The 144,179-nt window shown below is 43.6% G+C and overlaps 1 protein-coding gene across 2 annotated transcripts; it reads right to left on the reverse strand.

Moving 5' to 3' along the window:
- Positions 1–51,614: 51,614 nt before the first annotated feature.
- On the reverse strand, positions 51,615–116,522 carry SV2B (synaptic vesicle glycoprotein 2B). Of its 2 annotated transcripts, none has more exons than XM_018069668.1 (13): positions 116,244–116,522; positions 81,900–82,747; positions 71,617–71,797; positions 70,835–70,986; positions 68,851–68,984; positions 67,994–68,083; positions 65,786–65,896; positions 64,579–64,667; positions 63,705–63,869; positions 61,121–61,254; positions 60,208–60,408; positions 57,791–57,950; positions 51,615–56,770 (listed from the first exon to the last, which is right to left on the reverse strand). In XM_018069668.1, exons 2-13 carry the CDS (start codon positions 82,378–82,380, stop codon positions 56,587–56,589), a joined length of 2,082 nt encoding a protein of 693 aa, XP_017925157.1. In that variant the 5' UTR covers positions 82,381–82,747; positions 116,244–116,522; the 3' UTR covers positions 51,615–56,586. The 2 variants fall into 2 exon arrangements, with proteins under 2 accessions (XP_017925157.1, XP_017925158.1); XM_018069669.1 differs by lacking the exon at positions 116,244–116,522 and adding an exon at positions 110,660–110,806.
- Between the last annotated feature and the right edge of the window lie 27,657 nt (positions 116,523–144,179).

Here is a 144,179-nt window from a genome sequence, read left to right on the forward strand (position 1 = left end):
GTTGTGTGTAATGACTTTGGTAGTTGCTCTGCACTTATTAGACAGGCGACCAAAAGAAAACAAAAAGCTGTCTTTGAAAATGAAGCAGACATTGCTAACAGCAGCTATCCATCTTAGTTTCCATTTCCCCCTGGAAACAGATCCCGGCAATTAGCAGGACACCCACATCTTTCAGGGAAATAAAAAAAATGCTTAAACTCTAAACCTGCTCTGTCTCTCTGTGAACATCAACAGGGGGAGGGAAGGGACCCTTAAAGCCCATCTAATCCCCTGCAGTGAGCAGGAACATCTTCAGCTCTATCAAGTTGCTCAGAGCCCTGTCCGACCTGACCTTGAATGTTTCCAGGAATGGGGCATCCATCACATCTCTGGGCAGCCTGTACCAGTGTTTCAAAAAGCTTCTTCCATATATCTAATCTAAATCACCCCCCTGTTCAGTGTAAAACCATTACCTCTTGTCCTCTCTCAACAGGTCCCGTAAAAAGTTTGTTCTCATAAATAAAAGTTTGTCTCAAGATGCTACATTCGCAGTAAAGCCACTGGAACCCCAAAGAGACAATTTCCTCCTCAACAAAAGCATCATGACCATCCTGGTGTGGAGCCCTGACCTGGGGCAGCACAGCAGCATGAGCCAACCTGCTGCAGCTGTCGGGAGAATTACAGTCCCACAGTCACCCCTTCCTGCGTGAGATTGGATCAGGGCAGTGAAGCAAAACACCCTTAATCCTGACCTGGCAGTGTTTGAGGGAGTCACTCTGCATCTGCTGTTTTGCACACAATGCCTTTACTTTTGTCTCCACCTGATGAACTCCAAACTGGCAGCCAAGAGCGACAGCGATGGCCCCCCGGATTCCTTCCTAGTCAAACAGTTGTGCTGGCAGTGCTGATGAATGTTTCAGGATAACTAACATCCTCTTCATCTCAGATTCCTCTGTACCGCTTAGCCTGTTCATGTGGAAATGGCTTAGCCCTGGATTTAAACAGCACTTCTTCCTCAGACTAACTTTCCCTGGTATTTGTCCATGTTATGGCACACATCCATGTGAAAGAAAAAGTATGTTGAGGGTAATGGAGCAGAAGGACAGAGGGTCATCATTATTTTTTAAGCTGCTTCGAGGATTCCAAAGAAACCATTTCCAAATGTCAATTATGTAGAGATTTTGATGTGCCTGCCCTGTGGAAGGAAGTTTGGCTTCATCACACCTTCCCCTCGCTCAGATCGCGTTCACCAGAAATTTTAATCATCTAAAAGACCCTTCAAGCTTGGGAAAGATTAAACCAATAAAATGTTTAATGTGGAGAGATGGCACAGGGTGACCCTGAGTGCTCTCCTTTGTGGATGAAAAATGTCTCATTTAAAGTTTTTCAGTTTATGGATCTCTCCCAGGAATTAATTTGATTTCCTAGCTTTTGCATTCGCTTTTGATTTCAGTGGAATTGGCTCGTGCAATCAGGGCAGGGCAGGGAGATGAACCCAGAGTGACCTTGCTCACACACAGTTCACCATCACCTGACAGAGGTAGAGCTGGTAGAGTTTTCCAGCAGCATGGATTGGCTGCTCCGTGAATACGAGAGCTGGCATGGTGAATCCTGAAGCTTTCATCACTGCCAAAACATCCACATTAGTCATTAATTCCTTCCTAGGTAAAGAGGTGGTGTGCAAAGGGCTGGAGCTCTTTAAGAGATGAAGAAACATTTTGTCTCCACCAGAAAGCAGCTGATAATGATACAGGAAAGCACAGCCCACACCATGCAGAACATCTGCCTTTTGGTTTTAATTCTCCAAAAACCCCTTGGAGTCCTGTTTTAGTTAATTGTCTAAATGGAAATAAAAAAATATGTCTGTGAGCTGCTGGTACCAAGCAGAGCCTGTATCTTACAAACTTTGATGTTTTCTCTGATGTGAGGAGTTTGGCTACTTGGGGTTCTTGTAAATGTGTTTGCTTTTGGTCCAAAAGAGAAAAGAACTCACCTTATTGTTTCAGGTAATTGGGAACCAAGCAAACAGGTTGGGACCTTGCACAGAGCTTTTCATGTGGACCCTGCCCACATAAGGCTTGATGCTGTCCTGCTCAGTCAGGGGGATGATTTCTATTGCATCATTTCAAACCACTTGGAATAACCTGTGTGAATCCCTTTCAGTAAAGGTCTTTCCCATTTTTTTATGCTTTGAAACACCCTGGAATAGTAATGCAAAACCCGCATCCTGAAGGAAACTGATGGAAATACATTTTTTCTTCACTGCCAAACAGAGTGAAACTCACTGACTGTCATAATATGTCGTGTTTTTCTCAACACTGAAACTCCTGCAGATGCATGATTAGATAGAAATCTCAGCTACAGGATTGCAGAGAAAAGCCTGAATTCAATGCTAGGGTTTAGGAAGCAGAAGGTGCATTAAAAAAAAAGTTAAAATATCACACTTTCTTGGAATCTGACTCATGCTTTAGGGATGGTAAATTCTGGAAATGGTTAATTAGTAAAAACACTTGGGATATTCTCAGCTAGAACATCTTCTCTGCCAGGATCACAAAAGGCTAGGGTTTAATCTAATACACAGCAGCAGTGGGAATTATGCTCCCTGCTGTATTTCAATATCCAGCAAGGCATTGCTTTGGCATGTTTGGATACCTCCACAGCCCTGCACATACACAGCACAATGGGATTTACTTTCCTTTAAACCCGATTAATCAGTTCCTGTAGAATGCACAACAGATTTAAATACATTTTGTTAATATATTATAGGTCATTATTTTTTTTAAATTTCTTTTTGAGCAAATGAGTTCTCTCAGTGCTCAGTGCTATTGTATTTATTTAGCTTTGGTTCCTGCTTACAGAGGAATCACACAGAGGTGCTGAGCACTGGACCATTAGATCTTGGGTCTCCTGCACCAGAAGGTACCTCTTCACCGAGTGATTGTCCATCTGTTATTGAAAGTGGTGGTTAAAGATCCCAAGATATACCCTAAATCTGATTTCTGTTTCCTTATGCAAGGTCACACATTATTCTGTGTGAATAGTTAAGAATCTGCAAATGGGAAAGAGTCATATAAGAGGCTGAGTACCTATCAGAGCTTTGTATCAGTCCCAAATTTAACCAAAGCAATAAAGAATGGATAAAAGAATTCTACTCATTGCTATATAGTATCAGTTTAAGACTTAACTGGAGCAAGGAAAATAGGAAACTAAATCTTTGACAGTTCATTCCATAGATACCCTTATGAAACACAAGTCCTGTCATTTATTTGCTTTGTCCTTGATAAATACATACAAAAGAAGGGAAGATTTTATAGCAGGAAATATCAATAATGTCTTAAGGGAGTCAGGCAAAATTGGTTTGTCTATTTACAAATCAATACATGAAATCCTCCGCAAAGCTGTTACTTATCTGACTTTGATTCCTGAGCATTATTGTGGGCGTAAAGAGTTGTCTCTGTGCTCTGTAATGGAGCAGTGAAGCTGGTGTGCTGCCTTGGATTTATGGTTTTCTACATGTATCCTTGTGTTAGCACAAGCCATGCAGCTTCATCGGGGTCATGGGTTGTGGAGGTGTGCTGAGCAGCATTTGTGATGGGAATCCCGCATGGATATTCTTCATCTGCCCTTCCTGCTCCTCTATACTGCTCTGATTACTGCAATGAATAAAACAGAACTGATCCTGGAATCAGCATTCCCCAGAATATTATCAGGGCTTTGTACCATATTGTTTGAGCAGATCCAGCATGTATTCCCTAGAGGCTGGAAATAAGTGGAAAAGGCTGCGCAGGCTCAACTGGGACAAGTGAGGTGGGTCAAGACATTTACACCAAAACACAGGGAAGATATTAGCTGTAAACACCACTCCCACTTCCTTCAGAGAAGGCCAAGGTCTGTCCCTGGGCAAACGGATCCTTTTATATCCAGGTAAGGCTTTAACTGAGAAAAGATACCCAGAAAGCCCAAGGCATCCCTCCTGTAATTATCAGGAATTGGAAATGTTTCCCAGAACAGGAGTAAGGGAAGATGCAGAGGGAGAAACGATACCTTTCATTAAATCAGCCGAGCAGAGCAGTTGAGGTGCAGCAGGGGAACAGACGAAAGACAGCCGGCCCTTCTGCAGGGCTGAGATAGAGATGGCAAAACAGATAAACACAGTCACTAAACACAGCCAGGACCCCAAGCATCAATCTAAATGCTACAATTACGAAAATATTGCCCTTAACAATTTGAAAACGTCACTTGCAGGATGTACAATTAACCCTAGGAAATCAGCGAGAGAAAAACTGATTGGGTAGAAATTCCATAAAATGGGGGTCAACACCTTTTCTATTTTCTCCATCAGGATTTAAAAAGACATAAAATCTGGGATATAAAGGCCAACAGAGAGAAATAAGATTTTTTTTTTCCCCTCAGCCAGCAGTAAACACCACACATCTTTCAGAAAATGAGACATGTCCCAAAGAATTTGAGATGGATCATTGCCTTTTATGAAACATTAGATGTGTCTGGAAGTTAACGCTGAAAATTAGAATGCAGAGAATAGGCAGACCACAGAAAAACATCATTAAGTGCAATGTATTGACTTTCCTTTCACAGTGGGGATAAGAGCATTATTGTTTAGGTAAGCGAATGGGAATTCAAATGGGAGACCAAATCTACCTTGGATTTTTTTTTTCAACAAGAAGAAATTTGCTGCAATGTCCTGTATTACTATATTATGCAGTACTATATTATGCATTACTGCCTGGAGGAAAGTTTCTCCCTAAACAAGCAGATGAAAATATTTTGAGAGAGATCACAAAGGAGCTTAGAGCAATGAGCAAAAACCAAATAGGCAGTGTAAGCATGATTAATTTGTTTCTGCCCGCTCCCCCATTCAGAGAGGGATGAACTGGGGAAAACACGGTTTATTTGCAAAAGGAGCAGATTTCTATCATAGAGAGAATGGGGGCAAAACTGCTTTGAATTCTTTTTGTTGTGTTTTGTGCAACAAATTGTCCAACACAAAGATGCAAAACTTCAAAATCCTGCATACTGGAGTGCTATCACATGGCTATTTCCAGCAGCAGCAGCTGTGCCTTTGTTCTCCACATCTCCCTTCCCCTCTTTGTGTGCTCTTTATTGATGGTCTTCTACCTGTTAGTTAACAAATTACTGTGTTACATGAATGGGGAAGACTGGATCTCTGATAAAGGACTTTGATGAGCACAGATAATGCTGGTGGCTTGTTCTACAAGGTGCTTCCTAGAAGATTTGTGCCACAACAGGTATAGCTCCAGGAGGACAGCCTTTTTTGTCTTGGATATTGCTGTGCACGGTGCCCAGGGTAGTGAGTGGCTGTGTGAGATGAGGTTTGCAGGTGAAGGCAGTTTAAGAGGATGTCACCACCCTGCCCTGCTGGCACAGTGGAGTGGGTGGTGGATGGTGGGGTGAGACCAGGAACAGGCAGCTGTGGTACAGCTTCTCACCTTGGTTTAGCTGCTGAATTGGAGGTGTGAAGAACTATGCCCCGAATGCAGGAGTGGGAGCTCAGTGGTTTCAGGTCACCTACTTTCCAAGGCCGCCCACCCCTGTTCGGGTGACGAAGAAGCTGTGGAGTCTGAGTTGGACACATTTTGTGTGCAGTGTGACTGTTGGCCTGAATCTGGCCCTTGGTTTTGCTCTGCTGCTGTTCCTTGGCAAGCAGTGTCGATGCTGCTGCTCTTTCTGGCAGCCCTCGTTGCCCAGTAGGGCCGTGGGCTTCTAGGGTAGCAGCAACCCCATCTCTCTGCCCCTCGGGGGGCACCTGACCTCAGCTGGCTCCCAGGACAAGTCCTCCCCGCTGCCACCTCCCAGGCTGTCACCATCTCCTGTGTGCTAAATTATCCAGATTTGTAGTAACCTGGCATTTGTACTGAGAGTGAGGCCTGAAAATATATGTGTGCTTTGAATTTCATAGGGATTCAGTGTCATTTTGTTCTCTTTTAGAACTTTGTTACTCTTTTTCATCCCTGATTGTTCTGGTGATAAGTCCAGCAAGGGCAGCTCCCAGATGAGTGGGAAAACATGCAAACAAACAAGGTTTGGAGGAATGCAAGAGATTTTTCTCAAGGTTTGTGTGCTTTTATGAAGTGCTGAAGAGCAGTAAAAACTTTTTTTTAAACTAGTGTTAGCCTGTAGTAGGTGAGATGAAAAGAGATAAAGGCACCAGACACAGGACTCTAGGTTATGGCATTTTTATTCTTCAAATCATAATATAACCAGCTCTAAAGAAAACAGAAACACTGAAAACAGCTTTCTGGGGACAAAGTACATTGCCTGTTGCTCAGCTGTGGTTTAGAGGTTTGCTCCCTTTTTCTTCCCCCATTCATTACTAAGTTATGTCTTCTCTCCTGGTAGTCAACAATAAACATCTCATGATTGGAGGGAATGACTGAAAAAACATGAAAACCTTTGAAAGCCTTGACTCAATGCCAGCAAACCACCTTCCACTGCAGCTGAATATCTTTTTGCATTTGAATATTTGATGGAATCTGGTTAAACTCAAATGAAACTGTTGCTGGGAGAGAAATAATGCTACAGCAATCTATAGTAATGATCTGAAGTAGTGCCATTTGCAGCAATGGCCCTGTTGATACTGTGTATGGCTGCTGCATTGATAATGAGACCACAGAAACACACAGAGCCCATTAATGACAGGGAAGAGCCTGCAGGGAGCTGAGCACCCGCGGCTTTCAGAGACCCTTGGCTCACATCCTCTGTGCCAGCTGTAGAAGTTTCCACTCAGCCCCTGACACGCAGGGATTGCCACCCCCTCACACCTCCCAGCTGAAGAGCTCATGGGAGCCCTCCCTAACCCATTCCAGTGTGCAAAGACTGGGATTACTGAAAGCCTGGTCCTTCTGCAAAGGGCACACTGAGGGAGAGGTGGAAAGGCAGGATTTCCTCTCTCCTGTGATGGCTTCTGAAATGACTTTGCCTGCAAACCACTAATCCCTCTGTTACTAAACAGTTTCATTCTCCCATACTGAGACAGTTTTTCCTCTTGCTTTCTCACTGTCCTACAGCTACCACAGTCAAGAATGGATGAGTTATAGGCTGCCTTGCAAAAAAAAAAAAAAAAACAAACCACCCTAAACAAAATTAAAAACTCACCTGGCTTAGTGAAAGATCCTAAGAGTAAACCTGCAGCTAAAGCTGACCCAAAGGTCAGCTGAACTCTACAATGGCTGAATATGTGCGTCATTCACTTCTGAGCTGGGTGAGATGTTACAGAGGACACTGAACCAGGGGAAAGCACAACTGGTAAGGTGACAAACGGTACCAAAATTCTTCCTCAGAGCAAAGAAGAGCCAAAGGAGAAGGGTAATCACATCTTTCGAGCAGTTGGCTTCATGCCCAGGGTAAAAGAGGTATTAGGCTGTCACCAGTTCCTCCAGCACTGCTGAGGGGGTATTGGCAGGGAGAAGAAAGCAGGCATCATCTCAGAAGCTCACCTTGATCTTCTGAGTAACTGCATTTCCATTAAGCATCACTTCCTGTCATCCTCCAGCTGTGTTTGCTACCTGAGCACTCAATGCCACCTCAAAGGGGGCAGTTGTGGAGGCCCTTTCATAGAACTCTTGCCAGGCTGAATGGAAAAATTCTTGTTTTTTCCACTTCTTCCCCCTGCTTCCATTCTACTTACGACACTGTTGTTTAAATTGCTGAGAAGAAGCTGGGATGGGGGACTCTTCCCATTTGGTTTTTGTTAATGGCACTGTAAACAGCTGTAGTGAGTTTTCCACTCCAGCTTTCCCTGGATGCAGGAGAGGATGTAACCACTGCAGCCACAGCTCAAAGGGAGATGCTCTCATCTCACGTGACAAAGAATTTATGCTGTACCTGGAGACCAAATCCATCGCTTATGGATCTGCTCCTTGCCAGGCTTCCCTGTGTCTTCTTCTGGATTATCAGAATTAACCCCTGCCTCTCACCTGGCAAAGGATCTGAGATGAGGCAGGTCCTGGTCTAAGGAGATCTGGCTATTTGGGCACTGGTTTGCAACAGCTGAGAGCTGCCATCAGAACTAAAGAATGACATTTCTCCCTGCAGTGACCATTTAAACCCAAATTATTTATTCAGGGGCTTTATTAATTTTAAAAAGAAATCGTTATTGGATCAGATTCTGAGAAATAGCATTCACTCAGGACTTCAAATACTGATCACAGCCTTGTGCTGGCATGTGGGGTGTTTATTCAAGCTTGGCCCTTGAAAAGGGTCACCAAGCCCCTGTCCCAGGGTATTTCTATTTCCTTTCAATTGCAAATGAACATTGTGTAAGGACTTAATCTTCAGTTTGCCTTGTAGAAATTGATTTATCACTTAATAACACCCTTGCTGTGATGGGGCGAGAGGAGACAGAGCCTGAGCAATAGCTCTATTGCGCTGTCAATATAAATTAGAGCTAAAGATGTTACTCTTTTAACTACAAGCTTTGGGGTTTCTGTGTTTTTTTTACAACTGCAATTTTCAGCTGACAAAAGGCTTTTTGCACAACAGATTCTTTCCTGTTTGGGGTTTCATCCCACGCAGTGTTCACAGCCTTGCAGCTCTCTGAATCTCCTGCAGGCAGCAGCGTGCAGGGGAGAGGGGATCAAACCACAGGAAAGACAGAGTCTGCTTTCTGCTCTGGAAATTGTAGTGTGCGGCTACTGATGATAATTATAGGGAAAGGGATCCTTGATTTACACTCCACTTTCTGAAAAACTGAGGTTTCAGTAGATCCAGGGAAAGGAAAAAATAATAAACTTAGACATCTGTTCTACATTATCTGTTATTAGAGGGGATAGACCTGACTTCAGGTGTCTCAGAGAGTCACATTAAGCTCCAAGACAGAGTTAAGTCTGAAGAAAGAGATTTACTTCTAAAGAACAGACTGGCTTATTTTTACTCTGATCAGCTGAGTAGCTGAAATCTGGAATAAGAGTGCATCAGCTGTGTAGAGATGGCCTTGTCCTAAAACAAATGTTCAGATGGAGCCAGGAGTAAGAGCAGGATGCAGGGACCACCTCTGGGTTTCACTATTTGGGCATAGCCTAAATGTGCTGTTGATTTCTTGCTGTGTAAGTAGACTAAAAAGATGATACAGTCACTAATACTCTGTCAGTAGTATTGAAATGCCAGATATAGATAGAAAGGGTGGTATCAGATCTATCTAAGGCTGAGAGCTCTTGATCTCCTGCCGGGCTGCAGATGGAAGAATCCTGCTGTAGCTGTTGGTACAGTTTGGACATCCAAGGGAACAGGGAGTGTCACATGGGCAGCCTGATGTTTTTATGCAGAGGAGCTGAATTAATATGAGTGACGGGCTGCAAATCAAAGTGGCCAAGGCTAGCTTGGGGATTTTCCATGGCTGGAGATTCCTGTCTCTTTTTATCCTGCAGCTTGTTGTTAACCTCAGTTTTGTCTTTTAAATTCAGCTTCTGAATTCTGAAGCTCCCATGAACAGCAGACTCAATACTCCCTGATTTCACCCAGTCCAGGTGGTGGCACAATTTGAGGGTTGTGTCAACCAGCCTGAAATTCCTTTGACATAAACAGAAAACCCCTCCATACTCTATAAAATATAAACCAGAGCTTATGGGGTTAACATACTATGCCATAAAGACTCATGGAAGGGAGAAAAATTAATTTATAACATTTTTATACACACACATGCATATATATATATGCATTAACTTGCTAGAATGTATACTGGGAGCATTTAATACATTCCTCAACAGCTGAGAAATTTCTGTTCAGCTCATGAATTCATCACCACAGTGAGTGATAATGAGCCTTTTGCTGTAGGATGCAGGTCCTGGTGAAGGAGAGTCTAGAAATCCAGACTCTTCCTGATATTAAGGTTAGACTGAGAATGGAAAAAATAAGGTAACCCTTGTCATTTTTACTAACTGTATCTATAATGAACCATATTAAATTTGAAAGGTAAAAGTGTTTCAAACAGAAACCAAAATGTGGACCTGATGTACTTTATTACTTTTAATCAAAGAAGAACTAGTACTAATCAAACCTTTTCCAAAATTTTGTTAAACCTTTCATACTCACAGTCTCTTTGGACTGGCAGAACAGAGCAACAAAATCTTGGGAATATATTCCAAATCTAATTCTTCTAGGAAAAGAATAATTGAATTTACATATTCATTTGCCATTATTTCACCATACTTTTGGATATCTTATTTTGCAACTTAGTTAATTCATTTGTAATAACATCTTTTCTTAATTCTTATAATGATTCATATCACAGTGATCTTAGAAATATTTTTCAAAATCATTTTGGTTGTCTCAGTTTCAGAAATGACTTACCAAAACTTTTGCACTCAGTGTACATTTTAATCTACAAATTAATATTTAACAAGCATTCAAGGTCTTTTATACAAATCACAAATAAAAATGGGGGGAGGGGGCTTATGTGTCAGAATTAACTTGCTTTTCATAGAGAAAGGAAGAAATAACATCCCCAGAGAAGCAGCCTCTCAGCAGCACCATTTCTGACTGTTATGACCACTAGTGACCAAAATCCTGCAAAATCACACCTCTCTGCCCTGTCTTATTTTTCAAAGAAAATGTAAATCTATTCTTTTACTGGTCTCTGTGATCTTATCCACCTCTTCCATTTATTTTGAAAGGGAAATGCTATTTCTTAATAAAAAATATTTTTTTATTATATCAGAGAGATACAGATTTTTGTGTCAACGAACAGTTTGGTATTCTGAACAAGAAAACACTGACCATATGCAATTTTTTTTGCCCTGGAGGTGGAAGAGATCTTTTCTTTTTTTGCAGTTCTCCGTTGCCTTAAGAACACTTTACAGAATAATCAGGTATTTCCCTCCTCGCACTAATAGGACATTCTAAACCTATGAAGCTGAAGGAGAAGCTGCAATCTTTTATGAGCTGCTGAAGAGTGCACCACGCCATCCAACTTCAAACATTCAGTCAAAAATATAATTAAGCCAACTTCTAAGTAATAGTAATGATCTCTTGTATTTTCGCCGCTGCTTTCATCCCTGTAAAGAATATATTTCAGAACTCGCAGACCTCTTCCTGCCTCCTTTTCTTAAAAGAAAATTTTTAAAAAGACATAGCTGCTTTGATGAGATATTTATTTATTTATTTATTTACTCGACTTACTGTTTATCAATGAGATAATTTTAGTAAAGAATACAGGGCTGGGTCACGTGTTTGTATATTCATGAACGTGTGTCAGGAGTGGAATTCCTTTTTCTAACTGTTGAAGTGTATCAGTCTCTTAATGCTACCCTACAACTCCACAGAACGATTTTAGCCCAGGAACTGGAGGCTCCTTTCTCCAGCTGAAATTCAAAACATGCTTCTAGCCCTTCACATGTTGCAAAAGTGTACAGAAAACCCTCCAAACTGGCCAAACCGGCAACAATATTTTTGGTTGTTTTTTTTTTTTCCTTATTTTAATACTGGAAGCCTCCCTTTTTACTCCCTTCTTTAAAAAATTAACACATCTTTAGGAATGGGGTTGTGAGTGCTCACTTGCCTGGACAGGACTTGCAGGCAGGAGCCCTGGGAGGTGTGGGTGGGCAGCACAGTGAACGTCACAGCGCCCACACTGGGTGTTGGTGTCCAGCCCATGCCCCAGTGGCATCTGCTCATCTCCTCATTTGAGCTTGTGTTTCCCTGCAGTCCCTGTGGGAACGATGCCTTAATGCAGGCAGATCAGGAAAATCAATACAAAGTATACCCCCTTCTATTTTATTTATTTCTTTGCTTTTATCTTTTTTAAGGGAAGGAAAAAAAAAACCTCTTACTTGTTTGTCTCTTATGGGGGATTTTAAGGTAATCTTTCATCAGCTTCCTTTACCACTGCGGGGAAAAAATCTCCCTCTCTTGTATTCTTACTTCAGGCAACTGAAGCATGAAATGGGAAATCTCATCTGCAGCGGAGAGCAAATGTGTCACCTTATTTATTAATTTAATGATCAGCTGAAGACTTTGATTTATTGGACAAACCCAGCCAGAGCATTTTTGAATAAAAGCAAGAATAAGGACTAGCCCTGGAGAAGGTTGATGAATATCTCCTCTTGGTTATTTACACAGAGATGCAATGACAAATGTAGTTTAAAACAAAACAAAACAAACAAAAACCCACAACAAAACACTACAGAACCAGAATCCCTTGTGTCCTTTTCCTGCCTGTGGGAAGTTTGAAGGGCTCTCATTTTCTCTGCTAAACCTCTCATTATGGCCTTGTTCACATCACATTCCAGCCTATGCCTTTACCTGCAGATTGTGGAGTGCTGTACCTCAGATTTGTTTGATTTAGCTAAGCTTGTCTGCCAGCTCGGTGGGTTGAGACCCTGGAGTTCTGGCTTCAAGGTGTCATTGGTAAAATGAGCAGAATTTAAAATATTTGCAAAGTGCTCACATGGTGCTGTGAGCTCTCAGACACAGTGGAAGTGCCTGGTATTTTCTTTGCAAATGGGATTTGCATGTATTTGAACATTTAAAATCTTTCAGGAAAAGGTGAAGTCACCACAGCCAGGCAGGAGACAGAGAACCTTACATTTGTTTCAATGTATTTGAGAAACAGAACACGTAAGCACTATCTTTCAAAAATCTACATTTTTCTCTTTTCTGGAACAAACACACTTCCACACTGAACCAGTTTCATATAAATTACTTTAAACTTGCAAAAACAGTCATATGTGCAGGAGCATAGCGAGGGAGTCCCCCATACAACACTGGAGCCTGAAGTCTCAGGTATGAAAGCAGGAGAATAGTAACAGTAGAGAGACAGTATCAGGCAAGGACGTTGGCTTGGGTGGGTGCATGTCCCAGAATGATGCTCCTGCTTCATTTTCCCAAGGTTGTTAGTGGATTATCCAGTGATGGATATATTTTAATTAAGACTGGACATGTTTTCCAGCCTCTGATCTTCATCCAGATGTTAATTCAGAGAAATTTGTTTGTCTGTTTTGTGCAGGGCAGTTGGTTAAGATCATCTTGACAGTCCCTTCTGGCACTGTAACCCATAAGCTTTGTCAATAAATCAGGCCGTTGCTCCAGTGTTCACCATGGATTCACGTATGCAAACGATGTGATGAAGAGGATCAAATCTAGCCATGACCTTTGTTCAAAGCTCCCCTTTTAAGAGGAAATGCATAGAATGAGTGATTCACCCAGCCCCCTTCTCCTTGACCCACCATTTAATCATTTAGGGGGGAAACACAGACTGTCCTTACAGATGTGCACATATGCAAACCATCCTGGTTTATGCCTCTAAGGCAATTAAGCTCATAGGTATGAACAATTATGCTTTAAAGTTTGCTTTATGCTTAAAGGAAAGCCTGTGGCATTTAAAAATGCAATTTAGAATTCGAAAGCTGTTGTTTTTGGTGATGTTTAAGGAATGTGGGGCCAGAGGGTTAACTGAGTTAGATGGCTTTTCAGTCGGCATCAAAAAGAGCAGGAATGAGTCCCCGTTTGACAGCTTGTAGATAAACTGTAGATGTGAGACATAATTTATATGTATTTTAAAAATTCAGCAACAACAGCAAATAATTCAAGGGACTCTAGCCAGCTGGTCTTCCTTCTAAAACTGGATACAGAAAGCAGGGAGTCTTTGCACAGCAGTGATGCCATGTAGAAGGCTTCTATATAAATTTACACATTTATCAAGCCTTTGTGGAATAATAAGCTACAATCTAGCCAGCCTGGGGCAGCCTGCTGTAATTGTTATGATTTGTTTTCCAGATACAGTACAAATTCCTTGGTAATCTTTCCTGAATTTTAATAAGGGGAAGGGAAGACTTAATTAAAGAATCCTTTGTGCTGTTCTATGGCGACTGCCATCTGCAAGTGCTTCATTCCGGGTCTTATCTCCATCATACAGCCCACAGCCTTTGTAGAGGGTGCTGGTAACTTAGACTCAAGGAGTAAAATAACTGAACAGTGTGGTTTTTGGGAAGCGTGAACCACTCTGGCATCTTGAGTGGCTGCTGTGGAGAGGCAAGGACGAGGGCCCTTTGATCTGCCCTGCTGCATTACAGGCTGCTTAATAGCATTTATTTCAAGACAAATCAGGGAATACCCAGTTTACATAAGAAAGAATCATGAAACTTTTTTTTTTTTAGAGGGTATGTACAACATAATTGACTTCCACCAAGAGTAGTCTCTGGTGTCAATGGGGCCTTTTCTATGTTAACATAAATGGGGTTTTACTTTTACAATAAAATAGGGAAGTGCATCTACCCAGGGACTCCTTGGGCTTATCCCAGAAGCTGGCAGTAAAGAGGTGAGCTCCTCAGCTACAGCTCTGTACAGGCAAAGTTGGTAATTTATTTGGAAATAAATCCTCCCCTCCCAAGGTTTTGGGAATAAGCAACTTTTATAGTAGGAGGTTGTAATTAAGGCTGGTTGCTCCAGCTTACAAGATCTTGAAAATCCAAATAATATGATGGATTTCTTCAAAAATATGACCCAGAAACTGGCTTGGGTTTTAGAGCTGGATGTGTCTGACAACTGGCAACAAGAATTCTAGTAACTAACTCTCCTTGACTTGATGCAGCAAGAGCAAACTCCAAAGGCATCTTATCCAGCCCTTGCTCCCTCCTTTTCCTCAATTAGAGTTGCTCTGAGTTCGTAACAGGTTTTTGGCCACCTCAGTGCACTGACTCCCATTAATTTGAGGTGTGCAGGTAGCAGGCAATGAGATATGAGGGTGGGATTTATTCCACTGTGTGTCCTACATCGCACACACTCCTGTTGCAGTAGGGAAATCAAGTGAGTAGCTCTGGCAATGCCATTGCTAATTTATAGACAACCCTATAGCCAGGTGTTTGGGATGGAACTCCATCTCAGAATAGAGATAGAGGCTGGGATCCAGTTCTGATTTACATCAGGAGTCCTCATCGGTGCAAGGCCTGCATGTCCACAACCACCCATGGAACAGATCTTTGGCCATGAGAATAACCTTTACCAAAGGGTGTCCTTCAGCTTCTGACATATTTTCCCTTGAGGGATAGAAGTTTTACAGGTCTGTCCCTCTCTGGCAGTTGAATTCACATTGTCATCTACTGGTTAAAGCCAAAATCTTCACTTTCTGCCTGTGCTTTCAGACAGAATACTTCAGATTAGTCTTCTGAAATACAGATGAAGTAGAGTCAATAGTTGCAAATAACTCCAGGGCAGGGCCAGTTGGTGCAGGTTGTTCCACCTTTCGAGTGAGATACAGGGTAGATTTTAAACTTTCTTCTCTAAGGAAGAAAGATAAACAAAGCTCAGCTAAGAGGGTTCTGCTGATTTCAGCATCTTGGTGAGAAAGGGCATCCAACAGTTGTGTGTCTAAATCACAAGGCAGGTGAGGTTTACAGATAAAAATAAATAGCTGAAACTCCATCTAGGTACACACAGAACAATGTGAAATGGTTTGCTTTGGTCATCAACCTTAATATTATGTTGCTAAGGGTATTACTGTTCTTCCTTGAAATAATTTTATTGGGGAAAATGCAAGTATATGTATTTTTATGTACCTTTTGCTCTAGGAAATTAAAAGTTTGGCCAACATGTCATTCTCTCTGTTCTGTTTAAGCATGCCTGGTACAATTTTCAAAGCTTTACTGTTCCTCTCTGTTTGTTATGTGTCCCATCCATCTACCCTACATGCCTGATGGGCTGAGAAGCTGATGTATATGGGAATCCTCAGCACTTCAGTTGCACTTGCACTGTGAGTTCTTTCCTTCCATGTTGATCCCCCTTAGGAGTAGGCAGGATGGTAATTATTAATCAGTTAACTTGGTCACTGGAGACTCAGAAATGTAATCTCTAGATAACATCCATCCAACTTAAATCTCTCCTTAACACAAGTGCTGGAGAAGTGTCTTGGGACTTCATGTCTTCTGTTACACCTTGATATCACAGGGTTCCCCAAAGGAGTGGAGAAAAACAGCGTCAGAGCTGATAACCAGGGTTTCATTTTCTCCTATCTGACTGCACACATGGTGTACTGCCATTGCTTTAGTTGACAGGTGGATAAAAACCTGAATTTTGGACAGAGGGGTTAATTTGTTAAAAGAAAAATGTGTGGCCTTTTCCTTTTTTTCTCTCCTCTTTTTATCCATTTGCATCAAAACTCAATCAAGCCAACAACTTTCTTTTACATGTAGAAAAATTTGTACTTTATTTCTATTGCATTTCGTGTCTTTCCAGCTCTGTTAGGGTAGATCAAAACAATCTAGGAGCATATGTTCCTATCAGATTCAATGTGTAGACCTTCTTAAATCTCCCAAAAGCCTTTTCAGATGTAAATCTACATTTAAGTAAGCAATTAATTGTGGCATAGCTCTTCTAACGAAAAGACAACTTCTTTGCAATTTAAACTGTAATTCCAGCTCTTTTGAAGTTTCCTGTCTGTTCATTCTGAGCTAGGGATTGTGCAAATTTGATCTCAGGCAGTACCTGTCAAATCATCAAAAGGCACTGGGGAGCTTCCACGTGTCAGGAAGAATCTCCAATTCTTCACTCACCCCTGTGGAGTTCAGGGACCAGCAAATTCAGTCACACATATCTGTGTACGCAAACCACTGAACTAAAACCTCTCTACAAAATTTAAAACACAGTATCTTGTCTGAAAGGACAAAGCCTTCCTACAAAAACAGGGGGAGAAGATTTAATTAATCCTATGACACTATGAAATGTCAGGTAAGAGGATGTCCTTGGAGAGGGAGAGGATTTGGGAGTGAAGTGTTGGCTGTCCTGGTTCACGAGTCAAGGGCAAAAGTCTGGAGTGATTTTCTGAAGAGAGGAGGTATCTGTGATTCAGCTGTCACATTGTCAACTGTTCCTGTAGACCCAGTGCCCTGACAGGGCAGGGAAATACTACCCACCAGAGCTGGGGGCGAAATATGCCTTTCTACTGGAAAACTACAGGCGGTACAAAAGCTTGTCATGCAGTAAATCGAATTCACTGTGCAATGCATCACCTGCTCCTAACCCAACAGAAAGCACTAGAGCCCAAGTACTGGAAGCCCCATAAATACACAGAGAAAGAGCAGAGGATTAACGTAGGGCTTGTTGTGTTGGTTTTTGAGGGACGGTATATAATTCATCACTTGGGGGCAATCACGAGAGGGATATTTAAATTACTCAGAGAGCACAGAACTTATAAATAATAATGAACAGAATAAAATGCAAATGGCCTGGAAGGAATCAATAGTCATGAATGAATTCAGCCCTCAGATCCTAATTGAAATGAAAATGAGATGCATATTCAATATGTGCTTAATAGAATATACATAATATGAGCATCCTGAGCTAATGAACAAGATCTTTCCATCATGCAGATAAATACAGGCAGGCCCCCCTCCTAGGAGGAGAATGCCAATAGAGGTACTCAGTCTCACCATACTTCCATGAATTGCTATGTATATATACATATAGATAGAGGATAATGGGAACAATGAACTTTTAACCTCTGCTAGGTCTCAACCACAAGCATCCATGAAAAGACCAGCTGTTGTTTCTGAATATCTGTGAAACTGTGATAGGTATTTTGCATACTGCTCTAATATTAATTGAATCTTTTGTTTGTGTCAGAAATATCATGTGCCAAGGCTTTATTCTCCTTTGTGTTTCAGGCCATTTTGCAGTAACTGATTAGGTGCTCGTGTGCTAATTGCTCTGGTTCCTTGGTAGCCCTTCAGAGAATCTCACTGGCCTATGCAGGGAAGTGGGAGCTGCTGGCCCTTGATTATAATTTCTTGAATTATTTCCTGACACAAGCCTGAATTGGTGATCTCAGTTTATTTCTAGAGAAAGGAGGTGTGCACTTTTGTGGGGATGACTCGCCCTGATATGCTAAACACCGGTACACTCCTTTGCGGTAAGAAAAGAGCTCCCCGTTTAAAGCAGATTTCTGGTGTTTCTGTCTTGGGAGAATGAGCAGAAGAGACAGGAACAGCAGTGTCACCTGCAGGAGTGTCTTTGTTGGGGCTGCAAACACTGGCAGCCATTAACACAGTAGTGCTGAGACAGGAGCATGAGATGCTCCATGGCCCTGGGACCCAAGGAATCCTGACAGCTGGGTAGGTGTGAGCCATCATGGCTCACGTAGGACCACCCCCCTCAGATCCCACTCCTCTTGTGTTGGAGAACACAAACTAAAAGATGCCCAACTCGCTGCTGAAATGCTGATTATTCTTTGCCATGCTGGTTACCTCACCCAGGAAAGCAGGATCAGATATATACTGCTCCTGGGACTCCCCAAAAGCCAAGAGTCCTAATTGCAATTCTGCAACAAATCATCTTCGAGGTGTCTCTTTCAACTTCTCTGCCTCTGATTCCTCATCTCCACCCCACATCTGTCCTAAGGCTGAGTGTTTAATGTTGCCATATTTTGAAAATGTTCTGTGCTAAATCCTACCTGAAAGTACCTAATGGTTAAACAGATTGAGCTTATTTTATTGCTTTGCAAAGCAAATGTCATCTCTATTGAATGTCTTGCCTTGTCTGTGAACAGAATTCTTCTCTCTGATTTTATTTTTTTCCATTCCTGGGGAGGCAGGGTTGTTGGGGAGGGAGCGAAACACAGTAATTTAAGGGCTAAAAATCACTTTCTTGCTTTATTATCCAACATTAATGTTACTACCTCATCACTACTAGTCCAGGATCCCAACTGGATATCAGACTGATGAGGTCTTTATCCCAGACCCAGTACTGGAAGGAGGCACATTCTTCTGAGTCTGCACTCACTTTATGACTGGACGGAGGCACTCACTGAAAGGGAAAAAAGTGTGTTGTAAGTGAAACAGAAAGCTGAAGTAAAGTCATCCCTCCCTCAACACAACAGCTCTTCTGACAAAGTGAAGGCTTTGCTAAGGGCCACTCAGACAAGGTAAGGGCCACTAAGCTGCCATAGAAATGTCAGTGGGTTGTCCTCATGGAATAAATGGGCAAAAATTATCACTGATGCAAACTACATTGGTTTTAGCTGTTACCTCAAGGATCAGTGTAACCAGAAATCTTCCTGAATCTGTTGACAAGTGAAGGTGCAGCTTGAGCTGTTGGCCCTTGCTGACAGTTTAGTACAGGAGAATAACTACAGGGAACAATGCAGTGGTCCTTGGCTGTGCCAGGACTGGGTGGGATCCAGGTGGGATTGCTCTTGCCTGTCTCACTCTGCCTGCTCTCAGCTGAGGCATCTCGATTCTCAGAAGTGAACATGACTGTTTGGGAGGACCTTTGGCCAAAAGTGATTCTTGGAGCCAGCTGAGTAATTCTTCCTGTTATATTCCCTTCTCTTCCAGCAGATGGTTGTCTGTAGATGTTCCTTTGTAATTTTTTTCCTTATTTCCATTGACTCCAGGCAATGGAAAGCCAAGAAAAGGGAAAACATTCACATGATGGATTTGTCTTCATCACCTGGCTGGCATCCTGTCACCCTGCTTCCCAGAACTGGTGCACTGGGTTCCAGTCCTTTCCTCCCCAAGACCCTACAGCCTCTGCACCTTCAGGAGTGTGGCTTTGAGTCATAGGCAATAAGCTTGCAAGAACTTGAATCTATTCTAGGCAACTGCTGCCAGGTACAGCAGATGCTGTCTATTAGATTTTACTTTCCCAGAAATTCTGATTCATAAATCATTCAGGAATGTAGACCCCTATTTGATCCACTCTTTCTTCCCTGCTGTGTAGCTTTTGGCAGTGGGAATGTGTATGAATGACTATGGAGCTGTTCTTTAATAAGTTGTTTGGCCAGAGCAGTGTTTGATAATCCGTGAACCTCCAGTCCTGTGGAGTCTTCAAGGCATCAGGAACTGATTTTCCAGATGAGAAGTAGGAAGAAATTAAGGGAAAAGCTATTTTGAGCTGCACGCACAAATTCCCATGGATACAAACAAACAAAATGGAGAAGGATGAATTCAACTAAAGAGCATTCAAAGTTAAACCTTGTTTTAGGCTTTTATAAGTGATAACTCGTAGCTACATTGCACTGGAGTGTCCTTGGAATTTTTTCTTCGCATTTGTTTTTCCAAAGTTAGACTATCCTTCAGTTAAGAAGGTCAGGACACTCTGGAATAAGAGGTGAGAAGAAATTCCTCTTGCTGTCCTCCCTGGGGAGCAGGACTCTAGCAGGGTGCCTGTTTCTCAGCAGCTGAAGACATCTCAGGTCTCAGGATGTGGCTCTCAGCACATCCCTCCGTGCTGGGATAAAGGAGAGGAGAATTACATGGGTTGGTCTGGAGTGTGTGTTATTGCTGCTGGCCCTGGAAGGGGCAAGGATGAGCACAGGCTGAGTACTGGCAGCTCATAGTGCCACAGCTTGCAAGGAAGCAACACTCCTGACTTCCCTGTCTGGAGGGGACACGTGGTGATGAGCTGAGCCGAGGTCTGAAAGCCTGAACCCACACCTCCCCTTCCAAATGGCCACTGTTGCCAGTGCTAGAGAGTACCAAGAGCAAACTGAGGGATGTGACAATGGCTTTGTGTGAAATAAATTGACTATTGAGCTGAACTGCCCCCCCTTTTTGGCATATCGGATATATGATATACATTAATGAGATGAATCTATTTCTACATATACTCATGTTATTTAGAATAGGGGCAGGAGTCATTCACGTGAGATGCAGAGTGTGATGGAAGGGGGATTCTGGGACTTTCAGGCAAAACTCATACAATAAAACCTAATCTGGAGTCAGTAAAACATTCAGGATCATTGTCACTCCCTTCCCCACCAAGAAGCCCTCACCTTCTATTATAGATTTTGTATGAGGATTATCAACTCTTCTATTCCCTCAATGTCACCCTCATCTTTTGAAGACTTTTGTTGCAGTGACAGTATCAAGATCAGTTTAGCACTTGTTATGTTGGTTTCAGATTTTTTTCTAAGCAGAAAAGATTTTATTTTAAACATTAAAATTGCCAGATGGGAAGCTAATTGAATAAGTTGATAATATCTTTTCATTTTAATTAGAAGACTGCACATAGAGCTGTCTACTTGAAATACAACCTGACACAACTGAAATATTCCAAAGTTGACAGATCTGATTTTTTTTTCTGAAGTATGAACTTAAGAGTACTTTAATTTCTTTAAAAGTATATTGGAGAGGATAATATTTCATTTACAAGGACATTCTTTGAGGAAGACTGACTCAAGCACTCCAAGACATAGAAAATGAAAAAGATAAAAAAATCTGAGTTGAAAAACAGAAATAAGCAAATAAAATCTGCAAAGGAACAGCCTAGTTTTGCCATCTAAACCTTTGTTACTTTTCTATAAACCATGGACAGAATGCTACTGCAATCCACAATACATTTATTTATTTATTTTAATTTTTTAATATTCTCATCTCTCTACACATATATTCCAAGTTTGGGAGAACTGGGCTTTATCTCAATATTGTCAAGGTGTTTCCTTCTTAAAAGACCAGGCTGACTGGAACTGAATACAGAATTGATATTAAAAAAAACCACAAAGATTCACCAATGTCTGGTGAAAATCAAGATGTACCTTCTGGAGACAAGATTATGTAGCCACCCTCCCCCAGTCATAAGAGGTTATTCTATTTTTACATATACCTACTTCCAAACTCTGTTTTCACTCAAGGAAATAATACATTATTTTTAAATTCCATCTTCATCCGTGTGGCAACCTCAGAAACTTATTAATTGTCAGGAAATGTTGGCTGATAGTAATGTGGTTAAGAAGCACATTACTTTATAATCACGTTACCTGGGTTCAGATTGAGATTTTTAAGTCACAGAAGAAGTGATTTCTTACTCTTTTCTTGTCAGAGATTGAGTACCCAGAAAAATTCAGAGGGGAGGTACTACTTACTGTGTTTCACATATGGAAAGGGTTGTGGTAGAACACGTCACAGGGAAGCCTTGGGTGAAGCTGCATCCATTTTTCTGTGTGTGTGGGAAGAGAGAAAGGCCCCACCTCCGGATGTGTTTGAGTTACAGGGCTGACAGTGATTTTATCAAGAGGAAATGGGAGCTAGGGAAATATTTCTTGTCTCCAAATAAAAACATCCATTTTTTTCCCCCACCTCCTAATGCATGTGATGCGGACAATATGAAATACTGTTCTTCAGCCACTTCAGCGTGCATGTTTGCTCCACCAGCTCTTTCTTGGCTTGATTTCATTGCAAAGCCCATGCAGACTCTATTCTCTCTCTGCAACCGATGCAGGTTTCAAATAATATTTTGCTGTTTTCCCTCCAGAGTAAAAATCAGTGCTGGCTCCTGTGGGCAATAGCTGATTGTCACATGAGCTAGAGGCAAAACTTAGGGTTCATTCCACACACTCTTTTGTAGCTGTGCCTAGTTTGATTGAAACATGCCAAACCAGCATCACCTACACCTGTCATCGCTACAGCATTTTCACTTCTCCAGTAAAAAAGGCTTGCAGATGAAAATGATCTTTGGAATAATTGCAAAATCAAGATGATAAAGACTGAGTGACCTTCTTTTAAATGCCACGGAAACATATTGGCAAACCTTTACCATTAGACTGTAAAATAAATATCCATCCACTCATGGTAAAATTTCAAATGAACATGATCTAGCTAATCAATTGTTGTTTATTTAGCATACTCTAACTACTCAAGTAAATCTAAATTAATGGTATGAGTAATTGGATTCATTTAAGATCTTACATTTCCTTTCCTTATGCTCTGCTGCTCACTGCAGCTTAAATGAGAACATCCAAAGCATTTTCTTCTGTGGGCCACACAGATAATACATTGATCACCAGAATTTGGGTCCCAGCTGCCCTTTCCAGAATTATTCCTCCACAATCTCAACATCTCACATGTGGCATAGCTCATGATTAAACCTGCCAGACATCTCTGAGCTCCAGGACAATTTAAATCTGAGATTTCTAGCAAAGAAAAATCAGGTGTACAGAAAAGAAACTACCCAACATTATTCCCACTAGTGGGAGAGGGAAGAGGTTAGTTTGAGGTTAAGAACAAGAACTCAGAGGACTTGGCATGTGGTATAGATGTCTTCTGGCACACAGCTGAGCCTCTGGGCTGTAGCTCAGTCTAAGTGGGGCGTGATGTGTCCTTCTGCCTCTGCTGTAATTCATGGAGTGAGACATTGCTTATTGGGGATTGTACTGGAGCCCAGGTATGCACGGGATAGATTTTATAGAGGTTGAAGTTGACAGTGGTTTATACCTCAGGGCCTATGATCCCTTTTTAATACTCAATCAAGTCTACTTTCCTGCAGGCCTCCCCCCTCCTCCCAACACATGCTCCTCATCTCTCCCTGTCCCATGAATCCATGTGCTGTGATGGGTCTGCATATGCACAGTGCATATCTACTTCTCCACTCTTTTCTCGGAATACGGTTCTACAACACTTTTGGCAACACAGAATGACTACAGCAGCTTTCATTGCTGTATAGCAGGTAATTTGTATAAGCCCTTGTCTCAGGAGCCTGGAGCTTCATGTGCTCAAAGCAGGTTTGCGTGGCAGGAATTTAAAACAGTTTTTATATCTTGGAAGAGGTTTTTCCACTCATAGTTTGCTAAAGTGGAGTGTTAGGAAAGAATAACTCCACATTGACTACTCTTGTTTAAACTGATTTGTCCTTACAGGTCAGCCCTTTCCTGTCAATCCTTTTCTGCCACACTCATGAACGAGATCCTAAACCCCATCTTCCACCAGTGGACTCCTCTTTTCACTTACCCTGCAGCCCTTGACACTGCTCTCATCCAACAGCTTCTCCAAACAGCCCTTCACAATCTGCCTTATACAGCTGCTCTGTCCCTCTTTCTCAGCCAAAAGCACACAGGCTCCAGGCATTCAGCTTTACTCCAGTCCATGGAGACAGGGAACACATCTTGCTCCTTTTTCTGCTGCTGCCCTAACCAACCTGTTGTAGTGCAGGTCTGGGCCAGCCAAGGGTGGTAATTCAGATCCAATACAACATAGAACAGGTGGATATAGAAATAGGAAAGTCTTGACTATTACTATCATTAATATTATTTAACCTTTAAGTATCCCTGGAAAATCATGAGTAAAGATATACATAGCATTTCTCTGAACCTTAATTGAACAGGTGTATAAGCTGCTCAGCTTTTCCCTGCTGCTCCACTGTCCTTGAAGCTCTCCAGTAGGTTTCAGTCCAGTCTGGAGTCATCTTCACTGTCATCCCTAGGGATATCCCTTGGTGCACTGACAGGAGTTCATGGCCAAGCCTAGTGTGGTTTACAGACTGCATCCAACCTCTGCTGCAGGAGCGAAAATGTCTGTCCAGAGAAGTCGACTCTAAATACACAGTGGCATCTCTTTCGGAGCCTTGACTGCAAAAATGAACTTCTTTCTCCCTTGACTCTTACTACCTAATGCTCATGGACAGCAACTGATGGGAATTGGGGTCCTTCCTTTTCTGAAGGTGAGGAGAGAGGGAAGAGCTCCTCCACAGCAGACTGGGCATCATTTGACCCAGCCCTGGGGCTTCTGGTACCCCTGTAAATCAGTTATTCAATTAGTAACTAAGAACAACTGCACTCATCATTCATCCCATGGTAAAGGGAATTATTTAGGTAGGGACTGGGGTGTGGGGTTTTGACAGTACTGTGTACTACCCATAGTATCTGAGACTATCTCTTGGAGCCTATCTGTTCTCTCTCAACAGGCTTTTTTGATAGACTAGACCTTCTCATAGAAAAGAATATTTTCACCTAAAATATTGAGGGTTTTGCAAGGCAAAGTTGGATCCAAAAGAGAAAGGAAAAAGAATGTTACTTGTACCAGAGTATTTCTGAGAGAGAATAATCACCTTCTGGACCTTCTCAATAGTTCTGTCCTCTCTCTGTTTTGGATACATTGCTCAGCAGTAATGCAAACTCCTGAGCTTGGACCCCATAGTACAGCTGGAGAGTGTGAAGTGCATGAGGATGAGAAGGCAGGAGAGCAGGACAAGGAAAAGGGGGATTTGCTCCAGGAGCGAGCTGGATTGTTAAAATGGTATATTTTCTGACGAGTAGCAGAGCTGCTGACTCTGGCTTAGATTATTGTTCCTTGCCTTCCATGAGCAACAATAGGCTATAAATAAACCCACAACACCTTTCTACCAGGGAAGGCTAATGCTTGTTGCATTTAGGGTTCGTGGGACTTTCTTTTCATGGCAGATGAAATCACTGGAGTGTTTGTTGTAATTTGGTTTATAGTAGCTTAAATCAAAGCTATGCTTGGACCAACTCCCAGCATTCCCTTTGTTGTTGGATCACTGATCCCAGGGGGTGAACTTGCAGGGGACCAAAGGAATTAGATGCTCACACTGACTTATTTTGGCCATTCTGATGCTTATGTTTACCTTACAAATGCAAATTTTGAAAAAGTACATCCTGTTTTCAACAGACTTCTGAACTAGAGGGATTGTTTTTTCCTTGGGGTCTTACTTAAAATCTGCCTTTGGCCTTTGGTCTGTGCAGCAGGTGAGAGGTGCCAGTGTTGAGAAGGCCCAAAAAGCAATTAGAGGCAACAGCTGCTGAGAGCCTGCTTCTTTATTGCCCTCCACTGAAAAGGCTCATGGAAAACTATTTGCTTTCCCTGAGCTGCTGAAGAAAATGTTAGACAAGCTGTAGCTCTGTGCAGAGGTTTGTGCCTGCTCTAACCTCTCGCATCCATTTGATATCTGCAAATCTATTGACAAATTATTTCCTATCTGCTTTTCACACTTGCTGGATTCCTGGGATGAGAGAGTCTTTATTTCTTCGCAGGGCTGAACTGTAGTCAACTAGATTAGAAAATGTTACTTTCTGATAGATTTTTTTTTTCCTTTTTAGCTGTCTACAGAATGCTATACTGAGGTGCACCGGAAAAAAAATAAATTCCACACCAGAGATATGATTTTTCTATTAACCTCCTCACCCCAAACTTCTTCAGAGAAGTTTATTTTTTTTCCTATGGATTTCTATAGAATTTTTCCATAAGAGCTGAAGAAGTTTGCAGAGATCAGCCATTCTTAAAAGATTTTCCTCATGTTCATATAATTGTTCATTGCTTTTAAAATTAGATTCCTTTTAAATACCCGATCACATTAGAGATGGGGCCTTCTGAGGCTCAGTGGATACATTACAGAGCCCTTTGTTAACAGGATTTGGTTAATCCCAGCCCTGTGTGCTGCTAGAAAAGGCTTCCAGGAGCTGGTATCACACATCTCTATAGAATCTGGTATTTGACAAGAACTAGAATGGTAAATGAAATGATATGTTGGGCACTGGGTATTCACCAGTTCATGTGTCATGAGTCTACAGCACCTCTTGGCCAAATTCACCAGCAAATGAGTCTGTTTGACAGTGTAAAACACTGTCACTGGTACAGGCAGGGATATAACGACAGGCACCATTAATCAAACTTTCTGAAACAGAAAAAAGTCCATTTCATCTGCAGCTGAAGACAGCCCTGCAGAAGAGTTTGTCCCTGTTCCAAAGGCAGACTTCCCACATTTTGATTGCATGAATACTTAGAAGAAGAATAAGCTGAGTGCTGCCATCAGAGTGGTATTTGCAATCAAACACAGCCTAATGCAACTCTGCCTCTTGGGGGTTTTTTGTAAGTATTTTCCTTCCCTGATATTTTGTCTTTCTCTTCCTCTTCCTTTGTGGTTTATTGTATCCTTTCAAGCATTAATTTCATCACCGATGAATATAATTTCCTACTGACTGAGGTGCAATGGCAGTCAGGCCAGGTTTACTCTTCCAGTTTAATAAAAACAGTGAGAATGATCTGTTAAATCAATGCAAGAAAAATGCAGGAGGGGAATTTCAAGGATCACTGAGTTTGTAGGCATGATAGCATAGGATGGAAATAATAGCTTTGATTTCATAAGATATGAGCAGTGTTCTCATGACCCTCACACAGTGGCAGTTGTCCTGTAGTCCTTCTTTATAATGGTTTGATATTTATTGTCTAGTATTTGGGATTTTTCTTCTGGAGAACTACTTAATTTCAAGATAACTTATGGATACATCTGAACCTACTGATTCAAGATGGCTTTCAGAAAACGACCAACATAGCCTTGAATTCTGGATTTCAGTGTGAGAAGCCTGAGTTATTTCTGTTCAGGAGGCACACAATTTATTAATATTACTGCAGTGGTTAGGTATCAATGCTTGTTTCAGTGCTCTGTGTTGTTAACTATTATATTAGCAAATTGGAAATTCAGAACTATTTCTAATTGTTAATAGCTGCCGTAGAGAAAAGGTATTTCTTAGCATTTGGACTATGCCATGATTTTACCAAGGTAGATAGGTTTGACTTTGCACTGCTTTTTTTCTCCCTGGTGTGTTATTACTGGTGTTCTGTTACACTGATTCTTCAGGGGAAAAGATGATTCACCAAAGAAAACAGTTTTCACTCCTGTACACATTTCATTTTGTTGTAATGCAATTATTTTCCCCTAAATTTTATTAATCCTTTGTCTACTATGTGTGGGGCTTTGGGGACAAGCACAGCAAAAAAGGGATGCTCTGGAGAGTCTTCAGTCTTCCTTAGTCATAACAAAGAGCAGAACTGCATGCAGAGGCTGTAAGGAGATCTGTAAAAGGGATAATGATTTGGCAGATGGATGTTTTGTTAGGTTTTCTTATTCCTATGTTTTTTTTTTAAACTTATTCTCTTTCACTATGTTCCATACCCCATCCCATGACAACTCAGATACACAAAGAGACATACACAGACGCTGTTACCAAGGCATCAGCAGCACACAGACATCCTGTTGCTACCATGAGAGCAAATGTTAGATAGTTTTTATACACATGTTTGTTTGTGTGCACACATCTGTTCAGGGTTTGGGCCTAAATCCAATAATTCAATGCCAGAAGTTCCAGAAACTTAAAACCACAGAGTTAAGCTGAATGTGGTGAAAGTTAAACACGTGCTTAAACTTATTTCTTGACAGGAACCTTGTTATCCTAGTGAAACTGGGAGCTCAAGGACAGTCAGAAAGCCAGGAGCAGTCAGATCATCTAGGGCAAAAGAGTGGAAATTGTCACACTCCATCACAGCTTCCCAGGCATGGCTGGTACTGTAGGCAAACAGGGTCAAATCCTGCAGCCTTGGAGCCACTGTGCCCTCCAAGGAACCTCCCAGGTCAGTGGGGTTTTCCTTGGCCATCTCCAAGTTATACCCAACAGACAGTGTAAATGCTTTTGAATTTTATCCACAATCCAAAAAGCTTGTTATATTTCTGTCCAAATAGATACAAATATTGCCCTTCATTATTCATAACCCCCCAAATTTTATGTTGTTTTTTTTCCCCTTCAGATAGTTGAGCCAGTTTTCTGTTGGCAGCCATCACATTTGGCCAAGTCTTTCCAAGTGTATTAGGTGAACATAAGAAATATCTTTCATAACCAAAGATGCCATTAGCTCTCCAGCTATTTCCTATCTTATCCCCAGGTTGTTGCCCATGCCAGAATCCCATGCAAGGCTCATCTCTTACAGCAAAAGCCTCATTCTCTTTGGAGAATACCAACTTCTCTGACCATATACAGATATAATGATGACTGTAAAGCACAGAGTGCAGCAATTACCCATGCACGTGTCAGAAACCAGGTCCACAAATTTATTTACACTTTCCCCTCTTAATTTTGTCCTTGTTCTGCATCCTATAAAGGTCCCTGTCACGCTGCCAGGCTTTTGGTGCCTGTTATTTATTTTATTTATTGTTGAGAAATGAAAAGATGTGTAAATCCATAAATAGCTAATGCAAGAAATATTGCCTCTGCAACATAACTCTGAGTCTTTCATGGCTCTTCCATCAAATGAATGGTCCAATGGGTCAGGCAGCTTCAGCCAATCTCCCAGGATCCTGTGACATTTAAATAAAATTTAGCTTTCAGGGTTAGTGGGGGAGAAGGGAGGGGAAGCTGAATGAGTTATGAAAATACAAATTAAACTACACTGCTATTGATTTACAACAGCCTGGACCACACTAAACAGTTGATGTGTCTGTTCCAAGACCTTGTCTTGTTGCTTTTACATTTATGTAAACTTATTTCAGTTAAAAAGAGAGCAAGAAAAGAAAAATCGATTGAAACAGAGGATGGAGATTTAATTTAGCTGGGGGGAAATCAGATCAAGGAAGGCAAATGATGGAGATAAAAGTAACCCCTGTCCCAATACAGAGAGAGAGGAGCTGGCTGTCTGATGTTCATTAGAATTAATTAACAGTGTTCTGCTCCTCTGGAGCCCAGGGGCTGAGGAGGGTGAGATTTGATGCTGCTTTAAGAATGAATTAGAAACACAGACCAAAGGAAAAGGGAGCCAGGGGTTCTCACTGTTTTCTTTTTAAGACAAAAATGGGTTGGTAGATCTAGATTCAGATGAATAGAAGTGAGGTGGTTTAACCACAGTCCTTCCTCGCCACAGCTGTGGTGGAAAAAGGCAGTGACAGACGGATTATTCTGTAGACAGTGTACCTGAGAAAATGAGGTTTATGTGATCCATGCTGTGTGACTGTCTGTCTCTGCCTCTGCAAAAATCATGATGTCCACTGGCTGATTTGAACCAGATATGTGAATACTCTGAAAGATATTAAGTTCCCAGAAGGAAATAGGCCAGCAAGTAGAAAAGCATCTGTACCTATGTTTAGGCTAATACTAGGGCTGAACACACATTCCTTATTAGATACTAGAGAATCAACATAAGCCAGAGCTGTTATTAATATCCCAGCAACAGAAAAATCATAGAATCATTTGGGAAAAGACCCTTAAGATCATTAGGTCCAAGCATTAACGCAGCACTGTCAAGCCCATCACTAACCCATGTCCACAAGTGCCACATCTTTTAAATATCTCCAGGATTGATGACTCTACTGCTTGAAAATCGTTGGTGCTTGAAAATCTTTGGTGAAGAAACTTTCCCTTATATCCAATCTAAACCTCTCCTGGCACAACATGAAGCTATTTCCTCTTGTCCTGTTGCTTGTAAGAGGCCAACAACCACCTGGCTACAACCTCCATTCAAATAGTTGTAGAGAGCAAGGAGGTCTTCCCCGAGCCTTCTTCTCTCCAGGCTGAACCCTCATGGCTTCCTCAGCTGTTCTTTATGCTCCAGACCTTTCATCAGCTCCATTTGCTCTGGACTTGCTCCAACACCTCAATGTCCTTCTTGTAGCGAGGGGCCCAAAACCAAACACAGAATTCAAGGTGCGGCCTCACTAGGGCCACAGCGGGACAATCACTGCTCTTGTCCTGCTGGCCACACTGTTGCTGACACAAGCCAGGATGCTGTTGGCCTTTTTGGCCACCTGGGCACGCTGCCAGCTCACATTTAGTTACAACCCAGCCGATTAAACCCAGGATAATCCAAATACCAGACACAAAATGGCAGGAGAGAGGTTTCATAAATTCATGTGGGTTGTTTTCCCCTCATCTATCACCAAGAAGCCCTGCCAGGAAGCCTGTTCATGCCAGCCCTGAGGATCCTGTGCCTGCACTCGGCGCGTGCTGTGGGAGGAAAAGCAGACAGTCTGAGAGTGCGAGGTAAGCAGCAGACCTGCTTCCAAGAATGTGGTAGGCAGCTGAGTATGGAAGGACACAAACTTTGTTTGTTTGTTTTGGACTGAAAAGGAAGGTTCATTTTAAGCTTCATAGGATTTTTTGAGGGATGGAAGAAATCAGCCTTTACCAAATGCAGAGAAAAAGTGACTTTTCAAAACCTGGAGGGGATCAGGGCTTAAACAAACAAAGAGTCACTGAAATTAAACCATGCAAATGTACTTGACAGATTCCCTGTTCAGCAAATGGTGCCCAAGAACAAATAGTTCTTTGGCTGTTGAAATGTTACAGGATATTGGCAGCCTAGAGAAATGAAAATAACCCCCTGAATAAAGACATTCTGCATCCCCTGAGCTGCTCTGTTCCTGCCTGTGGCCAGGAGGGGTGAACACCATCAAGATGGTGACGACTGAATGATTTACAAAGTCCCTTCTTCAAAGGATGCCTTGATAGGTACATCTGTACAGCTGATCCCAGCCAGACATGGCATCAGTCTCTGAAGACTGTTCCCTTGTGATGTCTGTTCGTTACATAAAAGCAGAGTGTAGGCCACTGAAATCTTCATTTACTGCCTCCCCCAGATGTTTAGAGAGAGAACAGTGTGAACAAGGTACATGTACTGTTCAATTCAGCATTCAAGAATAAAGCAAAGACCAGGTGGAGCAAGGGGATGGAGACAAAGTAGACTATGTTGATGCCCTACTCAGATCTGTCCCTCCAAACCTGCTGCAACCTCAAGCCTCCAGAGTAGATCCTTCCAGGTGAGCAAGCTGATTTCATCAGACTGAGAAGACATGATGTTGTTGGGGAAAGAAGGCCTCTTCATTAGAACCAGCACCCAGAAGAAACTCCTTAGCTGGACTCTGACTTGAGAAGTGGGAAAAAGAGATCGAAGGAGCAAGAAGCGTCTTGAACTGCACTGACAATCTGAAAATTCACCAGGCATTTCGAATATCAAGCTAAACCAAAACAGAGGAGCAGTATGAAGCATGAAAGTAGACCAAGATCTGAATGTGATGGGTCAATCTCTTTAGTGATTCAATTGCATTAAATTCAATCTTTAGTTCAGAGAGGTGACACAGAGCTGAAAATTGAAGCTCAGCTGTAGAAATTGAGTCTCAGGAAGGCAAGAAAGCAGTAAGGCATAAAGGGAAAAGAAAATAATTTCTTAAATATCTTCCTTTTTGATTCCTCTAGCTAAAGGCAGTGTTTGCCAAGAGATAATCTGTGCATAGCTTTGCCTCCTGTGCTCAGGAAAGTGAGCCACTGGAGGCCAGACTTTGCAAGCCCAGCACCCAGCAGCCAAGTATGAACTATATGGCTGAGGAATTTGTTTCATGACTAATCCTGCTGGCTGTTCTTCTAGGAGCCGGAGCCCTTCCCTCCTTGGGGGAACAAAGCTCAGTCTGGGGCATGATTTGCACACATCAGGGATCTTGAGGGCAATGGTCAGTGCATGGTAGTTTGAAACCATTGAGATGTTCACCTACCAGGAGTAGGTGCTCAGTTATCACTAGGGTTGAAGAGGGAATGGATGGAAGATAAATAGTCCCCCCACCCCACATGTTGCACAGAGACCCCAGCCAAACTGGACATCTCTACAGGGTGCTTTTAAATTCCAGGGCTGTCACCTACCTTGGAGCTGTTGTGGTTCTCCAGGAGCCAAGACTGTGGCTCTGTGTTGTCCTTGGAGCCAGGTCAGGACTCAGTATGATGAGTTCTGCTTTGTCCTATGAATACATAAAAGTTTGGTCATGAGTTTTCTGCACTTACAAGTATTCAAAAAAGATAATTTATCCTTCTGCAGGACCTTTGGGATTTCCTCACTTCCCAGCCTGGGAAAGCTCTTGCAGGCATGGTAGAGATAATCAGTAGTAGTTACAACAGTACTTATGCATTGTATTTGAAAACATTTTGCTTGAAGCTTTCTGCAAAGAACTGATATTACAATAATAAGCAATTTAGAAATGATCATCAAAGTGGAAAACCAAGATAGATATAAAATAAAGAGCCAAAGGGCATCATTAGAAGGAGGGGGAGGTTTCCCTTTGGAATGCAGCCATGATGCAAAAAATGCTTATTCAGAGCTAACTTTCACCTGATCCCCCTTTCCTTTGAGGAAAATGTACATTAGAATTTAATGTTGCAATTTCTGTGTTAGAATTAAAAAACAAACACAGCCATGAGCTTCTGCTTATTTTGAGATCTCGTTAGTTCTAGTTCTCTCCTCTTAGGTCTTTAACAGGTTGTAAAGGAAAACACAGCTCTCTTGACTGCACCAGTGGTCAAAAATATTTTCTGCTCTGCTTAAATGAAAGATCAGGATTTTCATGGACTTGGGCCATAGCTGTGCATATGACCACATAGTCCAATAGCAGTGACATAGGAAAGAAGCAGAATAGCTTTAAAGTATTATAGGCACAATTTACCACGCTTCTTATGTTACCATGACTGTACAGATTCTTACAGCAATCAAGCTTTTTCATTAAAACCTAATTTTTAAGAGAACATTCATTTTCACTGGAGGGAAAATTTCTAAAGATGTATCTTTTTTCCTTCAAAGTCTTGTCATGTTCTAAAAAATAATTGGAGTCCTAAAAATGGATTTTTAACTTTCAACTGGAAAACACTGGACAAAGTGCCAAGATTTCAGCTTCATACAGAAAGAGGAAAAAAAATTAAAAGGTTTGATGAGGTCTTCATCTCTTCCTCTAGGTTATCTTTACCAGGTCACTGGTACAAGCTATACTCCTTTTCTCCTCTTCCTTGACTGCTCCAGCACATCTCTTTCCAATTCTGCTCTTTCCCTGGAAAGATTCACCCCTGCAAGTTTAGTTCCAGAGTCCCTAGATAAACAAGCCTGGCAAAGTCCCAGATGCTGCTGATCTGTTGTGCTGTCAGCTGAGAATCCTCCCTGCTGAACTCTTTCTTTTACATCAGTTTCTCAGTGAAGGTGTCCTGCACTCTGCTATTTGCAGAGTTCAAGGACAAAAGATTTAATATTCTCAGCAAACCTCTTGTTTTAGAGATCTCAACGCTTCATGCAGTTGAACTGAGTGTACAAACTCTTCAACTGGTGTGAAACTTCCAACAGAGCATCCAGTCCTGTTTTCAAGAACATGGAAGATGGGACAACTGTGACACTAAATTATTTTGCTGCTTAATTTATCTTTCTGTTTAAATGTTTGGATCTTGTGTTTGGATTGAATTTTTTTAGCAACTTGACATTTATTCTTTTGAGTATTTTCTCCAGAACCACCCACAAATCTCATTGTCATTTGCATTATTAAAACTCCTTTTGGACCTAGTATATTGTAAAATTTCTGAGTTCTGCCAGCTGTGTAATTTTTTTCTGCTGTCTTTCCATTCTCACATCAGTTCTCCACAGTTCTTAATGGAATAGTTGACCAGACCTCTTTGTGTGTATATATAATGTGCAAATGTATGTTATATATGCTTAGTTTCTTGCAGCTGGCTGCCATTTAAGTCAAGATGTCCTTAGCTGAGGCTGTTGGATGGTGACTCCAGCCTTATCTGAGACATCAGGAGCTTAACAATTTTAGGGCCCTATTTACATCTACTGAATTGTGCATCTACTGAATTGTATCTGGTACTTCTGGAGGTTGTGACGATTGTTGAGTAAATGCTGTAGAGAATTTCAAAGTCATTGGCAGAATACCTTCTGGAGGTATCAGGACTGATGCCTTGTGAGCCAGCAAAGGCATCTCCAGGTGCAGCAAGGACTGTCTTTCCTCCTCATCCAAATGGCTGAGCACATCTTTGCTTTTAACAGCTTGATGTGGGAGGCAGACAGACAGGCAGGCAGAGCCAGACCTGTCACAGGGTGCTGGAGAAGGCTGACCAACAGGCCACAGGTTCCCTGATGCCACATTGTCAAAAGCAATGTTCCCATTTAGTCACTCGCACTCACTGTCTTTCAAGCCTCATTGAACTCCAACAGGGGTAAAAAAGTCTTTACAACAAATGTGATCTTCATCTCCAGGACAGGGATGTTTAGAGGATGTCATTGCCATCACTCTGACTTGGGGTAAGGCTGAAATAACTGCTGTCAATCCCATGATGAGAACAGGGTGGAGGAGCGCTGCTCACAACAGGCAGCCGTCAGCGCTTCCAAAACTCTCCTCTGAAACAAGGCCACTGGGTTGTCTCTAAACCTTGTGCTGGGTGTGTGTGGAGCTGTGAGCTGTGGGTCTCTGGGTCTGAGTGGTACCACAGCTGCCAGGACCTTGGCTGAGGGTGACAGCTGTGGAGGCATCATTAGTGCCTACCTCCCACCGCTACTGCTCCGAGCTACAACAGCTTTTTTAGTTTCAGTTTAGTTTATATGTGACATAATTTCCCCATAAAGGAGGGCTGATTGTAAATCCAGATGGAAATGGATTTGCATGAAATGCACTTTAATTAATTAGCTAAATGTTTGCAAAGTGCTTTGAAGATGTAAAACTCCATACAAGTGTTAAACGGTAATAATAATAAAATAACAATAATTAATTTCCTCAGGAAGCTGGTGTACAGCATGTGCTCAGAATATTCCTACCCAAGAACATAAAAAAAAAAATAACCCCACTTTACCTCTGACATTTTATTGAGGACTGAATACTGCAATAAAATAAATTAATTCATTTATTCATCCGTGGAGACTTGAGTTTGGCTCTAGTTTAAAAATGAAAATAGCGGCCACAGTGCCCATTAGTCAGTGTGACAGAACAGAAGTATCATTTAGAGCAGTTAAGCAAGACAGAACTGTTTAGTGATGAGGCATCTGATAAGGGGACAAAGTATTTCTGTCTTTAAGTTTTCCCATAAAAGCAGTATAGCCCAGAAATAAGGTGGCCTGCAGCAGCTCAAAATCTGGATGTTATTCTGAGTGCATTAACTGTGAAGGAGGTAGGCAAAAACCTGGTCTGTTATGGATGCTTTTACATATTGCTCCTGGCTGGAGTCTGAGACACTCTGCTCCCTTCCCTTGGAAGAAAAAGTGTTCATTTTTGTGCTTGCATTCCCCTAGAATTGATTTCTGCAAACATTTAGACAGATTTCTGCATGCAAGAAGTTAGCAAGAGGAAAAAAGCCATTGCAAAAGCAAATGCAAATGTGCATCTGCCAGAGGATTTGCTCTGGAAGCATTTCAAGGTTGCCCTGAAGGCTCTGTGGTCTTTAGAGCAAACCTTCCTTGTGCTGTAACACCAGGACTGTGTTTGCTAAAGGAAACTGGGCTAGATCGTCCTCGCTCTGAAGGCAGGAGTTGACAGTACAGTGCTCCTCCTTCAGCTTCATGACAGATTTTCACTTGAAATCGCTCAGACTTGTTAACTTACCCGTGACATCCCCCAAAACACATCTGCTGGTGCAGGTCACCGCAGAGAATCAAGGGCAGGGCAGAGAAGCTCTGTAGATGCTCTGATTTTTCCTTGCATTTTTCATGCTTTATACAAGCACTTAGATGAGCGGTGAAAGTTTGTGTCATTAATCAGTAGCTTATACCCAGAGCATTAGGGATTTTAAAGCTGAGGAGATAATGTGACAAATGAAAAAATGATGTGAATTAGCAGAAAACTGACTTTTCCCCTCGATATTAATTCACTTCTATGGCAAGGGTGCACTTTCAGAGTGCAATCAAATTCATTAAGGGGTTTTGATGGATATGGAGAGACAGGAAAGCACCATTTATCACTTGGAAAAGCTTCACAATGCACAGGAAGGGCCCCTTTATGGAGTCATAACTGCAGGAGATGTCATCTGCCATGGAGCCTGCCTGATGGCTCTCCCTCCCCAGAGTGGGGACATGCAGATTGCAAGTGAGGCTTTAAACTTCTCTCCAGAGCCTGGGTTCAGGAGTTTGCTTTTAATCTATTCTAGAAATAAAAGCTGAAGAAGTGGGAGAGTTGGGCTGCTTTCTGCAGAGAGACTCTGCCACCCAATTCAACAACGAAGACCATAAGTAAGATGCACTCGTCTGATTCACCTTCCTCAGAGCAGAATTCTATGACTGTTTTGTTCCAAGAAGTTATGTAGAATATTATATAACAAGAGGCACTAAAATGAGACACTTAAATAAAACAAAACAAAGCCTGGACTTTATTTTCATGTCTATAAGCAAATGGCTTCAGGTGTATCTCTAACCTTCTCACCAAAGCAGAGGAGATATTCAATCTCCACCACAAGTAAGAAGAGGCATTCAAAAGAATTGCTGAGGGCAGCCATTTTCCCTAAATTAAATCCTTAGCTCTTTGCCAAAAACTGGAAGGATATCTGGCAGTTATCAGTGTGAATTTTCTTGAAGAGGAAAGGAATAGGTAGAAAGACCTGAAGGTTTTGAGCACGCAAAAAATGTGATAACTTTACCTTGATTCTGAATTCACCCTCTTTTTGAAGAGAAGCAATGGAGAATTTGAAGTCTCCATATAACCCCAACAGCACTGACTGAATAAAAAGAACAAGATTGACCTACTGAATTTGACCACATTTTATTGAAAAAATCCCACCTAAGGACTAAGGTATTTGGCCCTTGGAAATCCAACTTGTATTTGCAAAGCTGTTTTCTGACCTTTCCTGTAAGCAAATGTAGTCATGAGCAGTAAGATCAAAGGCCTGATGAATGTCTGATGTTAAGAGAAAAGAAAAAGCTTCAGGCTCTTTCCCTTAGAGACTGATAAAACCTCATTTCCAGTTAATTTAATAGGATATATGCTGAAAAAGGGACTCCTGTATACAGTACATTGAACACAGTCTCTTATATTTCCTCTGCCTAAGTGGATGGTCTGTTCTAGTGAGTATCTGTCTTAGCAGATACTAAATATTATATTTGTCAGATGAATATACCTCTTTGGGGGCTCAGTTTGCAGGTGCTGAGAGCTCTGCACTTCAGATGTCAGATGTTGATTCAGGACTGATATAGAAACCCAGAAACTTGCCAGGTTTGGGACAAATGGAAAAGACAACCCAAGCCTCCAGTGGGGTAAACCAGCAGAGTTTAATTGGTTTTGGTGTAGCAGCAGTGATTGTGGTCCCTGATGGTCCTAGTGCTGTTCCAGACCAGTTGACTGCAGAACAATTAAACAAAGGTATGAAGAAAGAGCACATTTTACAGCAGTAACTCTGGCATCCAGCCTAAAGCTGACAAGTGAAATTGAAGAATGCATTTCATGACATGTGAGCATTTTAGTCCTGAGCCATCACTGAGGCATAGTAACCAAGCCACTCACCTCAAAGAAGCAGGAGTGAGCCCAGAGGGGAACAGCCCCCCTGCCTGTGGTACAGCTCAGTGGAACCAGCTTTCCCAATCTGCCCCTCAGCATTGACTCCTGCACATTTCACAGGAGAGGGGAACACACAAATGCACACCCTCACTGGGAGTTCCCAGCCCAAACTCCTCTATACAAAAGTTAAATTAATTTGACAAGGACGTCTTCAAAAGGCTTTTTCTTTGGCTCCTACTTGAAAAATAATAATTCCTCTCTATAGATAATGACTTCAGGAGGGGCATAATGAAAGGGAGGAGGGGGAAAAGTTGATATTATTCAAGGAAATCCAGTTAGTGAAGCTGACCATGTCATCTAGTGCTTCATTTTGCATGTGTTAAGGAAGTATAAGAACATTACATCTGCAGTAGGAAAGAGCCCATGGTCAAGCCCAGGTGTCTACATTAATGTGACCAACTGCTTTAGGGTTTTCTTCACTGGGACATTGTTGTGATCTAACCCTTTCAGCTGCTAATTTGCTGTGCTTTGCAGGATGGTTAGGAAGGCATATGAAAGGGAGGAGGAGCTTAGAGGGAAATGAGCACTTAAACTGCATTTTACTGCAGTAAGTAATTACAAATTTAAGTATTTCATACACTCTCTGATTTTGATGGCTATCATCAATACACAAATCCTTTGCAACAGCATAATTTCTTAGGCAGCAGTAAATAAAAAAATCAAATGACGATTGTAGTCATCAACTTTGTCATCTGTGTCCCTGCTTGTTTTGCCAAATTCCTTTGTGGATCTCTCCCCTAGATCCACTAAAAAGAGTCAGGGGCACAAAGTAGACTGTTCTGTTTTCTCTTAGGAGTTAAATGAAGAATAAAACAAAATAAATAGAATCATAGAATGTCCTGGGTTGGAAGGGATGCACAAGAAGCATTGCTGATCTTTTTCATTGCAGCTGTAAAATGGTTCTGCTCTTAACTGCACTTTTATAATCTTCTACAGGAGCCAGAGTGATGCCAGAGATCCTCTGCATTTACCTCTGCAGAGGAGGTGGAAGGAGACATGCTCCTGGAAGTGCAGTTTACCAGGGGAAGCTGCAGCAGCTGTATCTGTGTTAGCAAAGTGTTCGTCTCTCAGATTCAGCCTGGGATTCATGCTCTCTTTCTCCTGAAACTCAGACAATCCCATGCTGGATCAAACACATGTGAGATGCTACCAGGTGGTCTCTGACCATTGTAACAGCTTCAGGGAAACCATAGACTGCATCTGTGGTAGCAGATCTTAATTACATGAGGATGAACTAGGAGTTTGCCATGAATACCCTCTGCAAACCACGACTGAAGAAGTTGCTCTGCAGATGTCTCTGCCTGACGTGTTCGCTGCTATCACTTCATTGTTTTTTTATCCTCCATTCTATTTTCTGTTGATTTAATCTTGTCATAAGCACTTTCATGACACCTTTGTCCTCTCTTTGGATTGTGGTAGAATGTGGCCCCTGGTTTTAAGTAGCCATCCCGCCCTACAGTCTATCTTCTGTGCCTCACTGACACTGTCCGTGTTAACCAGCTGGTACAAACCTTGGCCTCTAATTCATGAGCTTCAGTTCTTCCTCCCTCTAAATCCTGCAGTTAGTCTCAGAGGTAATAAATTAGTGTCTAAAACACTTCAACTTTTCATCATCCATTAGACTAAACATCCGCTACTCATCTATTTTCCTTCTGCAGTATTGTCTTCACAAGTCACAATTAATTGATTTCCTTGAATTGGGTTGGGTATCATGAGAAGACTAAATATCCCCAAGAGATGAAAACATGGAGTGGTGTGTGTCTGCCTGTGTGTGCATGCACAAAATAGATTTCCATCCAGATAAGGTGGAAATGACAGTTCAATACAGAGCTACTGGTATAATCCTGGAGAGACAGGAAAACCACAAAATTGCATTTATGTATGACATGGGAACAGGCTGCTCAGAGAAGCTGTGGCTGCCCCATCATTGGAATTGTTCAAAGTCAGGCTGGATGGGGCTTTGAGCAATGTTATCTGGTGAAAGATGTCCCTGCCCATGGCAGGGGGTTTGGACTACCTGATCTTTGAATGTCCCTTCCGACCCAAACCAGTCTGTGACTATATGGGGCCTCGTAGGTAGTGTTTATTTTATAGATAAAATAGAAATCCATGATGGAAGTGAAATTGTTTGAGAGACATAAAACAACAGACAGACTACATAATCCTTAAGAAAACAGGAATTCTGGATGTCACTCTTGCTCTCTCCCTTTTCAACCATGTTGCATCTGAATGTGTAAGAAAAAATCTACAATAAAATAAGCTTCAGTCATAAGCCAGTGAAGCTGAGGGGGCAGCAGGTCTCTCAGTTTTGCCTCTCAAAATCAAAACCCAAAAAGAAAACAGAAGTTTAATTTCTTTCCAATAAAATGCCATTATTGTGTCTGACAGTGACAGATTTTGCATACACAGACACACACGTGCATGCACTTGCATACAAAGTCGTTCCATAATAAGAGGTTTTCTGGCTTAGTCTCAAAACTGACATAAATCAGGAGACCAGGAGCTTCTCTTCTGCTAGTTTATGGACTATGAATAAGATTGCATTTATCCTGATGATCCTTCTATTCAGTCATCTTTCGTAACCACAAAGGACACATCCCTACACAGGGATCTGTCAGACGGAGCCTGTGTGTCACTCTGAACATACCCACAACTCAGCCAACACCTATTTTTCTCCCTTCCTTCTTTAATTTAACCTAGTTTGTCTCTTTTCCAATTCCTTTCCCTTTTCACCTGCTCCCTGAATGGAAATTGCACTGCTAGGAAGGAAGGGATAGCAGCTGCTCTGTAACTCTCTCCATGTATCTCTCTTAGGACTTGAATCAGTCAGGTACTTTTGTGCATGCTGAACAATAAGCACCTGCTTGAATCCATCCTTATTCAGTGAAACATTTAAAACTCATTGTAAGCCCCACTGATACCAAGCAGAGTTAAACACAGTTAATGTCATGCTTAAAATTCAGCCCAGTTGAGTAGTGCTTTGTCAAATCTCTATGTGGCACTGGATAGCAATGCAGGCCTAAATGACCTCCAAAAAGCTGCTTATTACAGTTGTTCATAGCAGGTAGGGGCAAATACCTTAAGGTGCATTTAAGGAAATGTACCAAACTTCAGATCTTTGCCAGTCACAAGCAAAAATTCAAGGGAGCTGAGAGGAGAAGGCTCAATTTGCTCTCAAAAATTCACATAAGGTCTGAGGAATAAATGCACAAAAATGCTGCTTTTAAAGCTTTGAGGATAGCCATCACTCACAGCTGCCATAAAATCCAGATGACTTCCATATAATTTCATTTTAGCTGCCTAAAAGCTAGATTTACATGTTACAAAACCTGAAGGTAACTTAGAGATTCTGGTTTGTAGCTGCCTACCTACAATTTCCAACACTTGAAAATCATCATCTAAAAAAAATTATTTGAGTGGAAACCATTCAGTATCTCACTTATGCTCCTGACTCATCGTGACCAACTGAAATAACTCATCACTAACACGAACAGTTCATGTGCACATCAACAGCAGCAGAAATAACCTCCTGGAGGACGTGCAGTGGTCTGGCTATGAGAGGGTCTATGCCAGAGTCCTGGGAGTGAGGAGTCCAAAGCTGTACCTGCAGTATCCATATCCCCAAGAACATGAAAGAATTAAAACTGCCTGCTTCTGGTCTGCAGAAAATTTTTCTGAGCCATCTGTTCTCCAAAAGTTAGTTGACCAGTGCACAACTGGAGTGGCAATGCCTAATGGGAGGTGTCTAATGAGCAGGTGAACAGACCAAGCTGAACAGCTCTGACTGGCTTTGGTTGGGCTGCCTGGCTAAACTGCAAATGGTTCAGCTATCAGAAGGCTCAAGATGTTTATCTATAGATAGGTTTAGGGCTTTTCATCAATTTTCAACACTCTCTGGTTCTTTCTAACCTGCTATAAAAATCTTTCTGATCTTTGGATCTGCCTGGAGCTTTGTGCAAGATCAAGCTAAGGCAATGAGAGCCGTAGAAAAACAATAGATTTAGTGATGGGAAACATTTAAGCCTATCTTTTATTTTTTCTTAGATGCAGCCACTAGTGCTGATATAACTGAAAGCATCCAAAAGTTCTTCCGAAGTGCAAGGAATCTCTCAGGTCAGGTATTATGTAGAAGCAGCAAGACCTCAGCACTAGCCATGCTATCTGCAGGCAGCATCTCTTGCTGTCCCACCTCTTTCTGCTCTTGAAGAAGTCTTATGCCTTGAAAGAGCCCCAGTAGAGCACAGTTCATCACCATAAGCTCACCAGAGGTGACTCTGCACCACTTCCCCTGTTCAAAATATCTGCTGAGGAATTTATATTTGGCTCTGCCTATGTATGAAACCTCTCCTCAGCCAGGACTCTGTAAAAAAGCATTGCTACAAGGCACCAGTGAAGCTCCAGATTGGTGAAACCAGTGGTGAGTCAGGAGGCACAACCTCCACAGGATGGTAAATCATGTAACAAAGCTTGCAAGGGAGAGCAGGTGCCACCATGCTCAGCTAAAGCTGCCAAAGAGCTCATTTGTTTGAGTTCCCTCCGTTGCCTTTGTACATGTACACAATTGCTCACACACACAAAGCCAGCAAATGCATGGGAATAAACACACACATGCTCAAACCCTACCAAGCTATGTTCCTTCTGCCAGCTGGAAAAAGGAAGGCTGGATGTTTCTCATTTTCCCTATTTTTTTTCCCCACAGCAAGCGCTGGGATTCCAAACAAGAACCTGTAGAGAAAAGATAGAGCAGCTGAAAATGGACGAAAATAACTGAAACAAACTCAGCTGCTTTGCCCAGGAGGAGCTGCTATTTCACTTCAATGCCTGCTGAAGTTGTGGATTCCTCCCTTAGTCTCAGCAGTGATTTTCGTTCCTTAATTAATCAATTACACATATAACTGTGGTCCATTAGTAAGGCAGATGACTGTCTTCAGATGCTGATTACTGGTTTTGGAAGAGCCCAAAAATATTTCAGCAAGATGAATACATTTCCTCTATGAGGTTTTAATGAGACCATTTAACATTTCTTTTTTTTAAAAAAACAAGAACTGAAATGGGCATAATAAACCAACTCCACCTACATCATGCACAGGGGAAAAACAACAGGCCCCAGTTTTAGACCCTGTCTGCACTTAATTGTACTTGGAAGAGTATATAATGGAGTACTAATGGTACCTATGTGTTTAGTTCACTTAGAAGTGCAGAGGGAATGATTTCCTACACACAGTATAGCACTTTGGTTGGCTGTTTTATAAGATAATGATCAGGACACATACATTAGTAAGAGACTGCCAGGACTAGTATATCCTAAATTATAAACCCCCGCTGGTCATGACCATAGTTAATGATAATTATTAATTAATAATAACAGTAATCTGCATTTCTAAATCATGTCTGACCCCAAGAGCTACCAGAGTCTGCTTATATAATGTACATATTGCAGTATAGGGGCATTTTTTTCAGTGTGGGGGCATGTTTTCAGAGAAACAAAAGTTCAGTTCTTAGAGCAACTCAGTCTACTGTGCTGCACACATAAATACAGCCAGGATTTCAGTACTTAATTTTCTGACATCTTCCCATAGAATGCACAGTGTGTCTCTTCATTTCATTAAACCATTATTGACAAAAAGAGCTCAGGACTTTGATTTTAAATCTCATCTGAGAGTCTGAAAGCCTCTACTCTCCAGCAAGTGTTTACCCCTGGGTCACTGCTGCTGTTATATCCTGATTTACATTTACATATCCTGTTTGGAGGCTGCATTGTATTTGCTTTCTCCTGGTTTTTTCCCAACACTGAGGATGAAAACAGCAATCAACATGGGACATTGGTAAGAGCTCACAGCCCTGTTAACTTCTTCAGCCTTTCTTAATGTTTCCCTGATTATTTTTCCAATCAAGAGGCTTAAACTGGGAAATTCCCAAAAAAGTAGTTCTGAACTCAAGTGCTAAAAATATACATTTTATGTAAAGCTGAAAAGAAGACAAGGTGATTCCCACTCTACATTTGCCAAAGCATCTCTGAAATCCAAATAAATTAAACTTCTTATTCAATCAGTGTTGACAAGTGAATGGGTACAAGCATCTCCAGTAGTGAGCAAGTAGATTGGCCATATTTTGGAATTTATTCTGGTAAATTTTTAACAATAAGGGAGGCATCAGTGCCCTCAAATCCTGCTGGACCACTGTCCTACATCCCTACTGGAATATCTCCAGAGTTCCTGTAGCTGCCCCAAGCTACAGGGTCAACTGGGCTTTCACTCCTCTTTCCTCTAAGGATATTCAGACACCATTGAGGAGTGAGATGTCAGGAATACATGGATAAAACATCCTAAAAGCTGGGTTAAAGGCAGAAGGAAGCAATTTGCATTGTAAAGAAGTTTTATAAGTATGCAGCCTATTAATAACTGCCTCCATTTGTGACAAATGTCACTGGGCTGATTTGAGCTGCTTTGGAGGTGGAACAGATACAATTACCTATCACTCCGGAAGATGCTCTCAACAAATTATTCACATTTGAAGGGTGTTGGGGTGGTGTTTTCTTTTCTTTTGTTTTGGTGATAATTTCAACATGAAAGTCCTGTTTTTTCTGGGTTCAGACTCAGGGTCACCTCTTCAGGGCATTTATGTCTCTCTAACCCATCAGCCCTATTGCACTTTGTGATTGCAGAAACTTGAAAGCAAAACATGAAAAGTATCAGAAAACAATGGAGAAGATTAAGTCTTTGGGCATTTTACGTAGCTTCAGAGCAATGATGGCCAAGGCAAAGCTTGCTGTGGTACCTGGAAAGGCAGGAGTCTCTGAGCCTTATTCAGAGAAAAGTTTTGCAGTTACTTGGCCCTCACCATAGTTTGACACTTCCAAGCAATTTTCTGTAGAGGAAGTGCTCTTACTGAACCCAAGGCATTTGGTGGAGAAAACAAACTCCCACAGAGGCAGAAAGATCGCTGTAACTCACCTGGTGAATTCACTCTCAGCCAAAAGCTTATGAAATAGATGCCATTACCCTGTCCTTGAGCTGGGAACAAGGGGAACAGAACTGGGCACTTCCCCAGGTATGACTGTAGATGGGAACTGTCAGTCCTCAGGACAGCACGAATGTGGAAGATAGACAGTAAAGTCAACAGGGAACATTTCAGCTTCTTCCATCTGTCCCTGCAGATACACTGGAGAGCCCCAAATTCTGCCACGTGCCAGAGGCTGAATCTCCATGTACTCAGTCATATTCTGCAGTAAGACGAGATCTTGCTGAAATCAGTGGGCTTGGTTCTTTGCAGGACTTGGCTTTCAGGTAGTAGAAGTGGTCACACAAGACCAGTGACAACCCAGTGTCAGATCTCACACCTGTCCCAATCCAAGCAGGCATTGACTACAGTCTTGGGCCATGTAGGTTTTGTATCCAATTACAAAGGCACCAGTTCCTCACTGTCACCCAGTTCTCTCCATCTCTCAGGCAGTTTAAGAGACAGTAATGGCACAGTTACCAACACCGTCGCATTTTCTGTTTTGTTTCCTCCAGTACAAATATCAATTACACAGTCTGACAAGGAGAAAATGAAATTGCAAAGTGTTAGGCTGCAGGTATTTAGTTCAATGATTGGGGCTGTCTTTAAAACACTGTAATGGCACCATCCTGGATGGATAAGAAAGAGATGGAGTATTGTGTGTATTCCTACAGTTTGAATTTAAATTAAAATTTGCTGTGATTTAAGATGTTATCTCCTTTGAAGGTCTATACTTTCCTTGGAGAAAATAATTATTCTCAGCTAATAATGTGAGTGGCTATACTAGTGATTAGTATGTTTGCAGCAGGGTAAATTTGCTTCCTATTGACAAAGACTCAGGTGTGTTATTTACTGCCTGATAATTTCAATCTGGAATTAATCTTTGACTTGAAAGGACACCTATTCTTTAAAGCTCATCCTCCCCTTGCCTTGTTTTTGCTTATGCCTTCAGTTTGGAGGGTACATTTTTCTTTGTGATTTGCAGAAGTCATTACCCAATGCTTCAAAGTCCATCAGCCAGGTTACCTTGACAATTTCTTTTATGAATAGTAATAACAACAATGTCAATAAATAAAGCTAAATCATGCCCAGAGGAAAACAAAGTAGTCACTTGTGAGTTGTGGTTGCAAAGATTGGTAGTAAGAAGGTAGCAAGGACATGAGTAGGCAGCATTATTCCCCATGTCTCATTTTGAAACCAGATTAATCAGGCCACCACCCAAGGACTTTATTCATAACTGTAATGTCAGGCAACAGGTTCTTGTTGTGGAGTAAAAGGGGAACACAAGAACTAATAGCTCAGGGCTACAACCACCAAGCAGCTCAGGACAGAAAATTTTAGTGCTTTATCCCTAAATCAGCTGAAGGGCAGACACCAAACTAGATCAGGATCCCTTTGTGTCAAACAGAAAGATCTAGATTGTCCTCCACTTTGGCTTTAATGCTTTGTGCAGTTATACAAGATGCCTGTTGAGAGCAGGGTCACTGCAGTGGAAATCTCTGTGGTACAAACATTTCACCTCGTGCTCGCTCCTCGACATCTATGAGGAAGTCCTGGTTGTTATGCCTGGTGATTAACTCTGCCCTCATTCCTTCCCTGCCACTATCTCACAGATTGGAAGAATTCATTCTCAATGATTCCCAGTACCACTGTGACTGAACACATTGGACTTACATAATCTTGCTTAAAAATCAGCATTTCATTTGCATCATGTCACCAGATTCCAACTGCATCAAGCAAGGGAAGTCATACCTAAAGATGAAGAGAAAAAACAGAAAGAAAAGGAGACAGAAGGTGATTTTCCCAGATTTTGCTGTGCTGTGAGGCACCTCAGAGATCTAGTTCAGAAAGTCTTCTTCTGAAGTGAGAAAGGAACTGTCAGCTTTCCAGTGAGCCACACCACCACCCTAATTTTCATTCAGAGAACCTGCCACCCACACCTCTGCTAGCCTGGGGCTTGCACACACAGCAGAGATCCAGGCTGAGGCCTCTGCTTTTGCTTTGCACTGTGATCCGTACTGGGAAAAGGTTGAGTGGGTCTCTGAGCAACCTGGTCTAATGAAAGGTGTTCCTGCCCATAGCAGGGGTTTGGAAGTGGATGATCTTTAAGATCCCTTCCAACTCAAACTATTCTATGATTCTATAATTCAAAACACCATCGCCACGTGAACAATATTTCCAGCAAAAAGCCAGAAATTCTCCCCTATAAGCAGAGAGTGTGAGTTGGGAAATTCTTTCAACTTGTATGTGGCATAATTTACTCCTGCAAAAGTGGATTTAAGCTTTGGTCTTGTCTCTCTTAGAGGGTATAAGGGGTTTATCTTCTCACTGCTGTTGGTTGAGCAGCCTGAGACAAGTATCTCTAGGCTGCTCAAGCTATCTGTGCACTGCAGAGGAGAAGGCTGAGCTGTCAGCATTTCCAGACAAGAATTTCTCCTGGAGCCAAAAGTGGAGTGATCCTGAAGAGCTGTAATTGGTAAAACACTGTTTTAAGACCATGAAAGGTTAGAAAAGGGTTTGGGTTTGAATTTGATTTTTTTTATTTGTTTGCTTTCTAACATTTCTTTTTCTATTTGGAGTTCCTCTTTCATGTGAAACCCTATCTCTAAAGCCTATCTAAGGCAGTATTTCATCTCCAGCGGGCATGGGAAGGTTGCAGTAACCACGGTCATGATTTAGGGATACACTTAACTTCAGGCTTGAACTCCTCTGTGGTGGATGTGGCAGTCATCCAGGGTTAGTTCTTTTTTTTCTCTTTAACCAGCATTTCTCCCACATAAGCTTTATAATGAACCTTGACCTGAGGAAACAGGCAAACTGGCTACTTGGAGTTAAATATGTAGCACTTAAAAGAAGAAGCTGCTTTAACTGACCAAGGAGGGACATTCTGCAATACCAGAGGTAAATGTCAACAACATATTAGAGCTTTAGGACATTGAATAGTAACAGGCACCCCAAACCCTTGGAAAATCTGCCCAAGAAGGTCTCTTGGGTCCCTAAGGTAGGGATTGACTCCACACAGAGCAAGAGATCTGCCACAGAGACCAACACAAAGGTGACACTATTCCTGTCCTCTTCCAGGTGGGATGTGAAAGGGGACAAAGTAACTTAGCAGGGTCCCACAGCTGGGCTGAACCAGGGCTGTGAACTCTGTGTGGTCTCTTTGGATAGGGTCAAAAGAGGACTGTAAATAGTTGTTCTGAAATATTTATAGGCCTAAGGGCTCAGTATGGGGCTGGTTTCTGCAGAGCAGTTTGTTGTTCAGGGGTCTAAGGGAAGGAATAGGGTTGCTGGGAAGTTTTCAAAGCTCTTATACTTAAATAAGAAAGGATAAAAGAGCTGAATTTATAATTCAAAGATGTATTTTGAAGAGCTGGGTACAATATTCTTTTCCCAGTCTGAAGCAGAAGATTTCAAGGCTGAGAAAGGGCTCCCTCTGGAGAAATCCTACAAACTTCTGAAAGCCAGAGTGGATCCCGCTCCAGCTGCTGTCCTGCCCATGGCACTCCACTGTGAGACAGGCTACAACCCTGGGAAGATACATCCTCCCTGGAGTCAGTCTCTTTACTTTGCCAGGGCAACAAAATCAAGGAATGAAGCCACTCGAGAGCTGGCTTTGGTCTCCTCGCAATTAACTCTGTTTGTATTTACTGAATAGCTCCTTTGTTTATTTTCTATGGTGAAGCAAAAGCTTTCCAGGGAATTCTAAACTCCTGGTTCTCAGAAACCATCAACACAAAACCCATGGCAGACAGCAGCTGTACCCAGCTGTGGTGGGAGAGAGTTCATAAGGCTGGGGTAAAGCCCTGCTTAGCAGGATCACAAGTCTCAGCTGGGCTCCGTGGTTTCTAGAAGCTGTAAGCAGGACAGCTACAAAGCTTGCTGGTGTTATTTGGGTAATTCTCAGCAGGCTCAGAACTCTGATCTGAATCACCCATGCAGGGAAAGCATTGAGGGTTTGTGGCCCCAGGTTGCTTTGAGGTGAGAAGCAAAACACTTAGAAATAGGAGAGTTGTCCCTTGACTTACCTTCCTCATACAGAGATGTAGGAGGAGTTCATGAAACCACTCTGTGATGAGAATTCTCATTTTAATGGCTCAGATTGTAACAGCAGAAGGTTCTGCCTGTGCTTGAGGCTGTAGAAGAAGGAACCCATGAGGCAATGCTGGTGACATTCCTCCATGATTATCTGGGCTGTAGACCTTGTCTACAGACCCCATTCCCTGCAGCACCTCAGCAGGCTGCCCCAGAAGGCACCACTGGTACCAGCCTGTTCCCAGCTCTGCAGGTAAGGCACTGGCCAGATCAGAGCTTTTCTCTTCTAACTCACCACATTTTTACAGGGAATCTATATCTCCTCTGGAAAACACTGAGGAGCTGCAGGCTGAGAAAGCTTGAAAACCACTGCACTAGCCTACTGAAGCAGAAATTCTTATTTTCTTCCCCATAATTACATTTGCTTTGCTTCAGGTTTGCACAACTCCCATTTCAAAAGCTTTGGCATTAGCCAGGGCTGTTTTTTCCCTAAACCTTCTAATCACTGCTTTTTTAAAATTATTATTATTTTTTACACACTTTTCCCTCATTTCCCTTGGGGGTCAGACCCCTATGAGCTGTACCCGATGGCACTGCTGCAGCACCTCATCTGTGCATGGTGTGGGTCCTGAGCCCAGACTCCAGCAGTTACTAATAAGCAGGGACCAGTCTATGTTGTGAGCAACTGCTGCCATCTCCTGGTCTTACTGGGGCTAATTTCACTCCCAAAAAACCTGAGGCAGGATCAGTAAGGTCAGCTGTAATCATTTAGTTTTAAATATAAACACATGTGCATGCATAGATGCGTATGTATGTTTATATACACACGTGTTTTTATAGGTGAAACAAGTGCTGAGCAATACATTTAAATATAACTTTTAGTTTTTTTCAAACTACTTTATGGGTTAGTTCAGTAATAACTATGTACACTTAGAATGTTAAAAATTATATATAACCCCTAACTGTTTGCATTATCATGGTGCAAGGTGGCTGAAAGTTCTGCAGTTAATTCTCCTTGCCCACTGAGAACAGAAAAAAAAATAAATCTGTGGGAACTTCTTTGGCTACCTCTTTCTGTTTTATACTTGTCTGCTTGTAAAAAACTGGTCTGAGAAATAGGAGGATCTGAGATATAGGCGCAGTGGTAAAATGATTTGCCTTTTTACCATAATCGAACTCAAATCATATTCCCAGTATGAAGTCACTCCACAATTCAGAAGCATCCCTGAGACCTGTAGCCGGATTTAGTGGCTGCTGGGAATGCCGTCAATTCCAGCCTTCTTCCTCCAGCAGGTAACCCTCTGTGACAGCTTGGATGAACCTGCATATCCAGGGAATCTGGGTCATTTATTAGCAACTCTGAGAATCTGTGCCAGTAACTCCATATAGTGAGAAACAAGAGCTGGTTGGGGTAGAAACATCAATACGGAAAAGAACACAGGTTTGAAAAGGTTTTCTTATCATCCAGTCCATCCTATGTGATCTCAGGCAGCTGTGTCACATAATCCTGCTTTTAAATTCCCTGTTCCCTACTTTAAAATTAGTCAGGGGTTTTTATGCACTGTTTTTATCAGCAACCCTCTCTGAACATTCAAATATGGGATTTTCCTGCTTGCTGAGATTTCAGTCCTATGCAGAATGTCAACTAGCCTGGAGAAAGGACAACTCAAAAGCACCTCCAAGGCTTTCAGTGCAAATCTCTGACCTTTATCTAAAAACTCAGGTCGTAGAAAATGCTTTTTGATGGTGTTTGCTGATGCACATTTTCCTACAGGCAGAACACACATAAGGGGCTTACAGAATGTTGTCTCCATAGCTCTGTACTCCACAGTCAGACGTGAGCACTGCAAAATTCACAGTTGGCAGCTCCCACCTAGAACAGTCCTTACCAGTCCCCCCAGACTGCTGCTGACTTTGGTTCACCCAGTGGGACCCCAGTTCAGATGGATCCTGTGGGACCCAGCTGAACCTGAGCTGAGGAAAAATGGTGATTTAGTCTCCTGATGATGGAGGTACCTCCATGGTTCCTTTATTACATTTCCAATCTCTCTGGCTCTTTATCTCTCACTTGAATATTGCCTTTAGCATGTTGCATGGGCAATGTACGTGAAGAGAGAACTAATCACTGATTGACCTGACAACATTTCAGCACTTGCATTTCTTAACAACAAGCCAGATTTAACTCAGAATCAAAACCCTGCTGATCTTCAATGGGTCTTGGAGAAGAGACATCACTGCATTTTATGGAATACATAAGGAAATTAATACATAAACCCATAGTCTGGCTGCCAGCCTCCACTGCTTATGCCATGAGCTCTTTTCCCACATAGCTGGTGTTGTCTCTATCATTGCTCTGAAAGCATGGGCTGGATAGTTAGATTTATACAAAGAGTTGCAAATAAAAAGCAAGAGCTCACATCCTTAGAAACACATCCAATAAGGGAGTATGCTGTGGTCAAATGGTGTGCCAAGCCTCAAGAAGCAGTGGGGGTTTTTTTGGATGTATTCTTGTTACAAAGCAGAGTTTAGTTTTTTGGTCTTGCACGGCCTTTAAAGATATTTCATGCTTCCTCCTACCAGAAAACTTTTCAGGGTAAAGATTTTCTCATGTATTGTGTTTGGAAGTCCACGGTGTGAAAGGACTGTGATAGAAGGGAGACTTAATTGAGGTGGGATTGTTTGAGAGAGGAAGGATGTACAAGTAGCAAACATCAGAGGAAGCCCCCACATTGTCAGGATACAAAGTCACTCATGACAGCCCTTGTAAAAATCCTCAAAGTGCACATTAAACACGAACACTACAAGAGCCATTCTTTTTCTTCCAGCTTTTTAATGTGACAGAGAGAACAAAAACAAAGTCCATTGGAACAGCTGCAATTTCCAGTGACAACCAGACACAGATCAAATAAAAAAAATAAAAGAAGGTTTTAAATGAAGAAAAGGAACCAAGGGACTGGAATTGGCTATTTCACACACAGAGTTGACAGAACATCTAAATGAAACTTTGCATTAAAGCACGACACCGGGTGTTATTTACAATGGGACTTGCAGTGTGTGTACATTTATACAGCACTAGCATCACATACAGCAAAAAAATTTATTTCATTTTGTTTCCTTCACAGTTCCCAGGCGTGATTCTTCCTAAAAGCAGCATTTGCTAATACAAGGGTGAGAAATGGGGAGAAACTTAATGGAAAATAAAATGTATAGGGCTCAAATCTACATAACCTAAAAATACCCTCTTGGGTTTTGTGTGCCCTTTGGAAAGTCAAAGGACTTTAAGCAGTAAATATAAATGGACCCAAGGCCTCCTTAAGAGCATCAGAGCATACTCTGCTGTTGGAGGTCTCAAAGCAGGACCTGGAGGAGACCAACCTGCACATCTGTAGAAAGCTCAGCTCCATGCAGCCTCACTTTGTGCTCCTTTGTGAATCCAACCTTGGGGCTGGACCACTCCCAGGCTTGGGGAACATCCCTCAGTGCCCCTCTTCAATATCACTGAAGGACATCAGGATGCCTGAGCACTTCCCAGTGTGCAGAACACCTGGCTCTGGGTATGGGTTCTCCAAGAATGATCCTTTTCTTAGTCCAAAAGATCCATACACCACTGTTTATAAATAATGTAGCATTTCAAGGAATTTCAAAGAATGATGTTCATATGGGCAAGAAGGGGATCACCCCACCCAGCAGAAGCAGCAGCCACCATCACTAGGACATAGCACAGCCAAAGGCAGTAACAGGAGCTGTCCTGCACAACTGAAGTAAATAAATTAATTATACGACAACCTGTTAAATCAACAGGAGTATAAGGAGGCAGAACTCATTATAATACCACCGGTCTTTTATAATAGTATCAACAGTGCTTGGTGTCCCTCTAAATGTCTGTGTCTGCATGCTCAGAAACTCAGCAAAGGACTCCTCCTGTGACCCCTGTTACATGGCTGAACAGCTGAAGACACTGAGTCACAGTAGGTCCATTTGGGTTCCCTAGACTCACCTTTCCTATGCCACAATGTCCCTGGATCAGTGGCTGTACTGGTGTGCCACACATCCATGAGGAGGTCCAGCTGTCCTCTAGAACAGAGATCTTTGGGATTTAAGGCAAGTCCTCTGTCTTGTTCCTCTGTGTCCCTGTTGCAGTAAAGTTCATGAATCTGTGGAAATAGCGCTCTGCAGAGATCACCAGGGGACCCGTGGTCAGCAGTTTTCTCTGTGGATGGTCCAGTGTATCCAAGACAGAGACTGTTCACTGTGGCAAACATGGGCAGGGGAACCAATAGAAGAGGCATGCTGGCCCTTGCACAGCAGGTGTAATGCTGATTTTACAGAAGAAATAAAGCTGAGCCATCAGAGGAGGTGCCTGATGAGAAATCTCCCCCTGAACAGGGCTCTGGGACTCTGGGACTCAGGTTCAGCCTATCAGGTAACCCATGGCTTGAAACTGAGCCCAAATCAAACCAGGGCCAATGTTGAGGGGTCTGCACCCACCAACCATTTTGCTCTGGAAAGCAGCAGTGTGAGGCCTACGCTGATTTACACCATGACAAGGACAATAAACACATCGGGAGTATTGACTGCACCTGTTCGCACTGAAGTTGGATGGGAGGTGTCAGCCCAGTGTCACAAAGGCAAATGCCTGAGCTGGAGCTGTTGCCCTGTATTTCTCTGTTCCTGAAGAAGCAGGGCTATCCAGGGCATCTTCAGCTCAGCACGGTGCCTGAGTATGGTGACATGTGTTGCCTCTGCCTTTCAGCTGAGAATAATGGGACCCAGAGTGATGAGTTCAGCCACCGACCCCTGACTTGTAGGTGTCTCAGAGAGGTGATACGAGTTCTTTTCATTTCTTCCTTCTCTGCTCAGTGTTGTCTTTTCCCAGGCTCTCCTGTACCAGCTGCAGTGTGTGTTTGCTCTCTCCTACTATTAGGCACAAACTCCCTGGTCAAGCCAGGGATAGGAGCCTTGTGCCAACACACGTGCAACACCCCTTAGCCTCAATGACTGACCCATGGATTTTAGGGATGCTAAGTTTCTATAGTCACATGGGTAGCCCAGGTAACATTGATAACAAGATCCTATTGCTATTTACTTTGTCCCAGCTAGTCTGTGAAGTGAGGTTTAGCAGCCTGGAAGCCATTCTGTAAAGAGGAAAGGTTTCTAAGATTGGATATATTTCCTAATACTATCTTGCCATTTATATCTCCTCAAGACCTCAATTTCTTCCTTCTCTGAAAATTAATAGAGAAGTTTTGCAAAATAAATTATGTCATTAAGGTCACTGCACAATGGCAATGGAGAACAAAAATAGATTTTCTGTGAGCATTGGGTAATAAGTAACTGAGAGTGCTATGTAAAATAAATATTTAAATAAACAGGTTCGCGCTCCACAGAGCAGCACAAACGAACAGTCCAGCAAATGAAACAAAATTTTCCCCTCCTGTCCCCCAATTGTAATATGGTAATTGGCAAGTACAGCCGAACAAAATGGATGAAACCTAAAAGTCATGGTGATCTTTTGTGTTAAAATACATATTTAGCTGCTTCTTATCATGCAAAAGGACCAGATAGTCTTAGAGAAAAAAAACATGTTCTGGGCTGGGATTCTGAACAGAAGCTGTGAACTGCTGCCAAAGGACATTATTACATTCACTCCTGCCTTAGAGAAGGAACCTTGCTGTTTTGAAGACAAATAGAAAAAAAAAAAAGGCCCTAAGCTACCCATAAAATGAAGAAATTATGCATAATAAGTTCTGTTATTACAGCAGCTTGTGATTTTATCAATTTCATAAACCTCAGAATAAATGTCAAAAATCCCAAACAGCCCATTGTAGCCTCGCTACTCCAGAAGTGTTTAGCCCTGATTGACACAATGATGAAAGTGATGCTCATTAGAGGCTTTTGCCTCATCAGCAAGGATTTGCTGCTTGTGATCTAACCCTGCTGTGTGTCCTTCGGCCGCCCTCTGCAGCAGCACCTCACTGACTCCCACAGCTGCAGCGTGGGCTGGGCTGGTGCCAGCGTGAGTGCAAGTGACTGTCCCTGTGCAGCCAAAGGCAGAGGTGTGAGACATCAGTCCTAGGCAAGATTTCAGCCTAGCCTTCCTTGGTTTTCTTTAAAAATCCCAAACAAACAAACAAGGGGGAAAAAAGCAACAAAGAGGATCCAAAGGAAGGTAAATAGGAAGATCATGAACAAAAGTACAAAAGAACTTTTTATGTCACAAAATATCCTGGTGGGACAAATTCCCTGCGCTATGTGATGGTTTCTTATCAATTCTGGTCTATTGCTGAGCTTGTTGAAAGGATCTAATTAGTGTTATCTCCTCTATTGTGAGCATTAGTGTGTTTTTGAACAGGATGCATTTTATTCTGACTTCCCAAGAGAACATACTCTAAAATACACAACTCACTTTGCTCCTAGGTGCAACAGGACTTGTATGATAGAAAGGGCACACAAATTTCAAGAATGTTCTTCACAGGATATCAAACTAAACTGTGCCACTAAATGGAGAATTTAATGTTCTGTACAGTGAAAGCTTGCTGTGTGCATTCCCTGTGTAACAAGTTAAATGGCTTTAAGTAACTGTGCTTACAGTGTTTCAATGAGACCCAAGTATATTAGAAAGTCAAGCATCATATTCTTTAAATAATATGGCTAAAATGCTGGTAAATTCACAGTTACCATACTCTAGGTATTAGGCAAAAATCCCTTATTTACACTGGATAATATGTACACATTTGGTTTGTGGAACGCTCCAACAGCATATCAATTTCTCCTCTGTGAAAGTTGTAGGAAAAAAACTACAACTAATTAATTATTATAGAAATATATATTCCCAGCCATCAATACATTGCAATATTTGGTGTCTGGATATAAAGAATGAAGTGGCACTAAGCTGGTCATGACTCCAGATAATCTTTAATTATTGGGATTAGTTTTTAGTGTCTCTCTTAAAATCCTCTTAAGGGCGCAGAAATTAAAAATTCTAAATTTTAATAGCTGACCACTTCAATGTGTATATGTATGTTTGCAAGTATGTGTAAATACATATATATATATATATATAAAATTATGTAGATATTTCTCTCTCAGACCAAGAAGGTGCCTAGTGATTCTCTGTGCCCAAGTGAAGACAGTAAAGGGCTTTGAAACTCTGAGTCTTCTGAGAGAGCCAAGCACCCATCCTTGAATCCTCAGGACTCCCACACTATTCCAGGCGGTTGGGGTGGTAACCCCAAAATCAAGACAGTGGGTCACTGGCCACATTTGTAGCTCTTGCCCCTATTGCTGGAGCTCACCTACAGCAGTTTGTTACCTGCCTCCCCTCGGATGCCCTTCGTGTCTGAGCACAGCTGATATGGATTGCCAAGGAGTGCTGGGCAGGGCAGGCAGTATCTCACAGCTCGGCAAAGGCAGGAGGGGGTGAGGATCTGCTCTCCTGTCGGACACGCTGGCGCCCACACAGGCGCACACATGCACGGAGCCGCTGCTACGTCTGGTGTCCTTACAGTGGGATGGGGAGGGACAGGGTGGGCTCCCAGCGTAGGCAAGGTTGAACCCAAGCTCTGCAAGGGGCGTGTGGGAGCTGCATGCACCAGTCGTGGCTGTGAAAAGGTCAGAAACTACGGGGTTTTGTTTATATCCCTTCGGGCTCTTCAATCCCTCTGCCACCTCGCTTTGAGGTATTGACAGAACAGTACAGAAATGAACATTTTGGGTTTTCCAAACGTGGCTCTTTTTTGTTCTTCTATGTCTGCCCCCCCTGAACCCCTGAGCCTCTGTTGCTCACATCAGGACCTGTTCTCGAGTCTCTGGCAGGCGCAAAGCGAGCAGGCCACCTCCAACCAGAGCGGAGGAGGCCAGAAGGATGGGAACCACCTTGGTTATCCCTACGAAGGAGGAAAAGATGGAGTTCCCCAGGATGGCACCAAACTTGCAAAGCCCGTTGAGGATGCCAAAGGCCGTTGCCCTGTGGGGAGGAAATGCAGAAAGCAATGGTGAGGAGAGAGGCTCTGGCATAACTACAGAAGGTCTGGATGGGTAATTTTGTGAATGCTCTTGTGTTGGAAATAAAACCTAGCAGAATAAATAGATAGATAAATAAATGCTGTTGTTTTGCACATCTGTGGGAATGAGAAGAATGTCTGTGCACTCTTTTTTCCTTTCCATCTCAGATTCTTCCTAGCCCTAGAGTGGCCCACTATGTCAGCCTTTGCCTTCCCTAAAGGCAGCAGGACACAGCCTTGCTCTAGAACTTGTCAAAACTCTTCCAAGGGCTGCCTAGAGTAGGTAGTCACCACAGAAGCAACCACAGCTCTCCTCCAAATCCTGTTTCACCCAGCAGCTAAAAGCATACTACTTTCAATGCACAGTCCTTCTCCTTCCCTTCTGGCTTCCCCAACAGCCTGAAAAGGGCAAAAAGGTACTTATAATGATGTTGTAAGGAAAGCTTTCATCTGCAGCACACTCTTCTGAAGTTTCCTGTGTTGCCCCATGAACCAAATCTTTCTGTGCCCATGGTTGTCTCTGGGTTTTGGAGGGAAAGGCTGCCAGTGATGAGCCATGACTAGAGTCTGGGGGATGCAGTCTGAAAGGTCAGACCTGCATGTACATCCATGGAAATGAGAGAGGACTTTTTTCATTTGGTGTCCCTTCATGGGGTTTGGAACTTGTATGATCCCTTCCAACCCAAACCATTCTGTGATTCCATGACCCTATGATTTATCTGGCCATAATTTCCACAGGCCCACATGATCCCTGTGTACAACCCACCATGCATGCAGAATTATGTCTGCAGATGTCTGTGCTGATTCCATGTAGCTCCAGGACTACACAGCCCTGAAGGACTGGTGAAAATAAAATAAACAAAATAGAATAAAATAAAATAACCACTTCCTCCATCTACGTGTCTCTAGAGTGGCTTTTTGCATCAGAAACCAAGAGGACAAAGTCAGAATGTGGAGACTCAAAGGGGAAATATTCTGAGCACCTTTTGTCTGTAGGATAGAGCTCCACGGTGATGACATCCAGGGCGTTCCAGGCAGCGATGCTGGCCCCACAGAAGAGGCACTGCCAGCCAATCATCGCTGACTCACTGTTGCCAAAAAAGAGGAAGAAGCAGCACACTGCTGAGATCAACATTGAGCCACCTACAGGGGGGAAAACAAGAGAAAAATGTTGGCACCAGCATCCCCTGTCCACAATTGAGCAAACACATTTGTTGATAAAGATGGCTTTCAAGCAATGGCATTTCATCCCAATAGGAATTAAATCTGTAAGAATCCAAAAGTACCTTGATCCTTCCTATCTCTCATTCTCTGATGCTGGAAACCAGCTTGAAACTGTGCTCAATGATCTTGCTGATAGTCCTGCTCTACAAAGACTCTGAAGACAGGCTTTTCCAGGCAGGTTTCCAGCATCTCAGACTTCCAGAGGGACCCAGGAAGAGCAGAGGCAAGTAAACATGAAAGTCAATGAGGAGGAAGCATCATTGTGAAGGCTTTTCAACTTGAGTTTCAAGTGATAAGCTAGTGCATTTCATATCATATTGAAGTCACTTGATGCATTTCTAGTCCCAATTAGGATAATTTACAGTCACTTGTATGAAGCACTTGAGGTCTCTTTTAATTATAAGAACATCATTAGATTTCATGGCACATTTGCACAGGAGCCATAATTTTATGAACACCACCAAGGGAGAAAGTGAGAGCATTCATGCTCAGTTAGGCACAGTTCAGATTTAGAAATATTAATAGCTACATCACTGCCTTCTACCCCATTGAGAATTTTCACCTGAAAGATGCAATTTTTGCAATATCACACTATTTTTCACTGGGAAGTTCTGTTATCACTGAAATAGCTCCATTTACTACCTGAAAACCAAACAATTTTCTTTGTTTTTGGGGTTTTTTTTTAACCAATTTGGCACCATCTGAAATAATTCAGGTGCTGAACTGGAACTAAAATGCTTCATTTTGGACATTACATTGCATCTTCCCACTGTAGTGCCCTGCTTATGAAAAGCTGTCATGCAGGACCCCATGTCCACTTCTCCTCCGTGGTACATGGCCAAACCACATCCCCATAGTGCAGTGGGATATTTCTCCCTGCTGAAAATGCACAGTCCAGCATTAGGGTCATCGTGAGGGCACCAGATCTGCTGCTTTGTACAAGAGAAGGTTTGGAGGGACGTAATAAAACTGAACTGAAGTCCCAGAAAGGCAAATAACACAAAAGCAAAATACAGTTTTCCTGTTAAGCTGACCAAAAATAATATGTTCAACAGAGTGATACAGGTGGGATGCCAGAAGGCTGTTTCCATTGAAAATTCCATAGTGAAACGTTTCAGTGTGTCATTACCAATTTTTGTCCTGTGCTCTTCATTTTGCAGAAGAAATAAGCATTTAGGGTTCCAGCTGTCATCTCAATTCCAGATGAGAATGCTGAAATGCTGACATGTTTGCAGGATGGACAATCTCATTGTCATTCAGCTTCCTTTATTTCCCACATACCCTCTAGTTTGTTTGGGTCTTTTCCAAATTCACCACATGAATGCTTATTTCCCCCCAGGTACATTCCTGACACACCAATGGGGTCATCTTGCTCTACTTTAACCTGTCTGATGGTGAAGCAAAACCAACTTACCTTCCCTCTGTTCTCAGAGGAGAGAGAGGTGAGCTCAAGAGAGTGATTCATCCTTTACCCCTGAGATACATCCCTGATTTTATTAACTTCCCTTAGCTGTCCCTTTGGGCATGATTCCTATGGTATCTGGAGAAAAAGGTCTGAACTCTGAAGGAATCAACAGCAGAAATTCTCAAAGTATTCACAGAGCTGATAAGGTGAGAACTCAGTAACTTATTCCATAGTGCTAAAGGGTGGCACCTTGTTTGGCTGTGACATGGCCAGTTAATTTACCATATGGTCCCTGAAGCTGTTTGTACAATCATTTGAAAATCAGAAAAAATAAAAGAGGGAACTCTTGGGCCGTCAAGCTGCCACATCAAATAAAATTTGTGAATATTCATTGCTACAAGCAAAGTGTTCATTTATTTATACAGAGGCTTTGGACTTCAGCATCAGCTCAACAGCACTAAGAGGTCCTGCTTCAGCTCTGACCTGTGGATAAACATGAAGGATTTGACACAAAAGCCAAAATAAAATAAAAAGTAGGATGCCATGGACACAGAGAAAATCAGAGGGAGGAGGTGGGGAGGAGGCCACTTGCACACCGTGATGGGGTAGATCACTTGCTTCACTCTCTAGTCTTTACTCTTCAGCTCCTTTTGATAAGGGGATGACTCATTCCCAGCAGAGCCCTCTTGGTGTGCAGATGCAGTGAGCTCTTTTTTTGCAGGGCCGTGTTCCCACCCATGGCCTGTGCCGTCACCCATCATCCCCACTCACCAATCATCTTTATCCTCCCAATTTTGTCCATGAGCAATGCAGAGATGATGTTGCCTGGCAGGACAGACAGACTGCCAAGAAAGCTGACCAGGTAGATCAGGAAATCATTGTCCTCCTCGAAGTCGATGTGGCAGCCTTCCTTCTCCTTCATGAATGTGCTGTTTATGAGCCTGCAGTTGATGAATTTGTGTTCGTAGAGATCTGTGAGTGAAAGAGGCAAAGTCTTGACCCTGCTTGGCTGAACTCCCTTCATACAGCAGCAATGAGAGCCAGGATCTAACCAAATCAAAGACCCAAGAAGAGCTCCTCATCAAATGCAAATGGCCAGGGAGTTTCTATTTCAGTGGCAAACTCTAGCTGTGTCCTTGACTCCTGGTGCATGCAGGATCATACACTCCTTTTATTTTTGGAGTCACCTGGACCAGTATCCCCATGCCACAAGGACAGGGCAATGCAGGCTTTGATTTCATGGCATTATGGTTTGTTCTTTATTAGAGTAGAAACAAAAAGCTTCTTCAGGATAAATTAATGACTATTTTACTACTTACAATCATCAACCACCAATTGGTTAAAATTATAGTTTAAGACAAATTTACTGAATAGAGCTGTAAAGTGCTAAGAATTTTGCCATTACTTTAAGCTGTCAGGGTCTGAGTGCTGAATTTTGCATTTGCCACACAGCAGCCAGTGACACTGGAAGCCATGTGGTTAAAATCAACTAATGGAACAACCTGAAGGAGTATCACCCTCTTCTTTTTCCATCATCACTCTCATTACCCAGCACACACACAAACTCACAGATCCCTATCATCCTTTTTCCCAGAAAATAGATAAAATAGTTCTCTGATAAAATAGTTTTCTGATAAAATAGTTCCTAGTTACGGAGATGACACCATAGCAGGAATCCCATTACCAGTATTATAAAAGACAGTAGAGATGATGGTGCAGTTTTCAAAGAAGGTCTCACTGGATGTCACATCTTCAAAGTAGCAATCCTCAAACAACGAATCCTCAAATTTTACTTCCTTGAATTTCATGCCAATAAACCTGTGGGGCAGAAAACAGAACTTCACTCTGTGCTTTAAGGTATTTTCTACACTGTGTAGTGTGCAGTGGCTGTCTCAAGAGACAGACACTAATGGCAATTTCTAGGGTCATTTACAGAAGAGGTGTTGCTTGGCTGCAAAACTGTTCTTCCAACTCTGGGCTTACATATTTTGTGTTTTAGTAGGACAGAAGGATTTGAAGACAGGTTTTTTTTAAAGAGATATGGACCTTTTAGGATCTTTGGTAGTTTATTCCTCAAAATAATCACATCTAACAAAATGTGCTTTTAAGGCCAAAGGGACAAAAATCCTCTCATGTTCAGTTCTGGGCCATCTGAAGAAACAGACTTTCACTCAATGCAGGGCATTTCCGTTGTGAGTTGACGTTGCTGCTTTCCTTATTCTCACCCTTCTCCCAGCATAAATAAACCCAGACATTATCAGGAGCCTATTGAGCCATTTGGTGAAAGGTTTCTGACAGTCGTCTAAACTCAAAGTGATTTTTTAAGTGAAAATGCAGTAGGGTTTCTGGAAAGAGTGGGGAGATATCTGAGTTCTGCTTGCAACCATTTCTGTTCGAGGTCTATTGCTTATCGTGTAATGAAAACAGATTTCACTAAAAATAATAAACTGTGTCAGGTGATTGATTTCTCCTCTGATGGGAAGCTTGACATGTCTGACCTGACTGCCTGAAGGATGACACAATATTGATTTACCTGTGAGATTTTGCAGGAACACTGAGAAGATGTATTAGGTAATGCACAGGCATGTTTGGACGATGTAAGGAGCTATTAAGAACATGCATTATTGCTCTAGTTAAAGAGGCCACGACTGTCACCAAATAAAAAAACCCTTCTAACATATATTCAGAAGCTTAATTGAACTGAGCACTTACAACACAGTGCAGTGTGATGGCTATTTACACCTTTAAATGAGCACTGCAGGGCTTCTTAACTGAACCTACTAACAGAAATTATTAATGCACAAAATACCACAAGAAGACTATTCAAGTCTTTTGCTCCATCTAGAAGGTCTCATAGGTTATAGCAAAACTTAAAACTGTTCTGCATTTGCTCAGTAATAGCCTGTCATGTATTTGCTCCCAAAGGCTGTTAGAAGCCTGTTTTTCCTGCAGTTTGCTTTATTAACATCCATCTTTAAAAGAGTCAGATAGCAATGGCCTGGTAATCTGTGGATCTTTAGCTCACCACAGTTTATGTCTTTGTCCAGTAAGGTGCTGAGCATCCCTAATTCTCAATGAAGTTAGTGACAGCTCAGCATCTCCTCTGGGCATAAGAAAAAGGTCCCCAGTCCCTACATTTGACTAACATCCACTTATCACCACTTTCTTTTGGGGAATAGGAATTGCAGGGCTAGGTTTTCACCACCAAGCACAGCTCCTTCCTGCAGGGAAGGTCTCTGGAAGGACAGGAGGACACATATTGGGGTCCCCCACCAATGTCTATCAGATATATACCAAGGGAATGGAGACAAATAGTTTCTGAGGGAAGAGGAACAATCTGGCTAGGCAATGAGATGTGGTTTCAGCTGTGAAGATTAAAACAATGAGTGCTTTGTGTAACACTGAACATACAGTGGGAACTCCCCACATGGTGCAAGGCAGCTGGAGCAACATCCTCTTAAGTCTGTCTGAGGCAATGGGATCTCCACAGAAATTACATAGGGGTATTTTCCCCCCCTTTTTATTGGGATTTTGAAAAGCAGTAATGGAATGGCTAGGATTTCTATCACTGTGGACATAGAGTGATTGGAGTCCAGGCTGGATACAAAAGAAAACCCACCAAGCTCAGTGCAAATAAGAGAAAAAAGGAAGGAAAGCAATGATGTTCTGCTGGAGCAACTTCACTGACTTCAAAGCATTAAAAGAGAAGGTGACACACACAGCTGTGGGGAGATACTGGCTGGAATGGGAGAAGCACATCAGTGTGGCCATGGCACACCTCACACTAATGGGCTGCAGGATAGAGCTGGGGTAATTCATATTGAGGACTTCAAGAGAAAACAGCTTTTTATTTTGGAAATATAGCAGCAGAGCAGTTTTATTACCGGTGATGGTCTCTGCTGCCCAAGCCCAGTAGATGTCAGTGTGGGCTAAGGAAAGAGAAATCATCTCTCCATCCAGAGCTGCCCAGCCCAGCCAGGTGGGCACCCACTGCCCTGATCCCAACAACGGGCTGCTGGAAACAGGACTCTTAACAGGCATCCCCCCGGGGTCTGGAGGTGCCATTGACTGAGGGAGAGTATGTGGAAAAACAGGCTAAAAAGGATATCTGGCTTGTGGAAAACTGCCTTTGGGATTTGAGAGATTTAGACAGTGTGTCCAGAAGAGCAACAGAGAGGTTCAAGTTGATGGAAAATGAGAAAGAAAGAAAGAGTTTCCTAGACATTTATTTCTGTTTGAATACATTGAACCAAATTCTGTTCACTTACTTGTCATTCCTGTATTCCCCATTTCTATGGATCTGGTTTTCCAAGGTGAAATTAAAGGTAAAGTGGGACACTTCTTCCTCATCAAAGATCTTCACTCGCGAATCATATGCCTCGTCTTGGAGATACCGAATCATATCAGGGAACCAGACAATAAGGCCATAGTAACTAAAGCAGGACAGGAGAAATACATCAGGAATACAAAATACTTCCAATGATCTACTTCATAACTTGCAAACTTGTTAAACTTCTAATGCAAATGCATTTCTGACACAAATTCTGGCTCAGCTCTGAAACAGGATGGAGCAAAGTGTTTCTTCACCCTAAACACTCCCCTAATCTCAGAAGCATGTTTGTCCATTCCCATTCATTTAAAGCAGGGCAATTCATTTAAGTTCCCCTTGGTTGGGGAATAAAGCAGTGTGCTATCCTTGCTGCCCAAGAGACTAGCAGAGCACTAAGAAACTGCAGATTTCTGCAAGTGTGAGGTTTAAGTGAGAATTAGACAAAATTTACCTGTAGTATAGATTTAGGCTCACCTGAATAGTTTTGATCTAGACTAAGGAACAGCTGAGAATCAGGCAGGGTTGTATCTTTTTTGTTTGTTTGGACAAGATCAAATGAAAGATTTGATGTAGAGGTGAGAAAGTCAATATATTACTACACTACTGACCACTTCTCAAGCCCTGATTTGTTCAAAGCACCTTGTATCTCATATAAGTAATTAGATGGATCAATATAGGAGAGCAAAGCTTAGTAAGCAAAGGCTCTTTAAAATATGACCAGGATTACTTTTGTAATAGTTTATTTAAATGTGTAAATAATTATTCAAACTCTGAGGGTTCTTTAGTTTCCTGAAGAAGTTAAAGTACCTTACCTTAAGGCCATTGTAAACCAAACCACAGCCAGCATCAGTGTGTTCATCCTGTACTGGGCTGTTAAACAATATAGCACATTGTCCCAGACCTACAAATCCACAAGAAGAAATTATCTGTCAGGACACCCTTGCAGACACTCAACAGATTAATCTCTGAGTGCATTATAAATCTAATGTGAGAAAAATGGGTTAATTGGGGGAAGGTCAGATGTTACATAGTCTTATATTCAGTGTTTGTTCAAAATTATATTTATTGAGATAAATGGCTTACAAAAAGGTCACTTGTTCAGCTATATGCCAGGGTACTTGATCTGAGCCCTCTGTAATGTGCTGGAGTGTATGACTAGGTCTGGGCTGGTTTGATGCTGTGTCTCTCTCTGGTTATATCAGTAAATGTGGTTATGAGACCCTTCCCAGACCTTCTGACAACTTGATCTTTTCAAGTATATGTATAGACCCAGAAGCGTTTTCAGACCAAGCTCCAAAGCTAACTGAAGAGCAAAAACCCAAACACAGCTGGCACTTCAGGAGGGGTAAGATGAACTCACGTAGGGAAGAAGCCAAGCAAAGCAAGAGGCAAACCAAGACCTGCTCCTCTTGGCCCATTGCAGAATATACTGCCAGGAACACAAGGGGATGTAACTCCTCATGCTCTTTACTTGCCACATAAATATAGTAATAGTACAGCACTTTAATTAATAATGACTCTCCTTTACATTCAGCTCATCCTTTGAGACTAGAAGTTCTAACAAGTCCTGCGTGGGTATTAGGTGAGCAGCATAGCACGTGTGAAAGGTTAAATTAGGGAAGGAGACATTGTTTGAAACTCAGTCTCAGCAGGAACAAAGAGCAAACACTTTCTGAATCCACTGCCGGTGGTAATTTTACTTCTCCAGGCGTGGGGAGAGAGAATTAATATTTATCAGCTCAGGAGGAGAACCAAGGGCTTGGGGCAGTGGCTGGTCCTGGACTCTGCACTGCTGGACTGTGATGATGCTCTCAGGGGCATTTTGGGGCCTGGCTGACAGCGTGGCAGCTTGCAGATGAACACATCTGCACAGAAAGAACAGTCAGATTATCGCCCTTTGCAAAAAACCTGCAGATTTTTTTGGGTGACAGTCAGTGTTTTAAGGCACAATGACCTGAAGCAATGAGGCACTGGAGCCCAAAGCTCAAAATCCCATGTGATTTTTTTTCTTCTCTTTACCTGTTTTAAAGTAGTTGTGATTCTGACCAGCCACCTCTGGTACCAGGTCCCTGTTGAGCTCTGGATTTCAATAAATTCATCTACTTGCTTTGGAGTTTTGATATAGGAAACCTGGAGAAAAAAAAGAAAGAAAAAAAGAAAGAAAAAAAAATTGGACTGAAGTTTCTAGAATTGATCTTGAGTGGATTTAAAATTCTACCATCTTCTGGGCAGTGTTTCCACCTGATATCCCTTACTATCTTTTTCTTAAAAGTTAGCATTAACAATTGAGTTAATTGATTTAATTACAGTAAGAAACTATTATAGAAATAAGCCTGCCTTTCTTCCTTTCATCCATCCTTTCATCCTTTCTCTCTCTCCTCTCATGAAATATTTTAAGTGCATCATGTCCACTTCACTCTTTCATTTATTAGCTAATGTGCCTGTATATTACCTTATTTCTCTATCTTTAGATTCCCACTAGAATTTAGGAGTAGGCAATTATAGTAAAAATGATCCCCAAGATCAGCCACTTCTATCTAAACTGTGCCCTCAGGATCTCTCTCTTCTAAGACAGCTAGTGAAATATTTCTCAATCAACATCTTTTAAATGCCACTGGCAGAACTTCTATGACAAATGAATGTGTAGATGGGAATCTTTGCAGCTGAAAATGCATCCTGCCATCAAGTGAGCCCACACCACGCAATCAGTTTGCTTCACCAAAACACTCTTAATTTTCAAAGCTGAACATCTGAACTGGACTGGTCACGAAACCTTAGAAATGGGTCTCAGATATTTGTTCAGTAAATTTAAGTGAAGGATACATTCAAGGAAAACAAATCTGTTTGTAAACACATGAAGGAGGTGAAAATTTGCTGAATAAATTTCTGGGTGTGAATGAGCGCCTTGGCTCAGCTGTGGAGTCTCTGCATTCCTCTTCCTGGCACTGTTTAAATGTCAGATCTGGGAAGTGTCCTGGTACCAGCTGACTCACCACAAACTGCCAACTTCTGGCCTATCAGAAAAACACAAAATCTGACAGTTTGTGCTACACCAGCCACACTGATCATCTGCCTGTGTCAACGCATGTCAGTACATCTCAATTCAGCCGGCGCGCTGCACCTAGAGGTGTGATACTGAGATCAGCTCTTGCTGCAGCACTCATGACATTGCTGGATGGAGTAACAAGCACTAATGGGTGCTGTACAGCTGCTTCTTCATTCTCCTACTGAGCTCAGTCTCCTAGTGCCCTACTTTGTGATTATATATATCTATATATATTTGAGCTTCAACCCCCATCTCAGCGTTACAGCAAAGCCAGCTATGGATTTAAAGAGAAGGTCTCTCTCACCTTTTCTATCAGAGTTTGCATTAGTCAAATGGTTGGTAGCCAAAAATACCACGTTCATTAAGTTCCTACCTGAAGCTGCACACAATTGTCATGCTCAGATATGAAACTTTGATTTCCTTGAAGGATCATTCCCAAGGGGCCCAGTTTCCTGACAACCCTGCTGAACACAAAGCTTTGCTCTCCTCCTTGATCAAAAATACATGTTTTACATACAACTGTATCTTCTTTTCTCCATCCTTTAAAAGCACAAATCAAGAGCTCTTCCCTGGCTGGCTCACCAGGAGTTTACAACTGAATTATAGTAATTTGCACCTAACCCCAGCATAAACCTGTTCCCTGATTCTACTATTAATGAATCCACTGGTGTGGCCTTTTTCACAACAAGGAGCAGACTAATGAGTAATAGCCACTCATCCCACTTTCCCTTGGAGAGATTAAAGACTGGGTGTGAGGCAGGTGGAGTTTGGAAAGCTCATTAGAAAGTACATGAAGTTTAATCAGAGTTTGATTAGAAGCCAGAATGGAGAAAGGAGTGACTCAGGTCTCCCATGTGACTAATATCTCTCTTATTTTGTTTTAGTCTCTTAGAGCAGACCAATTAACATGTGTGCAATTGGAAAATCACTGGTCTGTATGATGTAGAGTAACACCAGGAACAGTAAGTACTCAGTGCAATTCCCAGACTTGATTAATTCTTGAAAAAACAGACTGGCACCTAAGTTTAAATATACATAATGTATCTCAGAGTCCCTTTTCTGATTGCTGGAGGAGATTACACTGAAAGAGCCCCAAGGAGGAATAAAGTGGTGCTGTGCTGCACCAAAGAAGGTTATGTCCATCTTTTCTTTTCACACACTGATGGCTTTGTTAAACTCACCGTAAACACCCTCTCTGGCTCGCCCTTGGCCCTCATGTTGGTGTCATGAACTTGCTTGAGGATCATCCAGGCTTCATCATGTTTACCAATCTGAAAACACCAAAGAAAAGGAAAACAAATGTTTAATATATCAAATATATCTTTAATATATCAAAGTACAGAGAGAAACCAATTCTAGAGGTCCAGCACAGTGGAGAGGCACACAGATAGCACTGGCTGCATTAAATGTGAAGTGCTGAAAGCATGACTGGTGTTCACAGAGTGCAGCATCTCTGTGCTGGAGAAAGGAGTTGTCCTAAAACTGTCTGAGGCAGAAAGGGGGTCAAAAATAGAGCTTTAAAACCAGATGAAAGAGGAGATGGATAAGGAGACTTGGACTCTTACCCCAACTCTGCTAAAGGCTTGCAGGGTTAAGTTGAATTAGATATTGCTACATTTTACATCTGTGAATTGGGAATACAGAATAACTTGCTTAAGATTTTTGAGGTTTATGTATTTTACTCAGTAAAATGCACTCCTTCCTTTGCTCTTCCACCAGGATTCTGTAGTTCCATGCCAAAATTCTGTGAGATGTTTTCAAAGTGCCTTTGTTGGACTTATAAAATTCCCAGTCCTCACCACCTTCTTTCTGAACTCCATCCATCAGTGTCACACTAACCATCAGTGATTGACCCCATCATCTATAATCTTTGGGGTTTAAGCAGTCTGTGGAGCTAGTGCAGACATGTAGGAGTGGCTCTGCCTCTGAGCTTGTGCTCTGTGTGTTTGATAGGACAAAGAAAGACAGACAGTGACACATTAGGGACCTCCTGTCCTCTGCTGATATCCGACTGCAACGTTCAGATGAATCATCTTACCTCCAGCAAAAAACGTGGGCTTTCAGGCATGAATTTCAGCGCCACCAGGGAGGCGATACAGGGCAGAGCGCACACGAGTACAAAGACTCTCCAGCTGTGGAAGTGGTACTTGGTTCCCATACTGAACCCCCAGCCTGGAAACAGCAAGAGCCAACAAGTAAAAATACTGACCAGGCATTCTGAGTTTTTCTCTCCTAAAGCAGCTCTGAACTTTACAGCTCTGTATGACATGAGGACAGGTTGAAAGTTTTCTATTCTTAGTGCTGATGGCTCTTGGAGGCTCAATAACATGAGTAGATAGCAGCGAGTTCATGTTCATTACAAAAATTGGAACATACTTGCTCAGGCTCTGCCCTTTTAAAAACCTTCTTTTATCTTTGAGTTTAGAAATCACCTAATGATTAGAAAAGCTCCGTACAGCTGTAGGCAAATAAGGGTGGGAAATGGTACAGGAATCAGGGCCATAATTTATTGCTGCCCAGTGATGTTACTGAAAGTTTACAAAGGTTAAATGTCTGATCTGAGAGGCACGTTAGATACGGCTCCTTTCCATCTCCTGCATCACATATGTATTAAACATTTCATGGAAATGAGCTAGGAAGGCAAGTTCATTTTTTTCCCGACCCACAAAACTTGAGATGGGATTCAAATTTAGAAGAATCCAAATCCTAATCCTGCATTGGAGATTCCTCCTCTCCTGCTTTTTTCCTGGTGTCTGACCAGGCTGGGTATTCCCTTGCTAAGGACTGGAAAGTACAGCGTCATTCTTACATTGTTCCAATTACTTTCCCTAGGCTCAAATCTCAGAAGTAATGTTTAATTCACTCTTTTTTTCTATAAACGTTTCTAGTCACATAAGAAGAAAATCATCAAGCAATGGTTTGTGCAGAGGTCTCATCTGAGCCGGTCATGGTGTTCTAACAATTTTATAAAGTTCCAAAATAGTAGGTGGAACACTGGAAATAAAAAAAAGAGAAGCTATAAAAATATAACATCAAAGAGTCATCTGAAAAATAATTGTCATGTAAATACATAAGGGCTTACTAAAGCAAACATAGTTGCAGATAATAGAATTATTTCTAACCTGACACTGCTGCACTAAGTTTGCCTATTTGTTCCAAAAGACTCTGTCATATCAATCAAAAGCATGAACATTTCTTTATACTGAATGTGCTTTAAGCATGCTAAAAATGGATTGATAGATAGGTAAATGTTAGTGGTTCTCTTCATGGTTTTTGTGGACTGTCCTACTTTCCTCAAACAGGATTTTGCAAACAGCTGGTGTCACTGAATACTGAGGAAATTAATCTTTTCCAGTAGATATTTGCTTCTGATGTTTTCCTGGTTATTTACGAATTACAAGGCATTCCATGTGACATGCAGACTTTCGCCCCTCAGTGCACAAATATGTTTCAGTTTACAAACATCTACTTTTTCATTCCCACTTCCAGGTCTGGGCAGGGAACCTCTTCCATTCCTGAACACATTTAGGTGAAGTCAGATGTGACTTCAGCCCATCCCATGCAGGGCAGATGTGTCAGCAGGTACACAGCCCTGAGAGTTTGACACTTAGCTAAGGGAAAGCATATGTGCTCTCCTCATTGCTGTCATTCATAGTATCCAGTAATTCCCTGATTAAAGTCATTTATTTTTGATAACTGGATCAATTTTTGCAATATAATCTCAGTCCATTTTCCCCATATAGATTAAGAGCTCAGGCTCTGGCAATGTGATTCAAGGGGTGTGTTTGAAGCTTTTGATGGAAAATAGCCCTCATCAGTCCTATTTACAGCCTTAGTATCAATCAGTCAGTCATGCAGTCAATTTGTCAGACCTTTCCCTGCACTTCAGATATCTGTTATTTTCAGTGGTGTTTATGCTGGGATGTGTAAAGACTGACTATCTCTATCTGTGCAGGGGCTTGGGGTAGTGTAGAGATGCAGGAATGTGGTGGTGTAGAAAGTCAAAAGCTCAAAGCAATTACCGTAATGTGGGATGATGCTCCAAGCCATTGCTGAAGCATAAATGCCACCGATCATCCAGAACATGCAAAGCCAGCTCAGGTGTTCCCCCCTCTTCTCACGAGACAGGAATTCAGAGAAATAGGCAAACACGATGGGGAGGGTACCCCCAATACTGAGGAGAAAAAACAGCACATGGGGAGAATGAGAGTCTTCTTCAATGGCTTTGTAGTTAGGATTGAACATATCAAGAGGGGAGGTCACAACCACAGATATGCTGCTCAAAAGTGAGACTTGGAGGGAAAATGTAAATCACTCCTTGGCTGAACTAGCTTTAGACATCAAAGATAAACAGGGTTCTCATACTCTAAAAGCTGAATTTCCTGTGCAGTTTGTACAAAGCCAGTGTAATAGCCTGCTCTTCACCTAGACATCTTCTCTTGTAATTCTGTGATCACTCATTTTAGGGAGGAAAAATACAGGCAGGCAATTGGAACTGCTGAGGGTCTCACTGGAGGCCTTGGCAATCAGGATTGTAAGTTGAGGTGGGTATTTATCAGTCTCACCTTCCTGTGCAATTTGGGCAGTACCAGAAGAATGTCAATGACCAAACTTTGCTGCCACTAGTGCTCTAAGGTTCAAGAGTGTGGTAACACAACCACACGTGCTAAACGGCAGTGCCATCCCGGCTCAGGACCAGGGATGTTTCTTCTGAGCAGCCTTCTTTCTCCCACCCCACACTCCCAAACTGCCCAGCTGTGGTGAGACTCCTCCAGGACATGGGATGGATTCACCAGTTACCCACCCGAGGCCTGAGATAAGGCGGCAGAAGAGGAAGAATCCGTATCCCTGGACGAAGGAGGAGAGGAAAGCAAAGGCAGCATTGATTGCAAGTGATATGATGAGGCATTGCTTTCTTCCCAGTTTATCAGCGAGGCCACCCAGCAAGACAGCCCCCACCATCATTCCTAAGTAGACTATCAAACCTGTAAGTGAGAGAGAGAGGGAGAGAGACAGTGAGTTTGGTAACCGGGTGGAAATAGTATGAAACGTAGAAGCAGATTTTAAAATACCCATACAGCAGCTGATGTTGTCCTGGCAAACTGTGCAATAAAGATACCCCCATCTCCCCAGATCTCAGGTGCCAGAAACTCTGTCCATTGGTGAATCCTAATTTTCCCATCTCATGCCCATGATCTTGCATCACTCCCTGCTGCACCTCAACGTGCAATATGGACATACCCTCATTTGACCAGACTCACATCTTTCCTCCCCAACCTCACTGCTCACATATCCCCTGCACGTAAGCAATGGCCAGGCATAAGCAGCTTAGGATGCACGTGTCCCAGCTATGTGCCACCAACAATACAACAGAAATCTAATGTCTTAACTCCTCTGACCCCCCTGAGCCCAGCGGGATGGAGGATATGTAGGGAGAGGCTCTGTCAGGCTGCTGTTTATGTTCAAAAAGCTGTGAGAGTAGAGGGACTGGTGAAGCACAGCTAAATCTCTTTGCATTATTTCATCTCTTTCACTCTCTGCCTTTCACAGCTGTATCTGAAAGGATCAGTCTGTTATCCAGACTCACCTTGTGCAGCACAGTTACTTCCTTAGTTACTGAGCCAAGACCTGGCATCTAACTATAGGACACCTTGCTCAAGACTGCATTCTTGACCTGAAAATTTCAGGAGAAGGTAGAACTTGTCTTGACAGTTTGCTCTATAGATTTATCAGTCTGTCACTGTTAGGAAAAATGGATTCTTCTTTTTAACTTGACTTAGATCTTCTACTATGCAGTCCTCAAAAGACAGTCTCAATGACTCATTTAGTTCCCGGCTGAATAGGAGAGAATGGGTTCCTTCTCCAAACAGTCTCTCTGTACCCATCCCACTGTGTGCTTGCTACTCTAGCCTGGAGATTGTGGCAGTTGTCCTTGGCTCTTCTACTGCCACTGCTGCCAAAAAGGCCAGAGGTTATATTGCCTTTTCCTTTATGAGGGTAGCAGTGTAAATAGCACTAATTAGTAATGCTCAAAGGTTAAGGAATTTTTTTTTCGTTTATTTTATCTACTTTCCAGATGTTGTCCAGCAGAAAGTGGTGACAATGACTGTGTTTCCTGGGGAAAACAGAGGTTCAAGAGTCTGCTCCCAAGAATACCTCCTGTATCATCTCAGACCCCAGGATTATAGTCTTTGCCTATAGGATGCAGAGTCCTGCTGTGGAGATCCTGATGGAGCCTGATCATGGCTGGATGTGATCCAGATGAACTTAGCTATTTCAGGATGGAGAACATCTGCTTGCTGGAAAGCAGAACTTGTAGTGCAGAGAGTTCTTGAAGGAAAAAAAATGATGCTTGAGGATGTTTGGAGTCTGGGGGCATGTCAGGTTCAAGACCCAGCTGAGCAGGGGTTGAAGCAAAGCAGCAGTGCTCCTGCATCCCTGGGCCCTAGTGAAGGCAATGGATGCTGAGCAAGTAAATACACTGCCTTAATAGGAAACATTCCTATTCACTGACTGAACAAATACAACTGAAAGAAACATTTTTCAGGCATGATTGACCCTTTGGAGGGTCATTTCTCACCTTGAACCAAGTTTACCTTCTCTGGAGGCCAACGCCTGCAGGAGGACCTGTTTTGTCAAACACATCACTTGGGAAACAAGGTGACAATGAAATTTTTGCAATTCATTGTTTAAACAAAACAATCAGTCTGGTGGCTAAAGTCTGCTCTATACCACCCAACAAAAGGGCTAATGCAGAGAGTTACTTGGCAGCTGATTCTTTCTTTTGATTGCAAATGCCTGCACTTGATTTAAAATGCATTACTAAATTAAAAGCTATGCAGCAGAGATCCATTGCAGCATTTGAAGGACACTTGTCTCACACTGATCAGAAGTGGAAAAGTTCAGATTCTGAAATCATCCTGTTCCATAGTAGGGTCACCTCTCTGAGTGGTTCTTTCTTTTCTATTCACACAATGCCTGTCAGGCAGTCAGGATTTTGTGTGTCAAAGGCAAAAAATCTGTTCTTGCCTATTAAAAGCCTTTGTACCAGAACCATGGCACAGGATTTTGCCATCCCAATTGTACCTTCACCATGAGCACGTGGCTCTGTGAAACCAGTGCTCACTCTCTCTGCCCTACCCTCCTGACCAGAGCTGTCCTTGTGAGGTGATCTGAAGGTGTGTAAAGGTTTCAGATACTGATCTGAAGATACACACACATCTGAAAGTCTGGGATCTCTATTTCTATTAACTTTGACCTTCACCTCGCTCACTGAAGTGCAAATTACAATGGTGAGCCAAAGCAAAAACTCTTTTAGTCCAAAACCTTTCTGAAGGAAGAATCTTAATGCAATGCTGTATGGCTTAATGCTTTTACCACGGCTCCTGAGCTGTATTTAATGGAGCAGCTCTGATGGCAGCCAGCAGATAGAGGTGATGATGAGCCCTGTGTCTCCTCTCTGGTGCATCGCTGGCACCCATCTGACAGCAAGTGCTGCCAGCACTGCCAGACCCTGAAGAGGAAGAAAAAATGATCTGCCAAAGTTAATTTTTTTGATTTTTATTTTTTTTCCAGAGAAAATCCCTGGATGGCAGATGTTCATCCAAATCCTCTTAGTAAGAGAAAACATCCCAGGTCAGGAGGAGGTGGAGGAGATTGTTACTCTCTTCTAGCTGGTGGTTTGTTGCAGCTGGATGCTGTGACCGGCACAGGCCAGGGTAAGAATGGGCTTAGCATAGGATGTGGCAGTGCTTGAAATGCGACATCAAGAAGTGAAGTGAAGCTGCTTTTCTAGGTAAACCCCTGCAGACTCTGACTGTGAGCCCAAACTTGTGATGGAAGGGAAGTTTACACCTCTGCAACACAGCATCCATCAAACAGTGAGCAGCATAAAACGCAGCAGAGCTGTTAATGTCACAAACTCATTCAGAGGATGTTGCTTTAATTAGTTATCATATATGATAAACCAACTAATGCATGATCGCCAAGAAATTTAAAACCATGAAAATCTGTAGTAAAGGAAACCTCAGGGACAATCAGGGACTGTCTGCTTGGCCAGGCTACGAGGGGAGGGATCCTGGTTTTGGAAATGTGTATTTCAGGGTTTAAACAAAATCAGAAGGACACTTCATTATAATGGAGGAGTCTTTTTCGGAGGGGAAGATTGCATGTTCTGGCCAAAATAATTAAAATTTTTGGGGCAGCTGCTATAAAACAGTCTGTCAGCTGATGGATCTCAGGACTCAAAGTGCAGAAAAATGTCTGCTTTGCAGATTGCTCTGTCCTGGAGTAACAAGAAGGTGGCAGGGACCCAAAGAGGAACAGAATAGTTACTCATACAGTCTCCTTGCAGGAGAGACAGTCTTCTGGAGAACACAGTGATGGTTGCTACCTCTGAGAGAGACCCAGCTCATATCAAGGAAAGTCAAGTTTTAAGGAGAAGTAATCCAAGAAAAGTGATCACGAAATCGTATTTCCTTTGCTGGGTTACTTCTGTCCATCAAATATTCTACGGCACAACATTACAATGGTCTGCACCAGAATCTTGACTTCTAACCTCAGCTTCAAACCATGCAGACCTACACTGTGCTAGGAGGGCTCAGCTTCCAGATTGACACATACAGTGCTTAGAGGAAATGGTAAAGGCAGCTCTGAATAATCCATTATTTGCAGACTATTCCACAAGTGCTGGAGTATAATGAATGCCTGTGGGAAGGTCTGCAACAGCCTCCCTCCCATAAAAGTGGTGGAAAACCAAAGAGCTGAAATTCTAAGAATAAATTTTGGGTTATGACTCATCCAATGCTGAAGTTATAAGGAAAATATGTGACCACTGACTGGGCTTATTCCCACTAGAAAAGAAGTAACATATTCAGCATTTTCACACTAAGAAATTTATTAGCCTTTACTGAAGTTGTGAGCTCCATGTTAGACAGGAATTGTGGATTTAAGATCTGAAGTTCTAGGGATATGTAAAAGAATATAATGCAGATATGGTAGACAGCCATGTGTCTGCTAAACTGTATTTTTGCTATTTCAATATAATTAAAAGTAGACTTGTAAGGGTTTCAGAAAGAAAACAAAAAATTCAAGGTTTACCTAAATCTCCATAACAAGCATGAATTTCTCTCACTGTTAGTTAATGAGATTAAAGTTCTTAAAGAAGAGGCACATCTGAAAATAATCCCTTTTAAGACAGGACAAAGACTTGGGGAATAAATAGAAAATTTTAGCAGAAAAAACCAAAAAGCTCAATGAGAAGAATTAGTCCCAGAGTCCTTGGGGCTTCCAGGAAGGTGAGGAGGCTGCCTGGGTCCAAGTGTAGGGTTATTTCTGGTCTGCAGGGAGCCAGTAACCACAGGAAAGTGAAAGCTCCTACCTGCTGACAAATCCCAGACCACCACCAGTACAGCCCTATGGGATAAAAGAGGCTGTTGAAGAGGGAAGAAAATGATTAGGATCTTGTATATCTTGCAGTTCAAACTGTAATAAAACCAAAATCCAAACACTGTATTAGTGGTGTAGAATCTGTTAGTGATGAACCTTATGGACACAAACAGAATTTTGTGAGTCAGGTCTGGACAATTTGGGACATGGCTGTCACAAGGCACAAGATCCAATTGTTGTAAGTAACTGAAATAAAGGGATAAAGAAGTTGTAGTCCTAATTCTCTTGTGCCATAATGATGGCCAGCGTGTGCCAGAACAGAGGGTGGTCTCAACAGAGGACAAGATGAGGGCTGAGTGACCTTTTTTCCCTTTCTTCCTGAAATTTCTAATGTGCTCTTCCTTGTAGGCTTATTAGTGCTTTCCCCATGAATAAACTTAACCCTGTAAATGGAAGTCAAATGAAAGGCTTGTCTCGTTACGCTTGCCTTGTAGATTAGTACAAGCAGTGGGACTTCTACAGCTGATGGCTCTGACACCGAGAAGTGAATCACCCATGGGAAAGGCAGCTTTCCATTCCCGGAGATCTGTGTGTGGATATTGGGCGAATCTGGCTGCTCGGGTGAATGGGATCGTGCACGTTGGAGCCAGAGGTGGATGGGTGAGCCCACGAGTTCCGTGCCGCAGCCCAGGCAGGGCGATGCACGCCCAGCTCCGCGCTGCCAGCAGGACGTGGGCGGCTGTTTACGCTCAGGCGGCTTCACAGTCTCCCCACAGGACTTGCCCATCACCGCAATACTCGTGGGACCATCTGGTTCTCCCCATCCAACCCCTCTGCTGAAGCTAAGCTTTCAGCTGAGGAAGCCAAACAAATCCTTTGCTGTTCAACAAAAACCTGGAACTCACCAGATGAAAATGGGGACACAGCCATCCCCAAATCAGACCTGTGCAAGGTGTGGGGTGTTCCCAAATCATAAAAACAACTTTTTTTTTTCCCCCTAATATGTCCCTGCCACTATAGGTGATGATGCTCCTTGTCTGCAGGAGCATTTCTGCCCAAAAGCGAATTTGCAGCCAGAAATCTGTGCCCGATTCTCAGGATGTGAACATGGGCTGGTCTCATCGGGGTCTTTAGCTGGCTGCTGTGTTGGGGTTAATGGCTGTGGAGGAACAAAAAAGACAGCAACTAGCCATGGCAGAGCAAGGCAGCCATGGTTGGGCTTGTCTGTGCTTAGCCAGAGAAAAAAAAAAAGAAGAAGTAGACAAAAGCCATTGAGCTCTGCAGAGGGGATTAGGATTTACTGTCATATCAGGTGAATTCAGGTCAATGAGAAGCTGAGACCAGATTTTATCTCAGCTGATACTAAAACATCCTCTTCACACAACTAAAAGCAGGGATGTTGTTACACATCCTATTTAACCTGACTCACACAGACAAGCTTGAATTGCTACGTAACTGCATAATTACTAATAGGATCTTCTTTCCTAGTTTTTTTTAATCCAACGTTGTGAGGTTAAGAGTCTGTAAGATGATATTCTCCTTAAAAAAATATTATTAAATCATAAAAAGGAATAGGGAGCTGTGTGCCTGGAAAAGCAATTTTATTCTCAGCCTTGGTGTGGCTGTTTTACAGTTATGGGCAAGGCCCTTAAAAATTTCCTCAGTTTACTGAGCTGTGAAATGACGATAACACAACTGCAGCTCTGGGATCTGGGAGGGTTGATGATTTAACTCTGCCTCAAGTTTTTTATATGCAGGATGTGAAGAAGTTTAAAACATTACTATTTCACCATCTTTTATACTTGCTGTGTACTTACTGCTCTGTGCTTGCAAATATAATATTTAGTCCTCTGAGAGGTGATTTATAGCACTTGAAGATATATATTTATAAGAAGTTCCTCCAGATAATGATAGTGTGCCTTTCAGCAAATAAATAAATAAATACAAATTTCATGACTCTTCTGATTATCCTTAGCAAATAAAAAATTATGTTTCTGATAGGCTGTATCATACTGACAAGGAATATTCTCTTTCAGTATAAATAAGAATTTAATTATTGTTCTGACTGTTGCTGGTAAAGCTCAAGCAAAACAGATTTATCAAATGAATATGTAAAAATAATGTCATTATATGTTACCAAACTTATTCTTAACAACTAGTGTTAAAAGTTGATTAAATCAAAATGCTAAAATATATATAGTGTTGTTTCTTCTTTTTTTCTTGTTTGTTTTTTTTTAATGCCCTTGAAATCATCTTTAAAATAGCATTTTTCATAACAGAAAAATTCCAAATATATGTTTTGTCCCACTAGGGATATTTAGGGTGAAAATCGCTGTTAATTTGCATCTGATGGTGAGATGTTTATTTTCAGAATAAAATGTAAACGTTTTCTAAGATGTGTCATATCCACTTCACACATTTCATGAAACACCGTGGGCATCTGTTTATTTGTAATTTTTGCATAATTTGGCCATAGTTTGCTTGATATTTTCCCATGGTTGCTTTCCAAGGGAGGAAAAATATGCAATATGCAGAGTGTTTAATTCAAAATGTCCTTTTAACAGAAGCTGAACTTCACTAAATTGGTCTTTAGGAGGAATCTACTTTATCTCTCTTATTTGTCCCTTCCTGTTTCTGCTGGAGTTTGATTACTCACCTGACTTATTTCCCATTTTTTCCCTCCTGGCCTCTCTTGTTATGGCTGAGACCTTCTCGTGTGTTTAAATGTTAGCAGCTGCCTGGAAACCTCTTAACTGCACCTGGGAAAACCTGGTTATGTTTCCTTAGCAAAAACGTGGTGAGATAAACGTGGTTGCTTGGGAATAAACACAAGCTTATCTGCAGGTTTTTACTGGTACGTGGGGACAAGGCAAGGGGCAGTAGCTCATGTGTAAATATCCCTGATGCCCTAAAACCCTGTGATAATTTGAGGGAAAGCTGTGCCTTCACTAATCACCTGCCTGTTCACTCTGTGCAGACACACTCTTACAGGACTGTCACTGCACATTAGGCAGATACTGAGGTGAAGAGCTCTTTGACTTGCTGCCAAGTCGACCCCTAAGTGTCACTGAACCCTGAGTTCCAGCGAGATCAACTTGCAGTGCCACAGACCATCGAGGGAATGGAATCACAGAGGGAGATGAGCGTATGTTGAAGGCTCTGGGCTTTGTGGGAGATACCTTTTTCCTAGTTGCAGGAGGATGGGTGCTGATGCTAACCCAGGAAAGATTTTGAGGAAGATTATGTTCTCGTCTCCAGCAACAGTGCTTCCCTAGCCTTTTCCTTCAAGAGCTGATATTTATCATGGCACAGCTGCTCAGAAAAGGGACAAAACCTTCTTTCAGGGGCAGTATTTGGGATGCCAGGCTGTGCTGGAGGCAGGTCTGCACTCACACTTCATGTCCCTGCACTGTCCTGCAGCCTGTCAAACCTCCAACACCCTCTGTCCCCTGCTGCTGTCACCCTTTGTTTGGCAGAAAGCCCACATCCAGAGATCTTTACTGTTCTCTTCTTATGCCCTCCAGCAGCCCTGCACCCACTCCAGCCTGCTCTCACCCTCACTTCTTGATGCCCTGGGCATTCATTATGCCTATCAGTGCACCTCTGTGCAATCTAAGGCTTTCTAAGCACCACTTAATTCATTTTCACAAAGAGTCATCTCACAAACCTCAGACCCAGCAGCAGAGAAATATCCAGCAGGTAAGAAAGTGTGTTTAACAAATAAGATGGAGTGAATCAGCAATCTGCCCCATGTACACCACCAGTCAATAACAACTGAGTGCTACCATAAATATCCACTTTCCTCCCTGACTCAATCTAAGATGAAACAACTCCTATTGTTTTTAGGAAAATTCTTTTTCCCCCCCTCATATTGAAGCCATCAAATAGTGTGAATACAAGTTTTGACAGCAGATCCCCCAAACAAACAAGCTGAGAACAGGAAAAATTGTTCTGCAAAATCAGGTTCTCTCAAGTTGTCTTCAAAGGTGGGCAGGAAAGGCAGCAAGAAGAGTTCTTTTCCCCTCATTAGCAGTCCCAGATTAGCTCAGTTAGTGCGCGGGAGGATGGAGCTGGGATTGGATACAGACCCAAATGTCTCCTTATTTATTCAGAGCTTATCAGAACACCCTGAACTTTCAGCCTTGCAAATACTGAGCTGGAAAAAGCAGAACGAGCTCTCTGGGGAGATTTAGTGTTCATTTTTTACCTGTGGCTGGGCCAGAAATACTTCAAAGATAGATTTTCTTGTGACATTTGAAGTTTTCTCATTCAGGTGCCTGCCAGAGCTTGAGCTCCACAGAGATAGATATTTATGGGGTCAGAGTTTCAGAAGATCTCAGCTTTCATAGAGTCACCAAAATAAATGACCTGCTTCTCAATAAAGGTCTCATCACTGAAAAGACACCAAGCCTGGTGTCCCACAGGGAGCTGGTGAATTCCAAAGTCCCTTTGAAATTAGGATCCAATTGTGAGTGGTTTGCTTTTAGATATCTGACCTGAGATATTTCGAGCTAGAATTTTTAAGTGGTTTGTGAAGCAAAAATAGTTATTAAACCCTTAAAGACTAAAACTAAGAACAAACCTAGCTAACTATAGCAAGAAACATCCTGATCCTCAAGTTCAAAGTAAAAGGAAGAAACAGAAATGTGTCTATAACCTCAGAACACCAAGAGGAGAGGTCTATATAGGGAAAATTACCTATTGCCTTTGTCACATAAAATAACGCAAATAGAATTGAGTCAAGGGCTGGGGTCTGGTCCCAAATCTCCATTTACCTCACATCAGGCAGGGCTTCTGGCCCAGAATGTATGAGCAACAGGCCCTGATGATTCCCTGCAATTCCAGTATATGTCCATTAAAACACACTCTATTCCTCCTAAAGCAGTTATTCCTACTTTATTTTCCTTCCAGATGGACTGTACTATTGCGTGACTGGCTCTCACTACAGGCCATGCTGGATACTTTCCTGATTCTTGGAAATGTGGGAGGCTTTGCTGTCTTTGGCTTATGGAATTTGGCTTGCCTATTGTTCAAGGAAAATATTGTTCATCCAAACCTTTCCACCCAGTCTCACTCCCAATAACTAAGCCTTTGTATTTTGACCACAGGGAGATGTCAATAGTGATGCAAAAGGGATGTTGCCAGTAGCCTCAGCCTTTGATCCACATGCAGCACTTTAATTGAATTCCACAGACCTAAAAAGAAACCTCCATTGGCTACATCTGATTCAGGACATATGAACAGACTGCTCTGACTGGGAAGTTAGCAGGCAGAAGGAACTGACTGCACAGATGATTTGCCAGCTGGGACTTTGAGCTGAAGAAAAGGGAGACCTGTACTTTCTAAAAGCTTTGAATTCTGAGTCACTAAATCCACCTTTAACTGTTCTTACTTGTTCTTGAACACCCCTCTGAGCTTTGCCCTGTGGACCTGCAGACTGTGAGCTGCCTTGCTCAGATCCAGCCCACAGTGACCAGCACTGGGCCCGCAGCACATTCAGTACAATTCCACCGCTCTTGGGTAGCTGCCTTCTCAGTAGCACAAACCCCTCTTGAGTCAGATCCACCCAGGCATGACTATGCATGACATACAACACAAGAGGAGAATCATCAGAAGATCCTGAAATCAGCTGCTCCCTAGGAAAAGCTGTTCCAGATGCTGTTTACTGCATTAGAAGAGCTGTTTGCCAGCGGCACTTACCTAACATCCCTTTGTTCGAACTGGACAAGCACATATCCTTCTCAGCACTGGGAAGAACAAATCCAACCACAAACACCTCCACCCCATCTGCCATCAGTGCCAACCCTAAAACAAAGAAGAGGGTCCACTGGAAGCGTCCGTGGCCACACTCCTCAATGATGTTCTCGTACTGGTGGGCAAGTTGCTCCTCGTCCTCCATCCTCTCAGCCATAAGGTCAGCACGGTCTCTGTACTCATCAGCCACGGCAGGAGCTCGCTTCTGCTTCTCTTTAATGTCATCAGGGTGTGGGATCCCTTGGTATTCCCCTTCATAGACCTCATCATCCTCATCATGGCCTTCTGTAACATCACTCTGGGCATCTTCTTCTTGAGCGGGCTCATCCCCGCCACGGTAGTAGCCATCATTGGGAGCATCATAGTTACCATCCTGGTACCTGTAGTCATCTGAGACTTGGTTTGTGTTTCTGTATCCATCATCCATTCTGAATGGAGATTTCTAAATGCTGTAGATGACAGCGTGTAGAGACTCTAAAATATGTACAGATTTGTGCAATTTCTGGTGTTGGTTACTCGAACATATCTTTTCTCTGTTCTTTGCACTGATGGGATACACAGCTTTCCAGCCTCAGAAGGAGAATTACTATATAAAGGTTCTCTTTGACAGAGTCTCACACAGCTTTTGATAATGCTTCACTTTTCAGCTGTCATTTGTGACTTGCTGGCTTTTCTGTTTCGGGTGACAAGAGCTGCTGTCTGGGGAACAGCAAGGGAACAGCAATTGCACAGCCAGGGAATTAGGAGGACTTGACAGGTTTTTCCTGATTCATTGTGGTGGTGAAGGTCATGTCCTAAGAAAGAGGAAACAATAGCAATGAGACAGCAGTAAGCTTGCAAGCACACATTCACTGAGTTTAATACCCAACATTTTGAATGCACGCTTTTCCATTGAAACAATATGGCAACAGAGGAATGTTTTTGCATCATCAAAACCCAAAGCCTCAGCAAAAAATTATCAATAAAGTGTACCAAGTTCAATGGGAACATAAAGTAGAATGTAAAGTACAATGTGGTCCCAATTTCTGTCGTTCCTAGAAGTCCTGCCTCCCACATGTGGTCCTGGTTTCCACAGAAAGCAGAACAGCACTGGGCTGAATTGCTGGAACAGGCCTCTCAGGTTGCTAAATATGTTTCTATCCATCTATTCAGAGTACAGTCATCCCTGCTCCCTACAACTACCTACCATCATAATGAGACAAAATATGATCTCGGTTTTCTTCTTCATCCAGATCCCAAAATTAATTTCATTTATTGGCTTCTTTTTTCCCCTAGTGTCTCTCCATCTGCATGACAGATGTAGAACTAGCATGCAGTGTCTGCCAAGATAAAGTCACCAAAAGTGACACCAAGCTCTGTTCTTCCCGTATCTAACCATCAACAGGGGATGATTTTCACAGAGAGCAGAAAACAAAGCTAATACTGAATCACTGCTCTCTGCAGGGAGAAGCAAGGGAAGCCAAGACACATCTAAACACATACTCATTTTGGACACCTGATTTCCATTATTTTTCAAGTGTTTTCCAGCCAGCTGGCTCTCCAGTGTTCCCCTGCATTTGTTGCCACACACAGCTGTAGACATGGAGTTTGGAAGGAGACGCATGTGGGAAACAAGAGTGGAGTCATGCTAGAGGAGCCAGCACAGCGTAGGCATGCACAGAACGTGGACTCTGCTTTAAGCTTTGAGCTGCTTGCCTAAATAAAGTGTAAATGAGCTATGGATTGACATGGGCAGGCACCATATGTGGGTGGTGTTACCTACACAGTCAGTTGACCTATAGAAGCGCACACAAACGCACGCACTGTAAATAACAGTGCTATATGCAGCTAAAATGACTTCAGAAGAGAAATTCAGTAGCACTTTCACAAAATGCTAAGAAGGGCATCGCTCCTGCTGCAAATGCTGTGATTTTCTGGCAGCCCAAGTGCTCAGAGTAAGAAAGGAACAGAGCTTTGACTTCTCTGTGTGGATTAATGGCCATGCCTTGCCTGTGCTGTTCATGGGAGATGCTCCAAGAAACTTTATAAAAGCTTCCTCTGCATTTCTGTTTATCTGCCTATATATTTATGGCACTTAATTACAACATGGCCTCTGCAGACCCTGCCAGAGCATCTTCCTTTTCTCTGCCCCTCTGCTATTTTTTACTGCATTCAATTTGTTTCCTCTTCCCTTTCTTTATGCTGAATCACACCATACATTTTGCATGAAGTGAAAAAGGCAGTGGGGCAATTTTCCAGGGCTCAGAAAGATCCCAAAGGCATTATGGTTATGTTATAAAGATCAGGAGTCTACAGTGCAAGCAGCAGTAAAGAGAAGTATTTGCATTGGCAATGGAGGTATTAATGCGCAGGGGAGCTAATACATCTGAGAGCCATCAGAAACACTTAAGTGAGTTCTACAGCTCTGGTTTCAATGCTGAACTGTCACCTCAAATGGTTAAATAATGCAAAAGTACTTTTGAGTCTCAGAACCTCCAAGTCTTGAAGTTCAACTTTCTTGGTTACGCAAAGACTTGTGTCATGACTGAACATCATGTTCTCCAAGACAGTCAGATGTAGTTCCACAGAGACATATTTTCTTTTGAAAAGTAGGGGAAGGAGCCTTTTATTTAAAAAAAAAAAAAAAAAAGAACAATATGTGCTAAGGAACATTAGGCCTTAGTTTGGAAGCCTTTAAATATCATCTGCTGGCAGGTTATGCTTCAAAGTGACCTCCAGTGTTGGAGCATGTGACCTCACTGTATCTGCTACAGAACTAGACTGAAAACTCATCTTAGGAGATGAAGCAATAATAACACCAATAACAGAACTGATCAGATTCAGTCTTCACAAACCCTACCCCTCACCTTACACCTGCTTTCCCAGAAGGTAAAAATATGTTCTTAAGGACCAAGCACTAGAAATTTTTTTTTTAATTCTATTCAAAAGCTGCTGAGGCTGGAAGTTGAGCTATTTGCTTCCCACAACAGCAGGACCAAAGATCACAAACTTAGAAAAAACCTACTGAAGCATCTGTGCTCTTTCACTGACACACAAAGATTGGTATTTTCCAAATGGAATCACTTACATCTTGGGTAACCTAAGAAATAATGACATGAACTGATGAGCCTCATAGACCAGTGACAGCCACCTGTGTGGGTAAGAACATGTAATTCAGAGAAAAGACTGTGGTAAATAATAATCACTGGGTTCCCATTCAGTTTGTAGGATGGATATTTTCTAGGATCACCCTAGGAGAAGGGGCATTGCCCAAGGCAGGCTGGAACTTCAGACTTTCGAACACTACACTTTCATACTTCACACCACTTGTTTCCTTTTGTTGCCACATATGCACAGGCTGATTCACTCTAGACCTGATTCTTTAACACCCTTTCACTCAAGCTGAGCTTGGCTCACTCACATTAACAGCCCCATTTAGCATTTAGATGCAAAATCATGATGTGTCTTAGAGATGGCAGGCTTGGATTGCTATAATTACCCTTCACAGTGATGCATGAGAGCTTGAGACAAATATACACACCACACCAAGCATATTGTAGCAGGGTGGGTGTCAGTCTCTTCTCCCAGATAACAAACGATAGGACAAGAGGAAATGGCCCATGTTGTGCCAGGGAAGGTTCAGACTGGATATTAGGAAAAAATTCTTTATCAAAAGGGTTGTCAAGAACAGGCTGCCCAGGGCAGTGGTGGAGTCACCAGCCCTAAGGGACTTAGATGTGTAGATGTGGTGCTTTGGGATGTGGTTTAGTTGTGGGCTTGGCAGTGCTGGCTTAATGGTTGGACTTGACTACCTTAGAGACCTTTTCCAACCTAAATGATTCTATTACAACCTTGGGCAATTTTAAACTGACAGTTTCTGAGACATGTAAGTGAGGTTTTAACACACAACAAATGTCAGGCTCCGTAAGGCAGAGTCTGCAGGGGAAGGAAGGCAGAGGCAGGAAAGCCTCATTCTGGGTGTCCCCGAAGCAGGCCATTAAACTGAGCATTGGACACAAAACCCTGGAATACATGGGAATTTAGTTTCTTTCCTCATTTGTAATTCTCCATAGCACAGTATTTATTTCTCAATACATTACCCTGCTTTTTCTTCCCCTCATTTTGCACTGTAGCTTTTTCTCTATATTGTGCTTCACATTTACCTCAACCTTATTTCCCCACTGAACAGTCCATTGCATCAGTTATCATGATGCTACAAGCATCCTTCAGTTAGCCCTGCATCTTGCACACTCTAATTTATTTAACAGTAGCTCTTTAAAACACACTATCCACCGTGCAGTTTTCTTGCACTCCTTCTATCTTTAGTCAGCTCAGATGTTGCATACTTAGCCAGGAATTCAGTCATTTGAGATGTGCGACTTAAAATAGTAACCTAAAGTCTTAGATATCCTCATAATAGAAACAATATCTACTCTAGGAAAAGGGATGTTTTAAGAAAAGCAGATTAACACCTGTATTTGCCTCTGTGAGAGAGCACATAAGGTAGGTCTGGCATGCTGAGGTGATAAACTGGGGGCTGGAGGGCAGCAGAGCTTGGAGGGGACGCAGAGAAGGGTGAGTGTCTGGTACCTGGCACTAAACGAAGAGAGCCCAGGGCTTGTCAGAGAGGTGAGCTCTAGCAGAGAATAGACATCATGGTAAATCAGTGAGCAGGGCAGATACAGAGTGGGGATTTCTTGTGAAATATTGAACCTTGGGGCATGGTGAAGTTTCTGGAAAAGTAAAGAGAGTGAGATCGTTGCTTTGTGGGAACGTCATCTGAAAGGAACACTGGCTGCACACACAAGATATGTGTGCAGGGAGGAGAGAGCCAAGGCTGGGAGCTGCTGTCCAGGTCCTTTCTCTTTGCCTTTGCGTGCTCAGAAAGGGAACAGTCTCAATATCAACAGCTGAAGGGAGAGGTTATTTGAACACTGTGGAGAAGGAGCAGTACAGGGACACACTATAAAAATGCTTTCAAGGGATCTTTAGCATTCACCAGAATAATCCCTGTAAAACAGATGGCAGAGCAGTTTAATATTCTGCCTGAAGGACAACTCCTCTTGCAAAACATCCTCACCCCCAGAGCTGCTTTCTGCTGACAGCAATGTGAAGATGCCCAGATCCTACAGTGACCATAAGGACACTGCAGTCACAAAGCTAACTGTAAAAAAATTCCTGAGAAGAAATGTCCCTCACTAAAAGGAGAAAGAAAATGGTGTAGATGGGTTTCTGTGAAGTTCAAATCTCAGATTCTTTTCGAGAATGTAATTAATGGATTCACTTGTACACACAAAGTGCCAGATTTCTGAGGTGCCTAACAAGTCACGGCTCCCAGGGGAGATCATCCCGGATTTTGGGCACCCAGCAATTACACCAATATTATCAGGCTGAGAACTGTAGCAGTGACTGATGACTGTGTTGCAGGCTGAGCATCCTCACCTCTGTCCCTTGTGTTCTTGGCATCTCTGTGTCCCTCAGGGCTGTACATCAGGACAGCACAGCTATACCCTGCTGGAAATTGCAGGTCTGTTGCTGAAATCCCTTGCAGCTGTGGCTATATGGATAGATGGCAATTTGTGCCCTCAAAACCTTAAATAAATCAGAAACTGGGGAAAAGTGGTCTAGAGTCTTTGTCAGGTTTTCACTGAACTCTTGCAGTCTAGCTTTCCCCCCTTGCGCCTCGCCCCTAAGAAAACTGCTATTTTCCCTCAGGAGAATTTTGAAACTTTCCCTCTTTCCAACCAGTATAAATAATAATAATGTTTTAAAAATCTAAAAAATTAGTCTGCAATCCCACAATTCACAAAAAATAATACTTCAGATAAGATCCATTAGAAATGTTTAATCTTAAACTGTACAAGGTTGCCCTTTTCATTGGCACAAAAAAAAAGAAAAGCAGGTGCATGGAGAGTTGTTTCAAACTGAAACCAAATATTTCACTTAAGAAATGCCATAGTGTCAGCTGCTTGATCCATTTTTTATTAGAAACCTTAGCTGAAACTGATATTTTCCCCCTACATAATTCAGGTTTTAAAAAACAGTATTTTCTTATCAACAAAAATTGTACAAGGAACTCTGATTTTGCTCTCATGGATGTAAAATTATGAGGTGCATCTTTAAGAAGGCAATATAAAGAAGTATAATATAGGAAAAGTAATCCTGCTATTTATATGCATAGGACTAAAAGTATCTGACCTCTGTAAGGCAGAAAAGGGCTTTTCTTCCACTGGGTTCTGATTTCTTTTTTTTTCTTTTCTAACATTAAAATTGCTGCTGCAGCCACACAATTCAACATCCAGAAGAGAGCTGAGCAGTATCATCATTTTCCTGGACAGATGGCAATGCTGGGTTCTTGGCAAGAATCCTGCAGAGGGAAAAGCAGCAGGCTCTGAAGAGAATTTATATGCGAGGAAAATTAGAAAAAGGAAATGAGGGGGCTTCAAATGCAGAGAGGTAGTAACCAAGTAAAATCAGAAGTCAAGGAGCAAGAACAGGGATTAATGGTCCAAACTGTGCTCTGAATAAATGAAGAGATAGCCAAGGGAAGATGGAAGCTCTGACATATTATTGATCCAAAAACTGTGGAAAAAAGATGACAGTTACCACTTTGTAATGACAGTAGCTCTTGCCTTCATATGCAAGGATTATAAAAGCATCCTGTGCCATCTCTGTTAGAGCTCAGCCCTAGGCCTTATTAATTTTTGCTTGAATTTTTGCATCTCTCTTTCACTGCCAAAATAACAGGGAGAAAAGTTTCAGAACACAGGATTTCAAGACACTTTTAGAAGAAGTTGGCTGTGGAGGACATCACTCATTAAAAAAAAAAACAAAAAACCAAACCCCCAAGCCAACAAAAAACTAAACCAAACCCCAAACAATTATTAACTGTTATTTGAGGGGGTGATTGTATCAAAATAGGTCACATCTCTTGCAGGTTCTCAGCAGTCACTTTCCTTACTTTGCCTTTCCATCAGATATCCTAATCAGATGGTGGTGACGAGCAGTGAGTCCCTGGGGAATTTCCAGTAGGATGTTCTCAGATCTGAACACTGGCCAGTGAATCAGTGTGATTTAATCAGCTGAAAACTTGGGTCTTTTTTTTTTTTAATACAGGTCAGCCCTTGGGATGCAAGTTTATACATAATTTTAGACAGGTAAGGGAGCACTATATACATCATTAGGAAAAAGTTGCCATCTGACTTCTCTCCCATCTCATAAGACTGGAAGTAAAATTTATCCTTGCAATTAATGTCCAAAAGCAACCATGGTCATCAAGCATTCTTGAGAGAGGACTATATCACAGCTGCAAGTTGAAAACCCCTAGCAGCTGGAGGAATATCAGCCCCAGATATAATTTCTGAGGACTCTTTTCTGCTCTTGTTCAAAAAATCAAGGCAGATATCTGAGTTTTCTAGTTCTCTTAATCAGTGACATGGTAGCTGGAAGGAAAAAGGAGCTACTTTGCCATCAAAGACATCGAGATTACATGTGAGGGCATGTCAATATATGTTTTTCAGGTATAAAGTTGTGTTAATGGCTACAACAATCAACTGTATCTGCAAACACTTACAGGAGGGTAACTGGGTCTGGGCAACAAGAGATTTAAAAATCAAAGTCTGTAGCAGAGCCTACCTTAAAAAGAGCTTGCTTTGAACTCTGGATAAAGAGCTGTCTTTTGTTGTAGCTTCAGAGGGGAGCACTATATTAAGTGAAGACTGAGGATAAAAACTAGTTTCTCCTGAGACTTATTCTATTATTAAGAAATTATTTGATAGGTATGTAATGCAGATTCAGAAACTCTCCATGGAGCTTATTAAGCAAGCTATCTGTGCCACAGATTCTGTAAAGAGCAAGATATTTGAAAGTCATTGACTTGAAATCATCTGGTTTAAAGAACTGACTTTCAGCAGTACAGATGGCACCTACTGGTTGCTCTCCTGCAGCACAGGTAGGACACACAGGGTAAAAAGTCCTCTGTTCAGTGTAAAAAGCATTGATTTTCTCCGAGATGCTGCCAAGGTCTCTAGGACAGGACTCCTTTATTCACTTTTCCCATGCTGTAGATTGGAAGAAGATTGGTGCTGATGCAGCCCTGGTATGCTGAGAAATGCAGGGAAACCAGAGCTGGAGCAATTTAGTGTGTTACCAGTTGATCTGATCAATTATTTATCAGATAAAGCATTTTAGTTCAAAATTCTGTGCTACAGAATCTATTGAACTGAAGTTGTCTTACAGTTCCTGGATAACCTCTATTGATCTGTGGTTGGTTTTACACATTTCTGGGCAGGTGCACTCTGTGTATGTTTGTTCCACTAGGATGAAATACCCACTGTGTAACTTGGCCCCAGAGTCCTGCATTACTTTGCTACACAACACGCTCTTCTTGAAGAGAAACTATCATGTTTGAAGATGAAGCATTTACAATAGCTCCTGAAATTGGCAGCAGAGACAGATGAGGTATGAACAGGAATAATTCAGTTGTTTGATTGAACTGTCCTGATTTATGGTGAGTAAGAATCTGGCTGCAGTGCTCCAAGGCCATTACATTTTTTCATACTAACCCATCCCACTGGGGGAGATTTCTGCTTTCCAGCACATTGGACACTGAAATGCCATTGCCTTATGTGGTGGTGACTGTCACAGCCAAGTTGTTGTGGGCTGAATTCAACTTGTAATCCACTATATTATGATATGAACTAAGGGACAGAAAGTCCTCCAGACTGTTAGAGGGAGATTATATCTTTAAATGTGATACTCTGTTGATGCAGATGCTTTAAAGGTCGTATCTAAGTATGTGCTGCAGCAAGCTGTCTCAGATAGCAGATGAAACAAGGAACAAGCATCACTGAAGCAGAGTACACAGCTTTTCTGAAGTTAGGGACACAGACTAGCAAGCTGGGGTGTTGTGAGAAAGATATAGAGAGGAATGTTTAACGGTAGGAGTTGGAAGCAATGGCTTAGCAACACAAAGCTATATATGGAGGGACAGACTACACATTGGGATTCCAGAGAAAGGCCATAAAAGGTCAATTTGACAAGATGAATATGGATAATGAGTTGAGACAGATGGTGTAAGAGTATGGTAGCTAATAAATAATGAACCAACTTGCTTCAAGGAGTAAATGAAGGGAGAAATCACAGCTGAGAGCTTAGTCAGAAGGGAGGTGGTGAAGGGGAAAAGAATAAAACCACAGAGGATGGGGGAGAATCACAGCAGGAGGACTGGTGGGAAAGCAATGTCTACTTTTAAGTGCTAGAGTTTTGTGGAGCTGATAATTTACCCAATGAAAACTAGCAATGCACATGCCTGAACCAAAATTTGCCCATCCTATTGAGATTAACAATCTTCTATCTGAGAAAATACTCATAGTCTCTTAAGTTCTTCTAAATATCTACTTCCTCTTCTCCTCCTCTCTCATTATCACGGTACGTAAGCAGCCCTACAGTGCTCACAGCTCCCATGAAAGGCTGGGAAAAGTTCTCAGGTTTGCACAACATGACTTGAGGCAGAGAGAGACTATAATTTAATCTGAGAACTGAAAAGGAAATGCTGTGTGTTGTGTCCCATTCTCCAAAGGCAACTGTGGACCAGCAAGCGAAGGCTTTACTCCAAAGTTCACACCCAGTTATCCTTGACATGATGACCAAAATAAATGGGAGCTTTGCTGCCCCACAAATCTTTTCCTTTATGTGGAGATGAGGCACAAACCCCAACCTGGATACCAAGTAATACTCGGAGGTATCCCAGCGCAGATATAAATCAAGGAGTTTTCCCAAGATCATCTGGGGGAGCAATATCAGTGCCAAATATCCAGCACATGTTTCTGTTATGTCCTTGTCTTTTTAAATATCATAGCAAGCCAGAATCTTTGAGACTTTACTGTTTATTAATAAATCAACCTCTCTATGAGGATTGCACCTGGCAGCATAAACCAATAGGTAATTTGGTGTTGATTCAGAAACAATGGTGCCCTGGTGCCTTTAATGAATTTGAGCATTTCTACATGTCTTTGCCCTTGGAAAGCTTATTAGGTTTAACCTTACTGGGCTTGGAAGACCTGACAAGCTCCCAGAGAAGACTGTAAGCAATAACCTTGGAAATAAACTGCCTGCAATTCAGCAGATTCTGCCTGTGTCAGACAGCAAACATCCCTTATTAACTGTAAACTGCTTAGCTTGTTGGCAAAGATGTGCCTCTGGCTACAAACGGGACTTTTATTTCATCACACTTGCAACCTGAGTTATTAAATAATGAGCCACTTAATTAACTAATTCATTAATACATGCCTGTGATGAATAGATTTACTCCAGTGATGGAGTCATGAAAGCAGACACAGGCCTGAGTGATTTCTAAGTACTGCTTTCTTTCAGAAGGGATTTTATTTGTGCAAGTATCTTAATTAAATACCTAAGTCCTCCTCCTGTCTCTACCTAACAGAACAGCACTGGGGCCTGTTTTCCCCCCTCACTCCCTGCTCTTGTCCTTCTCTCCTTTCTGCCTTGCTGAAGCCTGAAGTTCCCCCTTTCCTTTGGATCCATGCAGCCAAAGTGTCTTCAGTGTGCTGTGCCACAAAATGACCCTATGCCCAGCATTATCACAGTGCTGTGGACAGGACATCTCATCATTTCTGATCTCAGATGGGAAGTGACTGTAGTGCTTCAGGTACTGAAAAGCATCATCAGTTATTGTCCATGATCACCTTCCCATTGCTTGGGACAGAAGGACAAATCATTTACTGCACCTCACAGCAGTCCTGGCAGGGTTTGTCTCCCGTTTTCCAGCATGATATCAGAGTGTGTTAACAGAGAGCTCTAGCAGAGACGTTTCCACAGGCTGAGAGATCTCCCTGCCGGAAACCGCTCCTGCTATCAGGAACAGCTCTTTCCCAGCCCAGGATGATCAGTCTCTTGAGGCAGTTGCTTGCCAGCTCCAGTGAAGTGTACGAATGCACCGGTCATGCCAGAATTCTTGCTCATTACAAGAAATCCCCCCTAACCTGTCACAGACACAGCCAACCTTATGCTTCCATCATGCTCTTTAATAGGTTTGATCCCTGTGTTTCCCTTTGGGGCTGCCCAAACGTCATGCCTGAGGAAGACAGTTATTATTGTGCTGAGATTGAGATCAAATAAGAGGGGTGGTTCTCAAGCTAAATCCAGACACTTTCTTTTCTGCATAAGCCCTCCAACACAATTGTTTTGTAGCCTCAAGAGCTTGCAAAATTGCAAATGTGCTCTTCATTATGCACCTTGCCTGTGGAGAAATACAAGTGAAAGCAGAAGCAAATTTAAAGAAACGTTCACTCTGAGACATCTTTCAAGGTTAAGTAGCAGGGAAAGTACTGGCAATTGCTTTTGCTTCATTCATGTTCATAGCCTTCTGATTAGTTTGACCTCTTTTTTTTAAATGTGAAACACTACTGAGGAGACCTGAACCTTGTAGCAACCATGATCATTCAACAGATTGCATTGCCTAGTTATCAAATTCACTATGTGCCCCACATATATCACTGCAGTACAAAAAAAACATACCCACAAAGTGATGTCTTATTCTGTAAGAAGGCAATTTGCAAAGTCTGTCTTAGCTGGGAGGCTGTATCTTGAGTGTCTCAGATTCTCAGATCTTTGAAGAACCTGCTTTTGAAACCAGCATCTTGAAGAAAATCATAAAAATAAATTTCCTTTTTTTCATTGACTAAATGCACAAACTAAAATTGCCATAAGGCCTGGAATATATTGGCACAGACTTAACAGCAACATAAGACCTTGCATATAGCGAGTCTACATTTATACTTGTGTTTTATACTCATGAAGGATTTTGACTCAAAAGAGCCCTTGGCAGGTTTTTTCGCACTTGCAAAGAGGAGTGTGGCTAATTTGAGCACATGTAATGGGCCCCCCAATATTATGGGAAGTTGGATTACATGGCAGTGGCTTTTCCTAAGCATCCCACATTCCTTTCTTGTTCCTGCTAGAGTCTTTAGGATAGCTCTTTGCAAGAGCACCTCATTTACACAGAGCCTTAAGCTTGGGCAGTATCTTGACAATCCAAAGTCATGTGGTTTTCAGCTGTGCCACGGGTCAACTACTGCCTCACCATCTCTTGAAATGATGCTCATACCTCTGCTGGATAGAGAAAGAAAGGAGGAAACTACTGAAACAAGGAGCAGATACTGCAGAAGCCAAAGAATGAGAGAAAGGAACAGCAGAGCATGAGATACGGGAAAGGAGGCAGGACAAGGCAGGGATAGTGAAGGTCAGAAAGGAAGGGAGAGGAAAAAGCACAGTAGTAGCTGGAGTACCCAGTCTTGGAAACTAATGTTGCCTTGAGCCAGTAAAAGGAAGGGGAAAAAAAACCCCAACAATTAGGCTTTCCACTTCATAGCACTGAGAAGACTCTGAATTTCCTTCCCAAACAGCATAATAAATTAGTGTGTTCAGGCTGGACATTAATGATGAAAAAGCTTCATCTCCCCAAATTAATAGCCATAATACATCATCAGGCTATGGCACTATAGCTCGTGTATACGCAGAGAGAAAATCCTCAGAATCACCTGTCGAGGCAGAAGAAGGATTTAGCTGTTATTTATTGCTCAGTGTGACTCATGCTTGTGGGCAGGGGCGCGACAGTACAGATGGGAGTTAAAGTCAGATTGCCGTCAGGGTAATTTATGCCAGGAGAGTTGAATTCAGGCAACTTCTGCTTATGTTTTACCTGGAATTCTTCTGTAAAATATGAAAAGGGTTAAAAAAAAAAAAAAACCACTGAAAAATACATGCCTGTGCAGACATGAGTTAGGACTTGGACAGGTTCGGTTAGAGGAAAGATGGTTTAGCATCTTGGGCAACATCAAGAACTCTGTGCAGATTTCTGTAATGCCACAAATGGATTGATTAACCCTAGACAAGACATTTAGTTACTCTTATGAGGAGCTGTCTGAAAAATAACTGTAATAACTTGTTTTCTCTACCTGTCAGAGACTGTGTAGGGAAAATACATGCCTAACTGAAAAGGGAATCTTGTAACCACTGATGGAGAGCTCAGAATTTCACCTTTCTGGACATCAGATGGTCCTTGCCAAGACCACTGTGATCTTGAAATTATCCTGGCAAGGACAGAGTCTCCTGTGAATGACCTCCGATGTGATGTTTCTAATCGAAATCAATAATACTTCCATCTTGTTTCATAGTTCTCCTTCTGTTCCTCTTATTTCAGCTCTAGCCAAAGAAGACGTGTTAAGGACACTAATAGTCGCCAGACTTCCTAAAACTGCGAAGGCAACAGAGAGAGATCCTGAAATTCTAGGATCCCTATGCAAAGGAGATGCTCTGGCATTTAGAAGGGGAGGACAGGTATATTTTGACCTGTCCTCGTTGTCCCTGGTCTAAGTGTCCTCCTTCCTGCAGAGATACTGAAATGAGGGGAATCCCTCTACCTGCTCCCAAAGCCCAGTCTCTTTGACCCAGCTCAAGCCTGCCAAATGGACTGTACAGCAGAAATTCCAGCTGTCATCTCCCTGGAAGTGAGTTTGATAGAGGAATACGGCTTTTAGTAAAATTTAAGCAGTAAGGAACTTCATCATCTTCCTTCCTGCCGAGAGTCTCGGACCTGCCTCATGTACATGTTGACTGGCCTCCACTTCTCCTGAGCCTGCTTGCAAAATGTTATTTGGTACTGGGGCACCCTCTCCCTCTCATGCCTCTCCACACCTCAGCTGGAACACAGCTCTTCTTGTCAGCAGGACTATTGAGGGATATTGGTGGGCAGCTGCATGTGGCCCCTTCTGAGGATTCCATCTGTCAGCATGTTATTATCCAGCTTCCAGTCCACACGCTGAGATCAGACCTCGCCAAGCTCCTTCAGGGACATTTTGACTGTCATTTTGATAGCCTTGAACTTCAGGAGAGCTGCAGTGCCAGGCAGAACGGGCCTCAAAGAGCATGGAAATCTATCCTTGAAATGCATGCTAAGGACTGGCTGCCAGGATTCAGGCTTCAAGTGCCACCCTATTGCTGACTCTGCCCACAGCACTGTCCCTCCACCTGGCTTCCGATGAGCAGATGTGTGGGATCAGAAAGCGTGGGCTTTCCTCTAGCTCCTGCTTTCCCCAGGACTCACAGGGGAACTTGGCAGTGTCTGCAGCCCAGTGCAGCCTGAAATGTGTTGTTCACACCTAACTCCTACTGTTGATGCTGTTCCTCCCCACCGAGCTGCAGAGATCACGTCCTGCACGCTGGCACAGGGCTCTGTTTTCATTCCTCCCTGCAACCCCAAGTCAGCTGGCAACTCTCCTGCGAGATGCCTTGTCAGGACTGGGTGAAGTCACCCACTGGCAGATCGCTCTGGTGGCCAAGTGGGTGCCAGATCAGCACCTCAGCCCCATGCTGGGTGGAAGGGAATGCACGATGAGGCACCAGGCTTCGAAGGGGTCTCCACTAAGTATCTGCCTTCCTCACCCTCTGTGTGGGCTCTGTTCCTAAGCATGTTTTGGGACGTGGAAACTATCTCTTGCTATGGGGACGAAAAGAAAAACAAATCAGTCTGTGTCCTAAAAATGTAAATGAGATGGGCTTGCAGTCCGTATATAGGAGACAAAGGAACATTAAGGGAATTTGAAAGGGAAGAGATAGAAATCTTGCACAAGGAAATCTCTACCTACACACTAACCTGTGGGGCTCCTGGTAATAAAAGGCAAGGCCTTAATATCATTAAAAGCAGGGATTGGATGTATTTAAGGGAGAGGAGAACATGAGTTTCACTTGAGTTTCTACAACCTTTTATTTCTATTGGGAGAAATAAGTTCTTCTTCAAGACATCACGAGAGCTTCACTCTGGTGTAGGCTGTTCCGTAACCATCCACCAAGATGTTTTCTTGGATGCATTTGCTGGTGCCAACTGTTAGAGAGGGGATCCCAAGCTAGAGGATTCCCTGGGCTATAGAACAGCTTTCCCTTAACCAGCTACATTGGGCCTACTGACACAGAAATGACACCAGAAGATAGTGATATCACAGCAAATGGCTTCTGATCCCCAGGGGGAAGGGACAAGCACAGCCTATTGGACCCGGAGTAAATTTAGGATAAAATAAATTCAAGACATTTGCTGGAAGCAGGAATCCTGCATGATATATAGGAGAAGGCAGGAAGAAATGGAGTGTGAGAGCAGGTGTCCTCTAGATGATGAGCCTGGGGGGTTAGCTGGCAAATTTCAAGGGGATAACAAATACTTCAAGGCAGATCATGCCTCTTCAGGGGAAAGAGGATAAAATATCCCAGGTGAAGAAAGTGGCAAGAAGGAGGTGATGATCAAAAGTTATTTATCAAAGTGTAACATCACACTTCCTTGACAGGGAGCCAGAGAATGGCCAGCAGATAGCAGGTGGATATCGAGCCTTTCAGCTAACACAGACTGGATAGCCAAAAAGCTGCTTTCTGATGGCATTTTAGTGATGAAGTAAAATGTGCTGGTGGCTGTAAAATCTTTCTGGTTACCAAGGAATAAGCAGCCAGACCACTGAAGCCCACGATACCAGGCCTGGAGGAACAGATCCTGTCACTGCAAGCCAGGCAGAAGGGGGAAGAGATGACCATTTCCCCTCTTGCTTGCATGAGATCCCTGGAGCAAGTGATGATAGGAGAGGAATATGGACCTCTGATTAGCGTATCAATTTTGGACATTTTGTATAGGAAGTTCTTTCTCTGCAACAGAATTTTCATAAGGTTCTGTGTGACTGCATTGACCTGCCTGTTATGATTTAAGCTCAGTGCTGGAAGAGGGTCAAGCACCGCCTGCCTCTATTCCACAGTAAATGGGTTTGCTGCTGTGATTGGGATGAGGTGGGTTTAAAACTGGTCTGTGAAAAGGATCTTTTATTTCCAAATTAAACATGTTTCTCTATTCCCTATAGAGAAGCAGAGGGTCAGACATGCCTTGGATAGTGGTAGCTTCCATAGTTACTAGTTAGATATGACCAGGGCTAGGTCCTGCCCAGATGTCCATCCTTTGTGATGCTGGTGCACTCCCCTGGCCCTCAGTGGAGGCACTCATGGGCCACCTGCCACAGCTGTCTGGATGTGACACATGGACATTCACTGCTCACTGCTTTCCATGGCCACATGCTGCTCTGCAAGGCTGCTCAGCACCATGTAGGATTCAGGTAAAGTATTTTTTCCACAGGATTAGAGAGCAATAAAAGGGCCAAGCCCACACTACACCTCCCAACTAACCCGAGCCAGGTATAACATCCTCCAGGTGACACATTTGGTCCATCATGTTTTCTTTTTTTTGTATTTAGTAAGACCTTATCTCATAAGTTTGTGTCTAAAGGCTGTGTCCCTCCTATATAGAATGCAGGTGACAGCTTTACTCACTTCCTAAGTGTCACGTGCCCATCTAGTCATGTGTCTTCATCTAGACCCTCCTTCCAAAGCAGAAGAAGAGTCTTCCTGGTGGAGATCCAGGGTCTGCAGGAGGTCTCTGTTCAAAACCAGCCGCACAGTGACTGAATTTGGGGCACCAGAGTTTGATGCAGAATTGAGAAGATTGCACAGATTTCCTGTTTGCAGGCAATACACCTTGGAATTTTACTGTGAGATGAGCAGGATTTTCTCTGGGAAATAACTCCCCCTAATTCATTAGAAATTACTGTCATCACTTGTTGGAAACTGAGAAAATGTCTCTCCCTGTGGGTTCCAAATCTGCTGCTGTATCTGACTGTTGCAAATTCTGGGGGAACTCCACTGTGGTCATACTTGGGTGGCCAGCACAGATTTGCCACTCAGTACCGTGGACTGCAAACAGGAGAGCTTTGTGAACCCAAATTCATCCCTGATATTTGCCTGCTATAAACCCAAGGCTGCCTCAGTGTTGTTCCTACAGCCCGACAGCCACTTCTGCCCTGCTTATTCAGGGTACCCACTTCTCCCTGACAGCCAGTTTGAGCCAACACAGCCCCCAGTATAGGCAGGGAATTTTTGCCTGACTTTTCTATTTCTCCCATCTCCGGTGCTTTGCAGAAGGGAAGCGTTGCCTGTGGTCTCAGCAGCAAGGGGTTCCCCTGCGGCATGACATCATGCAGAGAGCTCCCTTGGCTCATGGACAGGGCTGATTTCTTCTGGTAGAGTAACCCTGGCTGCCAAGTAAAGGCAAAACTGCTGATCCTTCTGTATAGCACCCTCAGCACCTGCTCCCAGGCACAGATCAGCTCCTTCTCAGACTCTTTCAACACTAACCTGACAAATCGCCTGCTGTGCTGCCACAGATTGCTGAGGCACTGCTGACTTTCTCTACTCAAAGGTGGCAAAGCTTTCCAGCTGTCCTGCCCTCCCTGGCTCCTTTCTAGCTCAGTCACTCTGTGTGATTTCTTTTTTTAACACATTTGGTACACTTTTTAGGAACTTACTAGAGACATTGGCTCACACTGCTGGTCTATTTGTCCCCAAGCCCTGGGATGCTGATGAGCAGTGTCTGTACTTCAAAGAATGCTAAAAATCACCCATGCTTTACTTGCTGTAGGAGACTGTGTGAAAAGAGATGGAGAATCCAAATCAGCCCCTGAGCTGATCAGCTCTGAGAAAGGTAGATCAGAGTATATTTAATTAGGTTCCTAATTACAGTGATTATTAGTTGTCATAAAATCACCTGCATTTGGATCCCAGGGCAATGTGAGCTGGAGATTTCAGAGATATGCATTGACTAGACGAACATGATTATTCCTTTGGCTTGATCCCAACTGCAAGAAAAGCAAGCTGCACTATCAGCAACTGAAGATTTAACTCTAATGTGTCATTTATTCTTTCCACAATAAAAGCAATATAAAGAAATATAAAGAAATCACATTGGCATAATTGGGTTCAAAATACCACCAAGACCCACAGTATTTCAATCCTAAAGTAAAATCAAAAAAATAAAAAAGGGGATCACCACTGGAAAGCCCATATATCAGTTGAAGAAAAACCAACTTACCTCTATTTTCTGCATCCCTTCTAAAAATACAGCCCTGCTGAGAGGAACAGAAATTGTTTCTTCCACATGATTCTGACTAAGAGCCCAGCAAATGAGGAATTGACTAAAAACTTTGAAGGTTAAAAAAATCAATCTGAAGTGTTTCCTGCTCCTTGCTTGTCTGTTTGTTTCATCAGACAGACAAAGCAAGGAGAAAGAGTAAAAAAATAGACTGGTTTTATACAAAAAAGAGATGCAAATAAACTTTCTCTTCATATGAGTAATATTTTTCCTTGAAATTTTGGCAGGTTTTCCCTGAGGATTCAGAATTCTGCAGTGGGTTCGATCATATTGAGTGAAAATGGACAAAAGAAAACACTGGCTTCTCAAATATTTCTAATTTGTCTAGAACAGATTTCTTTTCTTTTGAGAATAAAATGTTTGGATGAACATTCTTTGACCGGAGGGAAGAAACGTTCTCCAAAGAGGGATAGTGAGCTTCTCTTCTCCAATAATCCACTGGCTTCATTGGATAGTTTAAAGCTGGATACAGCTGTGCTGGGGCATTTGCAGCAGATGTGAAAGCCCGAAATTCAAACTGATACTGAAGTTTAGGCAGAGCTTCCTGACAGCAACATTTCTGGGGCTGTAGGAGAGGATCTCAAGGGGAAAGACAGAAACCTCACCAGTGGGGTTGCTGAAAATCAAAGACAAACTGATGGTAGTTACCTGTGTGAACCTGCACTGACTGCACAGCTGAGCCAGCAAATGTAAGAGACCTTGCTTTAACTCTTCTATTAATTAATTTATTATTAATTAATTAATTAAAGATGGAAAAGACACCAAAGCTTGTCAGAGGGGGTTAGTGCTGTTATTGACTTCAAACTTGCACAGGGTGTGAGAAGCAGCTTGTTCCCTACATCAGCCCAGTGGCAGGTAGGTTGAGCATCAGCTGGTACCTGACTCCTGGCAGGCTCTGAAAGAGCATCCAAATGCCACCCAGCATTAAGGGCATAAGGCCAAGGCTGCCAGGGGATGTAAATCCAGGGAACTTCATCTGTTTGTGTGCTTCTCTTGAGCCATTGTTGCTTTTGCAGTGGAGGAGCCCTTCACTGCAGGCACAGCAGAGTGCTGCAAGCCTCAGGGAGTGTTGAGACTCATGAAATATAGATGGAAACTAGACAGGCTCCTCAAGCAGGGTAAATACATGCACGGTAATTGACTCCATCTTCAAGCAAGAAATGCTTTGCATAAGGATGCAGAACAGGTTCGTTTGGTAAAGTTTGATCTGCACACTTGATTCAACAATCACTGAGAAGAAAAAGAAAGAAAAACCCTCCTCTGTGCTGAGTAACTGAGTAGTAACTACAAGCAACTCCATTTTCAACCTTTCTCCCTTTTTACTCCACCTATTTTCTGTCACCTACTCAGAATATGTTATCTCCAATATCCTATAGGAAGAGCATCTGATGAAAACAAACGCAGCACAGACTCAATATCCTGATCCAAGCCATTTACAGTCTCAGTAATGCCCCAAAGAAAACATCTGTCTACCTTGAACCAGCAGGAAACAGAGTTGCTGATGCACAGATCGTGGCATGGCCACAAGCCAATGGCTAAGTGGTTACTATTGTAATGAACATTTGTTAACGACTCTTTTCCAGCTGCAAGGACAGGAATTCTCACTGGGATGCTCTGAGTTCATGAAAACCTGAGTGGTTGCTCCCTGTGAAATTACTAAAGGCTTTGTCAGTCCTGCTGTCCTTTTTTTTATCAGCTGGATTCTGAGAGATCTCTGCCTTTACGTGCTTTAGCCATGCATGGCTGGTCAGAACAAGCCTCTGCTTCTGCAACCACAGTATATAAATTATTTCTAGACACCTCTCAGGAGCCTCTCATGCTTAACTGGATGCCCCTCACTTGGAGCAAGCAAGATTCTCCTTCCTAGTGGGAAGATGAAACCAGAATGACCACTCCTGGCAAGAACAAGGCAGTCCAAACATGAGCAAACAGGACCAGATGGATGCAAAATGAAGCCATGTAAGGAGACTCTGCACTGACATCTCACACAGATTAAACCTCATAATGGAATCTCACAAGGGAAACAGTTGAAGCATCTCCTGCTCAAACGCTCATTTTGAAGCAGATCCTGAAAATTATTTTTGCAAACAATGAGAATGAAATTCACCCCAAACCCACTCAGCTCCAAGCTGCATTTGCGAACAAATTAGTAATGCCTAGTATCCTATATCTGCCCACTAATTAACTCAGCAGCCGCTGCCAGAGTTAATCAGGGAAGCAGCTCCATTATCCCCTGTACCCCCACAGGGCAGGGATCCGCCAGCTGCCACCTCCCACCTGCTGTAAAGGCAGGGCAAGGAGCTGCTTGTTTGGCTGCCGTTGAAAGGCCCCTGAAGCTCCCACCAGCTTCCCGGCAGGGAGATGGATGTCTGTGGGTGGATTTGCCCCAAGCCCTGCACCACCGCTCCTGCAGCCAGAGAGCCTTTCCATCCAGGAGGGATCCCTGCACAGTGAATCCCTCCCACGCACTTTACACTGACAGAAAGGAGGAATTAAAGGAAGAAGCTGAACAATTGCTAGACTTATTAATTGGAAGAAGACAAAGGTTGTCTCTTATAATTCAGCCTCTGACAGGGCCCTGAGCCCCCACCCCACATCCCTCAGGCTGCTGCCTTCCCAAAGCATCGAAAGGGGAAAATGCTCTCTTTCAGCTAGTCCTTGGTCAGGAAGATGCACAGATCAAGACCCTTGGGAAGGGACTGTTCTGAAAAGGACTGACCCGTTTACCTGGGGAGCTTAATTGCAACTTTTAGGGTTGTCAGACCTGGTATTATTTCCAACTTGAGGGAAACCCTGTGTAGCACAGAGGTAACAGGCTGCATTTCCTCCTTACTTGCCATACATTTCTGTTGAGCCACAGGGGCTCAGATGTTGTCAGCCTGCCAAAATCACAGTATTATTTCATAGTACGTATGAGGGGAAAAAACCCCAACAATGGTTAATTAAATAATTACAATCAGGTCTTACATTTTTCAGTACACTTATGGGAGACAGAAATTCTGGATTTTTTTTAATCAAATTGCTTATCTAAATCTAGTAGGAATAAAAATCCATTTCAGATTTTGATTTTTAAATACCAAAGGAAATATTTTCTTTTGGAAATCTTCCAGATGGAATATTTCCCAGGGCAAAAACTTTTTTATAACAATTAGAAAAAATAATTGAAACTGAACAGCTAAACTAGATGCTCTGAAAGAATGAAAAAGATGCCAAAATTATATTAAATGACTTTCACCATGAACACACATCCTAGTCTCATAACAGTCTGGATTTTTAATTTGATTTCAAACATGTTATGGATCACAACCTCAGGACTGTAAATTAATCCAGATTTGCTCAGCTGAGAATCCATCCATCAGCCCTACTGTGACTATGTACTTCTAATCAAGTGCAATTAACAATTATCATGAAACACCATTAAAAAATGCTTAGGAACTGATCAATGACTACCATAAACTGAGCTGATTCATGTAATTTTTGAAATCAAATTTCAATTAGGTCTAAAGAATAATGAAAATGTGAACTGCAAATTCTGCTCCAGACATACCATCTTATTCTGAGCAAAAAAAAAGATAAATATGATCCCTTTTTCCTTACCATTTAAAAAAAAATAAGCTGCTAAATTTCCTGTTTGGTTTAGCAAATACTGTCCAGTTCACTCAGACTCCAAGAAAGCAAAGCTTTGCTTGTCTGTTTAGTCACAGGTGTTTCTACAGACTTCTCTCCCATTGGATGCTACCATCAAACTCAAGAAATATTTATTAAAATTATTGCAAATTTGATTTAACTTATAGATAAGAACAATTAGAAACCAATTTTCAGTGATGATTATCTATTGAAACCTATGCAGTTCAATGCAAGAACTAAATTCCCCTTGCAGGAAGGATGGAAATCCTGTCTCTCCTTCCTCTCTCTGAACCCCTACATGACCCAGAGGGACCAGCAGCTCTTTAACCAGTCTGTCCCATTCCCCCAGGCTGGATGGCCTCTCTGCCTGCTGGGTGGCCAGGTGCTTTTAGGATAGATTATTCAGAAGAAAGGACCTTCTTTCTCCACACTTGGCTTCCACACTTCCCACTGCTTAGGTGGGTGATTCTCCACAAGGTGCTCCTGAAGAACTCTGTGGAAGTTTAAGAACAGCCTCCCAGAAATGTCAACTCTCTCAATCTCATCCTCTGCACATTTTGGCCTCTACCTTAACCCCAGTTTCCCTCCTGCCTCTGCCTAATCCTATAACTCATCCCAAATCCCTTCTCCCTCCCCTCCCTCTGCCTGCATCTCAATCCATCACCCCCTCTCCCAGGGTGTTGGGGGGTGTGTGGGAGGCGAGCCTGGAGTAAGGTTTGTGTGAACACGCAAACCTCAGGTGCTGGTTCCCATCACAACCAGCCTTTGAGCATCTGCAACAACCTCTGAACGCCACAGAGTTGCTGATAACTCAGCCTGACCTCCATCTGCAATACCCCCCTCCCTGAGCTCTCCCACATAGCTCCAAGAAGGAGTAACCCAAACCCACGTCCCAAGGGTGCCTTTATGTTTAAACCCACAAAGCTATTTTTGGTCTGTTTATGATCAGATGTATTTAAACAGAGACTAATTGCACCAGCACAAACTTGTCCTCACATAACTTCATTTTCATCCAGACAGAAGCTTTTCAAGCAACAGCAACCAAAGCCTTTCAATATTTAATCAGCTGCATGGCCTGGAAAAGCAGGGACCAGCAGCAGCTGCCTGGTGCAGAGCAGGCGAGTGGGGGGGAGTGCTCCCACCCTCACCAAGCATCTCTCCATTCTGAGAACTTGCCTCCTTTACAAATTTGCTGTGGAGAAAGCCAAGCAGGAGCCCTGTTTCAGCCTGCTGCTTTAGCTCCAACAGCTTTCAAACAGCATGGTTTTGAAGCACCTTATTTTTCATTCCTCTTTTCCAAATTCTCAGCTGCTTTTCAGGTGTAAATCTTTCTTTCCTGCCGATGGCTGGGAAGTTGCTGTGCTCAGCGCCCTGTAACTGTTAGCCAGCAGGACTTGAGCTTTCTCCCACTTCTTTCTGGTTTTAAAGCAGTCAGGGTGTAAGCCTTGGGTACAGACAAGGCTTTGCAGAACTTGCAGGGGGGTGTGTGTATGTGGAAAATTAGGCTTTTCCTAATCTTTCCTCATTCCCTTCATGCCTGTCCTTCGTGTGTCAGGGGGATTACAGGAGCTGAAAGGACATCAGTCTTCTGTGGGCTGGCTCTGCAGCATTCAGGGCAGACTCTGTTGGTGGCCACCATGCTTAAGCAGAGTTGCTTGAAAATAAAGCCCTGAGAAGGAGTACCCAGCGACTCACTTTAGTCAGTGGTCACACCAAATGCCTTCTGGTCAGAAATGGTCTATGAGTGTTCCCTGCCAGAGACCCCCAGCCCTGCAAACTTCCCAGTCCCCAGCAGTCCCCAGCAGCCCAACAAGGCTCTGGCTTCTCGCCCTCCTGCTGCTGGGCACCCTGGGCTGGAGGTGCCTGTGCTGCCCAGCAGCCCTGGGCACCAATCCTGCCCAGCAGCCCTGGGCACCAATCCAGGCATGGCCACTTTACAGGCAGTATCTCTGATGGTTTGCAGTGTCTGAGCTACTAAGAACAAATGATCCTCTCTTGCTACAATTAGAAAATAGATACTAATAAACAACCCTAAACCCCCTTATCTAAAAGAAGGAAAAAAGCACCAAAAGCATATTCAATTAGTGATAAAAAATAAATACAAGATTAATTAAAATTTTGCTGCTCTGAATTCCCATCCTCTGGTTCTGAGAATGCAAAAGGCATTCCCCCTCTTCCCAAGGGTGGCCTGACATCAGAGCAATGCCACAGTTCCCAGAGGGCCAGTGAATTGCACTGGTGATGGCAGGATTCCTCATGCATCTGCCTGCCCCACTGGTGAGCCTTGGCTCACCAGGAAGGCTCAACCTCCACCAAGACTAGCAGTTTTGGGTCTGTATCACAAGTGAAAAGGCTCCTCAGCTCCTCCTGAATGTGAGGAAGTCTGACTTTATTAACAGCGGCTGCACATCCAGAGAAGAAACCACTGGGATTTCTCAATCTGGGTCTGCGTATAAATCATTTAACACCTCATTTACACATGCTCATAATTAATGCACACTAGATCCCTGAAATGAGACAGTCCTAATAAAACATCTGTGAATTTGGGCAGCAAGTGCATGTGATGTGGGGGTGCAGAAGGACAAATGTACCCCCCCCTACCAAGAAATGGCTGATCTCACTGGTGCCCACTCTCAGCTTCAGTAGAAGCAGATGAAAGGAATTTAGGTCAGATTTCCTCCTTTGAAGTGGGCTGAAAGCATTTCAGAACCAGTTGCCACTTGCGAAAAGCCCACACCTCTTGCCGCCCCAAGCAGCCATCAGCCCAAATCACCCCTGCTTCTGCTCCCTCCCATCTATCAGGGCAGAGAGACCCTTGGACTTTGTGTACAGAGTGGAATGATCACTTTCTGTGTTTATGACATTATGAGGAGCAAAATCCCAGAGCAATTTTATTTATTTTACTAGATTTACAGCCCTGAGACTAATATCAGGATCCGGCCATTCAGGATAGCTTGTAAATCTAAAAGAACTTTTGTCCATTAGTATGAGTGTCTGGTGCAACAGATACTCTGTGCCAAGTACAGCTGGCAGAGAATTTTGCATACATCCATTCTTGTCCCCCAGTCCCTCAATTCTCCTCATGGAGTCATCCAATTCAATCTGCCTCTAACCTCGTACTCTGGCTGTGGTAATCCCCCTGTGAGATATCACTGGGCTTGATGGAGGACCATCACTACTCGTAGAACTGCAACATAAATCTTTGAGATTCCTCAAAGAAGTCACCACCACTTCCTCTGTTGGGGTTTCCTCTGAGTGCCAAGGCAGAGCAGAGACACCAGGACAGTCCTGCATGTCTGAGAATGGCAAGGATATGAGTTCAGGAGGTCAGGAACCTGTAAGCAGTTAATTAGAGCAGTTAATCTGCAGCAGTTTGACCACCTGTCGTAAAGGGCAAGAGAAATGTCCCATGGAGAAGGCAAGTTTTTCCCTGCTGCCTGGAGGGATGTGGTGGGACCAATCCCTGAGACAGGCTGTGACCACTTGTGTCCTGACAGAGGACCTGTCCTCAGTTTACCACTGCAGTACCAGATCTCAGTCCTTGAGAGTAGGATGGGTGTAAAGCATATCACATCCAGGAGTAGATTGGCTCCCATTGTACTTTCCCCGTGGTCAAAAATCTCCTGCAGGGATTTTACTCACCCTCTCACATTTTACAGAACATGCCACAGGCATTATCCTCAGGCCAGGACTGGGAAAGTCTCTGTGTTTCAGTAGTGCTCAGAGGACACCACTCTTCCCACTCACTGCCAGCCTGGGAGTATAGGGGGCCAAGGAGGCACCCACTGTGCTGGCAGCACGGAGAGAACCAGAGCTTGAACAAATCCATCCATCACCCAGTCAGGAGCAGATGAATTCCAGCTTCCTGCAAACCTATCTTCCACAAGAGCTGTTGTGAATCACAGCAAAACACCAAGTTTAACTGGAAACACTGAATCATGGAGAACCAGCTGCCGCACAGTCCTGCAGCATCTCCTGTAGGAGCCTGCCCAGCATCAGGCTTGCTGCAGTCCCCACACAATGAGGTATCCTGGAACTGTACCAGGCTTCTCTTAATCAGTTCTGATGTTGCCTGGGTCTTGGACTGGAAGAGATAGTCAACAGCCCTACTGACTGTCTCCATGTCACTCACAGCTTTGTAGACCTCTATCACATCCCTCTATATCTGTAGTCATATCTTCAGGTTTGTCACATCAAGGTGAGCAGAAAGCATCTCTGAAGACCTGTAGTCCCTCCATTTTAATAAGGCAGATTAGAATACCTTAAAACACTTACACATTTCAACCTCCTCCAAGCAAAAAAGGCCTTAACTTCTCCTACCTCCCTGGCATTAGGGCAGTCAAGAACATAACCAGGTGAGCTATGTCACCTTAGATGTGGGAGAGTCTATGATGTCCAATTGTAAAGATTCCCTGGGATAGTACTAGAAAACAAGAAGAATTGTCCTCAAAGTGGCCTGAGCTTCCCAGCTCCCTTGACTGGGCTTAATTCTCTTTCATAAGAGGTTCTTCCCCCAGTTTTAACCCAGCTCCTCTTTCAAACTCAACATAGCCAAGGGAATCTTCAGGGCCACCCTGATCCCCTCTTCCTTCTACCCCCAACACCAGTGTGTTTCCTCTGACATAAACGTGATCACTAAGTCATGACTGCACGGGAAGAACAAACAGGCTGAGCAGATGGGTTGTGCGGGAGGAAGCCCTCATTTAAAACGCAAATAGCTGGTGGTAATTTAGCAGATGTGGTAAGAAAAATCTGGAGAGACAAACATGAGGTGACTGGATTCCAATTTCAATCAAATAATGTGGAAGTCTCCCTGGCAAGGAAAGGTTTCATCTTCCATCTCCTTGATTACCTTGCCCTGAAGAGATGATGACACTGATGCCAAGCGCCATCACAGGAGTATTCTTCACTTAGGATCCCCTATGACTCCCTGTCCTCACCAAATGGATTTTTTTCACAAGGGAAATCCATCCTTTATAACCCAAATGTCCCTGAGAAAAGACTAAAGTTAAGTTAAAAGGAATAACATTCATTAATCCTGTAACACATTCAATTCTGTTTCTACCCAGAGACAAAGACTTCAGTATCTGTCCTTCACTTCCCCAACATTAAATCAAGCTCTCTCAGGAAATAACTGCAGGACATTACAGAACTCTCTACATCCAGCATATTGTAATACTCATTTGGCCCTAGAATTTCATCTTGGCAGAAGTACCAAAATTATCACAGATGGGTATGATTATTTTCTCTTTATAAATATTACAGAGTCATTAATTAAATGTAGGAAATTAACCCTTCCAGGCAGCACTGCAGCAGGGATCAGGAAAGCACAGTCACCACTGGCCAACATCCCAGACTGAATGTGGGAGAAAAGTCAAGTGCACAAACACCAAACTGACAGCAAAGATACTCTGGCATCAACATTACTGCAGGTTTTAGAAGATAATCTAACAAGAAAAACAATTTATAGAAATTTCTGGCACTCAGAAATAATATTCCAGGAAACAGGGAATGAAGGATTTTCAGCCTTTTGAAAAAAGCCATGGTGTTTTGGTTAAAGGACACAAAAGCTGTCCTAAGAGGATTTCCTCACAGATACAATCATCAACCCCCCAAAGACAACAAATTGGGCAACTCCTGCACTCTCTCCTTCTTGCACAGTGCTGGGATTCAATCACACAAAGCCCCTTCCACTTCCCTCTTCACCCACTCTTTGCCAGACACAGATTTGGCACAAAAGATTGTCACCCTGAAACACATGTGAAACCAAACCCCAAGTCAAAACTTGCTGCTAAGGAGGGGGGAATCTTTATATTTAATGTAACTGGTGCTTGAAACTTTGAAGTTTCTTTATAATAAGCACAAAACCCAGAGTGCCCCACTCTCAGTGTCACAATATCTAAACAACAAAGGGTAGGAAATGTGTGAGTTTTTAGCAAGTGGAGGTTTCTGTATGAATACATCATGAGAGGAATATTTTTATAAACAAGTTATATCAGCAATGTTCTCCAGGAGTAGTTTTTAACTCTGCCTGTCATAAAGAAATCCAGGGGAAAAAAATTGTTTTGGTATCCCCGAACCGTATTTTGTGTCAGTTTTTGGGTGAAACACAGGTCTACCAAGAAGGTCATGGCTTTGTACCCGTCAGAAAAACTGCCAAAGCTTCACTGCTGTATTTTTCCTTTGTTTGTGTTTTTTTTTTTTTGTGTGTGTGGGTTTTTGTTTGTTTGTTTGTTTGGGGGTTTTGTTATGTACAGACCTTTGCAGATTCAGTACAGCCAGATTGCAAAGGCTGCTCTTAGGTTTATTATTTCCCTGATCCTCTTTAAACAAGGGCCCTAAATTCATCCCTAGTGTAAGAGCTCTGCTGTCACTCGACTAAGAAGCAGGACGCCCATTTTGAGAGTCCTGTGAGATATATTGACTGGCAAACCTCTCATTTAGAGTAAGCCAGTGCCCAGGACACCAGATAGCTCATGGTCCCAGCAGAGTGTAGTCCAATGAGACCCTCTTCCTCCCAAACATCTTTATCTGCACCTCTCTATATAACACATACTGGCAGAACCTAGGGGACTGGTTTCAGTGAGAAATTCACTTAGACTTAATGACAGAGACAGTCTATTAGCTAGAAAGGTTGAGAGGTTTTAGGGGCAGGAATTTATGAATGACTTCCCATAACTCCTGCAGTAACAAGTGCAGGGCAGAAAAAGCAACACTCAGGTAGCAGCTCACCTAGGACTACCCCATGGAAAGCATCAGACCAAGCTGGAAATCCAGTAAGAAAAAAATATGCAGGCTGAGCAATGGAACTGCATGTGAGTGAGAGCTGGTCTGGCTGCCCAAGCACACACATTGATCCGCTCGGTTCCCAGACTCTCACCAACAGTAATTAAACTGCTTTGATGAGCACTGACCCCTGGAAAAGCTTCAATACAAACCAAATGAGCTTCACTGTTTTTTCTGTCTCTTTTTCTGCTCCCCTCCCTTTGCTTTTAACCCATTAAGCCATATTACTATTGCAGCAGGACTGATAGTCCAGAAAGAGACCAAAGAGAAAAGCATCATCGCTTACCAGAACTAGGAAATATTTCATCACAGCCATTCACCAGCCATTTCCCCTCTTTCTAGCCTGTGGAGCTGCTCCTGGAAGGGTCACCCCTTTTTGCTAGGATGTCACAAGCCGGAGATTAGAAGTAAATGCTCTGCAAGCCAAGCAGATCATCCCACTGCGACCACATCCAGGTACTGAATCATGAGCAATGGAAAAGTCCATCAGCCAGCAGAAAACACAATCGCAGGCACACACCCCCAGCCACAAAGCAATAGGAGTGGAGGGAGGCTGGAGGCAGCAGGGAGAGCAGATGGGAGGGGGGTGGCTTGGGGGAACCAGGCAGAGGGCGATGCTAACGTGACAGATGTGTTGACTTTAAGTTAAACAGGAAATTGAGGATGTTCGAGGCAGGGAGGAAAGACATTAGCTCACGTTAAAGGCAAAGACTTTCCCTGGTCTTTCCCTTCTTTGCTTTCCTTCTTCCCTCCAGGCTTTCTCTGGTGATTTCTAGCCCTACCCTCACAGGCAGAAACAAGCCAGGGGTGACACTGACTCTGCTCGAGTGCCTGGGCAAGGCAGGAGCTGCAGGGCCAGCCACAGAATTTCCCATCCTAGCAGTGAGCTGGGAGACTGCTCATTTATTCCCTCTTCTACTCAAGCTCCCCTGACATTACTTAAATGGCATCCTCCAGATGATGTGAGTAAAAGAGGGAATGATGAACAGCAGGGTGAGGCTTTCAATTTGTCCCAGTTCTGGGCAGGGGAAAATAAAATAGGGTCAAAATCCTGACTTAGAGTATGTAGCATAAGCGGCAGAAAGTAGAATAAATTGATTTAAATGCAGGAATAATAAAGTGCCTTGGTGCACTTAACTTCCCCATGAATAAACCTGACTTTCCTGCAGTCCAGAAAAAGGGTGAGGCTGGGGGATGGCAGCTGTATTATGAGGGTCCACAGGGTTAGTATCCAGGGGAATGTAACTCCAGGACAAGGTGGCAAGATGTCCAGGCAGCAACAGAAGGCAAAGGGAATCGGGGAAATCAAACCCCTGCACCGATTTTAGTTACAGCCTGGAAAACTGAGTGAAGTTTTGAGCTTTGAGCTAGATCCCAGCTTCTAGAGACTAATGGAGGAAAAGAGTGGCTGCACCACAAGCCCATAGATAGAAAACCAGAAGTGGCAGCTAGCTCACTCTCCCACACAAGGACCCTCTTCCTGCTTCACAGGCGTGGTCCTCTTCCCTGGTTTTTCCACTGCCAAAGGCACCAGAGGAAGAGCTCCTTGGCATCCTACACCACAAGTGGGTGTCAACTACAGCCCAGCCTGCACAGCTGAGCCTTTCTCATTCATCTCCCCACCAAAGCTTTGTCCCAAGACCCACATGCAGGGGTGACAAGAATGTCTCTTCTATGGCATGTACAGGCCCCCAGTGACAGGACTCCTTTTTTTTCTAGCAGTTGTGCATAAGTAAAGGGCAGAAATCTGTTGTGGGCACTTGCCCCATAACTAAGTGGAATATTCGGGTTTTGGTGCAATCCAGCCTGCCTCCCTCCCTGCATCCCATTCCTCCCCAACCCCTCACTGTCCCTGAGCTGTGTTGTTGGCCTCCCTTCAACATTTTAATGGAGTATTGACAGCGATCCATTCGCACTCCAAACAGATGAACCTGACTTGCATCCCCGGAACTGCATTTGCAGAGCCAGCCCAAGCAGGTGGGTTTGGAGCATCTCCTCGGATGTATCGGCTGCAGTTCCAAAAGCATCCCTTTTTCTGGTTCGAGAAACAGCTTGGAAAAGTCTAGCGAGGATATTACACTTCGGGAAGCTGCTGCTTCGGGTCTTCTGTCCCTCCTCCTACCTGCTGCCAACTCCCTCGTCTCTGCAATTATTTATAAAGCTCTGTGTTCTTTCCTAATCGGGATGTTCCCTTTTGCCTTGCACGTCACTCCTGTGTCACTCTGCGTCTGGGCCTCTGGTGACCTCTTGAAGTGCTTGGCAAGGCTGGCAGCAGCCAAATGAGTCATCAGCAACCTGCTTGCACCTACCTCCCTCTGGCCATTGCCCCCCTGGCTCCCACTGAGCCCGGCTGCAGCCAGGGAGGCCTGGGGGAGTTTAAAGCTGTCTAATCTCCTGGATAATTCATGGAAAGAGGATTACCCATTCTGTGCAGAGACCGTAACCTAAATATAGACCAGCCTTCCCCTTGCATTGCAGCTCCTGTGGCATGGAGACGTTTTCCCTGCACTGCTTAGGGGTTAACTCTGCTCTTGCTCAAAACTGGGACAACCTGCTTCTAACCTGTGGAGTTACAGTGCCATAAAACCAGGGTTAGTAAAGCAGAGGCAAGACTGTGCTCTTTGAACACCAGCAGGATCAATGCAGACTCATCCCCACAAGCATATTTTCTCCCTGATAAATGTCAAACTCCTTTGGGGGGCGGGGGGTGTCAGGGAATATATTGTCTTACTGTATATTTGGAAACCAGTGCCATGATCCCAAACTACAGAGCCTGACAGTAATGTATTGGGAGGATAGAAGGGAAGTGCTAAACTCAGATAATCCCGTGGCAGGTTACAGCAGCCTGGCACAGGACCTGGCTCTGCTGCCCACCCTGGGGCTCTCCCAGCAGGTCACCAGGAGCTGGATTATTCCCACTGAGGGAGGGGACAGGTATTTACCAGGGAGCTGGTGAACAGGGAAAGCGATAGTTAACATTAGGATAATTTCCTTGCTTGCACTCAAAAACAGAGGGATAAAGTTGGGAGCTGCAGAAGATATTCCTGATGGATTTAGCAGCTTCCTGGGAGACCATGAGTCCATCTTCACCCTCCTCTCACTTTTTTTCTCCTCTCTGCCCCAGATGGTGAAGTGAGGTCTGACACAGCCACCACAGGTTCATCTTTCCTAGAGTGTCTTTTCTTTTTTGGCTGTTAAAAGTCCTTATGGGACTTTAGTCACCGTAACATTAAAGCATTCATTAGCACAGGAGTAATTCCATAATCTCTTCAGAAGAGAACAATTTCAGAGGTTCAGCTCATGATCTGGAAAATCAATTTGCTGGCTTGGCAATGCAGGAAGAGGATTTTCAAGGCTGGCTTTGGCTTCCCCAGAAGGACTGTTATCATCTCTGGGACTTGGTGGCCAGGAAGGGGCCACCCACAATAGCTCTGAGGGGAGGAGGGAGGACCCGAGGGCTCTCATTTGGCTCAGGCAAGGAAAAGAACTGGACTCATGCTGCACCAATTCCAGGATGAGCCTCAAACCCCAGACCTGCCTCACCAAGTTTTGCCCAAATGTGTGCTGTACAGGTGGGACAGCATCACCATGAATCATGGTGGATTTTCCTGCCTTTTTCGTCTCTCACACTTCATTTTACCAAAAGTAATGCTCCCAGCTCAGAGCAAGAAAGGGATGTGTTTTCATCATTCTGCCTTTTCCCTGCAGGTACAGGCTGATCAATTCCTGTTTTGAAACAAAACTCCTGCACCCTCTGCACCAAGCACCAGCCCGTGTGCTCTTCTCCTTGTAGGATTTTTCGTACCCTTTTTGACTGTGCTGTCAGAAGCTGGGGCCCACACCCTTCCTGCAGACATGCAGTCAGATTTTCAGAAATCATCTGCAGATGCAAGGCTGACTTTTGGGAAGCACCCAGCTGTGCACTTGCAACTTCAGGGCTGCATCAGAACCTGAGTGGGCTTCCACATCCAGCTCAGCTCCTTCAATCAGAAGCTGTCAGGTACCAGAGACTTTCATTTAAAGATGTTACAGAACACAAATGGGTTCAAATAGCTACTTCATGGGACAGACCTCTCAGAACTGGGCAAGCTGAAGTGGAAAGATGTCTCCTGTTTACTGTTTTCTGTGTCTATCTTTAATGCTCCAGAAGGGTTCCCCCAGCACTCACATCATGCATTTGCAAAAGTGGATTAGGAAAACCTAAGGCATCATTGCAGATCTGATCTTCAGCTGAGTCCATCTAATAATGGTGGACATGCCTTTCACAACAAAGCCATGAAGAGGGGAAACACTGGGAGGTAATAAGGGCCTCATGGATCTCTTGAGACCCAGAGTCTCCCTGTAGGTGCTGCTACCTGTGGTAGCTGTCTAGCAGTGAAGGGAGATGTTCCCCTTCTCTTTCTGCTGGAGAGTGGAAGAGAGCTTTACCATCGTGAAGAACTAGAAAAATACTTGGATGTTGCCTCTGTTCCCACTCCTTCCTCCAGGTTATCCTGACCATGGACATCCCACTGCATGAAGTGCTTGGGTCCCATGTCATTTAAGGCAGAGGCACCAAGGTGTATTTCCAAATGCACAGCAGAACATCCGGCTGGATGCCTGGGATGATCAGTGCAGCACTATTGTACATTCAATATCTGGTTAAGTAAGACACAGAATTAACCCTTTTCCTCTCCCTTCCCCCAAATGATAACACCAGGGATACACAGGAGACACGAAACAGCAATTTTCATGTCATGTCAGACACAAGATTTAATCTCATCCTATCTGGAATTTCTACTCTGACTCCCAATGGCAGGAGACCCCTTTAAGCTCTAGCATGTGCTTAGAAGTGCCTGACCTAAACACAGTGAGGGATCCTCCTCGGCACACACAGAGCACTGCATGCTCCTCACCTACACATTATTATCATCAGACTGTTACTCTTTTCCATTTTTTCCTGAGACGAGGTCATCCCTGACAAGTAATATCCTCGTGGAGCCAGTTCTTACCAATTATTTGTAATGGAATCTTGGTGTTATGGATCATATTGCTGCAGTTTGACACATGTAATAAAAATTTCCCTTGAACAACACTTGCCCTCTACAAGAAAAATAGTCCTGCAGAGATGTGTGCCTGGATGTGTTACAGGGTGTGCAGTGAGCACACACACACATGCACGGGAACTTCTCGCCACAGAACCCGCATCCCGCGACAGCTCCCAAATCGCTGCTTTCTCTCTGTGGCTTCATTTAACCCTTCCTAACAGAGGAGGTCGGAGAAAACTAACTGCAGTTTTTAGCTTTAGCTGCAGATAAGCTCTCCTGGAGTCTGGGGAGGAGGATGAAGGGAGGACAATTACAGTGGGTGCGGCACCGGGGCCGGCGTGCGCGGGCACCGGCACCCCCCCCCACAGCCCTGGGGTGCCACCACCCACACAGTCCCACACAGCTCCATCCGGACACGACAGTCCCTGCCCCCAAGCAAACACCTTCTCCTCCTCCCCACGAGTCCACCGCAAACTGAGCACACACCGGGAGCACTCCTAAAAATTGCTTCAGCCCAACTTAAAACTCTACAGCGCAGCAGCTCCTGGCAGAAAGCGAGGGCAGCGTAACGGGGCTGGTTTAAATTACTCGCCCTCGACTGCTCTGACCCCTCCAATGCCATTAAGCTAAGGGGAGTCCCCACAGTTCCCATCGATCCATCCCAACTCCGACACCGACTCTGCGCCCTTGAGCATTTTTGCTTTCGGTGCCACCTTTTGTTTTAGTTTTCTGCAGAGAGCTTTCCCCTGCCCCACCCGAGCTGCCTCCCAGGCACCGAGCCCCCACGGGCTGCCAGCTCTCACCCCTTTTTCCGCAAGGCAGAGGGGAGCGACGGGCTCTTACCTCGGGCACCCCAAGTTGTCGGCGGAGCGGCTGCCGGGGCGGCGCAGCGCGGCGAGCGGCGCAGCGCGGCTCTGCGCTGGCATCTCCTCTAGCAGTGATGCAGTCCTACCAGGAGCCGCATGCCAATGATGCGGCCCAGGGGATCCCTGCCCAGGAACCCCAGCGCTGGGAGGGAGCCCAGGGCTCCGTGTCCTACCTAAATCCACGCCGCCCCCAGCCCGGCTGCGGAGCGAACGCGGAGGGAGCGTGCGGAGGCTGCCGAAGGGAAGGGGAGAGAGCGAGGAGCTGCACAGCAGGCAGAGAGAGAGGCAATGCTTGTGTAATTTCATCACGGTAATGAAATCCAACCCAGGGTCTAAATTTTGCAGCTCTCTAGCAGAGTTCTTTATTACATGAGGGTATTTTTATTTCTTTTTCTAATTGCTGACATACAGGAATGTTTCTAGCTGTAAGCAGAGGGGAATCCCAGCATGACTGGGCATCCTTGGTCTCTCCACTTTATATATTAGACCATTGCTACATTTGAGACCCTTCTCCCCAGGATTGCTAAGGACGGGGCATGTTTCAGGGATAATCCTACTGTGGGATAAGCCTGTTCTGTTTAAAATCCCCTTGTGTTTATAATTTGGGAGTCCTTTGCCAGAAGAGTAGCAGGAAATATCCTACTGTCCATGCAATTTCGTGCTTGAAAGAGACCATGTGGACACAGCAGCATGGAACATAGTCTGCCATGGAAATCCATCCACATAATTTTGTGTTATTAAAAGAGATAACCAGTAACATGAGGAGGTGTCTTACTGAAGAATAACACATGCAGCTCCTAACCAAAAAAGCCTTGTCAGTGTATATGGGGGGCATGTTCACACCCTGCAACATCTCTCCATGCAGAGATGCCCAAATTAGTCCCCATAATGAGAGCAATAAAGATTTTCACTGACAGCTTTCCACTGCTGCTTCTCCTAACCTAAAACTGAGGAGGAGCATGGATCCACAGGCTTCTGAGAAAGGAAATGGGGATGGATTTACAAGGCAGTGTGAATCCCTTGTACTTGAGCAAAGAAGTGGAACTGAAAGCCCAGACACCCATCCTGGGTCTGTCAGCAGGTAACCCCTAGAAAGCTACTTTCCCACTCAGTGCCTCAGTTTCCCCTCTTACTCCTTGTTACTCTTTTCCATTTTTTCCTGAGACGAGGTCATCCCTGACAAGTAATATCCTCGTGGAGCCAGTTCTTACCAATTATTTGTAATGGAATCTTGGTGTTATGGATCATATTGCTGCAGTTTGACACATGTAATAAAAATTACTGAATCTCCAGCTCAAGTGTGCTTGTGCTTGTAATTATTGACAGTATTCCAAATTGGGCCTGTAAATTTTCTCTTTATCCGATGGCTTGCTGATACAGTTCCTGTGACTGCACTGGTGGCATCAGTTCCACAGGAAAAATGCAGTAGGTGATTAATTCATTTTTTTTTTAAACACCCACTCATTTAAAAATTGGAACTTAAATCTAAAGTTCAGCTTTATTCTTCCTCGCATAATACATTAGCTTAATTGCATTTTGTGTTTGGTACAATGCACTGATTGCTTTGATGTGGGAGCACTTCAGAAGTCAAATTATTACCAGCACTCCTGTGTGCTACAGGCCAAGTATCAAGGCCTTGGCAAAGCTAAAAAGAGCCAGTCTATCACCGTGGCACTGAGCACTTTTTGCTTGCCTGTCACCATTCCTCTGAGTCCTCCAGCTCATTAATACTTCACATTCTTCTAAACGTGGGAGCTCTGTTTGCAGGTTTCAGATCTGTGTGTGGGTCATACTCAGGAAGCACAGCACTGTTCATACTGTGCTCCCCTGGAGAGGGCTTGGGGCACTCCTGGAGATGCTCTCCCAGCTCCATCCCAGTTGCTGTTGGAAAAAGGCTGCTCTGCCTCATGTCACCTTCTGCTGGCAGAAGAAATTGGCAGTGAGGAAAGATGTGGCAGGCTGGTCAAATGAGCACCCCAGTGTCCCTGCTGGGCTTTTCCCAATTCCCAGAAAAATCCCTGCATCCACTTTGCTTACTGCTTCCCATGCAGGATAGATCTAGTCCAGTTAAATTTGTACTAAACCTCATAGCAGAATGAACAGAGAGGGAGGCAATAAATCTGGGAGGCATTCCTTACCATTGCATTGTGTTTATCAGTGTTTCTAATTACCTCTGTGCCCTACTGTGCTTCTCTGTTAATCACTGCTGCCCGTATCCAGGTACCTCAGCCAGGGAGAGCCATTTTCCGTAGTGCCATATGGTGCCGGCAGGGAACCTGAGCCTCACGGGCTGCCTGACATCCAAGGCACTAGGATGGGGAGGCATAACATCTTTCTGTTCATAAGAGCACATTAATGAAATCTGCAGCAATCCAACTGTTTCAGAGCTGCAAGAAGTAAATGGAAAACAAAGCAGAGCTGCAATGAATAAGGAACTGTCATGGAGATGAATAAAATTATGTAAGCTCTTATGTCCCAGGGAAATAGGTGTCTGTGTAAAGGCTGCAGGTGTAGTTATCAACATGGTTCCACAGGCAAAGAGGGCTTTATCTAATCCTATAACTCACTGAGCAGCCCCAGACCTCCTGGGGAGCAGGGTCAGACGGGAGATCTGGCCAGTCCACATGGGTGGAGCAGAGCCCCACAGCCACAATCAAAACATTTTCCTTTTTTTGTCTCACCTACAGCATCAGGGGGAATTTTTTTGCCTCCTTGCATGAACAAGACACCAGGGACTCTTGCACTGAGGTGCAGATCTGGGCGCACCAGGGTTCCCTCCTTCAGGAGTCCTCGCATGCTGTGGGGAGGGTGTACAAGGGAAACTGAAACAAAAGAAGTTAAGTGGTGATGGAGCAGCTTCTCCGGTGGCTCACAGGCTGTCAAGTGAAAGGAAGATAATCAGAGAAATGTATGACTCTAAAACCACACAAACAATGCATATTTCATGGCTCTGCCAGAGCCATTGCTTACACACCAGGGCGCTTGCTGTGACAGGCACTCAGTATCACAGGGTGCTGAACGGAGGGCAGAGCAGAGGTTTTTGGCTGGTTTTCATGTCCCCTCCACACACAGGCACTCACACATGTGCAGGGGGGCACACACTCACATGCACAGAGAGTGTCCCTCTGTCCTGCCCTGAGCCCTCTTGCATAGTCTGCATGAGTAGCCTCAGCAGACCTGGCCTTGGAGGCATCCTTGTCCAAACAGGAGCCAGGAGAAAACAGCTTAGATGTCGAGCAGGGGTTAAACAAGTCCAAGGGATGTCATGGAAAATCCCTGAGCTGACGGGCTTTGAGGCTGGGGACTGCAAGGTGGTGGCAGCAGGAGCTGGGCATTGCCACCTCTCCAAGATGTGCAGTGATAGCAGGCTGGTGGCTGCTGCTCTCCACTGGTGACAGCCGTACAGCCAGAGACAGCCCTTACCTCCCCTCCCTCCACCAGTTCTACCAATGAAACTTAGCTTACAAAAACCAGAATCAGGCCTTAATAGAAGGGAGAATCATAGGCAACATTTTATGGCACCTGCTATTACACCTGATAAGCAGGATTAGTAGTGCAGATAATGAATACAATGCAAAGAGTTATACAGGCATTAAGTCTAATCATTGGTATTGCTGCCTGCTTGTTGGTAGACAGAGTATAATGCATATGGAATCAGTCTGGATATCAATAAAATAACTGTCCTACATGCTGCACTGTAAAGGGGTAGCACTGCCAAGACCCACAAACAAATCAGGAGGAGAGACCACCCAGCAAAGGGGGAGAGGCAAGCAATGCTGCATTCCCTCCCACCGGAAAGGGACAGGGCTGCTCTCTGGTCTGGGGAAATGGACAGCCTGAATATGAGAAAAAAATGGCTTTATATGGAATACACTGCAGTGTAAAATGATGCTGAAGTCAGGGTTTGGGTCTGTGAAAGCATTCCTTGCCCACAGTTTGGATGGGATATGTGGATATATACATAAACACATATACCTACTGGATGGACCATGCTGTTCAGTGCTGCTCAGGAGCAGAAGACCTTTGCTGGGTGCTGTAACACCTGCAGCATGAGCCTTGCCATTACCAGTACCAGGAGATATGAATTATTGAAGCAAGGAGAAAGGGGGGCAAACATCTCAATGCATCTTATATTTTCCTCCAAAATTCTGAGCTCATCTGACTAAGGCTCTTTTTTCACAAAGCATAATAATACTTTTTTTCCTTAAATTAGCTTGTCACTTTCTTCTTCACACAAGCTCCTGATTATTGTGGCAACCCAAACGGCTGCACCTTGTGGAGGACAAGGTAATCCCAGCACTACCTGTACTCCTGAATGTCAGCCCTGTTACCTTCTCAGAAAGGTGATTCATGAGCATACAGGCTGCAAAACATGATCTGCACTTGTGCCCTCCAAGCCAAAGGGGCTCCTGAACTATGTAAAACCCACATGACAGCACTGACGGTGACATTTCAGGGCAAAAGTGCACAGTCACCATGGCAATATCAACTTACCTGAGCTGGAAAGGTGAGTTGGAGAGGCTGTACCACACTAGAAAAATAGAAGACTAACCTAATAGTACTTTGCTGAAAAGTATTTGTAGCATAAAAGTTTCAGTTTTAAAGAGAGCCACTGCATGTGCTGTGACAGGCCAGGAGATGTGATGTCAGCCCATGTCCTTCAGCAGTATCTTGACCTGTAAGTTGTTGAATGTAAAGAGATGAGGGTGGTTAAATTTCTATAATCCAGCAGAAACCATTCTATAAGACGGATCTGAGTGGAAAAACTGGGGGACCTTGGCAGGTCTTGGTGTGAGGGCCAGGCTAATGAGCACTGCAGGACCTGTGCTGGCAGCATTGGACTCACTCAAGAGTGGTGATGTCGCTGTCTCATGAAAGGCTCTGCTGAAGGCAGTGCATCCCCTAACAGTTGCATCATCCAGGATCTCCTTAAATACTACCTTTTTTCTTCCCCCCCCCCTTTCTTTCCTCTTTCTCTAATTGTTCTGTTAGTCTAGGTTGAAAATCCCAAGTGCAAGTGCAGTGATCCATTAAAGAGCAGTTCACACATCTCTTTCTTCCCCTATTTTCATCTTTCGAAATGAAGGAATATATTGTCAGGTTAACTCTGACTTTGCAGAGCTCTAATGAGTTAGGCAGAGTTTATTTATGTGGAAAGGATGAATGGTTCCCTACATGTTAATAGCACAATCAGCAACAAACCCCTCAGCATAAATATTTAACGTCCTTTGTTATGTACATTCCTGGCTGTTATTCAGAGAGGGCTGAGTCAGGAGAGCAGAAGCTGCTGGGAATTGAATAAGCATTATTTGTGGGAGTGGAAAATGGAAAGTAGAAAAGATTTTTTTTTATGTGTGGTAGCCCAATTTTCAAGAAACTCCATTTCTGTATAGTGTACAATACATGAAAGAAATTACTGCAATGGAACTCTGGCTTTTTGCCACATGATTTCATTAATGTTGCTTGCTTATTCTTGCCTTCTACACACACAGAGGTAATAATTTTATGAGATATGAAGGAGAAAATCTAACAGACCAAAGCCAGCATACATCCCCTGCAAATTCATGATTATTCATGTAACAGCAGGACATAGGCATCTCAGAGAAAGGCCAACCTTGCACATCCATAGCACAGTCTATCTCCCATCTTTTATCCAAATTTCTTATGAGTTAGACAACTGAGCAAAATAAGAATGGGAATCCTATATCATTAGCATTTCTTCTCTTTTATATATACAGATAAATATATTTATGCTCTATATGACATCAAATAAAAATTAATCTTCAATCTGTTCTTCCTCTGTACCCTTCATGGTACAGCTGACAGTTATGGATGGTTCCATCCTGCTCCCCTGTACAGTGCAGATATCAGCATTGTCAGTAATTTTCCAGATACCAGAGCTATGGCTGTTTTTCAATTTAAATTGCCCACAAATGCTACACTTGCAGCACCTTTCCATATTTCCATGATTATTCTGTAACTATAGCAAATGGTCTCAGCCTGCTGTACAGTACTCATTTCATCTGAGTGATTTTTAGGCATCTAAGGGTCTGAGACAATGTGCTATATTACATTACAGAGAAATTAAATACAAAGCTGTAATTTCAGATGCAAAGGTTCAGGTTTCAGTTTTTTTCTTACTCGTCTGGAAGAGCCTTTATTCTTGAAGCTGTGCTTTCTGGGGAATTTCCTTGAGGGAAGCAGAGGGGCCTCTCCCTTCTTCAATAAAAGGTAGAGAAAAAAGGAGTTTTGGTATTTCCAAACAAAATCACTTAAGCTGTTCACTCATGTCTTTGCCTCACATCCCAAGCACAAGGCTGCTCTAAGCAGTATCAGAAGGCACTTTTGTGAGTTTAATGTGCACAGGACAGGAGCCTTGTGGGCAGGGGACACCACAGCCAGGCTGCTTCCCAACAATACAGCTGGAGGGGGAAAGGGATGGAAAAATATTTTCACAGAATGCAACTAGAAACTGTGTGGAAAAAAAAAAATTGCTGGTGATCCTAGAAACGTTTCAGGTATTTGCACCACTGGTTTGTAAGTTTGCGATATTATCAACCACTAGTGAGGCTCGACACGAGCTTGTTGTGTTTGCACCTGGGCAGAAACTATGTGCAGAAACGGAGAGAAAGGAGAAAATTTCCCTGAGTGAAGAGGAGGTGGAGGAAATCAGAGAGAAGCATCACTGAGGATACAAGCAGAGAGTGAGTGAGGAGCCAGCGCCTGAGAGCAGCCACGCTGCAGTGGAGACCCGCCTGCAGCAGATGGCAGCAGGGAGCTGGGATGAAGGGATGGATGGATGGATGGATGGATGGATGGATGGATGGATGGATGGATGGATGGATGGAGGAGATGCTGCCGTGGCCAAGGCAGATGGGACTCCACACAGGCCTCGAGGAATTCATCAGCCGCCTAATAACTTCTGTCCATCAGCAAAAAGGTAAAAAGAATGAAAAAATAAATGAAGTCACAAAATTTACAGATCACTCAGCATAAAGAACTGAGATAGCAGTGGGCTGGTGTGTTGGAAACATCACATTATTAAGGTAGCAGATAGCCACTAGCAGTTATTTTTTTATTTTATGGTTATTTCAGTAGTTCTGTCCTAGTGCCCAGATGTCACAATCCCCTGGAGGAGCTGTACTTGCTTTCACAAAGGGGAAGATACCCACTAGAAAGTGAGTTCTGGGGAGGTGCAGGTGGGGTTATGCTGAGGAGGTCAGTCCCTGCCCCAGATGTGCTCATATTCTGAACTATAGAGTCATAGAATAGTTAGGGTTGAAAGAGACATTTAAAGGCCATCTAGCCCACCCCTCTGCCATGAGCAGGGAAATCTTCCACTAGAACAGGTTGCTCAGTGCCCTGTCCCTTCCAGGTTTGAATGTTTCCAGGGATGGGATATCCACCATGTCTCCAGGCGACCTGTGCCAGTGTTTTGCCAGTGTTTCTGTTTGGATTAGGCTCACTGGTGCAGGTGAGAACACAAGTATTCATCTGCAATCGTGGGCCAGCACATGAGCTTCTTGAAGAAGAGAAGGGAGATTTGCTTTCCTACTTTCAGCCTGATTTTGGTATCATATTTGTGCTACATAATATCAATGTCACATACAAACAAACAAAATGAGATACATTCACATTCATGTCTGCCATCCCTGTTACCTGCACATCCTTTAGGAAGTTGTTCAGATGCAACTCTGCACTTGCTACTCTCCAAAGCCTTGTGATTAACTCACCACTCCCCAAACTGTGTTCCTCCTCTCCTTGGGATCCAGCTGGATGCCAGTTGCATGTGCATGTGTGCCTTGCAACAGGAATTTCCTTAGCAGGGATTAGATAGGATCCCCCTTTCATCCAGCCCCCAGGGTAAGACAAAAAAGGAAACCCACAAGCTTTGGGTTTTGCAACGTGTGCGATGGCTCTTTATTGAAGTTAATGAAGAAAACACACAGTTTGGGAGTTGCATGATTCATGTTTATGTCCTCTCTAGCTACATGTAAAACCACAGTGTCAGAGGCTCTCATCAGACAGTGTGACAGGTCAGCATGTGACCACAAACACCACTGAAAAGGCACACATGGTTTGATCTTCTCAGTAGGGATGGGCACACAGGCTTGCTTGACATTAATAAAGATGCTTTTGTCTTGTCCAGCTGGAAGCAGGAGTGACTGGATATCCCATGAGAAAGCTGGCTGTCATGTGATTTCCAGACTATGTTCTTCGTATCACATAATCTGACATGGCATTAGAGAGAGGGCCGAGTCCTGCTCTGAGCTTTTAGGGCATCCATTGGCTTTCTGCTCCTGGCCCAATCTCTGAGGACAGTCCACTGTCAAGCAGCATCTTGTAGATGGCTTCTCTAAACACAGCTGTGCAGCATCACTGTAGAACAACAACCAAGTATTTGTGTTTAGTGGAAAACACAGAGCTGGAACTGTTAAGCAACATGCAGAAACCTAAACACAGTAGTTGACAACACCTGAGCACCAAGTGAGTGTGATAGGATTGCCAGGGCACTTCAGATTCAATTTCTGGCTTTCTTTTGAGCACTTCCTTGTAGCTGCATCTCCGCCCAATCTCTCTAACTTTCTAGGCTGGGAAGCAGCTCATGCACCAAGCTCACCCTCTTTACCCTCACTCCCTTAATCATCTCCCTTTACCATGTGTGCATCTGTCCAGATGTGTACTTGCTGTGTAGAAGCTTTACTTCCGATGCACACAATTTCCCAGTGCTGCAAACAATCAACTCCCACGTGTCTCTGTAGCCACAGCACCTCCTCACACAAAGAGGAGAGGGGAGGCAAAGGAGAGGGTCTCCCCTTGCACTTCTTGAAATCACTGCCTTGGAGTTTGCTGGCAATCAATCACACTTTGCAGTGTGTCATATCCACATGCAAAAAATCTTCCTGGGCTCTTTTTCTTCCCCCTTCTTGGCTGCCTGAAGGTGCTGCAAAAGAGCTGGAAAAGCCAATGCTGTGCAAATGTTGAATATGTTTTCATTGTTTTCTTTTTTGCTAAGAAAAAAACCAAAATGGAGTTCTGACTCCAAAATGCCCTTGTGAAAATGTGACCTTTGGTTGGATCAATACACTGAGTCACAAATAAGTCTTTGGTGCCTTTTAACAACCTCTCAGCCCAAGACATACAGATAGAGCTGGAGCTGAGTGAGATGACAACACTGAGCAGGACCCACCTGCTTGCTCAGAGACTCCAGGATGACCTGCAGTCTTTGGCAGGATCGCTGCAGCAGCAATTCAGTGCATGAATTATCAGAGAGGTGGAAATCTTGCTGCAGAGCAGAACCAAGGACACAGAAGAGATGGCTGATACTTCCCACCACAGGCAGTGCCCAGTGTCCTCGCTGCTGCTGCACGTGTATAGCAGGAGAGAAGAGAGAAATGAAGCAAATGTAAACTCAACTTCTTTCCACCTTTTCTTCTCTCTGTAAGCATCTAAGCACCAGTTACCTCCCTGGGACTGCCGGGTCCCTGGATCTGGAGGTGCTTCCTCTCACTGGAGCAGCTTCCTGACAAGAGCTGAGACATCTGGATGCTGCAGCCCTCACCAGAAGGAAGCATCTCATCACCATCTCTAGTAGGCATGCAGTGCCAGCCAGTCAGCAGCTTCATTTTTTGGAGTCCAGCCTTGTCCCTGCTTTGTTTGCTTCTTCTCATGGCAACAGACAAGCTTCAGAGAAGGCTTTTCACCCACTCATTTTACCTGATAACAGCCCTGAACCAGCATCTGTTTGCCTAGAGGCACAACTCCTCGCTGCTAGTTGGGACCTATTTCTTAGGAATTGTTGCTAAATGATGTCACTTGGGAATGAGCTCCCATCAGGCTTTGCCTGCACTACCTAAACTCCAAAAGTGCCAAAACTTTCTACTGCTGGTGTCCAAACAGGGACAACCAGAGATGGGGCTCATCCCTAACACAGCCCAATATTATTATTTTGCTGTTCCTTCAGCAAATGGTGAACAATGGTGGTCAGTGGGTGGCTAATGAAAGTGTTGTCTGGCTTGGCTTGGCCAGGTGGGGCTGCTCTCTCCAGGCATCACAGCTGCTTGTCTGCCTCTGCTGCTGCTCTGCTTGCAGCCAGCACTGAGAGGGTTACACAGGGAACATGCAGTGGGAGGATGCACCCAGCTCCTTCCTCAGCTTTCAGGTCTTCAGGGGCATTTGCCTCAGAAATGTGGCTGTTTCAAAACCTTGCACAGAGCTGGTTCAGGCACAGGGACCACTGAGACTTCCAGTTTGGGGTTAGTTCTTGCAGAACACTCAGAACATTTTTTTAGACTTCATCTTCTCTGGCTGATGGGTGGATGTTAATGGGGACCAAAGCACAGCTCAAACATGGCAGTGGCAAAATGGGCTTGGTGAATAACAGGATTAAAGTGGGGCTGGGTCAGAGCAGTAGCTTGGTCACTGCAGAGACAGGGCTGAGCTGCAGGCATGTGGCTGCCTGCCCCTGGGAAGGGGGGTGCTCACCCACAAAAATGTCACATGGATCCTGCCAGGGATGGGCAAAGGGACCTCAACCTGCCTGGGGGAAGCAGGCTGTAGTAGGAGAAACATTAAGACCCTTAACAGTGTGATTTTTTAAGATTATATCATATTTCAAGATTGGTAGTGACCACCATGGACACCCTTTGGACATCCCTGGAAGTGTTCAATGCCACCTTGGGTGTAGCTCTGAGCAACCTCGTCTGGTGGAATGTGTCTCTGCCTATGGCAGGGAGCTGGAACAAGATGACTTTTGGGGTCCCTTCCAACCCAAACCATTCTGTGATTTTATGATTCTGTGATCTCTGCTACTGTCAGACGTGATTCAGCACAGCTACAAAGCACTGAGGGTCCCAGGTCTGGTCACACTTGCCTATCTCCAATTTTCAGCACGACACAGCATCATGTTTTAACTCTTGGTTGGATCAGCAGGCTGTCATTCCCCCACGCTGGTGTCATTGTAATGGAGGTAGAGTGATCTAAATTACAATACCATTTTTAAACACTCCTCTGATATGTTTTGGCCTGACCATGTTGGGTGTGGGACCCAAGACAAACACACAGTCACGCACAGACACACACTCCTATGTTAGACACCCTTTGCAGCCTCGTGTTTCTTGCTGGCTGATGAACAGGGGACCAAAGGATCTGAGGGAATGTAACTTAGCACCAGGACCCAGTGCAGCACAAAATCCCACTTGGTGCCAAGGACTTGTGATTTACGCTTTTGTTTCTGCAACAACAGACAAAGGCATAAAAACCAAAAAGAAAAAAAAAAAAAAAAAGAACTTTGCTGGATTTTCCATCCCCTGCCAAGATGTGAAGCCGAATGGCAGTCAGTATTCCCAGCAACACCCACTGTTAAGCACCAGTGCTGTTGCCAACTCCTGCAATCTTATCACAAACCCCACAGTGTTCGCTTTCCTTTCTTAAGCCCCAACTCCTGGAGTCATGGGATTAAGCAGGCAACTCAGCTTTTGATTTTAATAACAGTTTTTATCCCTCACTGTTAAGAAGAAAAGCTTGTGAGTGGGACAGGGTCAAACCTAGAGAGAAAATAAACAAGTGTATCTACTTCAAATCTGGTAATTTTTAAGCAAATTTTTTTTGGAGGAAGAGTTTTGAATATTTTGGAAAGCAGAACTTGTTAGTAGCTAAAGAAGCCCCTTAAAGAGCTAAAAAAATAGTCTCAGCTGAGAAGATGCTGCAGGAAGAAAGACTTGGGTTTTCATTTCTTTATCATATCAGAAAGATCAGCAAAGGGAGAACATCTGGGTTCACTAAGGCAAAGCCCATTTCATGTCAAGAGCAAGCATTAAAATTCAAAATATGAAGACTGACACTCCCTAGAAAGAGAACTAAGCTCAGCAGATAACCCTGTCTCTGCCCCAAGGTTAGACCATGTGGATGGTATTGATTTATTAGTGCTCTAGAAGGAGGAGTGGGATCAGCATCTTCCATTTTGCAATGCTTGCTGCAAGAAGCCTTGTGTTGGAATCCTACAAAGCAGACAGAGGGATGGACAGATGTCTCCAGCACTCACAGTCCCCAGACTCATACCTGTTGTCTGTTCTGGCTCTCCTGATTCTGTTGCAACTTGTTTGGATCTGTAGCCGCTTCAATTTTTTGTCCTATCAGCTGCTGAAACCAACTTGAGTGCAAAGCAAGTAATTAAGAGCAATAATTGTGCAGATGCCCTCAGAGTGGGGCCATCCCCTGTTTTGCTGCAATTTTTAATCATTTTAAGTTGAAAAAGCTTGTATGATCCTTGAACACATCGATAGCTTTAAAGTACAAAATGGGATGCTTTAATAGGCCATGGTGATAAATTGTTCCCATAAATGATGAGAAATGTTTAAATCAATAAAACGTTTGTTTAGATGTCCATATGGAGGAAAGATACAGTCTGTTGCTCTTCATATTGGATTGATCCCACTGTGTTAAATTACAGCTGGCTACAGCCCTTCATCATTTACTGCACAGCTTGACAAGCATGTAAAATATTCACACTGAGCGCAAAAATTTTGAATGTCTGATCTCTGCATTGTCCTTGTCACTTCCTCCCAGCCAGGGCCAAATTACAGGCTGCTTAATATGGGGGAAGCTTTGCCACAGCTCTCCCACAAGCCTTTAGCCACGTTACCCAATATCCTCTCGGCTGGCCTGGGGGAGAGAGCAGCTGGGGAGCAGATGCAGGGAGCCCTCGACATGTGACAGCCTGTCTGCCCATAGCCCTTGCATTTAGGGTTTATCATACATAAATACATAAATACAACAGTAACCTGGTCTTAAAGGAGTAGCTGTTGTTGGAAGGTACCTGGCTGTGCTTCTGAAAGGGTGACAGCAGTGATGGTGGATAGTGGGAGGAGCAGCCAAAGCACTAAAGAGGGATCTGTGAGCTCTGGGTGCTGTTCCCACCCAGCCTGGGTGATGCCAGCTGTGGCACTTGCCTGTTCCTCTCCTGGAAACACAGCACAGTGGGAGATGTTCCCCATGGGGACTGCAGAAAGAGGCCAGGAAAGTCAGTGACAGCAGATTTTAAAGCCATCTAAAACAGTAACCAAAGAACCCATGATTTGGAGTAATAATTCTGGGTAGAAATGGATCTTGAAACTGAAGATGTGCATGAGAAAGCAGCTGTCTGCACATCCCACTGCCCTGTGAAACCAGGCAGGCCTGTTACTCCTGCCTGCAGGCAGCTCCGGCAGAGACATGGGGTACACAGGCAGGTCCATCAGAGGAAAAGGCAGCTCCTGAAAACCCCATCCATCAGTGGTGGAAGGAGTGCAGCCCTTGTACTCCACTCCACTTGAGTCTCTCTCCTACCAAGCATTAAGGAAGAAGCTGGGCTTCACCCTAGTCCTGCCTTGCGTCCCAGTGCTAATCCTGGGCTGACTGGAAAGGCTCAGAGGAGAGCTCAGGTTGGGCTCAGACATCAGGAATGGTCCTGGCTGTGTAGCCTCAAAAGGCAGCACATCACAGGTTCACTTAAAGTAACTGCACAGAACTTGGACCAAGCGTCACCAAACCCCTTTGTCAGTCCCATTTTTGGATCCCAATGAGTGCTGCTGTGCATCTTGCAAACTCACTTCTTTGTCTCTGTGTCTTGCTTTTCCCTTGGGAAATGGGTTCCCTGCAAAGCCTGGTCACTGCAGAGGCATCCCCATTAGAGCAGGGAGAGAAGCAGGAAAAGGAAACACAGCTGATGTCCTGACCAGAGCCGGCAGAGGCCACTGCTGTATGCTTAAAAATAACTCCAGGCTGAGTTCTCTGGTGTGGGCTTCACTCCCAGGCGTGCTCCTCACTCCAGCATGTGTTTTTCTCTCTTCTCTGTGGTGTCATGTCTTGGCTCCAGGATCCCCAGGCGTGTTGCAAAGCACTGGGTCAGAGCCACTGCTTTTGCTCTCTGCAAAGGGGTGATGTAAGTGTCTGTGTCCCTCCCTTCCTCACCCCCAAACTCACCATTGTCACCAGAGGAACCGTCAGAAGCAGTTCTAGTAAATGCAAGTCCCCAAGGGGCTACTGCACTCCAACCCAGATATCCTTAAGGTGGTGTGATATAAGGAGTTTCTATAAGAAAGCAAGCAAAATGAAATCTGGAGCCTCTCAGGCATGGTAACCTCAAAAATGTGACCACCTTTCTCCAGGGCACGGCCTGCTCTCCTGCCTGAGTGCTGTCTGTGCCCTCTCTGCAGTCCGTGGCACCTGCCCAGCTGGAACTATGTTGCTTTGGGCTGATCCTTGTCAAAGCTCTTAACCTTCTCTATGTTTACTAAGATGATATAAAAATGATACAAATTGGGCTGAACAATGAAATCCATAGAAGTACTGCTGCCTTGCTGAAGTTTCACAGCTCAGGTCTGTTCATATGTACCCAGCGATGGGGAGCAATATGTGAGGTACCTTTGATGTTTGAAATGGCTTGGATCTGTGAAAAGAAAGCTGAGCTCTGCCTCTACTTTAGTGAAATAAACAGAGAGGTGACTATAAATGCCAGTTACTGCTCTTAAAAAAGGCACCAATGTGGAAATATAAGTAGGGCACGATCAGTAAAGTCAACAGTTCTTTCTAAAATAACTTAATTTCTTTAAATAACTTTCAATAAATTTTAGAATGGCTTAAAAAGGGTTTTTTTTAAGAGACAGAGGGTCTTTTTCATTAAATAATGAAAGAGGGTGTTAATTTTTCAGAAATCTGGCATTTTTTCAATGTCTGCCTTTTAGATTTATAAAGACAAACTTGCTCCTTGTACCTGTGTTTTATCATCTTGTTACTCCCAGTACCAGGGGGAACAGTGTGCTCTCTCATAGTGTACTCTGGTGGAAATGTTGTGCCCCAGTCTGTCTTGGTCATAATGAAATATGGCTGAGCATATTCAGCTTATTCCAGTTGATGTTATACCTCTTTCTGCTCTCCAAGTGGAAATGTAGTCATCAGAGGGTGTGTATTGTGTGGGGGAGATGCCTTCCCCATGGGCCCTCTGGGATCCAGACACTGAATTAGCAGTGTTGCCTAAGAAGAAGCTGCTAGTCTGTAGTACTCTCAGTTTTGCAACCAACTTTGTAGGACATTTAGGGCCAGAAACTAAATGATAAGCTTTACTACTTTCTGCCTCAGTTACCAATCTGTTCAGTAATTCTGGCTTCTTTGATTAGCTATTCCAACATTTCTGAATGTGTTAATTATTTGCTATAAAGGTGGGTCACTATTAATTTCCCATCTATGACCTTGCAAAGTCTCATTTCCAATTCGATAACTGAAAGTGTGACTTCTCAACCCACTGCCAAGGTGGTGCCAAGCACAGAAGCTAACCATCCTCAATTATCACTTTCCCTTCCACCCCTAAATAGAAAGGCCATATGCAGCAGCACAAGTATTATCTACTCAATTGTTTTGTGCAAGTAGCTCATTTCTGGAAAAGATCTCTAACTCACCCGCAGCATACTGTGTTGCAAATAACAAGTCCAAACTTTCAGTCCCCTTTCACAGAAAATTAGGTCCAAAGGGGACTATCAACACTTTTATTCCTTGGCAATATTTGTATCTTTGCAGTCACTGCTTTTCCAGTTTGAGCAGCATGGGTGTATTGGGTGAAGAACTGTGTTAATCAGCTGAAGCTACACCATCAGTGCTTGTGTCTGAACCACTTTAGACAATTTTAAAATGTTACTTCTAACCCTTAAAACTGAACTCAGCATGGGTCTGGCTGTTGCTTCTGTTGCATCGGAGTACCAGAAGTGATAGTTCTTTTGCCACTGCAGATTCAGACAGAGTGTGTATCTTCTCCTGACTCTTTTATTCCTGAGGACACTTTTGACCAGCATTGCTAGAAGCACAGCACAAGTGTGGTGTGTAAGCTTGGTTTAGAGACTGTCTAGAGTCAGTGGCTGGTTGGACAGGAGTTCAGGGGTCAAGAAGTAATCGATGGGAAAATGCAGAAGACATTGGGGTTTTCATGACAGCAGGAGCAGAAGAAAGGAACAGCAGTAAGATCTGCTCTAAAAGCTTTAGGGAATAGTGTGCTTCAGGAGGCAGCAAATTCCCTGGGGACTAATAACACTTCATCCTACCCTATTTTTTAATTCATTGTACTTGTTTCAACCACTGAGTTAAGCAGCTGATGCTGAGTTATAGTGGAAATTGCCCAGGGAAGGCATGTGGTGTGCATGTGCACAGAGGTAATGGCTTTATTGTGACCAGCCCTGGGGGGCTCAGAGCTAAGCAAGAGCCCGATAATGGCTGCGAAGAAAATAAAATGCTGCCCTCCATCTAGTGAGTGTGGGTCACATGCAAGTGGCTACATGGCTGCCAAAGAAAAGCGTTTCAGGCAGGAGAGTCCGACACAGCTCTGCAAGGTGTTAGACGACAGAAATCTCAAAGGGGAAAAAAAGGAGGGATACTTCATTGCTTGAGATACTTCAAGTTCAATGGATAAAACACCAAAAATAGACTCTAGGGAACTAACTGAAGTAGCAGAAGTAGTGTGAGGGTGTGGGGAAGCCTGATACGTGATATAATGGACGTTAACTTTTGTGATCCTACAAAGTCGTAATAATGCAACACATCACGTGCATCTCCCTGCCAAACACAACCAGCTCCCTTCTTCACTCAGTCTTTCAGCACATGCTTCATCTGCTGTATTACACAAGCCATATACACAAAGACCCACTAAAAACTACCTACACCCTTTATAAATAGGGGAGGGTGATTAGTCTACATCTTCATTTTCACTTCTATAATAATCATCCCAGTGCTCTGTTCCAATAGACAGCAAAGCATCACCGCACAAAGATCTAAAGCCTCCACAGTCTGTTAAGTTTCTGGATTTTTCTCTTGTTCTTTCTTCTAAACTTATGATAAATTATAGCAGGGTGGGTAGTTAGAGGTTTGCTGCTTGTAGGAAAACCCCTCAGAGGCCTGTAGGGCATTAAGTTTCCAGGTTCTTGCTGCCTGTGCTGGAGGAGATGGGTGTTGAAAACAGCATGCTCAGGTCTGAGGAGCAGGGAACACTATGGGTTTTTCCCATGCTGAACAATGGGAATAGCTGAGAAGAGGGGATTGCCTCAATTCACCTGAAGGCAAGGAGAGATGGGAAAATTTGCCACCATGCAGAGATGTAGATATATATCAGCTAAGGTCCTAATATTTTAAAGCAATTGCTCTTCCACCACTAGCTGTCGCATCTTGCACAATTAAATTCTGTGTGAGAATAAACATATCTAAACAAACATTTGCAGAAGTAATTATCAGATTGTGTATACAGTCACTGTAAATGAGCAGGCAAATTCTGCCAATGAATTCTCAGTTATAAAACTGTTTTAAAACTACAGATTTTTTCAAAATAGCCTTATATATGCACAGCAAGATGTCTTCATGCACAGCTGTAAACTTCTGACCCCAAGCTATTTTCTTTGCCCAGTGGTTTCAACATAAGCTGCAATATCTGCTTTATTCTTCTGGCCACTACAACAGCTGGGAAAGAAACTCAGTTCCTTTTTTTATTTTAAAGATGCTCAGAAGAGGAACCGAATGTGATTACAGGAGTAACCTGATGTGGCCATACATTGGCACAGAGAGATGAGCCTCCTGGTTTCATTTTCAGAATGAGACACTTTGTGTGGCAGGAGTGTCTGTGGTTTTAATAATTACACAGCTGTAAAGTAATTACAAATAGTTTTATTGATATTTGGATTAGTGGGTAAATCAGACTAATGATAGAGGGAGAGACCTGTTTGTCTACATACATATAGGCTTTCAACAGTTCTTCATAAGCCAATCAAATAAACTGTTCCCAATTTGCAAAAAGTGTAATTTGACTATTTTCAAGGAAAAACACCAATGTTAACACCATCCCAAGGTGCTTAATACTTTGCAGGACAAAGTTTGTTATGGGCACCTTTATTCCCATCTTGGTGTAATAAATAGGGGCTGTTTTCAGGCATGTTAACTTGATTCTCTGCCCATGTAACACTAATCCCTCAGATGTGGTTTGGAGTTGAATATATACATGCACCAATGCTCTTGGCTTGTGACAAACATGAGAAAATGGATGCCAACATTTGGAAACATAGTACAAAAGAGAGAGTCAAAATCAAAGCAAAGGATTTTATGAAGAGAAACACCACCAAATCCTATATCTGTGTATCATCAAAGGGTTTTTTTATATTTGAATCCTTAATTATGTGAGGCATTTAATCTCCTGTTTTGTTAAACGATCTTGCTTGATGAGGTGCTTCTCGACTTTCCAGTCTCTTACTGTAAGCACACAAGTTACTTTCTGCTAACCCAGGCAGGCAGTGGGAGGACAGAGAAGCTAATAAAAAGGGAAATACAGATTTTGCTGAAGTTCTCAGATGTCATGGCCACTTAATCAGTCACAAACAAATTCTCCAGGCTGTCAGGTTACCCAAGACAGCCACAGCCATGGCCTATGCCCACCTCACCACCCAGGGCAGGTAAGCCATAATATACTGAATCAGCTTCACTAAGAGTAAGCTCAGGTATGTCTAAGGATGGGTTAACTGTTCTGTGTTGGCAAAAAAATAAATAAAAAAGTTGTAAAGACAAAAACCTCATTAGCTGAAGTCATCTGCCAACTGTAATGACATCCTGGACACCTGTCAATGCAGAGCTGCAGAGACGGAGGAGGCTGTTTGATCCTAATCTCTTTCTTGCCAGTCTGGATCAGTTCTGTCTCTGATCTATCAGAGGCTTAAATGACCAGTGCAGTGGCCTGCTCTGCAGCCTGCAAGGCTGGAGATAAGTCTGCAAAAATACCCAGCTGACCCTGGAATGAGCTTTGCTTGGATTTGCTTGCAGGTGGTGATCAAAAATACCGTATGACAGCTACTTAATGTGAAAGAGATCCCTTCCACACAAAAGCACATCAGTGTGTGTTGCAAAACACAACTTGCTCAGCCTGGGATGCCAGAGATGCCGTATCCCATTCTTGACATGGGTTTCTTAGCCCAAGCTGCTAAGAAATAATTGAGAAGCAGTCTAGCATTACAGGAGTGAGAGGAGACCCTGACAGGCCAGAATGCCAACCCTGCAACGTGTCCATCTCACAGCATATCCCACACGCCTGCTGCTGCAAACAGCCAGCCAAGCCCATTCTGCCCCATCAGCTAGAGCCCTTGCAACCAGATGCAGAGTGGAACAGAGAAATTATGCTTTTATTGTGGCTCTGCTGGTCTGGGGAATGTAAAGTGATGAGCATTTGTGAGCCAGGTTTCTCTTTGAGAACCTCCTTCGACACTAAGGACAACCACTCTACCAAAGCCATGTGCATATTCAGAATTAACTCCCCAGAGAAGGGCAGAGGGAAATTGTGTGATAATAAAAGTTGATGACCAGTAGCACCTTGTGTCACAGCATTATGTTTGTTTGCCATGCTGAGTGATACTTCATCACCACATTTATGCACATCCCCCAGTGAATGTCCAAGTCCCTGTTGTCCTTCCTGGCATCAGGATTTGTGGTAACATATCTTTGATATCCTATGACCCACATAGCATTTGTTTACAGCACATGGTAAGGCAGCTTCCTTTTCTCCTCTTGAGAACTGAGGTTATTTCAACCTACTGCCACAAGAGATCTGCATTTGTTAACAGGCCAACTGTTCGTGCTGCTGAACAGAGATGTTCAATGGCCTTTTGTGCTTTTCTGTGATTTGGAAGCGTGTTAAGCCAAGGAAAAGCCACGGTGCATTTTTGCTGACCCTTGTGCACATCAGCAGTTCTGGTGCAGAAGTACGAGGACCATCTGGTGGGTGAATGTCCTCTTGCAGAGCAGGACTGACTGGCAACGGGTACAGAACTTGTGTGCGAGAAAATGGGGCTTTGTGACATGAGGAGAGGAACTTTCTGGCTTTCTATCACTGGAAATCTCTATAAAAGGAGCCTATTTTGTTCTCAAGATACGAAGCCAGCTACAACAGTCTGCTACAGGTACATGTTGTAAGACACAGGTATTGGCAAAACAGCTGGAGGGTGCCTGCTGATGGAAAGTCAGAGCAGTTTTTAAAGCAGTTCATGTTCAGCCCACAGGTTTTGTGAATATGCCTGAAGTTGACAGTTCATGATGAGAACTTCCAGGCTGCACCTGGATCTCTGTGAAACACACATGCTCCCTGATTGCCTTCCTGAGGAAGGCATCCCTTTTGGTACTTCATTTTCATTTTGCATGTTCATGAACATCAATAGGAAAATCTTGGCAGATATTTAATTCAAGGATATGAATGGGACAACATGCTTGTCTCCTCTGGATAAGCTGGAAATATTTCCCATCACCTATGGGCCATTGGTTTCTGGCACCCAGATGACTCTCCTCTGTCACATTCTGTACCTTGGGAGGTCTCATACAGTCCATATACATCTACTGAGAAAATCTGAGTAGTGGAAGTCTAAGATGGAGCACTCATGTGCTAGACAGAGAAAAAGATTTTCTGGATGTTGTACATCCACACCATACATACAGTTTCAGCCTGTTTCACCCTTCGTAATATTTGCAAGACTAAAGCAAATATTGCCAAGTGACCTAGATGTTGACAGTTTCTCTTACTGCCTCACACAAAAAGCAAATACACCCATCAGCTCTGGCGTGGATTCAAGAGAAGCCAGGGATGCCACATGCGTTGACATCCTGGCCACACGTGGTGATGGCAATAAATAATTGGTTTCAAATGCACGTGTTGCTTTCTTGATTAGTTGCTTTACTGTGGGATCTGCTGTATTGATTAATTTTAATCTACTTTGTAGGTTATTTAGATCTGAAATTGAGTAGAGTGCAGGGGATTAGGGAACTACTCTAATTTTAGGGTGTATACTGCATTTGATTAATTTTATAGCCTGTGTTGATAAAAGCTTTTATCCTAGTCTGCTATCAATTTAACTGTGTTTGTCAGTTTTTACTCCTGGGGTCCCACATAATTCAGTTTCATAAATTGATTTGATGGATGTTTTCTGATACTTCAATAAAGCCTTTTGGCAGAGATTTGCCTCTCCTTTGCTTTGCACGTACCTGGACAACAACCCTTACTGAAGACAGAAATAGAATCGTATTAAATTAAAAAGATTATTGAAAAGAACAGGATGGCTGCAGCAGATGATTGTAAACAGTGTCCTTTGACAAAGCATGAAGTATAAAGCTGAAGTGGAAGAGAAAACTGTCCCAGGAGGATTAATGATAGTGTTTGCAGCCTACAAGTCCCCTTTCAGCCCTCCCTTTCTGCTCTGCCTAGCACCTGTCCTACAGGGCTGAACAGAGGGGGAGGCCACAGGTACAGTTCAAGCCCCTGCTGGGGCAAGCCAACACTGTCAGATCTTCAAAGGTCTGGCAGAGGCAGTAAGAGGCTGTGGAATAATAGAATGGTTTATGTTGGAAGTGGCTCAAACCACCACAGTGACCTTAAAGATAATCTAGTTCAAACCCCCTGCCATGGGCAGGGACACCTTCCACTAGACCAGGCTGCTCAAAGTCCCAGCCAATCTGGATATTATTTCTTAGCCCAGGCAGGAGGGGATGAAATGTCACCCCATGTGCAAGACACCTGCACACGCCTTATCCCCGTGGGATGGCAAAGGCAATTGTGGAGCTCGTCTCATTCTTTCATTGCTTTTATTTCTTGTTTCTGTGTGAACTGCTTGGAATCTGCAGATACAGACCCAGCAGGGCAGCAGGTGCAGGTACCACATGGGCTTCACTAGACGATTTCTTTGGTCTGGAGAATATTTATAGCAAATACGAAGTGAAATATGATGATTTGTGCCTGTCAGAAATTCATGTGGGTGTAGTTCTGCTGAGGTTCTCAGCAGAGAAGTTCCCTTACCTGTTTTAAGGTCCTTTGAACATTAGTAACAGGAAATTTTTGTCCAGAATTAAAACCGGTATTTATATCAGTATTTATCCAGTGATATGTGTAAGGGGGAGTTTTGAGAGCTTGGTGTTAGCACAGCTTATCAGCACATGGAGGGGCCCTGTGAGTTGAAGAGGTGGACGTGCTAGATGTGCCACATCAATTGAGCAACTAAAATGACATCTGCATGAGCAGCTGATAAGCATTGCCTCCCAGAATTGAGAAATCATCCTAAAGAGCTGTGATGAGTGGCTGGGGTACACGGTGGGTGACAGCTAGATGCAAGCCTGCACCCCTTCTTCTCCCACTAAAGCCCCACAAACTTTCCACAGAGGGGTAGAAAAACCCAGGGAACTTTCTTTGAATTCATTAATATAATTTTGTAGGTCATTAAGTGTTTGTGCTTTGGGTGGGTTTTACTGCAGTTCACCATTCCAGGCTATCTCCTTTTCCAAGGGCGAACTCCAATGTCTGATGATTGTGACACACTAACAACTTTTACATTTTAACTGTGATATATATATAGTACATAGGAATGGTTTAACTTCTCCTGAAGGCTGCTTTCAGCCACAGTACATAATTTTGCAGTAAAGGTTGTACTGCTCACAGGACTTTAGAGATGACATTGGTAGAGTTTGAAGAAGGAAAATGACATTAAAATCTCCTCAGGTGTAGCTGCTGTTATCTCAGCTACCAGGCACTGGCTTCCAACAAGCAAGGAGAGAAAGAAAACACCACACACTGTTGTCAGGCACACTAATGCTCAGTGTCTCAGTTTTGTAGCTGCTTGAATATGATGAAAACAAATCTTTAATAATTGCTGCTTCCATCATTGCACTGCACTATGTTTTCTATTCAATTGCAAGGACAGCTCATTTCCAGCAACTGGGAACAATGCACTCATATTGCTAATTCATGCCACTACACACAAATGTTCAGATTATGTTGTGCAGGACCAAATTCCAGTCTCATTCACGAGTGTAACTCGCACTTAAATCCAGTTTCCCTAACAAGAATCAGGGAGCCCTGCAGCAAAGTTTGTGACAAATTAAAACCTGAAAGAGGCAATAAAAGAACATCTGATATCTTTTATTATTTTTTATAGTGTTTGAAAAGCAGATTTTCAAACACTATTTTCAAACACTATTTTCAAACACTATTTTCAAACGTATGGCAGAGGGTGGAACCCTGGGGAACTAGTGTCAGAGATGATCTGAAGGCAAATGATTTCTCAGGAAGTTGGCATCCACAGAGTGCTGTACAAATTTTCCTTCTACTGTCTCCCTGTTTTGGTTTGTGGTGATATGTGTGTGCAGACAGGATATTTTGACATAGAGAATTTGGGGGTGGATAATAATTTAAAGATTAAAGTATAGTGCAGACTAATCTTGGGGAAAAGAGAGGTAAAAAGATGTGTTAAGTGCTACTGAGAGTAGCTCAAGTGGCTGATACAGCCTTTTCATGGCAGATACTTGGTGGCCTCTGGTCTTGGGGCACCAGGAGCCCTCCCACAGGCAAGGGAGACCTGGGTTCAAATCTAAACTGAGCCTTTGTTTGACCCGTGGCAGTCTGGGGAGCTGCCTACCCACCCTACAACCCTGTCTCCCTTTGCTAATTCCCTTCCTAAGTCGCCACCAGCTCCTGGCACTCTGGGGATATGTAGGCAGCTGGAGAAGCCCACTCTGGCAGGGAATATTTCTGACACAAAAAAATTAAACCTTCTCTGCCTGTATTTTGATTTACCTTCTTTGTCTGAAAGGATCATAACACTTCTGATAAATGGGGCCCATCAGCTGATCCTCCTGCTTTGGTGCTAAGCTTCTACATTGTCTTTTCTCAGTATTTTCCATGCTAATTTCCTTCCCTCTTGGTTTAGAATATTATCACTATGGTAAATGCTCCTGGGAAGCCATGCTGGCACATGACCTTCACACCCTTCTGCTGAAAAGACTCCCCAAAAGCATTTCCAAACTATTTGCAAGAGCAGCACATATGAGACCATATCCGAGGGCATGTACACAGCTGATACAGACTCATCTGGGAGGTTGAGCCCTGTCTTTGGGGCTTCTGACCCCCACAATGTGATTGAGGGGGGCACCTACAGCAAGACTGGGGCTGTGTCAGCTCCAGGCATGGCAGCAGAAGACAGAGGTTGACTTGCCAGGCTGGAGTTGACAAGCAAGGAAATGTTCCATTGATGGACAACCAAGAAGGTAGAGCTAAAGATCTTGGTGTGTGTGTGTTATGGAAAATTTTAGACAGCTGTTATCTGTTACCACACTACCTTGCTCACGATTGCTTCAGATGGGATGAGGTAGGTTGGGCTGGGCTGGGCTGAGTTAGTCATTGTTTGGTTGGCGCTTTGTAAGGGATTGAGTTTCATCAAGAAGTGGCTTTTCACTAGATGGTGCTCTTAGCTGAGCCATTGCTGTGCCTGACCCCTCTTCTTGGTTCTGGGAACTTCCAAGTGATCTGCCTCATAAACCCCTTTTGTAGAGGTGACAGGAAGGCAAATGAAAAGCAGGGTCCCTGCTCTCATATGCCTTATCCTGTTGGAGCCATGCAAGAAAAACTACTGCTTTACATCTGGTTGTAAAGTGCTGGCACATCCCAGTCTCCAAAATGACCACAGTGCACAAGTGTTGAAACCATTTTTATTATTTCAGTTGCTTTAAACTGAATCAACAGTGCATATTTAGGAAGCTAATGCCAAGTTCACATACAGGGTTTTCAGCAGGTAATCTTCTGCACTGTAAACTGTGTTATTATTTCTGTTCTACCTAGAGAGAATATGGTGTACGGGTATTACCTGCAGCCTTTGCCCAGTGCTCTGGCCAGCAGCAAGGTCTCTTTGGAAAGTATTGTGTGAAGTACTTTTGGGGTGGTTGTCATGAGGTGAGGCTGATCAGCTGTGGTGGGGCAGGACACGCACGTTAAACTCAGCGCTGGCACTGCCTTTGTGGATATGATCATGTAGCCACTGCCAGGGCTAGCGGGATACACGTGTGTGCAGTAGGTGAAGCCAAGTGGGAATGTTGGGCCACCACATGCACACATTTCCAAAGAGCTTCCAACAAAAACTGAAACTGAAGGAAATTGACCGCCACAACAGATCATTCAATTTCATTCCGCGGGGCCTCCTCCAGCCCAGCCACAGGCGGACCACAGACCACATGAGCTCATTTGCTAATGGTGGGTTGCCATTTCCACTGTTTTTCTGGGGCAAGGCGTGGGAACGGTGTAGGAGATGTTTCTCCATCAAACCTACGTGCTGCACACAACCATAGTGGAACTGGGAAAGAGGGGGAGGAACAGGATGAGTTGGTGGGCTGGGTTGGTGAGGCTCAAGAGGAGCTGCTGGGTTTGTGACAGGTACAGACATGCAGCAGATCTCGTTCACAGTTGGACAGCCTGGGCTCTGGACACTAGGAGGGGGTTTAACTGCTGAAGAAACGGATGCCAGGAACCCATCCCCAACCAGGACAGGCCCTTACCCCTGGAACTCAGCATGTGGGAAAGCAGGATGATAGAATCACAGACTGGTTTGAGTTGGAAGGGACCTTAGAGATCATCCAGTTCCAACACTCCTGCCATGGGCAGGGACACCTTCCACTAGACCGGGCTGCTCAGAGCCCCATCTAACCTGGCCTTGCCCTTTTCCAGGCACGGAGCAACCCTCAGATCCCCCTCAGATAAAAACAAACCCGCAGCCTAAGCTGCCCACGTCCTTTCACACCCGCAGCACAACGTTACACCCAACAGCTCCATCGCCCACAACGGCCGAGTAACCGGGAAAGGGGCGCACCGGAGGGCGAAGCCCCGAGGGGGGAGGCCCCGGGGGTTCCCCCCAAGCCCCTTCCTGGGGAGCAGGGCAGGCGCAAGCTGGGAGCTCTATCCCCGAGGCAGGAAGCGGCCGTTGCCCGCTCCGCCCGCAGCTCCCCGGCCCGCACGGGCCCCGCTCCGGTCGGCGCAATGCGGGGCCGGGCGCGGGGCTGGAACGGGGCGGGCGCGGGGCGGGCGGCGGCCCGGCTCAGGTTGCGAGGGGCGGCCAAAGCCCCCGGCCCCTCCCTCCCCCTCCTTCCTGCCCGCCCCTCCCCGGGCCGGAGAGCACTCGGCCCGGCCGCCTCCTCCGCCCCTCCCCGTCCGTCCCTCTCCCTCCCACCCGGCCCCGCTGCCAGGGGCGAAGCCGCCCGCCGGCCCCGCGGTGAAGTTTGCCCCGCCTGGAGTTGGGCGAAGGGGGTTGGGGGACAAGTTTGGGGAGGCCCCCCGGATTGGGGGTGGGGGGGGGCCGGCGGGGGTGGGCGCTTTCCCCGGGGAAACGGGGGTTGCGGGAGCCCCCTCCCTCCCCTTTCCCGCGCCCCTCGCACGCTTCCCCCCGACCTTTCCTCCTCCTCCTCTTCCTCGGGGGGTTTTTCTCCGCCGCAACTTCGCGTGGAGCCGCTCCGGGCGGCCCCTTGTCTCCGCGTGGCTTTATTTTCCCTTTCATTTTGCGTCTCGCATTAGTTTTCGCATCTATTTGGTGTGTTTTCATCGCTCGGCTGCTCCCGCCGCTAATTGTCCTGCGGGCCGGGGCCGGGCGCGGTCCCCCGCAGCGGGCGGGGGTGGCGCCCCGCTGCCGCGGACGGGTCGGGACGAGCCCCGGTGTGTGCCCCGGGTGTGTGCTCCGGCACACGCACCCGCCTGGCCCCCCTCCCCATTGGAATTACTGATACCCCGATCTGGAACCCCCTCCAGCCTCGCAGACGCAACTTTGTATCTCAGTGTATTTCACAGAAAGTCGTCGGGGATTCGTATCAAGAGCCCCCCCCGCAACACGCCGGTGTTGGTGCGTGTCACCTTTGGGGCTGAGTGGCCTTTGAAGTCGGTCAGAGGGTCATTGCCGTAGGGCCTGTTCCATGCGTTCACTCTATTGCCTGAAAATGTTTTTTTTTCTTCTCGAGTGCGGACATTTCTTCTGGAGCAAATGCATGAGTTTCTGGATGAGAACTGGGAAAGGGTAGTTCTTCTTAACCTGTGAACTGTTGGGGTTTATTAATCTACCTTCTATGACTGTGTTGTCCCTGCAAGTCATATAGAGGAGATGGGATTTGGAGAGTTCGATTTTGCTGACCTCTGGAATTGGTTCTGCTCCAGTGTCCTTTACAGGGCTTCATGTTAGCTGGAGCTCAAAAGTGGAAAAAAAGTCATTTATACAAGTTTTTTTTCACTGAAGAGTCTGCTGTACCGATTCTGTTGTGGATGACCAGACGGGGACTTGATAAAGGGATTAGAAATCCTGCACTGCTGTAGCTCTCTGTAATCTTCGTCGGCCGTAAAACTTTAGGTACTCATGGAGATATGCGATGCAGTAGAAATATGTAAAGCATGTAGCTTCAGAGCTGAGTTTAGACAGTTGGTCTGAGATCCATGGATGTCTTGTGTACTGGGAGTTTTGGCTAATGTAATCTAATCAGTTTTAAAGGGCCAAGCTACCTTATTTCAGTTTGTGATGACTCTCCTCAGTCCCTTGCCGGGTGTGTTTTTCATGTTTTGCACGCCCTTGCCGAGCTATTGTGGAAAAGGGCGAACCAAGTTCCACATAGTTCCTGAAAGTTAAGGTACTAGTGATTCATTTATTACAGTGTTAGAGGAGGTGTATTTTTATACATAGATACCTTAGTAGTGGGAGCAGATTGACATTAACCTCATAACATCTGTGCCTGTGGATAGAAGCTGCTGTCTGCACTAGAGGAGCATCCACTCAGAAGGCGCTTGCTATTCTTTGGGACACTTCTATGGTGACAGTTTCTTGTTTGGGCACTTTAAGTTGGGTTTGTTTGCTTTTTTTTTTTTTTTCTTCCCCCAAGCCTGATAGCAGGGTAAGAGTGCATTAGGCAAGGTGAGGATCACCTGGGCATGTGTTTTCCCTTGGCATGAGTTCAAGTGCGTACCTGTCTTCCGCGTTCATGGGTTGAGCCTGTACGTCGCCTGTCTGTCCTTCCAGCACTGCCCGGTGCTGGGCAGACAGGCTGGCCTGGGGCTGTTGCTAGAAGGGCACGGATGTTGAGTTCTGCCAGG

This window comes from Manacus vitellinus, unplaced genomic scaffold (assembly GCF_001715985.3).
Source record: "Manacus vitellinus isolate BGI_N305 unplaced genomic scaffold, ASM171598v3 scaffold_16_pilon, whole genome shotgun sequence".
Taxonomy (NCBI): Eukaryota; Metazoa; Chordata; class Aves; order Passeriformes; family Pipridae; genus Manacus; species Manacus vitellinus.

Coding starts and splice junctions, on each gene's coding strand:
- SV2B (XM_018069668.1), bottom strand. CDS start 82,380: ATGGATGATGGATACAGAAACACAAACCAAGTCTCAGATGACTACAGG. Junction 68,985..70,834: donor GAGCATCATCCCACATTACG/GTAATTGCTTTG, acceptor TGCTGTTTCCAG/GCTGGGGGTTCAGTATGGGA. Junction 56,771..57,790: donor CTCTATCCTACAGACAAAAG/GTGCTCAGAATA, acceptor TCCTCCCCACAG/GGCAACGGCCTTTGGCATCC.